At 44.9% G+C, this 144,179-nt stretch overlaps 3 protein-coding genes across 10 annotated transcripts in view; 2 read left to right on the top strand and 1 right to left on the bottom strand.

Annotated features, from left to right (window-relative positions):
* Window positions 1-12,509, top strand: part of ARV1 (ARV1 homolog, fatty acid homeostasis modulator) — a 19,176-nt gene extending 6,667 nt beyond the window's left edge. Inside the window, exons 2-5 of the mRNA XM_056853591.1 lie at window positions 6,743-6,862; window positions 9,318-9,471; window positions 10,082-10,306; window positions 12,391-12,509. Of these exons, the coding sequence (XP_056709569.1) occupies window positions 6,743-6,862; window positions 9,318-9,471; window positions 10,082-10,306; window positions 12,391-12,497 (606 nt within the window). The 3' untranslated portion in view covers window positions 12,498-12,509. The remainder of the gene's footprint in view (window positions 1-6,742; window positions 6,863-9,317; window positions 9,472-10,081; window positions 10,307-12,390) is intronic.
* A 17,626-nt stretch (window positions 12,510-30,135) lies between these two features.
* On the bottom strand, window positions 30,136-39,923 carry FAM89A (family with sequence similarity 89 member A). Its single transcript, XM_056853644.1, has 2 exons — window positions 39,672-39,923; window positions 30,136-30,318 (listed from the first exon to the last, which is right to left on the bottom strand). The coding sequence occupies exons 1-2, from the start codon at window positions 39,921-39,923 to the stop codon at window positions 30,160-30,162; spliced, it is 411 nt and encodes a 136-aa protein (XP_056709622.1). The 3' UTR covers window positions 30,136-30,159.
* Window positions 39,924-92,967: 53,044 nt separating this feature from the next.
* On the top strand, window positions 92,968-143,123 carry TRIM67 (tripartite motif containing 67). Of its 8 annotated transcripts, none has more exons than XM_056852771.1 (10): window positions 92,968-93,831; window positions 112,592-112,687; window positions 115,270-115,392; window positions 119,451-119,561; window positions 122,325-122,478; window positions 128,167-128,312; window positions 131,540-131,678; window positions 134,447-134,750; window positions 140,900-141,062; window positions 143,010-143,123. In XM_056852771.1, the coding sequence occupies exons 1-10, from the start codon at window positions 92,968-92,970 to the stop codon at window positions 143,073-143,075; spliced, it is 2,166 nt and encodes a 721-aa protein (XP_056708749.1). In that variant the 3' UTR covers window positions 143,076-143,123. The 8 variants fall into 8 exon arrangements, with proteins under 8 accessions (XP_056708749.1, XP_056708750.1, XP_056708747.1 ...); XM_056852772.1 differs by having other exon boundaries at window positions 128,155-128,312; window positions 134,447-134,696; XM_056852769.1 differs by having other exon boundaries at window positions 128,155-128,312.
* The last annotated feature ends 1,056 nt before the right edge of the window (window positions 143,124-144,179 follow it).

The following is a 144,179-nucleotide window of genomic DNA, read 5'->3' as shown; positions in this document are numbered from 1 at the left end:
GGTGCCTAAAGCTCTAGTGGCCCTCAACCTGTAAACTCTGTTGCAGACTTTAAAGGGAAGGGGGATTGAGCCCTTAAAAGGAATGCCCTGCGTCTTCTCGCACAGAGCTAATTTATTGGCAGGATATGAACTCTGCTGCAAACAGCTCAATTGTAGCCGCCACTCTTTTGCCGGGAACTTCAGCTCTCTCTAGTGGGAAACAAAAGGCAGGCAGGTGGCTGTGATTAGTGGGATAGGCAAAGGTGAGAGACATTTTCCCCAAGGGTGGGACAGAGAACCCTAGCCTCAGGAGGAAGCAACAGGTCTTTTCAGTCTTCAAGCCAACTTTCAGCATGATGCTAGAATCATTCAGAACACAAATGATAGCGTAGATTGGGGTCCCCAGCAGGGTGCCCTTGGGTACCATTGAACCTGCCAATACCTTTTCTGATGCCTGCCAAGTATTTTTAGAAAGTGGGTGGAGTCAGATGGGGCTTTGGTTCAGCAAGTCTTCTGACTGACCATTGGGCATCTGGCTGTGCAGATCTTTAATGATGTTGGTTTGGCAGCAGCTGCCACCACAGCACAAGGCTCTTTACTGTATGACTGAAGGTAAACTATGCACATTAAATAAAACATTTTAATTTAAAAAGCAACCTGTTAAACAGATCTGCCTGATACACTGAAGAGTTACTGTTAGAGCTATGCATAATCTAATTCCCTGATATTTCTGTCATTGGCTCTGCCTCTTGTGGCAGCCATTTTTGTGATTGGCTCTGGCTCCTCTGGCAGCCATGTTGTGGTTGTGCCCACCGCCCTGTGCCAGAATACCAAAGGCGCCCACAGGCTCAAAAAGGTTGAGGACCTCTGGTGCAGGTTGAGTGGCTTTACATTGAGGCTTTGTGCACTAACTGCGTGCACGGGATTATGATCTAGTCTTACTGAAGTTGGAGCTCCTGCTTCAAATCTATTTACTCCCACCCAAAGGACTCCATGCTTGAATTGAAAAGATAATAACTCTTGGTTATTTTTCTTCCTTTGCTGCCATTCGAGTTACATAGCAGACTAGTGATAGCAGTTAGCTTGCCTTACAGCATAAGTTTAAACAAAAGAGGCTGGAGTCCGCAAAAGCTCATATTGAAATACGTGCCTTTTAGGTGCCATAGGGTTCTTATTTTTGTTGACACAAACTTAACATGGCTATCCCACTGAAATCCATTAGTTTAGGCCCAGCTAAATGAAACGGTGGGCTTTTTATTACACAGAACAGACAATGAGCATAATGCTTGACTGAGCACAAGAAGGCAAATCTTTTGAGTAAGAATTCTCAAATTTTATACTTGCCTTCGCAAAACATTGTGTTTTCATTCAGTACAGGTATTAACTAGCTTTGTGCAACTAGGAATGGTCTCTGTATTTTTCCTGATTAGATTTCTCCCCAGTGAGGATGCAAAGTGGTTTACATCATTCTCTCCATTTTACCCCCACAACAACCCTGTGAAGTTGGTTAGGCTGAGAATTATTTGCCCCTCTCTTAAGCTTTCCCTACTCCCTCCCAGCAGCCTCTACTTAGGAAAACTGTGGCCCAGTTGTGCAGTGCCGGCCGCTGGGCTAGGCCCACTTGCATGCTAGGGAACCCTCAAGGGCTTGTGGGGTGGCACCTCGCTTCCCCCTGTATCCCCCTCCCTACACTATTTCCTCTTTCCCTCCTTCTGGCAACCCCCATATCCTCTCCAGCCCCAGTCACCAGATTTAAGTGTCCTCAGATTAGTATATAGATATAGTGTAATAGACTGGAAAATGGCCAGTAATTCATCTCAGAAAAGACTGAAGGGTTGTTAGTTGATAATATAGCCAACCAAGAAGTTAACTCACTTCAGCCACACTGTGAAGCCATAGTTTATTTTAACCATGGTTAGCTTGTGAAGCCAGGATTCAGTTCTCCCATGATCATTTTAATATTGGTTTGCCTTGGCCAAATCTAAGCTGTTACCGCACTAGTATTCCCAGCGATGTATTAAGAGTTTGAAAATGTTATAAAAAATACTGTTCGCACTTTGTTTGGCCCCTTTAGCTGTGAAGACGTCTTCCAACCATTTATAAGCCGTGGTATCCAAAAACCCTTTTAAAGCGATGTTTTTTACAACATTTTCAAACTCGCTGGGAATACAAAGTGCGGTAACCCCTCTAGTTTCACCTTCTTTTTTTCTTCTCTGCTGGTACTCCAGCCTGCAGTGAGGTGAGGACAGCACTAAGGATTAAGCCATGAAGTTGGTGTTCAGACATCACAGACGAACCAACTCAGTTTCAGATCCTGGTTTTACATATTCAGACTACCCATAGCTAGTGGAGTGGCCTGTGTTTGGCTAGTCATAGTAACCCACTAGCCATGTTTTTTGCATGATGTCTGAATTGAGCTATTAGTATATGGAATTGCTATTGGATCCATGTCTCCAGATGGATGTTCAAGTTTCATTTATAACATTAACCAACTTCATTTGGTTCACCAGCTGCATCCCTTCAAGTAAAAACTAGAGCTGGCTATAGTCGTTCATATTCTAGTCAAAACAAGCATATTACTGCAATATGCTCTTTGTTGGACTGCCTTGGAATTTGTGGACCAAGCATCTTTAAAACAGGAGAAAAATGATATTTTATGAATGATAATAAGCGGCTGTGATGGTTACTGGGGGAGGAAGATAGAAGCAGCTGCAGCGGGAAGGAATAAAACAAGTTTTAACTGCATGTCCTTTCTCTCCAATGACAAATTGTGCTTCAGCTGGAGTTTATTATCCACCATCCAGTAAAACTTCTTTTCCTATTATAAAAACTAAAATGGAGGTCATCTTTTACAGCCCTCACTGTATGTTGTCTCTCCTCTGGACAAAGACAGTTTCCTCAGCAAGACTGCCCTTGAACGCTGCAGCGAGGATATTACATGCATAAAAATGGTTGGCAATCTGCATACATTTTGTAGGGAACACAATTATGACTATTGATCTGGTGGCTCTGCTCCTTGATGCTGTGCCATTTTCTTTGTGAGGCTTGGGACTTATTTCTGGATCTGATCTGAACTCAGCAAATGAAATGTTTATGTAGCATCAAAAAACGGCCTTATTTCAGTTAACAGCCGCTGCAGTATAGTCACGGGTTTGAGTTTGGCCAACAATGCAGTTTGAGCAATAAACTCTGAGTGAGCACAGATGGCTTGAAATAACTAGATGAGTGTTTATTTGGGTATTATTTGGGGGGGGGATATTTTACTTCAGGTTTCTGAACAGTAATTCCCATCATTTTTGCAAACTTAAAAGAAGGAAAGGATTGCTGGATCAGACCAAGGTCTATCTAGTTCTCCAGCAATAGCCCTTGGTAGGTGGCTGTGGGAGGGTCATAATCAGGCACAATCATGACTGGTTGTTGCAAAGGACACCTGGAAACAGGACCAGAAAGCCACTAAAAATAACTAATCAAGAATCTGCAGTATGCCAGTTCCTAACAATTTCAAGATAATTGGTGAAATACACTTCAGAATATTCAAGTTGTTGAGCGCTCATCTATCTAATTATCTTGTAGTCATTTGAAATTTGTCCATTAAATATTTGCACTATTGATTACATATTTTGACTAGTTATTCCCAGTGAGCCACAAGCTCTCAAGCAGGCCACCCGTAGTTCTTCCATCCCTACCTTCTGCTAATCAGTGGTATGCTGCCTCTGAATGTAGCATTTCCATCTCTGTTATCGTGGTTAAGTCTGCTCTACTAGGTTGATACCTGCACACATAGTATATGAGGGACATATACTAACCAGTATTACAACTAGAACTAATCTGACTCATGCCTGGTTGGGTTTGAACTGTTTGTATATGTATTTATTTATTTCTGTAAATGTGTGCAGGATTAACATGGGTTTTAATTAACCACTGATGAAGGCCCAGTAGGCCGAAACGTGTTTGGTTGTGGTTACAGATGTCAACCTTAGGAAATGCCATTGTGCTATTTTAATGTTTTAAAAATATTTTTAACCTTTATATAGCGCTTCCAATAAATTATATTTACAGTATTTATATACAGATATATATATTTTCCTTTTACCCAACCTCGGGTACCCAGCTTCTGTTTTTAGGTTGGGTCTTATTCCCCTCTTTTTTCTTCCACTTTTGTTTTGTCTTCTCCACTAATGGGACTGACCCTGATTTAAAGACATCTGAGTTAGTGGTTGCATTGTGGTAATTTTGTAACTGATTTCCTGAAGGAAGACACTCGTTGTCCTGAGCCTCGTGGCAATGAACAGTAGTCCAGAAATTTTGGCTGGGTTTAATAAGCATGCGTTCTAGTGGCTTTCCGCTTTCTGGCCCCGGCCTGGTGGAAGTCTCTCTCTAATGAGACTAGAGCCCTGCAGGATTTGATGCAGTTCCACAGGGCCTACAAGACTGAGATGTTCTGCCAGGCCAATGGTTGAAGGCAGTGACAGTTTTTCCATCTTAGCTGGCCTCCCTTCCCTTCCACCTCTCCCCCTCTTCTTCCTTTTTCCTACCCTGCCGCCTTAGATACATTAGTCGTCGTCGTGCCTATTCCTAACCTGATCCCTTCCCTGTTCCTAACCTGATCCCTCCCCTTATTTCTACTCAACCGGCACGATTAAGGGCACCATTAGACTTGTTAAGATGCTGAAGAATTATAATTGAAATTGTACGTTTTAAAATTTTGTAATACGTTAGCCACTCCGAGCCTGGCATTGCTGGGGAGGGGTGGGATATAAATCAAATAAATAAGTAAATAAATAATTGTGATATAGAAACAACATAAGTCTTTTTACCTGTTGCCTGGCAAGGAGGAATTTTCAGGTGAGGTGAATACCTGAGGGAAATGGAAAAGTGTTTTAAAATTTCTACGGCTTTTGAAAACATTTCCCCAGGTAATCTTTGGAAATTTTGGAGAGTGTTGAATAAAGTTGCTATAAAATATTTTCTTTCTTGGAATGAGTGAAATACTTTAAAAGACAAGCTGTTTACTTACTCAGAATGTGTGGTATACAGATATTTCTGTTTTCAACGTGTACTTTTCCCCTCCATCTCCGATGGCCAAAAATAAGATACATGTCCTAAGGTAGTATAGGATGCAGCAGTTTGTACCTCTGTTGACGGGACAGAGTGTATTTCTAATGTTGTTTGTAAAAAAACTAACAACAAAGGCATTAATTTTCATAAATACGCAATTCTGTATGCTAACCAACATAAAAACTTTGCATTATAAGTTGTTACAAAAGTAAAATTAATTTGTGTGTGTGTGTCAAGTGCAGTCAAGTCGCTTCCAACTTATGGCAACCCTATGAATTAATGTCCTCCAAAAAGTCCTATCGTTAACAGCCTTGCTCAGGTCTTGCAAACGTCGATCCATCTCATGTTGGGTCTTCCTTTTTTCCTGCTGCCTTCAATTTTTCCTGACATTATTGTCTTTTCCAGTGACTCTTGTCTTGTCATAATGTGACCAACACACGATAGATACCCTCAGTTTAGTCATTTTAGCTTTTAGAGAGAATTCAGGCTTGATTTGATCTAGAATCCACTTATTTGTCCTTTGGGTAGTCTATGGTATGTGTAGTGTGTGTGTGTAAAGTGCCTTCAAGTCGCAGCGAACTTATGGCGACCCTTTTTTTGGGTTTTCATGGCAAGAGAGAAACAGAGGTGGTTTGCCAGTGCCTTCCTCTGCACAGCAACCCTGGTATTCCTTGGTGGTCTCCCATCCAAATACTAACCAGGGCTGACCCTGCTTAGCTTCTGAGATCTGACGAGATCAGGCTAGCCTGGGCCATCCAGGTCAGGGCGGTATTTCAGGGAGGTACTCACTTCCAAAACCACATTTCAAATGAATCAACTTTCTTCCTGTCAGTTTTCTTTATTGTCCAACTTTTGGTCAGTCTTTGTATTATAGTCCCTGTGCTATATCACACCTTGGTATTAGAGCAACACCATTTCTTCTGTGATTGTCATTCGCCATGTAAAAAAGTTGTACTTTTCTGACTAAAAATGTCCTGATCCAATGTAGGCCTTAAGAAATAAGTACGGCATATATTTCAGTTTTCCCCAGCATTTCCTTCCTTGCAATTTGTTTTCAATGGCGTCAAAATTCCCAGAAATTTCTCATCTCTCACTCATGTGCATTTCCAACTCATAAAACTGGTACTTCATTTCGCCACAAGAGCTGTGGCTGTTTTTAGAGAAGCACTCTATTTCTTTATTTGATGGGTGACTTTTTAAAAATGTGAGATTGAGTATTCTGGAAGTTTGCCTGCTGGTCACCAAAATTATATTTCTGCACAGTGTTAGCAGTCTGCCAACTGTTTATGAACGCTGGCAATCAGTTTGTTTTAAGAAATAAACCCGCTTGTCTATTTCATACATACGTTAAAATTAATTCTAAATGACTATTTTTGCGCATTGTATCAAAACAACTTCACTTGGCCAAAATATACAGCTTTGGTAAGAATATGAGGTCCTAGTACATTCCTTCAGAATCTGGCAGTTGGCAAATAGCTCTCTTTCTCTGCCTTGTGATGTATATGAATTTAATGCCTGAGTTTAATGCTGGATGAAACTTGAAACTGTTTCTCCTATTTGTCTTTGCTTTTGAGAAAATTTGAGATGAAAACCATTCCGGGAAGATAAAGCTCAGAATATTTTTTGTTACCCAACCTAGGGACTGCTGTGTGTGATTTACAAGAACCTTAATAAGCATTTTAACTTCTGCTTTTTTTATTTTCAGAAATCCTGCCAGAAACCAGTGGACAAATACATTGAATATGATCCTGTTATAATCTTAATTAATGCTATTTTATGCAAAGCACAGGCCTACAGGCATATTCTGTTCAATACAAAGATAAATGTAAGTTCCTTTTTTCTTACCTTAATTTATTATAAGATACGTAGATCTTATTACAAGTCAATGAAAGTAATAATGAAAATATTTAGTCTGTGACACATTGCCAGCAACCAATTCTTACCCCCACTTCCTTTCAGTGAGCTAGCGATACTGAGTTTCATTGGGCTCCTAAAAGTTGCTTCTTGTGTGTGGTGTTTTTGAGAATGGGACTCATGAAAGTCACTCTCGTGCCTACATAACAATAGTTGAGCTGACAGTCAGACGGCTTGTTAATGGAAGTAGTTCCATGGTTCGCATCTGTCTGGAAGCCAGTAGCATGAGTTACTCTTGCAGTGCATATTCAGAAATGTGGTGGTCACATGTGTGTGCGTAAGAGACCATTCCTTCTGTGAAAAAAACACAATGGCCATTTATTCAGGGTCAATTTTGATACTCGCGCACAGCTCTTTTTTTTAAACACGGCCTTTAAAATGCCTATTCATGGCCCCAACGCAAAAGGAGCAATTCTACCCCCACTCGCCTGCTCCTTCGTTCCCTCCATTAGCAACCACCGTTTGCATAGCTAACACATGGCTGTGATTTTGCATGCTTCCTTGAGGGGATTCTTCGAGGCGGGGGCGGAGCAAACACAAACGGTCGCGTTAAAGGTGCTCTTAAGAAATGCAAAGCAGGTATGCGCTGGCTTCGCAGTCACTTCCTGAACGACGGTTCACCGTGAAAAACAAAAAAAATATGCGGAGCACTTGAGCCTGGAACACGCTTCTAATTACCAAGCATAAATGGCCAATGAGAGGCTTGTACCTTCAGTTGTAGCCTCATTCCTTTCACATGTTGAAACCCAAACGTTGAAGCAGGGTTTTGTCATCTTCTACTTTCCCTACTGTTTTCTTAGTGCCAGGTTTTGTTTTTAGAAAAAGCCATGTTAGGGCCGTTGTGTTCGGCTTTGAGTGGGAGAAGAGCCCGTACATCCTAACAGTGGCTGAAGAGAAACACTTACAAAAATCCTTGATATCATCACAAATGTTAAAGGCTAGTGCCTACTATCCATGTACCAAGTTCAGTAGCAAGGAGAGTGTATAGAGAGGACGCTCCCTAGAATTGCCCCTAAATGTCTGTCAGAACATTTGAACCAGAGTACTTTCCAGAAAAAACAATAAAACTTCCCTCAGAAGCCAGGATTAAGCAGGCATAGGGGCACTTTGAAATTAATTAGGTATCTTGCGTGCAAATATGATCTGCCCTGAGCCATTGGGAAAGGGCAAAATAGAAATTGAGCTAAATGAATTAGGCTTTGCGTGTTCAGCTTGTTGCATTATTAACACTGTTGGCCCATTGTACTGCTAGTAAGATCTATTATAGGTTTGCCTTAATGTGTTCCCTTTTCCAAAGAGCTTTGCTGTTAGTGCTCTTCAGAGCTGAACTGCAAAAGGATAGCCACTTGAGAGTATACTCATAAAAAGGGCCATGGTAGCCTGGCCTCTCTTGTTGTTAATGATCTCCTTTATATAGTCTAAATTCTGTGTTGTGAGTATTTGTTCCTTGTGCCTCCTGCTGCTGCTTACCAGAGCAAAACTCCTGAACTGTTTTCAGGTAGATCTTTTATAACAGTCAATTCAATAAGGACCTAGCAGTTTGATGGGTGGTAGAGAATGCTTTGGGGGCCGGATCCCTTCCCCAACATCTGTACCTGCTCTGTGATCCTGCCATTTACTCCAGGCCATCTCAACTCTCACATCAGGTTCAGTAGTAGGTTCAGAAAAGGGAGGAACCAGTACAAACCAGTCGAGTCTACACGCAACTTGCTTCTCTCTCATTTCCCACATTTGTTATAGTCCGTGCCTAGGATTGGTGGGGAAGAAAGAGCAACTGTGAAAGGGTGCTCCCAAGACACGAGAGCCAGCGTGGTGTAGTGGTTAAGAGCGGTGGCTTGGAGTGGTGGACTCTGATCTAGAGAACCGGGTTAGTTTCTCCACTCCTACACATGAAGCCAGCTGAGTGACCTTGGGCTAGTCACAGCTCTCTCAGCCACACCTACCTCACAGAGTGTCTGTTGTGGGGAAGGGAAGGTGATAGTAAGTCGGTTTGATTCTTCCTTAAGTGGTAGAGAAAGTCGGCATATAAAAACCAACTCTTCTTCTTCTACTTCCCCTGCTGTTAGTGCCAGGTTTTGTACGCTCCAAGACCATTCTGGGGGAAGAGCTGAAAGGTTGGCCTGTGGATTTATGCCCAGGGTCACCTCCCCTTCTTTTCTGCTTCGGTCATTCCTCCTCTTCCCAACATGAGAAAAGTGCAAATCTGGCTTTAAAGGGGACATTTCACAGTTAGCCTTATAGAACCTAGCAAAACAGTGTTCTTTGCAATTGCAGGTGAGGGTGGTGAGGCTGAGGGCTGTGGAAGCCAAGAGGCTATTTTAATTGAAATGAACGCTTCTGACACTAACAGTTCTTTTATCCCCGAGATCCAAGGGAAGCTCTGCATATTTTGCCTGCTTTGTGACGCTTATCTCAGGTGGTTACAGCTGCAGGATTCAAGCCAAAGCCCTGACCCTGATGATTTAATTAGATATGCCAAAGAATGGGATTTTTATCGAATGTTTGGAATAGCATCCCTGGGTAAGACCAAAGGTTATTTGTCGTTGCTGCCAAATAGTCTTTTAAAAGCGTACTTTAATGCATTTTAGACCTGTCTGAAGTGCCTTTAAATCGCAAATGCAAAATGGATGTGTTGTAATGTTCGTTCACTATTTCTCTCTCAGCTTCCACTGAATTTGCTTGGTTATTGCGCTTTGTTTTAATCATAAACTGCTTTGAGCTGTGTTGCAAATATGGTGTATAAGTACAAGCCACAACCCTTTGTCAGTTGTTGCGCTTGAGGCTTTCGGGCGAGCACAGAAGGCTACTGTGGAGCAAAGGAGCCTGAAAAATCTTGGTGCCCCTGCAAAGGTCACTTTGCAGTTCTTTGAAGGAGATTAGAGGTATTATTGGTTGTGTCTTTGCATATATTTGGATGATCCTGCTAAAAACCTGTTGCCAACGGTTCAATACGCTTCAATACGGTTCAATCCCAAAAAGTGCATATTTCTAATCAAAACTACTTTGAAGGCATCTTGTGAATATACATAGTAAAATGTTGTACAAACTTCTTATTTAAAAAGCGATCTTTTAAGGAACACTTCAAAATCTCAGTTCTTAACATGGCTTTTTTCATCCCTCTTCCATTCAGAACAAACTGCCTTTTTGATTGGCATCTTCACCACTCTGTGGTTGGCAAGACCAACAGTCCTGAAAACCAAAGCAGATGTCTTCTTGCTCCTGAAAGCGCTGCTGCTGTCTAGTTACGGGAAACTTCTGCTGATTCCAGCTGTTATTTGGGAGCATGACTATACTCATTTGTGCCTCAAGCTCATTAAAGTATTTGTCTTGACATCAAATTCTCAGGCAATTAGAGGTATCTTTCTCGTTTTCTGCTACTATTATAATTGTGTTCTGAAATAGTCCAAGATCTGACACATTCTTTCAGTCCTAGCGTACAGCTAATCCAGGTTCATCCCCATGTTGACGTGTCGAGCATCAAGCTATAAAACTCCAGAGAAGCTAAATTTTATTCCCTGAGTCATAAACTCTAGTGGAAAGAGTCTGAAGTGTGTAACAGCTGACCTGAATTTGTACATTATGTTTTCAGCCAGAATTGATTTTTTAAAATATAATCTGGCATTATAAATGGGTGAACTTTAATCAGTAGGGGTACTGGGGTGGGTAGGTTATAAAATTTGTTACTGGTTTTGCCTGAGACATGTACATAATAGGTGGGTTTATTCACATGTATTACATTTGATACTTCTCTGAGCCACTCTTATGTGCCGTGGAATCTGTTTCTTCAGCCAATTGCCAATGGAATGTTAATAAATTCCAGATCTGTTCTTGGTGTTCTTTATTTACCAAGTCTTGAAGAAGTCCAAGTAAAATCACTTCTGGTTCAGGAAGGATTCTGTCCTATATGTAATTCTGAACTTGGCTTCCATGCAGAGTGATAGATGCAGAGTATGGGGCCAGGTACAGATATGAGTAGTTTTTCTGCAAATGGGGGGGGGGAGAATCCACCAGGTTTGCAGAAAAATTCACAATATGTCTTCAAATGTAAATTTAACTTGTATATAAAAACCAAGATCTCAGCTGCTGTTTCTGAAGCCAGGAGCGGCTGCCCACCTCTGCATCAGGCAGGCAGGCAGGGTAGGAGCTGCTGCACGAGCTGATGGGTGAGGGGAGTAGGAGGATTGCTGCCGCTGTCTCTCAATGCCCCCTCATCTGCCACCTGAGCAGACAGGCCACTGAGGAGGAATGGGAGCCGCTGCTGCCTCCCTCTCTGCCAAGGACAGTGCAGGAAGGTGAGGAAGAGGAGGCCGGGGGAGGAGGAGCAAGAGATGCTACCGCCCCCTGCTGCCACATGAGCTTTGGAGGGGGGAAGCAGGAGCTACTGCACTCTCTGCTGGCCAGATTGCCCAACAGCCCTGCAGTCTTTGCCTGGAAAAGAGCAGTGAGCTTGCTTCCCCCCCATGCCAGGTGCACTGGGATGGCATTCCTGGACTGGCACCTCCTCTACCTTGCAGGCCTTCCTTCAACTGCACCCAGCCAAAGGGACTTACTTTCCCTGTGTGCTCCTCCTATAAGTCTCTCCCCAAAGCTCTGGGTGGATGGGGCTGGCGGTGGAGAGGGGCACAGAGGGGCTCTGTGTTATCTCTTCTGCTGTTTAGTCTTCATGTGAAACATTTAAGAGATCATCCATCGTTTTGGAGTTGGGGATCATCAGCGTGCCAATGACACCAGGCTGTATATATCTTTATCTACGCCATCAGTGGTAACTGTCACTGTCCCAGATCAGTGCCTGGCAGCTGTGAACAAGCAGCTAAGAGTGGACCTATTGAGTATGAATCCTAACAAGACAGATATTAATACTGGTTAGTAAGTTTTTGAGACAAATGCATTGTCCTCAAGAGATGGGGTTCAGTTGACCTTATCTGAGTCAGTGACACATTTGTATTTGAACCTATGTTGGTGTTGGAGAAGCAGTTTGGCTCAACATCTGATTTTCCCCCCATCTCCATTTGGGCATCTAGGTTAAGAATAGGGTTTGATTTATGTTATCAATAACAAGTTATCCTTGATACTTTTTTCTTTTTTTCTTTTTTTTTCTTTTTTGAAGAAAGGAAGGTTAGAACTATCATGAACGATCAACATTTGAAACTCTAGTAAGAGTTTTTGATGTTACACGTTCCAAATTGTGTAGGGATCTGGCTTGGATCCACTGGAGCATTGGGAGCATTTTGTAATAAAGTGAGAGGGGGGAAGTGAGAAAGTAATGTTCCATGGGTAGAAATCCTTCCATCTGTGGGCATGTTCTGCTAGATCCAAGCCATTATTCATAGGTATTCAAGTATTAACTGGAAATAGGATTGTGTCCAAACTAATTCATTTCTACCCACTGTATCAAACCTTTTGGAATGCTGCCCATCCCATTTGTCTTTTCTTTTGCAGTTACCTTGAATACAAGTCGAAAGCTTTGTCTGATGGCCATTGTGAGTGGACTGATTCTGGAAAATGGTATCATCTATCTGTTCCAGAGAATAGGATGGAACGTTTGAGACAGTTGTCTGTCTTTTTGCTGAGGATGGATTTTTTTTGAAGATGTAAAAAAAGGAACACCTTGGGAGTTTGCCACAGTGTTATTGCCCCTTAGTTATAAATGCAGTGGTAATGAAACTCTTGAGTGTACCAGCCGTTCCAGGCTGAACTGATGGCAGGCTGAAACCAAGCCAAGAACTTCAGTTGTCATGCACTGATAGTTTACTTTATAGCATCCTTTGGTACTTTTGGTCACGCCAAAAAGATCTCTGACTGCTGTTACAGCTGGATTTATAAGTATCTAGGAGAGCAGTATTAAGGAAATGGACCTCATCATTTTCTGTTTGGGCACTTGAGAAAATAAAAAAACCTAGATGGGTTGTTTTCCTTGTGAGGAAAAAGGAATTTACTCGGAGAGAAGAAGAAACCATAAATACCTTGAGTTTATTAAATGAAGAGTGACAGATTGTTTTTTTTCTGCAGCAATTAAAAAAGCAATCCAAAGAGTGTGGTTCTAAGACACATTGTGGCAGCCAATTGCTTGGGAATAGGGTATGTGGGCTGCAGTTCTCCACACCACAACATTAAGCTTGCCTTAGAGGGGCATCGCTTCTGGCAGCTGTGCTATGGAAATCATTTTGTATTTGGGTGGTAAAAGCACTTTTGATGTTTACAGAAACTCCAAATAGTAAAGGGAGGGAAGAAGTTAAAAATCTCTAATTTTATAGTGGTTACAAAGTATTGCCTCTGATATCGAAGTAAAATTTAAAATTCTTTTCAGAATTCAAAATAGATTGTATTGCCTCGGTTAAGATGAGCTTGTATACCTTCACATGCAGTCTTTTGCTTGGTTTCTAACTTCTTCGTATGCCATCTAATCCTTAATGCAAAGTATCTTGTGAAAACAGCTGAAGAGTTTTATTCACTTAGTCCTGTGTCTATAGAACAAAGATTATTTGTAGAGCTTTAAATATTCAACAAACTGTAGTCTAAAACCAGCTGTTTTCTATTATTTCTGATTCTGTGTTAATTTAGGAATATAAGGGCCAAATATTAAAGAAATGCCACTACTTCTCGGTTCTGGGTGGAAGGGCATCTTGTCAGTCGCGGGTATTACTATCACGTGCCCAGGGAGGCAGGACTAAAAAAATTTCCCTTCAACTTACTGTCTCCCTGGGCGGGAAACCCAGTTTCCGTCCTGCCTTGTTAGGGTGGCAGCTTCATCTTAGAACTCCGACCTCGAGAGAAAAAATTTTTCCCTGTGTGTTACCGTCTGTGTTAATTTTGTTCCCCTGTCTGTTCGATTTTATCCTCCCTTGCTCCCGCCGGCCGTTTTTTCGGCCGCGAACGCTCCTCTCTCCTTTTCCCTCAAACCTCCGTCTTGCCTTCCCTCTCCGCCCCCACATCGCCCCACTGGGCAAGATGGTGGACGGCAGGAGAGATTTGGACTCGGACCTTCTGTCTGAGGAAGATCACGACACGGCCCTCGTTGCTTTGACAGGACGTCGTCGCAAAGAGCACAATAGCGGCCAGACCGGCGATTCCGCAACGCGCGGAGCCGTCCGCCTCAAAAAAGGCGCACTCTGAGGAGCCGCCTCAAAATGGCGCGAAGCAGGTGCCCGACGCGGTCCTGGCCTCGCGGAGCCCGCCTAAAGAGGGCACCTCAGCTTCATCCGAATTTCAACAGGGGGGTAATGTATTGCTTTCGGAGCCTGAGGCTCCAGTTACTAGGAGGGAAATGCTTAGTTTATTTAACGGGGTACTAGATAAACAAGCTCAAATGCTCAATGCCTTCAGGGAATCTTTTGCTCCCGTTACCCTCCCCCCTCCACACCAAGATAGTGATCCAAGTCACTCTCTTTCTAACCCCCCCTCCACAACAGGGGCAGGGGGAACATGATGCGCACAGAGGCCCACACTGGCGCACCAAAGCGGCATTGAAAGCCCAACCTTCCACCCAACCTCTCCAGGCTGTAGAAGAATTCTCATCAGTAGTCTCTGATACAGACAGCAGAGAAGAAGGAGAGTTTGACTCCGACGAGGACATCCCAGTCCTTCTGGAGGAACAACATCCTTGCCTATATTTAGCTGAGGATTTTCAAGGCCTGTTAAACAAGGCCCTGATAGCTCTGGACCTCAATGAGGACCCAGACCCAGTAACCGACCCCAAACCCAAGACCAGAAAGAAAGGGGCAAAGGAATTTTTTCCAAGCACCAAACCACGTATATGGGAAATTCCATTCCCAGAGTTCTTCGAGACCCAAGTTCAAACCAAACTAGACAAGCCTCTTGCTAATAGGCAGTTCCCTGCCAGCACAAAGAAGCTATATATCATGGTCCCACAGGCCATGTCTCTCTTCCAACTCCCCCTCATAGATGCTTCTGTTGCGGCTGTTCACTCCTCGGACCTACCTTCCGAGGATGGCATGGGGACAATCAGGGATCCATTAGACAGGAAGGCCGAAATCTTATCCAAAAAGGTTCATGAGGCTTCTACCTTGGCCATCCAAGCCTACGAAGCGATTTCAATCATGGCCAGAGCCTCCATAGTGTGGCTCAGGAAAAGCATTCAATTATATACAGGAGACAACCGCAAACTCTCAGAGGGGCTTAATAGACTCCTCAAGGCCTCTGCCTTTATGGCCGACGCCTCACTAGATGCCATGTCTTTTGCAGCCAGGGCAACCTTCTCCAACATTGCCATTAGAAGGGCACTCTGGATGCGCCCCTGGCAGAATGAAATCAAAAACAAGACCCTGACTATGTCCTACCCTTACACGGGGGGAAAGCTCTTTGGGGAAAAACTAGAGAAAATTCTAGTCGAGAACAAAGATAAAAAGAAGGTGCTCCCCAGATCTTACAAAAAGGAAGGAAGATCCTCGTCTTCCTTTCCCAATTTTAAATCCTCCCACACCCTCACGCCGTTTAGGCCGGATCACAGGAGAGGAGCCTGGAGTAACAACAACAGGGGCTCCTTTTGTAGAGGGAATAACAGATTTTTTTTTGCCCCCCAGGAGACCAACAGTTTGCAAGCAACAAAGGGGACAAGTTCTCCAAGACCCCAAAGCAGTGACGCCGGGGCTCCGGAGATAGGGGGCAGGCTCCTCCACTGCCACTCAGTGTGGGAAAAGTCATACACCGACGCCTGGGTGTCCCATGTCATACAATCAGGATATCTCATAGAATTCACCAGCATTCCCAGGGACAAATTCGTCAATTCCCCAAGATCATTACGATGGGGAAAACACCAGAGAACACTAGAGGCCATATCACACCTTCTCCAAATTCAAGCCGTAGAACCAGTCCCTCAACCAGAACAGGGCAGTGGGGTATATTCAATTTTCTTTACAGTCCCCAAGAAAAATGGGGACTGGAGGGCTATCTTAGATCTGAAACATCTGAACAGGAGAGTCCGATACAGGAAATTCCGTATGGAAACACTCCGCTCCATTCTAGAAGCCCTACAATTAGACCAAGTTCTAACTTCCCTAGACCTGAAGGAGGCCTACCTCCACGTCCCCATTCACCAATCGCACCAGCAGTTCATCAGGTTCTGCTACAACAAGACTATCAATTCAGGGCACTCCACTTTGGACTGGCCTCTGCTCCCCGTGTCTTCACCAAAATCTTGGTGACGCTGGTGGCACTGCTGCGTCAGGAGGGGATAACCATATTTCCTATCTGGACGACATACTGATATGCTCAAGATCCAGAGAGGAAGCATTAGTCCTCACCTCCAGGGTAATTCACATCCTCACCATTCACGGCTTTCTTGTGAACAGGGAAAAGAGCCACCTGATCCCCTCACAAAGACTAGAGCACCCAGGAGTGATTCTGGACACCCACAAGAACCTAGTGATTCTGCCCCAGGAAAAAATCACCAAAATTCAAGCCATGGTACATTCTACCATCAGCTCCAATCAGGGCAGAATCATGACATTAGCCAAATTACGAGGAAAAATGATAGCCTGTCTCAGTTCAGTACCATGGGCCAGACTACATTCGAGGCCACTTCAAAGGCTATTGCAACCATATCAGGACCTGATCACTCAGAGCAGGGACAAGACAATTCCTCTTCCTCTAATATTCCGTCGCTCCCTCCTCTGGTGGTGCAAGAACAGCAATCTCAACCAGGGGATGCACTTTGTAGTAGAAGACTAGGTGAAGGTATATACAGATGCCAGCCTAGAAGGGTGGGGAGCAACCTGTCAGAATCTCACAGCCCAGGGACTCTGGTCCATGCGGGAAAAGAGACTCCATATAAATCTGTTAGAGTTGAGGGCCATCAGACTAGCACTACAACACTTCAAGCACGTTCTCCAACACAAACACACCTTGGTCAGAACAGACAACATATCGGCCAAAGCCTACCTCAACAAGCAGGGGGGGGGGTCGAGGTCTTCCAGACTCCATCAGGAAGCGGAGGTCATTCTAATCTGGGCCGAATCAAACCTACTGTCTCTCTCCGCAGAGCACATCAGAGGGGTCCTCAACCTGCAAGCCGACTGGTTGAGTCGACAAGTTCTGGACGAGGGCGAAAGGTCCCTCAACAAGTCAGTCTTCAAACATCACAGAGAGGTTCGGCCAGCCCACGGTGGATCTCTTTGCTTCGGCAAAGACAACCACCTTCTACCCAGGTTCCTTACACGCTACTTCCATCCGGGGGCGGAGGACATGGACGCCCTCATGTCTCCCTGGCCGAAAGAGCTCCTGTTCGTGTTCCCTCCTATTCCCATCCTTCCAAGGGTGTTGCGGAAGATCAGGAAGGAGGAGGCAGATGTCATCCTCGTTGCTCCTCTATGGCCGAGGAGACCCTGGTTTCCCAGTCTACGGGAACTATCGGTTCAGACACCTTGGGAACTTCCACCAATTCCAGAATTGCTCCATCAGGGCCCCCTGTTTCACCCAGACCCTCAATGGCTGTGCTTAACCGCGTGGAAACTGAGAGGAGGTCCCTCCTAGAGGAGGGTTACACTACAGCTGTGGTAGACACCATGATAGAGGCCAGGAAGCCATCCATCAGAAGGATTTATAACACCTCATGGAGAGCCTTCGTGCTGTGGTGCAGACGTAAGAACATCGACCCTTTATCTCCAGGGTTGCCAATGGTCCTAGAGTTCCTTCACGAGGGTGTAGAACTTGGACTTAAAGCCTCAACCCTGTGTAGACAGATAGCAGCTTTGTTCACTGTGCTGGCCTCCACTGATGGCCTAGCTTTATCCAAACACCCACACATTATAACCTTCCTGAAAGGAGTGGTTCAAACCAAGCCGCCAGTAGTTCACCGTTTCCCTACTTCGCGACTCAATGTGGTCCTTACGGCCTTGACGCGTCCTCCGTTCGAACCAATTAGAAAGATTCCCTTAAGGATGCTGAGGATGAAGACCACCTTCCTCACGGCGGTAACCTCCGCCCGTCGAGTCAATGAGCTGAGGGCACTTTCCGCTAGGGAGGGTCTTTGTATCTTCCACAGAGACAAGGTGGTGCTTAGGCCGGATCCCACTTTCATTCCCAAAGTTAATTCCATTTTCCACCACTCTCAGGAAATCCACACCTTCCTTCTGTCCCAATCCCGTCCATCCCAAAGAAAGAGAGTGGCACAATTTGGATTTGAGAAGGTTGTTAAAAGTATACCTCCAACGCACTGCTTCTATCAGAAAATCAGACGCACTTTTCATTTCCTTGACCAATCCATCTAAGGGCAGGGGGAAAATGTCTAATTCCGCTATCAGTTCTTCAGTTAGACTTTGCATTACCGAGGCGTACAAGGCCAGCAACATATCCCCGCCTGCTGGCATCACTGCATACTCGGTGCGCAGCACAGTAACATCTGCGGCCTTTGATAGGCAAGCCTCACTGGACGAGATATGTAGGGCAGCCACGTGGTCCACGGCCTCTACATTGATCAAACATTATAAAATCGACTCCATGTCCTCTGCTGATGCAGCCTTTGGTAGAAGGGTTCTGCAACAGGTCTTGGATCATTCCTAATTCCCACCCAGTACTCCAGCTCTTGGATATCCCGCGATTGACAAGATGCCCTTCCACCCAGAACCGAGAACGGAGCCTTGTTTACTCACCGTGACAGCTCCTTCTGTTCTGGGTGGAAGGGCATCTTGCCCTCCCATTCAGATCCAAGACACGACCTATTCCAGGTGATAAGGTAATTAAAGGTCGGAATTTTCCAAAATACAGTTGCGACTTGGGGTGCTCCCTATGTCCGCCATCTCCTAGGGGTCTTATCCCTTGTTTTGCTCCAGTAACCAACATCAATTTGCAATGTGATCTCTAGTGTCTCTTCCTTTTCTGAATCCAGCTTGAACATCAGGCATTTCTCATTCCGTATATGGTAACATTCTTTGTGGTAAGATTTTTAGCATCACTTGTGTGAAAAATTAATGCAATGGTCTAATAGCTGCTGTAGTCTTTAGTGTCTCCTTTTTTGGGAATTGGAATGTAAATTGAGTGTTTCCAGTCATTGTTTCATTTCCCATATTTGTTGGCATATTCTTTTTTTTAAAAAAAAAAAGGTTTATTTTTTATAATTAAAGGGATACAAAAAGGAAAAAAGGGAAGGGTAAACCGTTTGGTATACAAAAACAATATGACAATTTCAGTTGAGAAATATACTTAGTCGAGTACAGTGACATATAACAAGCCTAAATACTGATCAAATGCGATATAGTATTTCTAAAAAAGTGATTATAAAAATATAAAAATCATTCAAACTATCTAACTGTTACACATTAGAAGTATAGCGTTTGAAAGCCCAGAAATTACTTAACAAATAGCTGGAGCATATTAAATAACACATTGCCTGTTACTCATTTTAGTACTATTCAATATATGTCATTCATTTGATTAACTAGAGGTCATATAAGTGTAAAATGATTCCCACTTTTCATCAAATTGTTCTGTAAGTTCATTATAATTAGGGTTCAGCATAAAAGTCATTTTGGCCATAGTGGCGTAGTCTAGCAATTTTTCTTTCCAATCTTCTATTTCAGGTATTTGCATTTGCTTCCAAGTTCTTGCCAGAACCGTTCTGGCTGCCGTTGTGGCATACTTAAAAACATCATGAAATCTCAAAGGCAAATTTGATGGGACCATACTAAGCAAATAGTATTTAGGGTCTAGTGTTATCTTCGTTTTTGTTACTGTCTGTAGTTCTTGATGGATCTTTTTCCAGAACATTTGTAATTTGGGACATGTCCACCAAACATGAAAGTAGGAACCATCCGTATCTTGACATTTCCAGCAAACACCTTTCTTTCCAGAGGAAGTCATCTGTGAAATCATGTTTGGAGTCAAGTACCATCTGTAGAGTGTTTTATACCAGTTTTCTTGCACTTCTTGGCACACGGTATATTTCAATTCGGAAGTATAGAGTTTTTCCCATGATTCCATGGTGATCATTTCACTGAAATTTTGCATCCACTTGATCATATTGGTCACTTGTTCTTCTTCTGTATCATATTTCAAGAGGAGTTTGTAAATTTTTCCTAATAAATGAGTATCATTCTTAGATATTGTCAATTCAAATTCTGTCAATTCTCGAAATGGTCGAGGGTAAAGACGATCTTTTTTGTAAATTGGACCTCAGTTGAAGGTAGGTCAGCCAGTTTAGCTTTTGAAATTTTTCTTGAAGTTTAATTAAACTTTTAATTTCTCCTGTAGGCTCTATCACATCGTTGTAAGTAAAGTGAACAACCGTTTTCAGTTTGACATTGTCATGATAAGCTTCAATTGGAGACATTATAGATGGTGGAGAGGGACTGATTCTTTTTTTATACTTTTTCCAAATTTTCAATATCGCCATCTTGGTATCACAATCTTCTAATACTTTATCCATTTGGATTGTAGTTGATGGGTCCCACAAAACTTTATGAAATCCTTGCCCAAAGTCCGCTTTACCCAATCTCAAACTATATTATCATGCTGCCTGTCTAACTTGGATTGCAGAATGGATAAAATATCCCAAAAATAGAAACGTCATTCTAGAACGAGCGGACTTTGGGCATATTCTTGTTAAGATTTTGATGGGCTCCGGTTCTGTGGTTTGGGGTAGCTTTGTTGATATTCCATCTACTCCTGGTAATTTGTTTCTCTGAATTGCTCTTACTGCAACTTTCCGCAACAGCTCCAGGTGCATTTTTCAGCTTCTGCTAATTTTCCAGTTGCACTCTCTGCTGGAAGAGCAGGACTTAGCAGTTACCATACATGCTTTAGTGAGCTTTTAGCTTAATAGAGCAATCAAGGCTACCCTTTGGCAGGGTTTGGAAACACCGTTTTTTGCACAACCTGATTTAGAGCACTAACATTTAAAATTACTGATTTGAACAAATCAGTTTTAATCAATATAAAAGCAAAAACATACTGTTTTCTGCAATACAGAATACATACTGTTTTCTAAAACACAGAATACAGGCTGTGGCGCAAGAGCTGCCTAGATTCCCCAAAGGGCTTGATTTACAACAGCTCACCAAATACTGTATCCAAAAAAAAAAAAAAAGCAACCCAACCTGAGTCCCTGCTTTTGAAATGCCCTTCAGTTTCAAAATATATTTTCCAATGGCATAAGAGAGGTTACTAAATAAAAGCAAGTTATTTATTGTTGCTATTTATATGCCATCCTTTTTCTCAGCCCATTCAGACTCTTGACTTTTACAGAAATAGATTCATAGTCCTTTTAGGTTTTAATGATGGTTTTCAGATGCTGAAAACCTCAGCCTCCTAGAATTGCAGTTTCCTGACACTTGCCCGCTCTTACTCTGCAGCCCCTAGTGTTCCGAAAAACCTCTTCCAAAACTCAGGAATCTCCAGACGAAGTGTTTAGCTACATGGAGTGGGTGGGAATCATTGTAAATTAGAGACGCTATCTCAGCACACAGTAAGGCACAACTGGATCTAAGCAATTTGGAAATAGGGCCATGTATTAAAATACAGTGACTAAAAGAGATGCTTTCTAAGAGCAGGGCTATATATATGGCTGTTGCCAGAAACCAGGAAAGAAGTTTACTCATTGCCGGCTAATAAGGGTGATGGGGAGGAGGATATTGTATCTCTTATAATATCAAACATGCATACATATTTTCATTTTATAGATGCCAGAAGACACTCAGCCATTGCACACCGGCTGATATAATCTCAGGTTAGAGACATAATTAAAACCAGAGATTCACTGATGCGGTTTAGTGGACAGCTTTTTGGCTTTGCAGGTCTGGGATCTTTTTTTTGGGGGGGGGGGTAAATGATGTATAGCTTTTCGTCATTAACTCTCAGCTTTATTTACTTGCTTAATTTATACCCTACTTTTTTTCTTCTGAATGGGGACCCAAAGCAGCTTACAACATTCCTCCATTTTATCCTCACAACAACCCTGTGACATAGGTTAGCTGAGAGTGTGTGGCTGGCCCAAAGTCACCCAGCAAGCTTCCATGGCAGAGTGGAGATTTGAAACTGGGCCTCCCAGATCCTAGTCTGGTACTGTAACGTGTACACCCACGCTGGCTCTCTAGTTTCCCGTCTGTATGATGGAAATAGTAACCGACACAATGCTGTAGATTGTAGATTGTGACTTGATTGTTTAAAGTGATAAAAGAGGAGGGCTGTCATATAGAGGAGGGCTCTACTTGAAGGGCTGTCATATAGAGGAGGGTGCCGAGTTGTTTTCTGTTGCTCAAAAAAGTCAGACCAGAACCAACGGGTTGAAATTTAAATAAAAAGAGTTTCTGTCTAGACATTTGGAAGAATTTTTTAACAGAACGGTTCCTCAGTGGAACAGGCTTCCTCAGGAGGTGGTAAGCTCTCCTTCCCTGGAGGTTTTTAAGAAGAGGTTAGATGGCCATCTGTCAGCAGTGCTGATTCTGTGACCTTAGGCAGATGATGAGAGGGAGGGCATCTTGGCCATCTTCTCACTAGGGGTGTGGAGGGTGGAGGTAGTTGTGAATTTCCTGCATTATGCAGGGGGTTGGACTTGATGGCCCTGGTGGTCCCTTCCAACTCTATGATTCTATGATTCTAGGAGTAAGCTACCAGAGGGCAGGAAAAGGGGGCTGCATATGATGCACAGGCCACACACTGTATATAGTGCTGCTTTAGTTTGACAATTTGGGTATACTTCCATGTAAAGCAGAGCAATCCTTGTACATCTTTTGGGACAGGTAGGAACAGCAGTTTGGATCCCATGATAAATCTCTGCCAGCAGCATAGGACTTCCTCTTTCCCCCCTTTCTTCTGCAGACCAGTCTAAGTGATTCAAAGGGCTTTCCTGCTGACACCGTCAAAAACAGTTAAAGAAATAGCTGGCACAATTCAGACAGGTTTTATTATTATGTGTGACAGAGCCTAGTGCTGAGAATCTGAGATGAAATCTTGAAATATAAGAACATAAGAAAGGCCATGCTGGATCAGACCCAAGCCCATCAAGTCCAGCAGTCTCTTCACACAGTGGCCAACCAGATGCCTCTAGGAAGTATCCTTTTTGACTAGTAGCCATGAGTACCCCTCTCCTCCATGAACATGTCCACTCCCCTCTTAAAGCCTTCCAAGTTGGCAGCCGACTCCACATCCAGGGGCAGGGAGTCCCACAATTTAACTATGCCTCATGTGAAGAAATACTTCCTTTTATCTGTTTTGAATCTCTCACCCTCCAGCTTCAGCAGATGACCCCATGATCTGGTATTGTGAGAGAGGGAGAAAAGCTTCTCCCTGTCCGTTCTCTCCATACCATGTATAATTTTATAGCCCTCTTTCTAAGCTAAACAGCCCTAAGCATTTTAACCGCTCCTCATAGGGCCGGTTGTTCTAGTCCCCTGACCATTTTGGTTGCTCCTTTCTGACCTCAAGCTCTGCAATATCCTTTTTTAGGTGTGTTGAGCAGAACTGTACACAGCATTCCAAGTGCGGCCTCACCATAGATTTATACAAGAGCACAAATGCGCCTGCCTAACCAGCTCCACAAAATGGTTTCTTTGACCCCCGAGGGACCAGACGTTTGGCTGACAGGATCACAGAAATATTAGTGAGGTGAAAAAATGGAAACGTGTACACGCGTACCAAAATAAAACCTTATAGGCTTAGAAAGCAGGCATTCTTGAGGCAGCGTGGTCATTTTAGCTGTAAACATTTGTCTTGGCTTCACGTAAAAGTAAGACCAAGATCTTGCTGTCAAACTTTTCACCTTCAAAATATGGATGCTCCTAGCTCTTCTGCAGAAGAGGCAGGTTTCTTGCTTGCTTGCTCAGTTTTGCATGCGGTCTTGCCATTAGGCTGAAGCAGGAGTAAGTGGAGCAAGCCTCGCGTACCCTTTGACTTTGCTGGGAGCCCTGTGAAAAATTTAAAAAGCACTTTGTCCGGGGGCCCTTCACAGGCATCTGGGCTTTGGCACTTGGCACCCATCAAAGCTCTTATTTATTTTTTTCCTACCCTGTTACTGGTCTAGAGCAATATTCTCGGGTGAGAAGGAAAGGCTCCCCAGTCTCTCACGAAGAACAAAACTGACACTGGATCGATACCCTTCACCCCCCAATATGTTGTCGATGATGCTGAATCTGAAAAGTTTCTTTCTTTTAAATGGAACACATCTTTATAATCCTGAAAGCGGTCTGTATTTGCTGACTACAATAACAGTTAAATAAGCAAATCCCACAAATTCTCTGTAGTCAGTTCAAAAGGAACTTAAGACTACTTGCCTTTTTAAATATTGACATAAGATATGTTGACATTTTTGGACAACAGAGGGAAATCCACAGCAGGAAGCCATTTCCTGTGCTTTCCCGATATCCTGCTGTCTTTGTGAATCTGCAAAGAATCCCAGATGGATGTGGAAACAGCCCAAACCAAGTTGAGCAAACTGAACTTTGTGTAGTTTCATAGCAATGTGTTCTCAGCAGCAGGATTAACATTTTACAGAGACGCTGGTAAGTCTTTGAAGGAGAGTAATGCTTTTTTACTTTCTTTGGAAAAGCATAAACCGCTGGCTAGTTCAAGCCTTTGTGAAGTAAATAAACAGAAAGCTTTAGTGCTAAAACATTCAGACTGTTTAAAAGAGACTACTGTGTATATATGTCCCTGTAGATTTGTTGAGCTACACATGTAAAGTTGGGTTGTACAGACGCCTGATCTCCCACTCCACTCTGGAAAGGGTGAAAATTAAAGCAATTAATTTTCTAGACACAGAAAGTGTATCTAGATTCCAAACAGGTCCTGGACTCCAGGCCCTGTCACACAACAATATAAGCACCAAGCTTCTTTCATTGCTGTGATTTTCATGGAAAAAAATGCGATCGCCCCCACTTTTATTATTTTGTAGAGCTATCACCAGGTGACACAGACTGGAAGTTTCTAAGTAATCTCAAATGGGACTGCAGAATGTCAGCTCTGCAAATCCAAGAAAAAATACAGGACTGGATAGACTTCCCGGACAGTCTTAAGTTGAAAGACCTCAATACCTACTAAATAACATTTATTAACGTGGAGGCAGTAGATGTTAGCCTACCATTCCAGCAGTCTACTTTGGAAGGATTTGTTCAGAAGGGCCGAGAATATTTCCTGTTATGATCAGGTCAAACTCATCAATGCTGTACTTGCAGACAGGGGGAGATTTATCCCCAGCTTGTGCTTCCCAGTCGCACAAATCTCAGTTCATTTGCTTGCATTTACTGTATTAGTTCATAAACTTGCTCCTTGACTCACACAGGACACTTATTGCAGAGTTTTATTTGCTCCTAGTAGCTGCTGTAGCATCATCTGGATTAACTATGTGGCTTGATACATGGGAAAACCTGATATAGTCTCAGCAGTAGGACTATATCTAAAAGGCTGAAAGGGGCCTAAATATTAAGTAGGAGGGAGATTTTTATAGGCGTCTTTGCTGTAGAAATATATTTGCTTTGTCAGATATATGCAGGCACATAAATAAAAACCAGAAATTAAAAAGACACTGCTTGTTTTTGTTTGTTTTTCTTAACATTCAAATAGCCCATCAGAGGAAACTAGGTTTATTGTTACATAAGATATTCTGCATAATGTAGCAGCATACATTTATAGACTTCTGTGTGGGAGGTAATTTATTTTCCTTTGTCTTCATAGAAAAGATGGGATCTGTTTGCATTGCTTTGGTCTTATATGTGGCCTTCGTGTGGCTCTTGCTATGAAAAAATGTTTATCAGTTTCAAAATATTGTCAGTACATAAGCCACAGCAGATCCAACTATTTAATCTTTGTCATCACAGCCCAAATGGGTTGGGGCCAAGGAACGAGAAGCAGAACTCTGTTTATGGAATGGATCTTTCGTGCCGCCGTCTCTTACGCAGCCACTGAAAAAACTTCTCTGGATAGTTAGGCACCCCTCAAGAACAGTGTGGGATCTATCACAAGGGGGCTTGCATTTGAATGATGGGCCCTTCCTACTTGCCCTAGAGCACATTTGGATCCAACCATATGCGTACTGCTCGCAAGAGCTCTGTACAAGAAATAGGGCTATTTCTTGTGTGGATTGTTTGCCAAATTTATGTTGAACATTACATAAATATTATGACCCAGCTAATCACTGTTGCCAAGAGATGGACTAGGACCTAGTCACTAGGTGGATCTCTGGTATGGTACAATAAGAGATGCTCACTAAGTCCAATGATTAAAATTCCTGTGTTCAAGTTAACAGCCTCTGACAGCACCACAGCTGACTTCAAGATTGGGGAGGGGCCGTGGCTCAGTGGTAGAGCATCTGCTTGGCATGCAGAAGGTCCCAGGTTCAATCCCCGGCATCTCCAGTTCAAGGGACTAGGCAAGCAGTTGATGCGAAAGACCTCTACCTGAGACCCTGGAGAGCCGCTGCTGCTCTGAGTAGTCAGTACTGACTTTGATGGACCAAAGGTCTGATTCAGTATAAGGCAGCTTCATATGTTCATGTGTCGTATTTGATGCCCTCAATTCATGAAGCAGAAGACAAGCTGCAAACTGTGCAATTACTTTTATTTGGAAAGAATGCTAGGGATGAGCTCATCTGTTAAAAGCTAGCAACACAGAGGACACTTGACAATTTGGGAGTTACTCAACCATGCCCTTAACAAGAATTACACAACTGAAGTTTCAGAGAAGGCCAGTTTTTTTTTTAAACCACAGTTTGGAACAGGCGATGTAGCAAGAGTTATAGTAACAGCTTGTTCTGTCACAAACGTTCGAGCCTTCAATTGCCCCCCTGCTAGAATGATTCTACCGCAGCTAAGGGAGCAGAGGTGGGCATGTTATACACCCCATTGTAAAGGTAACTCGCTAATGTTCTTAATGCAGCCACAAAATGTGCTGCAACCCTGCTCAGTACTGCCGTTCAGTCCAAAAGTTTCCATAACTGCACTGTAGCTCAGATTGCAACATAAACCCTCTGGACTCTAGAGACTATCTGGCCCTTTCTCCAAATAAATGGGGTGTGGAGAGAAAGACATAAGCCAAATACCGCAAGCTGCAACAGTCTTAAAAATCAGTACAAGCTTTTGTGGTCTAGTAGGCCCGGGAGAAAATACCATTTCTGAACATTTGTTATTTTGACCTACTAAAAATACTGATGCAATCAGCTAAAACAAGGCAGCTAAATCTAGAATTAATCTCTGAATTCTGCCCAAAGTTCAGCACGTGTCAGTGTGAACTTCGGAAAGTCTTTTATGTTTAACCCTTCAAACTTCCATTTCTCACACAGGTAGCTGCAATACAAGACTTTGTCTCATTCGCACATACACCCACCCCATGTTATTTCCTGAATACTGCTATATACAATGCCTCTAAAATTTAAAATCAGCAACTTTTGGACACAATTTGAGTTGCTTCCTAAAAACTTTCTACAATTACACTTCACCCTTGAAGGGAAATGCATATCTTGTGTACTCAGGTATGTATTTTCCCAATTAAAAAAAGAAAGAAAAATTAGCCCCAAGGCTCAACACACTGTATTCAACAGAATTGCTTTAACATAACAAGTGTGGACTAGAAATCAGATTGGCCAGGATACAAAGGATTGCCTGCAACAAGGCTTTGCGTCCCCACCCCATACACTCCCTTAAAAGCTGCTTGTGGAGTTCTATGGACCTCCATAATAGTACTCAATTGACCTGCCAGGGGCTGCGGCCAGGAAGGAAATAAGTGCCCTGCCCTGTGCAGAAGCACTTAAGAGTATAACCCAGTGCTTAATGCTGAAAGATACATTTAATCATTCATATGGTTTCAAATTCCTCTCTGGAATGCACAATCCCTGTGCTCCCGCTGTGACCACTTTGCTCACTTCAGCAGGGGCTTAGAACATAAGAAAAGCCATGCTGGACCAGACCAAGGCCCATCGAGTCCAGCAGTCTGTTCACGCAGTGGCATTATCTTGCCTGTGTTCCACAGCTGGTGCCGACCCGCAAATGGGCAAAATCAACAACTGCCCGTACATGTGCTTTCATTGCGGCTCCTGCCTTGTGGACTGGCCTGCCCGAGGAGGTCAAGAAAGCGCCCCGTCTCCTGGCCTTCCACAAAGTATGCAAAACTGAACTATTCAAGATGGCTTTTCTGCACAGGTAATAGGGTTACACTGTACAAAACAGTTTCACAAATGTTAACCGGATAAATGATTGGGACTTCTGGTCTATACTGCTATGTATAGCTTATTGTAAGTACACATGAAGCTGCCTTCTACTGAATCAGACCCTTGGTCCATCAAAGTCAGTATTGTCTACTCAGACCGGCAGCAGCTCTCCAGGGTCTCAGGTCATTCACATCACCTAATTGCCTAGTCCCTTGAACTGGAGATGCCGGGGATTGAACCTGGGACCTTCTGCATGCCAAGAAGAGGCTCTACCACTGGACCACAGCCCCTCTCCATGGCTCTCCAGGGTCTCAGGCAAAGGTCTTTCACATGGCCTCAACCCTTTAACTGAAGATGCCGGGGATTGAACCTGGGACCTTCTGCTTGCCAAGCCGATGCTCTACCACTGAGCCACAGCCCCTCCCCACTTAAATAGGATCCTATTATGTAATTTCTGTACCGCTTAATGCGTCATGTACTTGCGCTGTGCTTCAGTTCTTTCTGGTGGTTCTAGACTTCTAAAATCCTAATGCATTAGTTATTGAATGTCCCATTTTGTTGATTGTACTGACTTACTAGCTATAATCCACCTTGAGTCCCTGTGAGAAAGGGATGTAAATAAATAAATAAATGTAAATAAAGGCATGGTAGAAAGCATGGTAGAAATTTAATAAACTAATTAATGTAGTGGTTAAGAGTGGTGGTTTGGAATGGTGGACTCTGATCTGGAGAACCGGGCTTGATTCCCCACTCCTCCACATGAGTGGTGGAAGCTAATCTGGTGAACTGGATTTGTTTCCCCACTCCTGCACAGGAAGCCAGCTGGGCGACCTTGGGCTAGTCACACTCTCTCAGCCCCACCTACCTCACAGGGTGTCTGTTGTGGGGAGGGGAAGGGAAGGTGATTGTAAGCCGGTGTGATTCTTCCTTATGTGGTAGAGAAACTCTTCTTCTAATAAAATAATCCCATTATGTTTATATACGCTGGGAAGCCAGGGGCAATCTTACTACATCTATAAACAGAAACAAACCCACCACCTGTTACCACTCTGCACACAAGCTCCCAGCAGATTCATACAGACAAGAACCTTCTGTGCAGGAATTTGGTACAGTGAATTGGTATTTGTGCTTTCACTTGAATCTGCAAAGCAGTCAGTTACACCTGTGCTTTTAAAAAAATAATACATACACACACTGTAAGTTGACGTTAGAAAGTTTAATAAATTACTGGTCAAGCTTTTAATTCTTTCAGTTATGTTAGTATAAAAGCTATAATGTTATATAATATTCTACAAACTCTTTGTACAGGTTTGCAAGAAACAAATTCACAAGCTTACCTTCCAGGCAATTTAATGAATATAAAATATTGCTGTGGATATGGGTTTGTGTGGTATTTCCTCACATTTGCTACCCGTGTAGTTTGCATAATAAGTTAGCTCAATGATAACGTGTGTAAGCTTGTTAAGCCACACACCATGAGGCAGGCTTGTTACTGTATTAGAGTAAAAATATGCAAATTGTTAAAAACAAGCCCGATTATATTGGTTTAAATAGCTAACATATACCGACAGTAACAAATGGGAAAATGAACTGGATCACTAGAAGGAAAGGTTAAATTCACTAATACGTGTAAGCCCTAAGACAGAAGAGAAAGAAGGTAGGATAAAGCAGCTTTTACAAGATATGTGAGACACTGGTCCTTCTAATACTGTACTAGAGCTGGCTCCATAGTTCTGGATATTCAACGATCTTTTTTTTTTAAGCCAAGATTTCTGTTCACTATTACTACAAATGCACATTAACTACCATTTTACACGTCAGAACGCTGATTGCTTTCTTGCATAATCCAAAGTTTGCCAACATGTTCGAACTGAAAACACTCAGTGCATAAACTAGACCGACGTCAGACGCACTCGAAGACGCTTCAAAGCTTGTCGCATGTTGCTTTCCTAAAGTAGGATTAGCGCAGCGTGTAACCTGGGTTGGCAATATGCCAGAAATAAAACGGGTTGGCAGAGTATGTTTCCTCCAATATGAGGCAGGGACACACTTAAAGGTTCCAATAGACGCTGATGATTTCATGATGCCGAGCTCACTCCGCTCCTGGCAGTGGCGCAGTTTTCTTAGAAATATTCTTCCTCTTCATCAAAAAAACCATTTTCCAGAGCATACGCACAGTCTGCGCTTGATACGGCTTGGCAGGCACCTTTATACTCTTGAATCGATTCATAAAGGGAGTAGAGTTGACACAATAGCGACATATCTAGCTGCCGGAGACCAACCTTGGGGAAGAGAAACACAATATTAGCATCTGTGGCTTAATTTTACTGGGCAAAGGCTGGCCAACGCACATTTCTTTCTCCACACTGACTCAGCCCAAAAGAAGCACTGTTGTCCCGGGCAATTATGCAATACAGCAAGATTAATTAAATCACCTGGGAGATTCCACCCTACTGAACTAACAGGATGAAACAGCTGTGGGGAAAGCTACATGACGCGGGACGCAATGTGGCAAAGCATTCCTGATGCTGAAGTCATGGTACCATGCCCTCTTTAATAGCCCGGGATCCCTGTAGTCCCGGGCTGATACACTGTTTTTATTAAGGGCAAAAGAAAACAAAATCATGTGATCACTTTTATTGAGGCCAATCCAAATGACAGAAATGGAAAAACTGGAACTTGCTGGTCGACCTTGCTATGTCTCAGAATTAGGTTCACACTGATTTGCTTATTAAACAGAGAGCTGGGGGCAAGTTAAAGTGCTGCACGGTGGCACAGAGCTTCCCTCACTAGTGTTCCCTCTAAAGCTTTCCAGCCATTTTTCTCTTGGGTTACATATGAGTATGTCCCATGACTTCTAGCTTGTCCCTAAAGGAGAACACACTGGGCACTGCCTAAGCAAAGCAAATAGCTATCACAAACTCTGCTGTCCTATTTATACTCCACCTTTCCCCACAAGCATCCTTTCTGCTGTCCTATTTATACTCCACCTTTCCCCACAAGCATCTTTTCTGCTGTCCTATTTATACTCCACCTTTCCCCACAAGCATCCTAAGGGGAAATGTTCTGTGACATCAGAGCTTGCCTAGCTAAAGAGAGAAACATATTCTTTTTTTTAATTTTATTTTAATAAGGGGATACAGAAGAAAAAAGGGACGGAGGGAAAGGAGATCGTCCAATATAAAAAAACATTTTTCCAAATACATAAGTATATAAACTGAGTCGGATTTGAAGAATTATTTAACAAGCAAACATAACAGTCCAATATGTTTATGTTTAACTAAATACTTCTTAAGATATATATGTTGATCAGTTTATCATCCTATAGATATCAAATGATTAGCATTTCTTTAAAAAGCAATTCACCGTAAAAATCAACAAAATAAATCATTCTAACTAGACTTTATGTAAGTCACATATGTTTGTCTATATATTTTTGTGCTATAATAATCAATCTGTTGACATATAAGTATAGAATGGTTCCCATTTCTCACTGAACTGTTCTATGGTTTCATTATAGATAGCTAGAGAGAGAAACATATTCTTAAACTGCCCAGGAGTAACTGAAAACGTATTCGTAAACTGCCCAGAAGTAACAAAGGTATGACTTAGACTAATTACTTGCACTTGTTTCCCATGACACACAGGGTTGGCTCCTATACTTCTGTTGAGAAGGCAAGGTCATGGAAGTAACTTTTCAGCTTCTCCTTCCCCTTCCTATTCTCCCTGAAATACCACTACTGAGTATTGGGGCATGATTCAGAAAAGGGATTCCACGTGGCTCCCTGCCATGCAAGTTCTTTATATTATAGTTCCCCTTCCAAACCTCTTCCCCCCACCCCAGTAGTGGTCTTTCAAGGATGCAGGAGGCTGACTGGGGAAGGGATGACCAATGAAAACTATTTCCAGGAACTCACTCCATGCCATAACTGTAGAATCCAAAATATTGTTCCCAAGCAGCGGTGTTCCCTGGGAGGGAAAGCATGTACTTTATGTTGCTTGGGAAATGACATTAACGACAGGCAACTAAGTTATTCTGTCCTGCCACCATCATGTTCAAGACAGGCTTCACACAGCTTTTCCCAAGCGATCGATCGATAGATCGATCGATAGTTTATTTGCGGCCCTTGGCCAGGTAAAACAAGATACATGAACTAAAATGGTCTTACCGACAAAGGTTTAAGTCACTTAAAAAAATTAAAATAATAAAATACATAACATCCGAGTTACATCTGCCATTTGGACTAAGAGACTACTCTGTAGCAACAAATTTTCATTGCAGCCATACAAAAGTTTGCTACCTGAGAGGTGATTGAGGGATTATCTCCTTGTAGGAGATTTTCTAACTTTTCTCTTTCCCTGTCGGGTCCCATTCTCAGTATGAGGGTCTCAATAAACTTAGAACGGGGTATAGTGTAATAGTTACAGTTCAGGAGAACATGTTCAGTGGTTTCTAAATCCCCGGATTTGCAGGGGCATAGTCTCTCTGCCCTGGGTATCTTCTTGAATTTCCCAAGCCATAGTTTTGCAGTGCTTATCAAAGCAAGCATCTTAAAAAAAAAAAAACAGAAAGGGGGGGAGGAAGGAAGATAGGTCCCTTCTGTCAAATTTTGAATCCTTGTCTTCAGCATCTGAGCTTTGTCCAGCCTTGCAAAACTGACACATTACCAGATGCTAACTTCTTATATGCCCTTCCATGAGAAAATTCCAGCCAATGGGCAAAGTTAGCTTGCAAGTCTTGCCTTTAGTGCTAAATATACATAAGAGAAGGTAGGTAAAGGAACATTGCATCAGAGGTGAGAAACCGCTGCAGGTATTCGAAGGAGGTGGCAAGCTTGAGAAGCGAAACAAAAGAAGAGAAGGAGGGGAAGCAAGATGACAGTACAAGACGGCAAGACTGTACTATTCAATGACAACAATGCAACAAGTTGTGAGTGGCAACCCAATAAAAATGATCACTTTAGTACAATCATAGTGTTCAGCTGAGTTAAAGGTAAAGGTCCCCTGTGCAAGCACCGGGTCATTCTTGACCCATGGGGTGACGTCACATCCCGACGTTTACTAGGCAGACTTTGCTTATGGGGTGGTTTGCCAGTGCCTTCCCCAGTCATCTTCCCTTTACCCCCAGCAAGCTGGGTCCTCATTTTACCGACCTCGGAAGGATGGAAGGCTGAGTCAACCTTGAGCCGGCTACCTGAAACCAGCTTCTGTCGGGATCGAACTCAGGTCGTGAGCAGAGCTTGGACTGCAGTACTGTAGCTTACCACTCTGCGCCACGGGGATCATTCAGCTGAGTTAGTTTAAGCTAAATAACCAACTTTAATCCAAATTGTGTTCCTTCCATGTGGCGAAGCGAGAGAAACCAACCCAAAGAGAAGACATGGGTGATAAGCTGTGCAAAAAAGAGAACCAAGGGTGCAGACGGATAAACAGGGAACAGTTTTCAGACAGGAAGGTAGGAATCCCTAGCTGGGAGTGGGATGTTATGAGAAAGTCAGCTAAAGGTAATACACACCAACTGAAACCAAGTAATAGCGAAGTTAAGAGTGGGTAACAAGACATGGAGGGTTAAATTCAGGAATGAAAGCAGAATGGGAGAAGGAAAAGATACTCTACTTGTATTAAAGAAGTCGTCCATTGATTTCGTGCTTGTGGTGATTGAAGAAAATCCAGGAGAACAAAAAATGGAAGGCTTGACGTGCTTCCTAATGCATCTGGATTCGCTTGGTCTCAAGGGAAATGCTGCTATTGTCCAAATTTGGGGCAGAATTAGGATCCACGATGGCATTGGCCAACAGTACAGACTAGTAGAATTTGGGCTGCACTGTAGTTAATACAACTTTAGGATCGGAGACCACATTGGTGAGAGGGATGAGATCCTGGGTGTCAGTTCAAAAACCATGTATTATAAAGAGATACCAGGGAGCACCAGGATGATGTCATGAGACCAGGAGATCTGTCTGGATGCAGACTGTGGCAAGAGCAGTTGCGGCAGGTGTCCCTCAGACTTACTGACAGTGGGTTGATGGCCCTTTTCAGGCTTATTATGGATTTACCAAGGAAGTTTGTTTTGTGAGAGAGATTGAGAACTTTGGTTATTGTCCTGCAAACCTGAGTCATTACTCCTGGCCACAGGTGTGAGGAGCTTTCAGGGGGTGGGTCACACAAAAGATCCTTAATTAATGTTCCCCAGGAGAATTCAGGTAGTTAAGCAACTTCCTCTTCAAAGCACCTGGTGAAATTCATGCCTTAATCGAGATACACTGTCTTGGTATTAAAAACGGATGGATTCATCCACTACTCTGACTTCAGAAGGCTAGAAGATCTTGGGATGTAAAAAGACACAGGTCTCAGTTGGGGGGGAGTCTATGGGGTTCCTGTTTATACTGCATTAAGAAGGTGAATCCCTCCAGAAGCTGAACACTGCATTTCCACAATGCCATATTGAAACAAATTTGCCTAATAAATAACACTGAGTATTGTCGAAGGCTTTTCTGACTATATATTACTCTTCCTACACACTTGACACTGAGAGACACTGTCCTTCAGTGTTGCTACTCTGAAGATGCCTGCCACAGTTGCTGGCAAAACGTCAGGAAAGAAAATTCCAAGACCACGGTTACACAGCCCGGATAACCTACAAGAACCAACACTGAGTATGTTAAGTACCCTTTATTGCCAGCTCCCAGAATCTTCAACTGTTATTCTATTTGCTTCTCAAAAACATTCTACCAAAATTAATACTGAGTAAATACTAGAAGCGACATTTTAAGGCTGTTACCGCACTAGGTATTCCCAGCGATGTATTAAGAGTTTGAAACTGTTATAAAAAATACTGTTCGCACTTTGTTTGGCCCCTTTAGCTGTGAAGACGTCTTCCAACCATTTTTTATCCGTGGCATCCAAAAACCCTTTTAAAGCGATGTTTTTTATAACATTTCCAAACTCTTGATACATCGCTGGGAATACCTCGTGCGGTAACAGCCAAAGTCCTGAAAACATCTGGATGCTTTGAGGCCTGCGATAGTTTACTACACCTTTTGAAGAGTCTCTCCAGGACACACAAAGCAGGAGGACACACTCTGCAGCCATCTACAAACACTAACCATATGCTGCCCTACACCAGCATGGACACTGAATGGATTTGATTCCAATTGTGGATTTAATTAGGTGCAGAGAAACATCTTGTGTCAGAAAAGAGTCCGAAGATTCTTTAATATTACTTTTTCAAAAGACCATACCCCTGTTGGCAGCATCGTCCCACCAGATACTGGGAGGAGAAAATAGCTTTTAATCACATCTTGAAAGAGCCAGATTTAGCGTGTTCGCATGTTCACGGGCATGTTCATGAGCTCTGAGAAGCCAGTTCTAAGGCTGCGTATCACTCATTAGAACTTCCTCCAAAAGAATAAGGAGACAGCTAGCTCCAGAGTATTTAACTTGGGCGTGCCGGAATGGCATAAATCATTTGTGCCTTTAGAAATTTAGAATCAAAACAAAGAAGCATTATGTACCTATGCTCCGCAGAGAGCAAAAAAGCTAGATTACCTCTAAGCTTCCCCTTCCTTGTATTACTTCATAGCCCTTCACATTACTTTTAAAGAGGCTTTCATGGGATAATGAACCAAGAGTAAACAGAACATTGTTTATGCTGAAGGCCGTCCTTGATTTTTAAAGCTCATTTATCCCATTTTACATTTGTGGTACGCTCTATCAAATATTTGTCAGCATTTCCATTATTAACCCATCCTTTTTCTCTAGGAAAAAAAAATACATGTTCAGCCTTCAGCATCAAATGTACGACCAATGTCAATCTGTATCCCAAAACAATCCCGGGAGAAGAAAACCCCATCAAGTCAATTAACCCACAGCTAAAAGGAAGGGAGCCCTGACCTGGATGGCCCAGGCTAGCCTGATCTTGTCAGATCTCGGAAGCTAAGCAGGGTCAGCCCTGGTTAGTATTTGGATGGGCGACCACCAAGGAAGTCCAGGGTTGCTGTGCAGAGGAAGGCACTGGCAAACCACCTCTGTTAGTCTCTTGCCAGGAAAACCCCAAAAAGGGGTCGCCATAAGTCGACTGCGACTTGACGGCACTTTATACACACACAAAAGGAAGGGAAGTCAAAAGTGGGAAAGAAACAGCCCCACTATAGACAAGCGCCAGTTTCTGGAGCAGAATAGTAACTTTTATAACTACATGGTGAAGATAGATTTTTGGGCAATCTGCGGCTATCAACCCTTACTCCTAAAGAAAAATGAAAAATAGATTCCATCCAGAATAGCATTTCAAGAAGAACTAAGGCATCAAACCACATTCCCTTAGTTTGAAGAAAATAGCTTGAGAAAGTTATTTTTAAAAGAAAATAAAGAAGGACAAGAAAGAGTGAGGGAATTTAAGAATAGTAAAAAGTGCCTCTGGGACACATACTTCAGATCTTATCCATAGTCTTTAAAGTGTTTTCTGGCTTGCCTCGCTGCTTTCTTTGAATTACATGTTATCTTGATACCCCAGGAGAGACGGTTCAGTCGCAAACTCTGGCCAGGTCTCAGATAAAACAGCAGCACCTTGGGTTACTACAGGTCTACATCCAAAGAAAACTCACGTCAATCTGCACACCCAAGGAGCCGTGTGCCCCCTCAAACATCAATTTCCCTTGCCCCATGGGGACAGTCTTTGGAAAGTGAAAGACGTTTACGGACTGTTTGCGATATGCCCCTTGGGATCTGCTGTTCAAAGGGAAACAAAGGAATCACTGAGTATGTCCAAACCCTTGAGTATAACTAAAGGCCCCAGTGTATATTTCTGAGTAACCAAAATAGCTTCCTATTACCAAGTTCGCTCACTAAAGAACAGGAACCTTTGTTATATTGGGTAGTGATGATTATGAACTGGCATTTTCTTCTGAAAACTAATGTAATGTTCCTATTTGCACACAAATAGGCACACAAATAGGCACACAAATGACTGAAGAAGAGTTCTGGGTAATGTGAAAATTTGTCCCATCACTTACAATATTTTAATTGGTCCTAATAAAAATGATATCACTATTGTTTCCAGATTTTTTCCCCGTCTGCAATTTTTCTTGAGTTCTTAAAACACTGCTTCTGCAATCCCCAGAACAGCCCTAAAAGGCAGGCCAGTACAGTTATCCTCATAATGCAAACGTCAGCGTGAAGCCAGAGGGAATAACTGCAGCTCAATAGAGTTGCACAGACTTTTACGGCTCTCATCTCAGATCAATTTCTTTGGCTAGCCGTACTGGAGACACCGCATATTAACACCAACAACAGCACTGTTCTTGACGGTAAGGAGATGTGAGAAAAGGGATCACATTTTTCACCTTTCATTCTCTGGCCAAAGGTTCCCTCACCATTTCACACTGACACTAAGTCAGACAAAGCATCAAGACAACAGGGAATCTGTTCAGCATGCAGTCCCACAATAGATTCAAAGCTACACGGCCCCCTAGGGGCAGCTGCCATCTGTTAATTTAAAAAGTCGGGCTTGCTTTAAATGGTCAGCTTATTAAGAGATGCCAGGGCACATCTATCTGGAAATCAGAAACGGTGGTTTGAGCATCGCGCTCTAAAACGTCAGATCACAAATACTTCATTGTGATAATTAAGGACTATTTCACATAACAGTGTGTTTTTAAAGCAGACATCCAGGCAAAAGGTTTTATAGGCACACCTTAGAAAACCCGAGTGTGCGCACATAACAAAAAGACTTTTTGACCGTATACAACATACAGACCATCGCCACTGCTTGAAACAAAACGAGTGGCCACAAGATTGTGTCCAGTGGTTCCCAAACTTTTCGGGCCACCCCCCCCCCGCTTGGTTTCACAAACTCAACCCCAGCGCCCCCTACGCTATCCGACAACACAGTTGAAGGGGCCCACCTCTAACACCCCCCTGCTGCCCCCTTTCCTCTTAATGCCCCCCTAGGCAATCCCACCGCCCCCCCGGGGGTGGTACTGCCCACTTTGGGAACCACTGATTGTGTCGTTCCCACATCTTTGGCCTGGCCTCCCCAGAGTTTTCATACAGCACCACCCCTGTGGCTTATCCTCAGCCCCTAAAGATGAGCAGGTTTGTGACATCTCTTCCTTATGGATTATGAAGCTGCTGGTCCTGTTCTTTAAAAGACTGGCTTATACCGTTTAACAATTTCTGGCGGGGTTTTTTTTTTAAGACTGTGTATCATATGCTGTATTTTTACGCTTTTAAAGACTTGTTAAAACCCTCCCAGCGACACAACAGGAGAGAGAGGAGAGTTACAAATAAGAGTACTGGCACCAGCTGTCCTCTGAGTATGCACGCTGCGGCAAATGCATTTTTGCCATTATGTAGTGTGCAAAGAAGGGGGAGGACGAACTCTGCCCATGCTCAGAATTCTTGCCGGCTTTCCCCAAACCGAGCCCCGCCCTTGCAATCGGACCTTGGAACTAAGCCCAAAGGCCAGTCGAACTCTGCCCATGCTCAGAATTCTTGCTGGCTTGCCCCAAACTGAACCCCGCCCTTGCAATCGGACCTTGGAACTAAGCCCAAAGGCCAATCGAACTCTGCCCATGCTCAGAATTCTTGCCGGCTTCCCCCAAACCGAGCCCCGCCCTCGCAATCGGACCTTGGAACTAAACCCAAAGGCCAATCGAACTCTGCACATGCTCAGAATTCTTGCCGGCTTGCCCCAAACCGAGCCCCGCCCTTGAAATCGGACCTTGGAACTAAGCCCAAAGGCCAGTCGAACTCTGCCCATGCTCAGAATTCTTGCTGGCTTGCCCCAAACTGAACCTCGCCCTTGCAATCGGACCTTGGAACTAAGCCCAAAGGCCAATCGAACTCTGCCCATGCTCAGAATTCTTGCCGGCTTCCCCCAAACCGAGCCCCGCCCTCGCAATCGGACCTTGGAACTAAACCCAAAGGCCAATCGAACTCTGCCCATGCTCAGAATTCTTGCCGGCTTCCCCCAAACCGAGCCCCGCCCTCGCAATCGGACCTTGGAACTAAACCCAAAGGCCAATCGAACTCTGCCCATGCTCAGAATTCTTGCCGGCTTCCCCCAAACCGAGCCCCGCCCTCGCAATCGGACCTTGGAACTAAACCCAAAGGCCAATCGAACTCTGCCCATGCTCAGAATTCTTGCCGGCTTCCCCCAAACCGAGCCCCGCCCTCGCAATCGGACCTTGGAACTAAACCCAAAGGCCAATCGAACTCTGCCCATGCTCAGAATTCTTGCCGGCTTCCCCCAAACCGAGCCCCGCCCTCGCAATCGGACCTTGGAACTAAGCCCAAAGGCCAATCGAACTCTGCCCATGCTCAGAATTCTTGCTGGCTTGCCCCAAACTGAACCCCGCCCTTGCAATCAGACCTTGCAAATAAGCCCAAAGGCCAATCGAACTCTGCACATGCTCAGAATTCTTACTGGCTTGCCCCAAACCGAGCCCCGCCCTCGCAATCGGACCTTGGAACTAAACCCAAGCGCCAACAGACATCCCCCAAAGCCCTGAAAAGCCCCCATCCAGGGGGGCGAGGGGGGCTCGCTCCCCTCCGCCCCCCCCGGCCTAGGAACTCTGCGCGGAACCCCCAGAAGGGGGTCCCGGCGGCCGCCCCCCGCCCCCCCCCTACGGCTCACCATCTCTTTCCGGAGGAGGGCCAGAGCCGCGTCCAGGTTGGGGGGCTTGGGCGGCCGCGGGGACCCCCCGCGCCCGCCTCCGCCCCGGCTCAGCTCGTCCTGGATGCGGGACTTCTGCGCGTAGAGCCGCTCCAGGTCCCGCCAGCCGCCGCCGCCGCCGCCGGACGAGGAATGGAGCAGCCCGCTCAGGCTCTTGGGCAGCGGCGGCAGCCCCGACGCCCCGACGGCCCCCGACGGCCCCGGCCCGCTCATGCCCGGCAGCCGGGGAAGCGACAGGCGCCTCCGCTCCGGCTCTCGCTCGCCTGCCCTCCCGCCTCCGACCTAGGCGAAGGGAAGGGAAGGGAAGGGAAGGAGGAGCCAGAGAGGCGAGGCAAGGGAAAGGAAAAGGAAGGGGCGTTTGAAAAGATCAGATATTTTGAAACGACGGCCCCGCACAGTGCCGGATTTACCTTCCCCCCCCCTCCTTTTATCCCTTAGATCCATTGATTCTTCTTCTTTTTTTTTAATATTTTTTTATTGATTTTAAATCCATTGATTCTTGAGCAGCATCTGTCTCGTGTTGGAGGGATATAAGGACTGAAACGGACAATTCCCCAAAAATCCCAAGACCACGGTTACACAGCCCGGATAACCTACAAGAACCAATGACAATGTAGCCTTGGGGTCCCTATCGCTCGGTAAAAAAAGGCATTATGTCAGCCACAGAGGCATTGGATTAGTATGTTAAAAGGGGGGGATATAGTGCGATCGGAGTTCCTCGTAAAAGCGGCCTTCCACAAGGGCATGAGTCAATAGAGCCAGAAGAGCAAGGGCAGATCCGATCTGAGTATGGTATATTCAGAATTCTGCCTTGCATTACCATGGAAGGGTTAGCATTCAATCTAGCCAAGCAAAAAGCTCTACAGGGACGAGGAGTGCCGGATTTACGTATAAGCTCGACAAGCTATAGCTTAGGGGGGCCCCCTCTTGGGCCCCCCAAAAAAATTTAAAGGAAAAAAAAATGTGTTTGCATTATTAAGTTTGTTATGAATGAAAAATCATTTTAAGTTAGAGCTTCATAATTATTTCACTATTAATATACTTCTTTTTTTTAAAGAGCACTATTACCTCCATTGCTAATACATAATAAACTATCCTTTATATAATATATAGCGCCCAAGTCTCCACCACCCACTTCTTCTTAATTGTCTTTCAGTTCAACAATTACTTTGATAAAACGTATTTTGTTATGTGCAAATGGCTTTAGATACCTATTAGGTCCATAGTAGTCGAAAAGGGCAAGAGTCCAGTAGCACCTTAAAGACTAACAAAAATGTTTTCTGGTAGGGTATGAGCTTTCATGAGCCACAGCTCACTTCTTCAGGTATCTTCAGGTATCTGAAGAAGTGAGCTGTGGCTCCTGAAAGCTCATACCCTACCAGAAAATATTTTTGTTAGTCTTTAAGGTGCTACTGGACTCTTGCCCTTTTCTACTACTGCAGACAGACTAACACAGCTACCCACTGTGTATTAGGTCCATAAATCACCATACAGCATATATTCAACACAAAAAAACAGCGACAATTAGTTGTTGACAAAGGACGGCTGGACGTATAAAGGGCCCCATTACCTTCAATAGCTGAGGGCCTCATCAAACCTAAGTCTGACCCTGGCCCCGCACGCCTTTGAGTCACACAGGATGCTTCTAAACGCCTCCCCACTCCCCCACCCCAATAAATACTGGTGCTTATTTTAATGAAACCCGGGGTTTCCCTCCCATTCGAACTCCATTTACGCACAGGAGGTTTCCCGTGGATTTGCCGCTCTCTAGATGCACGTTTCCCCCATGTGAATTCTCAAAACTCTGCATGGGGGCTCATTGTTGAGTTTGGGGAATTTGGAAGGGGAAAGTGTGCCTCTAGAGAACGGCAAAGCCAAGGCAAAAAAAAAAAAACCCATGCGTAAACGGCCAAAGGGAATAAAGTAGATTTTGAAATGTGGTGTTGGAGGAGAGTGTTGCGGATACCCTGGACGGCCGGAAAAAAACAAATCAGTGGGTTCCAGATCAAATCAAGCCTGAACTGACCTTAGAAGCTAAAATGGCTAAACTGAGGCTGTCGTATTTTGGTCACCTTATGAGAAGACAAGAGTCACTGGAAAAGACAGTCATGTTAGGAAAAGTTGAGGGCAGCAGGAAAAGAGGAAGACCCAACAAGAGATGGATGGACTCCATAAAGGAAAACAAGGCCCACAATTTGCAAGATCTGAGCAAGGCTGTCAAAGATAGGACATTTTGGAGGACATTGATTCATAGGGTCGCCATGAGTCGGAAGCGGCTTGATGGCACTTAACACACACACAGAAGGGTGAACTGCCTTAACAAAACTAGGGGATGGTCATAAGAACATAAGAAAAGCCATGCTGGATCAGACCAAGGTCCATCAAGTCCAGCAGTTTGTTCACACAGTGGCCAACCAGGTGAACACATGAAGCTGCCTTATACTAAATCAGACCCTTGGTCCATCAAAATCAGTATTGTCTGCTCAGACAGGCAGTGACTCTCCAGGGTCTCAGGTAGAGGTCTTTCACATCCCCTACTTGCCCAGTCCCTTTAACTGGAGATGCCGGGGATTGAACCTTCTGTATGCCAAGCAGATGCTCTACCACTGAGCCACAGCCCCCGCAGCAGCATTTCCTGCCTGTGTTACACAGCACCTAATATAATAGGCATGCTCTTCTGATCCTGGAGAGAATAGGTATGCATCATGACTAGTATGCATTTTGACTAGTAGCCATGAATACCCCTCTCCTCCATGAACATGCCCACTCCCCTCTTAAAGCCTTCCAAGTTGGCAGCCATCGCCACATCCTGGGGCAGGGAGTTCCACAGTTTAACTATTGTCCCTATACTTTTCTTGGTAGAATCTGAATTGTACATAGTTACATTTCACCCTGTATTTCCTGCATTTCAGGGCTCCTTGACTCTGCTGTTTGTTTGTTTGTTTGTTTGTTTGTTACACCTCTTACATAAAATGTATGTGCAGTGAAGATCTCGTTGCATCTGAAGAAGTGGCCTCTACTCCATGAAAGCCTATACTGGAATAGAATCCGGTCAGTCTTTAAAATGTCACCCTTCATTAAAGGTAAAGGTCCCCTGTGCAAGCACCGGGTTATTCCTGACCCATGGGGTGACGTCACATCCCGACGTTTTCTAGGCAGACTTTGTTTTGCAGGGGTGGTTTGCCAGTGCCTTCCCCAGTCATTTTCCCTTTGCCCCCAGCAAGCTGGGTACTCATTTTACCAACCTCGAAAGGAATTAAAAGTAGAGCCTATGTCAGGAAAAAGGTGGCAGCTCTGCTGCTAAAGGTAAAGGTTCCCTGTGCGAGCACTGGGTCATTCCTGACCCATGGGGTGATGTCACATCCCGACATTTACTAGGCAGACTTGGTTTATGGGGTGGTTTGCCAGTGCCTTCCCCAGTCATCTTCCCTTTATCCCCAGCAAGCTGGGTACTCATTTTACCGACCTCGGAAGGATGGAAGGCTGCGTCAACCTTGAGCCAGCTACCTGAAACCGACTTTGGTCGGGATCGAACTGAGGTCGTGAGCAGAGCTTGGACTGCAGTACTGTAGCTTACCACTCTGCGCCACGGGGCACACTTCATTACCCAAGGAGGAAAAGATAGTTACTTTTATTCAGCTGTATAGCAGTAGATGTGAGGGGAAAGAGGAGGGGGCAACCTGAAGGGAACATGACAAATCCCAAGTGATCCTTGTGTAAGTTTTTGAGTCACTTTCAACTCTTCCGTTGCCAAAATGGAAAGATGCATCGTGTCCTTCAGTTAGGCCACTGGTTCCCAACCAGGGGTCCGTGGACACCCAGGGGTCCACAAGAACTAAATTAAGGTCCGCGAAACAAAGTTATAAACCCATAATAAATTAATATTTTCAATTAAAAGTTCTCTATTATAAAAATATATATTCAAATATTATTCTAGGTTTAATGTTTAACTAACAGTTATGATTAAAGTTTATTTTCAAATTCTCGGAATTTTTATTTTGAACCTTGGGGTCCCTGCACCGAACAAAAAAGTCCTAGTGGTCCCTGGTCAAAAAAAGGTTGGGAACCACTGAGTTAGGCGGACCTGAGGCATAGGGGGATGAGAGGAACCAAAAAAGAGAGTTGCGGCATTTCTGAAAGCTTTTTACAAGCCTAGACAGCTTTTTTCAGGCAAAAAGGAAAAAGTAGCTTCTGCAACTGAGCTATGGAGGGGCCAAGGCCCAGTGGCAAAGCATCTGTTTTGCCTGCAGAAGATCCCAGGTTGAGTCGCCAGTATCTCCAGGTCAAAGGATCAGGTGATGTAAAAAAATCTCTATTTGTTGAGACCCTGGAGAGCAGCTGCCAGTCAGAGTAGCGCGGTGTTGTTGTCAATTCTGACCACAGCTCTCCCGGGTCACAAGCAGAAGCCAGGACCAGCTGGGCTGACTTTGCAATGAAACTGTATATAGCAATTGCGTCAGACAGCAGGTTCTACCATTTTATTACCAGCCTGCATATCTACATATCACTGAAAGAAGTTGGCAGAATCTGGATGTTGCTTTGAACATTTCACTCAAAGTGCAAAAATGTGTACGTTTGGCACTCAGTGCTACTACTTGTGAATATAAAATTGCTTGCTGGAAGGATTCCCTCTTGCTCCCTACAGAAACCGCCACTGTAGCCGCTGTTCCAAAGACTATGAGGTCTGTCTTTGCTTCTCCCCTGGCTATACTCGGCTGTTTAAGTAAGCAGGGAGCCAGCATGGGCTGAACACCATTAGTACTTGGAGCAGGCACTGGCTCACTATCTGAGAGCCAAGTTAGATGTGTAAGAGAAAGGGATCATGTGTAAAGCAGTACATGGAGAAGGTCTACTTTTCAAAGAAAATACAGTGGGCAGATGAAGGGAGATAAAGCACGTCCACTCACCCCGTACACAAAGTCTGCCTAGTAAACGTCGAGATGTGACGTCACCCCATGGGTCAGGAATGACCCGGTGCTTGCCCAGGGGACCTTTACCTTTTTACTCACCCTGATTATTAGCTGCCTTTCTACTTTGCAGCATTCAAGGAGGTTTATATTATAAGTAAAATAACAATTATAATGCACATAAAAGATAACAGTTTAAAATCTCCATTAAGACTAGCGAAAAGGCCTTCAACAGTCAACAGAGGCCCACAGGAGATCCAGCTAACAAAAGTTAGCATATAATAACACTGATATTGGGATATTAGCCAGCGTTGGAGAATAGAATTTTGGGTTTCTTAAAAAGGATGCCCCATCGTTCATATACAGATTAAACAATAACGGAGCTAGCAGGCATCCTTGCAGAATGCCCTTCTGTAAAGGAAAAGAATCAGACAAGTGGCCATCCAAACCAGTGAACTCGAGCGGAAGGAGAATCATATAACCAATTAAGACTACTAAAAACCAAAACTAAATCAGTCAAATGCAGTCCTGGGTTTGATTCCCCATTCCTACACATGAGTGGCGGAGGCTAATCTGGTGAACTGGATTTCTTTCCCCATTCCTCCACATGAAGCTAGCTGGGTGGCCTTGGGCTAGTCACACTCTCTCAGCCCCACCTACCTCACAGGGTATCTGTTGTGGGGAGGGGAAGGTGACTGTAAGCTGGTTTGATTCTTCCTTAAATGGTAGAGAAAGTCAGCATATAAAAGCCAACTCTTCTTCTTCTAAAGAAAACTGTCTTCAGTTGCTTCAAAAATGAGGGGCCAGGTACAACTCCCTGGGGATGCTGCTCCATAATTGGGTTTTCCTTGCAATGCAACATTTCCCCTTAGCCCAACTCCAGTGCCCCCCACACAGTTCACACATGTGGATATGTGAATAAATAAATGTGGATCCCACACTATAATGTCTAATGTAGCTCACACTCTCTAATTTTCAAAGCAGATTGATAAAAACCATGAAAAGTGCATTTAACATCTCTTGCAATTGTGGCAAGCAAAATAGAAAGTGTGTTGTGTTTGTATGTTGCCGTTAAGTCACAACTGACTTATGGCAACCCATAGGGTTTTCAAGGCAAGAGACGTTCAGAGGCGGTTTGCCATTGCCTGACTCTATGCTAAAACAGCTGATATTCCCCTTAAAAGTGGAACTCTGCACCCCATGTCCAAAAGTCTATGTAAAGGATTGGGACAGACATTGGTATGGTGATTATGCACCCCGCTACCATTAAGATCTATTGCATTTAGGAATGTATAATTCTGTCACTTTGGTCTTTGTCTGATATAGTCTTTCTGATACAGCGGTGAAAGTATGCTAGTGGAAGCTGCTACGGAGTAATGGTAAGTAATCGGCCAAAGTGATATCTCCCCAGCTTCTGATTCAAACTTCCTGAGAGAGACAGTACCAGTAAGAAATTTAAATTACTTTCATCTCTGGTCCGGATACCCATAAAAATCGACACATGACCAAATCAAGACGTTCCAGTTACCAGAGAGACTGTTAGAATAAGGTGAAAATGGCTTCAGGGTTGCTGTTTTTAATTTGCTCATTGTGCAAAATAGGTATTTCAACCTTAAGTGGAAGACAATAGACTGTTTCATTCACAAAGTATGTGTTTTCCTCTGTTTTACAACAACACGTTTTGGATGAAGTCACTGAAAGACAGCTGTGGTTCAGTCACAGGAAGCAAAGGAAATGGACTTCAGTGACACATGTGGAACCTGGACGTCTTGTTGCAGGAAACAGATAAAAGCTCAGGAAGCTGTTGCCTGAGCTGAGGAACATGCGCACCCAGTGGCGTAAATTTTCAGAAATGGGCATTGAAATGCGTTGCAAAATGCGTTGCAAAAACAACAGAAGGACGTAATGTTCTTTGAAAGCTGAGAGACATTGGTATGACTAAGGAAAGGTGAAAATGTGAACAAAGTTATATCGAATATGTTTTGTTTATGGCTCTACAATAGTCTCACCCACCTACCAAGGACCATCTGGATGCGTGTCTCCTTCCCCTTTTCCAAGCACGAAAGGCACTTCCAAGGAAAAGACGTTCTGCAGCATCCAGCTGTACCACCAGTGATATCTGTATGTCACACGGGCACCATCAGCACAGAGAGCTGTTGGTGGGAACAGGCAGAGCATCCTGAGACGAGAGCCAGTAGGCTGAGTAAAATGGCCTTTCTCAGGAATTAGATTGTGGAGCAGCATTAAAGATGAGCCAGTGTGGTGTAGAAGTTAAGAGTGGTGGATCTAATCTGGTGGACTGGGTTTGATTCCCCACTGCTCCACATGAGCTGCGGTAGGGTTGCCAACTGCCAGGTAGTAGCAGGAGATCTCCTGCTAATTCAACTGATCTCCAGCCGATAGAGATCAGATTGCCTGGAGAAAAATGGCCGCTTTGGCAATTGAACTCTATGGCATTGAATCCCCTCCCTAAACCCCACCCTCCTCAGGCTCCGCCCCAAAAATCTCCCGCAGGTGGCGAAGAGGGACCTGGCAACCCTAAGCGGCGGGCTCTAATCTGGTGAACCAGGTTGGTTTTCTGACTTCTACACATGAAGCCTGCTGGGTGACCTTGGGCCAGTCACAGTTCTCTCAGAACTCTCTCAGCCCCACCTACCTCACAAGATGTCTGTAGTGGGGAGAGGAAGGCAAGGCAATTGTAAGCCAGTTTGAGTCTTCTTTAAAAGGTAGAGAAAATTGGGGTATAAAAACCAACTCTTCTTCTAAAGAGCAGCAAATGGCCAGTTTTGTGGTTTATTGTTACCTTTTTACTCCCGTGATGTCAATTCAATTTTTAGCCTCAAGAGCTCACCCACTCAAAGGTACTTTACCATCCTTAATTTCAGGAAGTTTGAGATGATGGGAGATTTGGACATTTTTGTTTAGTTCTTGTGCAGAGCTAAGGTAACCATGTTGTCCACCAGCAGTGTAATCCTAAACAGTTACACCCTTTTAAGCCCATTGACCAGTGGATTTAGAAGACTGTAATTCTTCTTAGAGGAAGGGAAGGCAGCATGGTATAGCCCAATCTCATCAGATCTCAGAAGCTAAGGAGGGTTGGGACTTGGATGGGAGACCACCAAGGAAGACTCTGTAGAGGAAGGCAACGGCAAACCACCTCTGCTTCTTACTTGCCTTGAAAGCCCCTTGCTGGGGTCGCCAAAAGTCAGTTGTGACTTGATGGCACTTACGTACGTAAATCTGCTTAGAACTGACTGATTTGCTATTCGTTCAGATGCAGCCTTTTCATCATAGTGCCCTGCAGTTTAAAAGCACACATTTTTACAATATGGGTAATGATGATATGAAATGTTTCAGTGGCCATTAACATTTTTAGTTCCCTACTTTCCCCGAGGCAATATTTTCTTATAAATCGAGAGAATACATTATGGCAATTATCCAAAAACAACAAAGGGTTTTTTTTTCTCCTTCCATTGGACTCGTGTGATTCGAACAAGTTAATGTTCGGAGGGGCTCGCCACCTTCCCTGGCAACGTCGAATTAGGTCAGCAGCTGCCAGAAGCAATAGTCATTTTTTGACAGATTTGGTGGAACTACTACATCAGAAACAGCTCCATCTAGCAGGAGAAAATGGGTTGCAGACAGAATGCGTTACTCTCCAGCATGACGTAGGTCAAGCCTGGCACGGTGCCTAGCTTGGCACAGATTCAAAGAGAGCTATTCAGATTGTGTGGCTCAGTTGTGAATCTGTGCACATCTGAAATGCAGTCTGGGCACACCAGCTAAGCAAACCTGAGTGCGTCGAGACTTCTAGATCAGACATGGCAATACGTGATCCCCTCTTTTCTGACCTGCGAGAATTTCCAGGGGCTGCATTGGCGGGGTTGCGTTCTTTTGGAAGAGAGCACTAGAGTTTTGTGACATTCTTGTAAAATCTGCTTGGTTTACAAAATGACAGGCAAAGAGGCAGAAGGGGCAGCAGATTCCGAGAGAAAGTGAGAGAGACAGTGCACACCAGGGTCCTTCAGCCAATTTCAGCTCTATCTCTGGCCCGATCTGGTGGCGGGCCGGTGGCGGGCCGGGGGGAGGAGCTGGCACTAGTCGGCTCCCTATCCCCTTTTGGCCACTTGCGCCGGCGGTCCGAACAGCGTTGCTGCTAAATAGCAGGCACAACCTCGCTGTTTTCAATGGGGCGAAAAGCCCCAGTTAAACAAAAATAAGCAGCGAAACAGATTTTTTTTCTTTTTTGTTTAACGGAGTCGGGGTAACGGCTTAGGAAGAGGCGCCACTGCGCCTCTTCCCCGCTGTCCCTGTACACCTCAGCTCAGGAATGGGCTGTTAGAGGACAGTCCTAATCAGGTCTACTCAGAAACCTGCTCAGGTCTATTCAATGAGACTAACTCCCAGGAAAGTGTTCTTGGGATTGCACTGTTAAAGTGGCTGAGCAGGAACAGGAAGCTCAACTATCCCATCTGAAACCACTTCTTTTAAGAAACGGTTAGCCAGCTGGTATAGGCTTATTTTTATGTATTCTATATATTTATATATTTTGTATATATTTGAATGCCCTCATTTTAGTATCTTTGTTTCAATATTAACCTAGATCCCTCCTTCCCTTACAAGTTTGTTTTCTTGTTTTATTATTAACTTCATTTATAGCCCCTGAGACCCAAGGCCGATTTCATGATGCAAAAAGCAGTTCAACCAGACCTCCAGTAAACACTGAAACTGGACTAGGATTAGAGAATTGGAAAACAGTGCAAACAAAAACCGCCTAAGACATGACATACCATAATGAAGAAAGGAGGGTGACAAAGGTAGGGGACACTGTGATCAAAAAGATAGGTGATGCAGACGATAAACATTACAAGCCTTCAAAATATTGCTTTCATGCACTGCAAAGGCATTCTGTGGTCTTTTAGAGTCAGATTGTCTCAGTTTATAATCTCAACCCAAAGTAAATACTGTGCATTAACAGGCTTCCTTCCTGTTTGAATGGAAGCCAGAGAAAGGCCTACCAAAGCCCAAGGTGCTTAGATGACAGATGTTTACCATTTTCTGTTCTTTTGTTCCTAATGCAGCCTAGTCAAGGGTCTGAGCTGGGAGGAAGGAAGTGGTCGCAACATCAGGCTTGCAACACCAGGTAAAAACAAAACACGAATTTTAACGCAAGGGCTTTTTAATGCTGACGTTGATCTGACATTTGTAATAAATTGTGGCTTTATGCTGTTTCAGTGATGTTCTGTTTAATGGCCTATTGTGCTATATTCATCCACTTCGTGGTTTTTTAAACCAGAAAAGCATCTAGAAGGGTTTTTTTTTTTTTTTAGATAAATCAATTCCTGACTCATACATAGCTCAAAAGACAAGGAGGGATACCTTTGCATAATAACTGTACTGAAAAGGATAGTGGTAGAATATTGAAACAAAGTAGGGTTGCCTGCTCCAGGCTGGGAAATCCCTGGAGATTTGGGGGTGGAGCCTAGGGATGGTCCTGGGAGGGGCCTCAGCTGGGTATAATACCATAGAGTCCACCCTCCCAGGCAATGATTTTCTTCAGGGGAACTGATTTTTTGCCATCTGGAGATCAATTGTAATTCTGGGAGAACTCTTGGCCCTACCTGGAGGTCAGCAAGCAACCCTGAACAAAATGTGAATACACTATTGGGAAGAAGGTGACCACCCTGTACCCAACCTTTGGCCACTGAACCTTCTTTCCAGTCCCTGAAAAGTAAAGAAAAAAACTTTCATTTCAAATTGCCTTGGGCTTATGTGCCCCTTCACTCAGAGGCGGATCTACTGTGAAGCTAATGAAGCTGAAGCTTCAGGGGCCCTCATCCCAGAGGGGCCCCCTGAAGCAACCTTTTTTAATGAGTGAATTTCTCAACAAAACCGATGGAGTTTTTTAGCGATAGACTCATAAGCCAACGGGTTGAAGTACTTACGGTAATACTGACTTTAGAATATGCTCTAATACCCATTTCATATGGCCCGAAAATGTCCCTGTAATTGGTCAAATTTCAAAATTGTCTTGGGGGCTTGCAGTGCTCGAACCCCCAGCTGTAAGGGCTCACTGAGCTCACCAGAATCTATTCGTAGCCTACATTTTGGCAGCTGGATCCTCGAATCCTTTGTTGGTGCATGGCTTAATAGTTCTATAGTTTTATTCCGTCACTGTATGGCCCATTTTCAAGGACTCCATCCCACCACTCTGTTCTCCATCATTTGGGTCTCAAGGTCCTCGCAAGGGCAGCAAGCCCCTTTGGACCTTGCTGGATGTTGCCCTGTTGTTGCTGGTTACGAAGGGGCCCCCATAACAGTTCAAGCTTCAGGGCCCCAAAAATGTAGGTCCGCCACTGCCTTCACTCAATCCTTGGGTGAAAACCAGCCATTTGCCTCTTCCAAAGGACAGCTGGAGAAGACATAGAGCAGGGGTGGGGAACCTTTTTCCTGCCAAGAGCCATTTGCACATTTATAACATCATTCGGGGGCCATACCAGGTGTAGATTTCCTGGTGGGGGGAGAGGCTAGGGTTGCCAGGTCTCCAGCCTCCACCTGGAGGTTGGCAACCCCAGGGGAGGCCACACAGAGAAGGCCTGCAGGGCACCCCCGTTCCCCCCCTCCCAGGCAGGAGGGCAGCCAGCAGTGGGCCCTAGCAAATGAGGCGCCAGGGGGGGCGCAGCCCGCAGTCGATCAGCAAGGGAGGAAGGAAAACAGAGAAAGAGGAAAAGGGAGGGAGAAAGAGAGAGAAAGGGAGAAAGAAATGGAGAGAGGGGGAGAAAGAAAGAAAGAAAGAAAAGGATGAAGGGAGACAAAGAGACAGAAAGATGGGAGAAAGAGAGGGAGATAAAGGAGAAAGAGTGACAGAAAAAGAGGAAGAAAAGAGAGAAAAGCCTCCCACACACACCCTGCGGCACACGGAGTCCGAGCGACTGGGCCCCAGTCTCCGTGCCCTCCCCCCCAGAGTCCATAAAAGGCCCCCCTGAAGCCCGATCGGGGAGGGCCGCCCTCTGCCCCACCTCCGTGGCAGGGCCAGAGCTCCCGGGGGCCACAAAAAATGTCCTCGGGGGCCGCATATGGCCCCCGGGCCTGAGGTTCCCCATCCCTGACATAGAGCATTGCTACAGTTCAGGGCTCCCTTTTCTAGTCATGCAACCACCGGCTTCTTTACTGTCAGCGCTACAGGAGCAGCCTCAGAGAATCTGATTACGGAAAGCAGATAAGCGAGGAGATAAGAGCCGCAGGGTTTAAAAAGGTATTTGTCTCATTATTCCAGTGACACTGAGCAGACCTTTCTCTTCAGGGAGGTCGGGTGGGGGGGGGGTCAGGCCTCTGGGGCAGCACAGAGGTTATCCGAGGTAAAAACTTAATCTCTAAATCTGCACATAAATTACATGCCAGAAATTAAATTCTACTGGACAAGGTAACTGTTGACCCATAAAGGAACGGCCGCATGACTGGGTGTCCCAAATACGTACAGGCTCTTATCCACAATCCAGTTACACAGGAGCCCTTGATTTTAGATGGTTTATTCTCAGGGGCTACTGATGGCTTGATCACTCGGAGCAGTGCAAACCATGATTTGCGCGGCTCCCACAGAAACAATACCATGTACACAGGAAGGCAGAGACAAGCAGTTCTGCCCTACTTACTGTTAAAGCACTGGGGTCCGATCCCGTCTAAGCCTCATTCATTGCAAGGGGTGATCGAGCAGCAGGTTGCTTAACCTCGGTCACTGAAATGAACAGGACTGAAAAGCGCTATGCTTTGATGGCATTTTTAGTTTTAAGGGGTTTGTTTGTAAACTGGGAGTGGTGACTTTCAAGACCCTTGGATCCCCCATCTCAGAAATAGGGTACATATTATGGATATTTAATGGGAAGGGAAATGCACACTGGACTGCTATTATGATCAATGTGATTTACTATCCTGTATGTAAAAGCACCATGAGTTGTGTGTGTGTGTGTGTGTGTGTGTGTGTGATCACATTGTGCCCTCATCTTCTGGAATAATCTACTAGGTTTTTAAAAGGCCCTTAGAATCCCCCCCCCAAATTAAACATACACTGTAAAAAAATGAAGATAATCAAAAGATGGGGAAAACAAAGGCAAAGAACAGTTTGGGGAGGGACCATGGCTCAGTGGTAGAGCATCTGCTTGGCATGCAGAAAGTCCCAGGTTCGATCCCTGGCATCTCCAGTTAAAGGGACTGGGCAAGTAGGTGATGAGAAAGACCTCTGCCTGAGACCCTGGAGAGCTGCTGCCAGTCTGCTGCCATACTGACTTTGATGGACCAAGGGTCTGTTTCAGTACAAGGCAGCTTCATGTGTTCATGTGTTCAGTGCTTTGAAAAGCCCATTAAATGTACTCTCAGCTCTTGATGCTGCTGTTGATACAGAGATTTCACCTATTTTCTAGGACTCCCAAATTATGCATTTAGAAATACAACCATTCTTTTCAAATACTGTTAGAGACTCGATACCTCAGCTTTCTCTCCTAACGATTTTATGAGTATAAATCTTGGTTCACTCAGGGTCAATTCCTTTTGTCAGTGCACAAACCCGGTGACTGGGCCATGTGTGCTTGGAAAGTTTCCAGCTTTGGAGTCACATCGCAGCTGCTGTTCATTTCCCTTCACAGCGGAAGCTAGTTAGAGCAGTTGTATTGACAGGCTTATTATATATCATCTTCTCAGTAGCTACATTGGTCCCATAGAAGAAGCAACACTAAACATGTGAAAGCTGCATGCACATAAAAATAAATATATACTAATGTTTACATACACACATTAGAATGTGAAGTACGTATGGACAGAATTGCCGAAACAATTTGGGTACAGGCACATTTGTACATGAATAATAGGTGCCTCAGGACAAAGACAAAGACTACCAGTGAACAAAGTGCTTTTTAAAGGGAATGGCAACTTTTCGCTTTGGAAATGGTACGGGCAAAAATCAAACAAAGCCCGAAATGCAGTTTCCCCTAAGGTATGCATCTCAACTTTAGATAATACTGTATTTGGTACAGTTAACATTTAGAACAATATTTTTTTCATGACTCATGAGATTGTATGTATGGGATGATGGATTGCCGTATCAGGAGGAAGGGCATGTTACAAGTTTTATAATAGGCCCGAAAAAGTAATGCTTGGGCCCTGCTGAGCTACTCAGACTCAGCTACTCAGACTCAGCCTCCTCTATACCTGAGGCTGTGAAAGAACTTTTCTCAGGGTGAAATGTCTGTGATTCACTTGATCCATGTTACGAGAGGGTTTTGGTGCTGTATGGTTTGTTTAATAGGGTTTTCTTATTGTAAGCTGCCTTGGATCCTGCTTTTTAGGAGAAAGGTGAGATAAAAATTTTAAAAGGGTGTGAAAATAGTAGTAAAAACCAAGTTTATCCCAGCAGAGTGATTTTGAAAGCCTTCCATCCTTCCTTGCTGGGGGTAAAGGGAAGATGACTGGGGAAGGCACTGGCAAACCACCCCGCAAACAAAGTCTGCCTAGAAAACGTTGGGATGTGACGTCGCCCCATGGGTCAGGAATGACCCAGTGCTTGCACAGGGGACCTTTACTTTTACTTTAAGTATGGGTAACATGAAGCACAATTGATATGTGCCTGATGTTCCACATATTTTTTTTGTCTTGTCTGAAACTGATCTTATGTTTCTGCCCTGTTGTTGCTCTTAGTGCGCAAAGGCCCTAGCAGCTGCAGCTGGAGTGTTGTGCACCTGTTTGTTTGGGGGGTTTGCCATCAAATTGGAGATAATTTATGGCAATCCCATAGGGCAGGGGTGTCAAACATATGGTCCACAGGCTGGATCTCGCCCCTTGAGAGCTCTTATCTGGTCTGTGAACCCGCCTAGGCAGCCACCCCCCCACCTCGATCTGGGCTGGCGAGGGATGGCCTGGCCTGGCCCGACCAAGTGATATTTATGTCATATCCAGCTCTCATAACAAATGAGTTCGACACCCCTGCCATAGGGTTTTCAAGTCAAGAGACATTCAGGGGTGGTTTGCCAATGCCTTTCTCTGCATAGCAACCGTAGACTTCCTTGATGGTCTTCCATCCAGGTATGAACCAGGGATGACCCTGCTTAGCTTCAAAGAGCGGACAAAATCAGGTTAGCCTGGGCTATCCAGGTCAGGCCAGTGCACCTGTGGGCGCTCCAAATGTACTGAAAGGCAAATTCTATTAGGTGTAATTTGCACAACTAGCTTGGATCTGCTTTGAATGATGGGGAAAGCATGCAGATGGTGGAAATGCTCACTTCGATGCACCTGTTGTGGGAGAGGGGACATGAATAAAACCATTTTAACATCTCTGGCCTCCCCTCAAACACAATGTCCTGTGCCTCTTTTGAAATGTCACCACCAAGTAAAATACTTCCCAGGTGTGCTAAGAGATCAGACGCCTGGCTGCTGTTTTGAAGGAAGGAAGGGAAAAACTGATGGCTTGGTACAGATTTAAGTCACCTTTCTAACAAGTATTCGAGGCAATTTACAGCGATACAGACTTTAATCCTTTTGTCTTTTCAACAAGCCATTGAGCTCCATCTACATGCCAATTACCGTAATGACCTCTTATGAGGCCCAGGAATAATATTATTCCACTTCATTATTTATTGGAGGAATAAGTGCAAAGCCCTTTTCACAATAAAGGTGTAATATTAATATTGTCATCAATAACAACCCACGGTGGTATTAATTTGACTGCATCTTTTAGCAAGCCTGAATGAAGCCCAGAGGTGGTTCTAGCATTACTGCTGGCAATCCTGTGTAGTCTGACGAAAAAAAGCTCTCTTTTGGGCAAAACACAAAAAAGGTTATACTTAAAACTGAGATGCTTTGTTGCTCACCAGCAGTGGTAACACCTTAGTCCAGCTGAACTGGTAAGAAGGAAAAGGAGAAAAGTAGGTTCATGAAGTAGGTTCAGTAAGTTCATGAAGGTCTTTATTCTCATCTCCTGTCCAGCCCCCCTGCCCCAACTCCATCAGCCAGATGCTCCAATGTGACATGGGGGAGGGGTACGGCTTGGGCCAGGAGGCCTCTGGCAGTCCTTTTCAGCTGGCCTGTATTTTTTCACATTGGTATACCTCCCCTTGCTTTCCCTTTCCAGGTTCACATAGGTGGCCACAGCAGAAGGGCCTAGCCAATTTCAGTTCCCTTGAGGCAGCTTCTCTCATCTCAATTTGCAATAGCGTTATGGACTGATTGCTTTAAACCAGGCCCCATGTGTTAAATCTCCCAGCAAGAATGCAGCATTTTTGAGCCCGTTCTCATTGATGTCGAAAACAATAAGTGGAAAAATAAATGATCCGGCAGAGGAAGAAGTGTTGAATGTTAATCTTACCCAGGAAACAATGTCGGGAGAGAAAAGTATTTGTGTTTTTTTGTAGTAATCTGGCAGCTGTGAAGCTCAGCTTTAATAAAGAGTCCAATTATTATTAAGAGGTTTTTTTTAGACATCCAACCCCTAATTCTTTATCTTGTTTAAAAGTCAAAACATACTGAGGATTAAATGTTGCATCACCATTAATTTTTTAAAAGCAGTTATCACATCCTTCGCAGCAATTATATCGCTGTGTGTATTCTTATTTGTAAAATTATGTTTAAACCCCCCCCCCACTATACACTATAAAAAGATACTATAAAAAAAATACAGGTTTGGATCCTTAAAAAAAAATTCTATTAAAGGTTAAGCTTTTCTCTGGCCCAAGAAGACTTCCGTGAATATAAGAAGCTCTTTGTACCGAGGGCAATTCTGCCATGTTGCAGAATAGAATCCTAGGATCCAACCTAGGAATAGAATCCTAGGATCTAACCTAGGAATAGATTCCTAGGATCCAGGCCCATGAATTCTGCATTGTGTTTGAGTCTCTTGTTGCCCAGCTTGGCCACAGTTCATTGGGTAACCTTGGGCCAGCCAATCTCTCTCAGCACAATTTATTGTAGTTAGCAAAGTTGATATAGGGCAAAATGTATTTATTTACTTTGTTTATAGCCACCTTTCTCACTACGTGCCCTGAACATTTTTGAAGAAGGATGGCATCAAAATATAACAAACAAAACTAACTACATATTGCACCTAAACCAAGTAGCAAGCCAATACAGGATCCACATGACTGCTTAAATTTATGCAGTTTCGGTTGAAGCCCACTGGAATTTTTGACCTTTTGGTCATCACGTCATATTACAAACTGCTTTCAAATTCCCTTTCAAATGCAGCTGGTTGGGGCAGCGCTCTTGTTTGAGGAAAATAGGTCTAAAAGATCCACTCAGGCTCATGTGTAACTGAACAGAACTCCAACTGCATAAATCCCTCTCCTAAATATTCCAAGTGAAGAAGAGAGGATGGTTCGAGTCACATGAACACATGAAGTTGTTTTAAACTGAGTGAGACCATTACAGTCTGTTCCTGAGCTGTCGGCGGCTGGGGATGGTGGGGAGGAGGCACCACTGTGGCGCCTCCTAAGCTGTTCCACGGCCGCTGAAAGCTCAAAAAAAAAAAAAGCCTGCAAAGGCTTTTTTCTTTTAAAATGGGGCTTTTTGCCCCATTCTTCTCCCCGCCAGCGTTCCTGGGGCAAAAGGGGACAGAAGGCTGCCTACAGGCAGCTCCGCCCCCAGAATGACCCGGGAGCATGACACGGGAACACCCCCGAATGCCGGCACGGGCCTTTACTCCAGTGGGATGCCAGCAGAAGGCCCTGCCGGCATCCTGGGTGGTGCTGCCACGGCAGCACCAGGAGACTGGCATCCACGCCTCCCCGCCGGCGTTGGGACCAGTTACGGCTGCATAAGTAGCCTGTACACAACCATACATATTAATGAGATGTGCTATAAGCATTTGTAAATGCAGGATCTTCAGTGTGCTCAAAACAGGGACTATGAAAAGAATTACACTCTACCAGGTAGTGCCTGATAAAGTGAAAAAAGGTGGATCCAAAGCATGCACTTGAGGTACGGTTACCAGTCCAGTGCTGGCAGCTGTTGGGAGCTCTAGGGGGCGGAGACATGCAAATAGGCATCCCGCCAATGCCACAACATTATTGTCTATGCAAACTTGGCAGTGACATCATTATGTTAGCATGACACTCTAGGATTCCCCTGAAACTGTGGTAAAACCATAAAGTTTCAGCGGAATCCTAGACTCACACTGGTGTAATGGTCTCTCTTATGAGTTCGTGTTGAAAGTGATGTTGCAGCATTAGCGTGGTACCTATTTCCCCCCCAAGGCTGACAGGCAGGAGGTCTCCCACTTGAGAGAGAGACCAGGCTTGCAGCCTGACTGATGACATGCAATATTACCAACGACTTGGAATTCCTTTCTGCTATAATATGTGCTAAGGGACCATCTTATCTGCAATTTCTCCCTGCCTGGGGCCAACCACATACCTGCAGAAAATTATCAGCACTCTCAAATCAAGCTGTAAACCTTTTCGCTCCTGCTGCCTGCTGGAGTGACTGAGGAATGTGCCCTGACAATTGATAATACAGAATCTGCTTTACTAACTGCCCATGCTCCATGACCTTTTGCTCTCTGAGAGACATTTCTCCAAACTCACTCTGTTTTTTGAACCAGGAAAATAAATGTTCCATTTGAAAATACTCCAAAATCTTAAGGCTGCGGTCTATCTCCCACTTACTCGGGAGTAAGTCCTATTGAAATAAATGGGACTCATTCCTGAGTTTAGGGTTGCCAGCTTCCAGGTAGGGCCTGGAGATCTCCTAGAATTACAACTAATCTCCAGCAATCACTTTCCCTGGAGAAAATGGATGCTCTGGAAGGGGCACTCTATGGTATTATACCCTGCTGAGGTCCCTCTCCCCTCAAACCCCACCCTTCCCAGGCTCCACTCCAAATCTCCAAGAATTTCCCAACCTGGAATTGGCAACCCTACCAGTGAGAAAACATAAAGAGGCAAGGGGGTTATTCCTTCCTCCCAGTGTCATTATCCCAACTTGAAATGGTCCCATGGAGCAGGTTTGTACCCCCTTAGGGAAAACATACAGGCAACTAGTTGCTCTAGTCTACAGGACTCTTTCAGATCAGGACAATGGCCATAAGGATCCTAGTTGCTTGCCAATGGCAGGCAGGCTCCTGCCCTGCTCTCCGTTGCCCAAGTTTGCTGCTTGCTCAATTGAGCAGCAGGAGAGAAAAATCAGGGCACACTGTGGATGCTGTGACATCACTTCCATGCATGGCCAGTCACCTGGAAGTAACATTAGAGAATCCACTGTATGGCCAGAATCCACTGCATGGCCAGTCACCTGGAAGTAACATTAGAGAATCCACTGTATGGCCAGAATCCACTGCATGGCCAGTCACCTGGAAGTAACATTAGAGAATCCACTGTAATTTTTGCCATTGAGATTGGGGGAAATCCTAGAGTGGCATGAGGCATCACGTGTCAATGACCCTCCCCTTCCCTAGGCTCTGCCTGCTAAAAGCTTCTGTGTTTGCAGTCTCTGACTCCATTACAGGATATAATGTTTTGTTCTTGTTATTTATAGTCCTCCAGAGCAAGGGTCAACATTTACCTATGTCATTTACCCGCACATACATACATTAGAATTCATATTTGAAGGATTTTGGGCAAATTTCTTACGCTCTTTAAGGAAATCACAGTTGAAATGAAATTTCAGCTCAACACTCCCCTCCTGTGGTGCCACTCCAAGTATTACGAAGAAGGCAGAAAGGAGCCTCTCCATTAGGGTTGTCAGGCACAGACTCCGTTGGCATGCGCCTGCGGGGACAGGGACATGGGAGGTGTCGTCAATGATGGCATGTCATCACTTCTGGGTCCCCAGAAGTGATGTCATGCTGTTAAACTGACGTTGGTTTTTTTTGTTTATTTTTCTCCCTCTCCCCGTAGCACGAGGCTTGGCAACCCTCCAGTCTCTGGTTCACCCCAAGACGCAGATTGCCTAAAGCTTGGTCTGTACATGCAGCAGAATGCAGCAGGAGAATGGGCCGTACTTCATCAGGCTGCAGATGTGGGGAGGGTACATTTTCAATTCTCCGTTCAAAAACTCCCTGCAAATAAAAAATTCTAGCCTAGTCGTTTGCATGCTATGCTGGTTCAGGAACTTAAATGCAATTCCTCTCTGGCAGTCCAGGGGGGAACAGGCCAGTCTACCATTCCAGCATTCTACCACCTCATGCCCACCTCATTCTGTGGCATTCATAGACAGAGACTGGGAAGCACTTGCCCAGCCCTGCCACAAATGCTGATATAATATGTCCCTGTGTTACTATTCTATTTATGGACCACTTTGACCCAGTTTCCATGATGGATGTTGACAAGTTCCTGGGATCTGTGAAGGCCACTACTTGTGCCCTGGATCCTTGCCCATCCTGGCTGCTAAGATCATGTAAAGATCACATCAACCAATCCTTAGTATCATTATAAACCAATCACTAACTTGAGCACCTTCCCTCGACCACTCAAAGAGGCAGTTATCTTCCGCTACTTTAAAAAAAATCCCTACAGAAAATTATGGTGTCAACTATTGCCCTGTCTGTAATCTGCTCTTCCTAGGCAAAGTGATTGAGAGAGCAGTAGCAGACCAGCTCCAGGTCTTTTTGGATAGCTCATCTGCTCTCTCTGTGTGTAAAGTGCATTCAAGTCGCAGCTGACTTATGGCAACCCCTTTTGGGGTTTTCATGGCAAGAGACTAACAGAGGTGGTTTGCCAGTGCCTTCCTCTGCACAACAACCCTGGTATTCCTTGGTGGTCTCCCATCCAAATACTAACCAGGGCTGACCCTGCTTAGCTTCTGAGATCTGACGAGATCAGGCTAGCCTGGGCCATCCAGGTCAGGGCCATCTGCTCTAGACCCTTTCATTATTGGGCCAGCATAGTGTGGTGGTGGTTTGGGGCGGTAGACTCTAATCTGGTGAATTGGGTTGGTTTCCCCACTCCTACACATGAAGCCAGCTGGATGGCCTTGGGCTAGTCACAGCTTTCTCAGAGCTCTCTCAGCCCCACCTACCTCACAGGGTGTCTGTTGTGGGAAGAGGAAGGGAAGGTGATTGTAAGAAGCTTTGATTCTTCCTTAAATGGTAGAGAAAGTCAGCATATAAAAGCCAACTCTTCTTTTTTCTGTCCAGTTTCAGACTGGGCTATGATACAGATGGCTCTGCTAGCAGTAGTTGATGACTTGCATCTAAATGTAGGCAAAGGTCAGGCCTCCTTGTTGTTCCTACTGATTTATCTACTGCCTTTGACACAGTGGACCATGCCATCTTGTTGAGGTGCCTGGAGGCAGAAGTAGCCATCAGGGGTTGTGCGTTGGACTGGTTCAAAGCACCAGTTCTCACAGATTGGACCCAAAGAATGGCGATTGGAAACCAGTTATCATCAGTATGGGATCTATCCTGTCGAGTCCCACAGGGCAAAATCCTATCCCCCATGCTCTTCAATCTTTATATAAAGCCCTTATATAAAGTTCACACAGTGGCCAACCAGGTGCCTCTAGGAAGCCCACAGACAAGACTGTGAACTGCTTCTATTTGGCATAGGGAGCTGTGGACCAACAGCATTCTGTTGTCTTGTGTACATGCAGTGATATCTGCAAGGGGACCTTCAGATGCAGAATTTTGACAGGAAGCTATCAGAACATTCCACTTTCCTTATGCAGGCTTTTTTTTTTTAATATAAAGTTAGCTGCCTCATTGCTAAATGCTTAAGTTTCCTGATCAAAGAAGGGAATTTCCCCCCTTTAGTTTGGAATGCCCTCCAATGCATACCATACAGCTATGCCAATGGCCATGGGCAATTACTCTGGAGAAACGGGCAATGGATGACTGCCAAGGGCTTCTGTGAATTCATCAGTGTGAAATGTTTGAGGAAGCTGGGGTGAAGGAGCAAGATAGAAGTGTGATCTATTTGGTACAATATAGGATTTGTACTTTGTTTTCAGGGGGGGGAATCCTACATGGGTTGAAAAAGCTGTATATTATCAATAAAAACTATAATCTCCCATGATTTGTGGCAACACTTCCAATGATCCAGAGGTAGCATTAAAAAGCAAGAAGAGTCTCTGTCTAGGAAGTTGCCGCAAAATCAGCACAAAGCCTTGTAGCACCTTTAAGACTAACACATTTACTGCGGCATCAGCTTTGTCTAAACAGCAGTGTATATCATCAGATGCATGAAGTGGACTGTGAAGATTGTGAATATTTACACATTGATTTCAATATATACATCCCAATTTATCTCCTAGACTCAAGAGCCAGCATGGTGTAGTGGTTAAGAGTGGCAGACTCTAATCTGGAGAACCGAATTTGATTCCCCGCTCCTCCACATGAGCAGGGGACTGTAATCTGGTGAACCGGGTTGGTTTCCCCACTCCTCCACATGAAGCCTGCTGGGTAACCTTGGGCTAGTCACTGTTCTCTCAAAACTCTCTCAGCTCCACCTACCTCACAAGGTGTCTGTTGTGGGGAGGGGAAGGCAAGGTGATTGTAAGCCACTTTGAGACTCTTTACAGCAGGGGAAAGCGGGATATAACAATCAATTCGTCTTCTAACAAAGCAACAGCAACTTGCATACACATAAAAACAATATAATATTTTATTTTTCATTTTTTATTTAAGAAGAAGAAGAAAAGTTGGAAGTTGGATTTTATATGATGGTTTTCTCTTAAACGAGAATCAATCCAGTCTATTTTTCATGTGATGAAATCTAGACATTTTGTTGAAATTTTAAAATTAAAACCTTAAAAAAAAATCTCCCCTCGTTGCCACATCTCTCTCTTTGAAACACATGGTGTAGTGGTTAAGAGTGGTGGTTTGGAGTGGTGGACTCTGATCTGGAGAACCGGGTTTGATTCCCCACTCCTCCACATGAGCGGCGGACCCAAATCTGGTGAACCGGGTTGGTTTCCCCACTCCTCCACATGAAGCCAGCTGGGTGACCTTGGGCTAGTCACAGCTCTCTCAGCCCCACCTACCCCACAGGGTGTCTGTTGTGGAGAGGGGAAGGGAAGGCGATTGTAAGCCGGTTTGAGTCTCCCTTAAGTGGAAGAGAAAGTCAGCATATAAAAACCAACTCTTCTTCTAATAAAATAATCCCATTGTGTTTATATATGCTGGGAAGCCAGGGGCAATCTTACTACATCTATAAACAGAAACAAACCCATCACCTGTTACCACTCTGTACACAAGCTCCCAGCAGATTCATACAGACAAGTGCCTTCTGTGCAGGAATTTGGTACAGTGAATTGGTCTTTGTGCTTTCACCTGAATCTGCAAAGCAGTCAGTTACTTCTGTGCTTTTTTAAAATAATACATACACTCGCTGTAAATTAATGTTAGAAAGTTTAATAAATTAGATAAAGTTGGTATATAAAAACAAACTCTTCTTCTTCCTCTTCTTCTTTCCAATAAAGCTGCTCTGGCTCTTTTAGTGCTAAATTCCCCAAGGAGTCACATGGAAATTATTGCACACAAACAAAAATGTTTTCCCTGTTCAGCTCTCTGCCATCTTCCAACCTCCACCTCGCCACCCATCCATCACATGCATACAGCTGTAATCTCCCGGCCCAATAAAATCAACACCGAGCACCCTTTTAGAAATCTATACGCCAGTGCGCGAGAGATTCCATTTTCTCCTTCCAAACAAGGCTTCGACACCCAAGATCAATTCCCCATCTCGAAATCAGTTCACAAAAACCAATTCCCATCTCCCGGATCAGTCAGTCCACCCACACTCCCTGTATCACACACACAAGAAAACGTTCTTCCTCCCTCCTATCACAGAGGAAAGACAGATTTCTGCTGCTGAAACAGGCACTGTTCTTTGTGACATCAAAACCGTTCAGGGCCTGGGAAGGCGGCTTTTTGCTAGGCTGGCCCCTGAAGGATTTCCTGGCTCTTGTTCCGCTGCTCCAAGATTCAACTGTGAAGAGGATTTATAGCTCAGCAGCAGAAGCCCATCTGCAGGCCTGAGAGGGCTTTCATTGTTTCTTTATTTACATGTGAGCCCCCCCCCAATCCACCGCCACCTTTATTAGTTTTCTGGGGTGGGGGGTGGGGAGAGAGTCCAGCTACAGATGGACAGTAAAAAGAACTGGCAAGCAGCTAGATACCCAGAACAGGGAGTAGCACTGAGAGCGGCAGCAGGAGAGAAGGAGAGGCAGCCCAAAGGGGCCGTTGTCCAAGGCAGGCAGCTGGTGGTTGGAAGCTGGAAGATCAGTGAGCGCAAATTTACGCCTACAAATGACGCTGACAAGCACCTATAGCATGCTGAGTGCTGTAGGATATGCTGAAGCCGTCCATGGGGGATGGGAGGGGTCCGAGCATCCACTTCACATGCTGAAGAAGAAGAAGAGTTGGTTTTAATACCTGGGAACCCTATGGGCTATCAATGGCTGCTAATTATGATGGATATCTACTCCCTCCAGTACCAGAGGTAGTATGCCTCTTACACGATAGTGGTCTATAAAATTATGCGTGGTTTGGAGAGAGTGGACAGGGAGAAGCTTTTCTCCCTCTCTCATAATACTAGAATACGGGGTCATCTGCTGAAACTGGAGGGCGAGAGATTCAAAATTGATAAAAGGAAGTATTTCTTTACACAACACATAGTTAAATTGTGGGGCTCCCTGCCCGAGGATGTGGTGATGGCTGCCAACTTGGAAGGCTTTAAGAGGGGAGTGGACATGTTCATGGAGGAAAGGGGTATTCATGGCTACTAGTTAAAATGGATGCTAGTCATGATGCATACCTATTATGTCCAGGATCAGAGGAGCATGCCTATTATATTAGGTGCTGTGGAACGCAGGCAGGATGCTGCTGCTGCAGTTGTCTTGTTTGGGGGCTTCCTAGAGGCACCTGGTTGGTCACTGTGTGAACAGACTGCTGGACTTGATGGGCCTTAATCTGATCCAGCAGGGCTTTTCTTATGTTCTTATGTTAACAGTTGCTGGGGTACACAGGCAGGATGGTGCTGCTGCAGTTGTCTTGTTTGTGGGCTTCCTAGAGGCAGCTGTTCAGCCACTGTGCGAACAAAAATGTTGGACTTGATGGGCCTCTGGTCTGACCCAGGATTGCTCTTCTTCTGTTCCTATGACCAAAGTGATTGGGTATGGTCATATGGGAGTAGGAGTCCTTAAGGTATGCTGTCCCAAAGCCATTTTAACACAAGCTGATACTTTGTCTTGACAGTGAGTGTAGATTAGTGCTAAAAGACTGAGCTGTGAACTAGGAACTCTGTTGGACAAATTAGGGATGACAATTCAGATATTAAAACAGAACAGCCATTTTTGTTAATGTCAGCAAAATTACATAGATCTTACCAATGAAAAAGACTGCAGTGATACATTCCACAGTGTTTTAAAACCAATCAAATTGCTAGTTCACTGGCTTGGGAAGAGCTTTGACTCTGTGTAATAGTAGATCCTGTTTGCTTGAGCTATTATGTTCCATGGGGCTGCTTGCTATGCACATATTCTCTTGTACTCTCTGGACCTCTCTCAGCATAGCATACATGCACATGCATATACATATGGACATACAATCCCAGGTGATCTAAGGGATGTAGAGACTAAGGCTGCAATCCTTCACATATTTATTTGGAAGTTTGGCTCACTGAACACCGTTAGATCTATTTCCAAGTAGACATAAATCAGATCCAGCTGAAAGTCACCTACGGGCCGTTTATGCTTGGTAATTAGCAGCACATTCCAGGCTGAAGTGCTCTGCATATTGTTTTGATTTCTTCAGGATGAACCATCATTCCAGACGTCACTGCAAAGCTGGCACATACCTGCTTCGCATTTCTGAAGAGCCCCTTTAACGTAACCTTTTGTATTTGCTCCGCCCCCGCATCAAAGCTTTCACTGAAGGAAGCATGCAGAATCCCAGTTTATCCATGCAAACGGCTATCGCTAATGGCTATGCAACTGAAGGAACGAAAGAGCAGGTGAGGGGGGTGGAATTTGTTTGACTTTCTCCTCTTGCATCGGGACCGTGAATAGTCATTTTAAAGGTCGGATTTAAAAAACCCAGCATTGAGCCAACAGCAGAATCGACCCTGCATAAATGGACAAGGTTTTATCATTCAAAACCATGGGTGCTTTCACACATGCTGAATAATGCACTTTCAATCCACTTTCAATGCACTTTAACCATCGTTTACAAGTAGATTTTGCCGTTTCACACAGCAAAATCCATCTGCAAAGTGCATTGAAAGTGGATTGAAAGTGCATTATTCGGCATATGTGAAAGTGCCCCATGTTTGAACAGTGCTGTGATGGGAACTCATCGTAGACTCCCATGCACCGGCAACGTGTTTCAATGAGTGGCTTTTCTAATGGCTTGCTGTATTTGGTACCCTCTGCAACTCCCAAGGAGTCTTTTTAATAGCAGTTTTTACTAGGGTTGCCAGGCCATGCCTGGCCATGCCTGGCAACCGGTGGGAGCTGGGGGGGATGGGGACATGGGGGGTGCATGGCATCTCATGTGCTGTGTGACATCACTTCTGGAAAAAACAGAAGTGATGGCGGCTAGCTGTAGGAATTGCCAGAAACTGTGATTTTTCTAGAAGTGGTCACGGCATGTGCGTCACCAACCGAGTTCTAGTTTTTTTTTTCTCCCGTTGCCATTCGAAGTAGCTGAAGCCAATGTGAATTACCAGTGGGGTTGCCAACTCTGCGTTGGGAAACTCCCAGAGATTTGGGGGTGGAGCCTGGGGAGGGTTGTGAGTTAAGCAGGCATGTAATGCTGTAGAGTCTACCCCCAAAGCTGCCATTTTCTCCTTGGAAACTGACCTGTGTAGCCTGGAGATCAGTTGTAATTCTGGGAGAACTCCAGGCCTCATCTGGAAGCCTGACAACCCTCGTTTTTACAGAGTGCATTATTTTAGTCAGGTTTGGCAGCTGCAAAATCTGCAGAGAAACATTTCAAACTTCACTATAGTCAAAAGGGCTTGGGACCATTGAAGCGCCAGTGTGCCTTTCTAGGGGGGAAATAGAGATACTTGTATTTTTCCTCCATGGACGAAACGGCAGTTTAAATTGTGGGTTCCCTTATCATCAGCTTACATTAACTCCACCAGTGTCTTTTTTCTTTTTCTCCTTCCGCTTTTAAAACAAATAGCAATGATGTGGATATGCATTCTTAAGTTTTCTTGTTTCTTGGACTCTGTGCCCTCATATGAACACACATGAAGCTGCCTTATACTGAATCAGACCTTTGTCCATCAAGGGCAGTATTGTCTACTCAGACTGGCAGTGGCTCAGGTAGAATTATTTTGCATAACTTAAGGCTTGGCACTTTTAATTGGAGATGCTGGGATTGAACCTGGGACGACCTGTATGCAGAGCGGAGGCTCTTCCACTAAGCCACAGCCTCTCCCTCTGGAGTCTTGCCAAGTCAGATAGCAGTTGCTGCACAGTGGCTTTGATATTGCTGCATTATTGTTGTAAAGTCAATCAAACTCATGCTCTCAGTTCTCTCAAAGAGTTACAAAGAACGGATGCCTTCACAAGAAGAAAACAAGCCATCTTTGTAAGGGTCCCGCCTCCCAATTTAGGCTGCCCAAGGATGTTAAAATATTCTCATGTACTGTTTAGTCAATGTCACATCAGAGGACCTTTCTCAGGAAGGCAAATAATTAATTTATTTCCACTTTGATCAAGGCTCTACTGTTTGCATCAGATGCTTTCCTGGGGTGCTTGTTCATTTTAATCTCCATCAACTGACTCTGGTGATCAAAGGAGTCCCCCCCCTTTTTTTTTGGTTGGCTCTTGATACAGGAAGTGTATTTCCTCTTCATTGAGGTGGTGATTTATCATTCCCTGAGCTCTGCTTAGAAATGTTCAAGTTAAAGCCGCTGTCCGATTGGGTTGCCCACTATGATGCTGAGACTTCACAGGACGAGTTGTGTACTAATTGGTAAAAAACAGGAAGGATTTTTTACTGGAAGCAAATTATTCCACAAGAGACATCTCCTCTCTTATTTCTCTACAGAAGCTGAAACAGCCATCAAAAAGTAATGAATGAGCCACTCTGCAGGAGCCAACAAAAGACCAAGAAGCACCAGGGTAGTGAAAGTAGTGGTTGTGGAATCTCTTGCCAAGTCCTTCCTGCTTGAATTTGTGGCAGAAGTAAGTTTAGGACACTGTTCCTATCTGTCATTCAAGAAGGTACATCTCACTCATCTCACTTTCTAATTCCAACAAAGTAGGACTTTCAGAGAGAGCTTTCATTTCAGTCTCTGGCTCTCTCCCCATCTATAGGATGATAGACATTACCACAATTTCCTCCCCCTTAGAGCCCCTAAGAGCCCCGTGGCGCAGAGTGGTAAGCTGCAGTACTGCAGTCCAAGCTCTGCTCACAACCTGAGTTTGATCCCAACGGAAGTTGGTTTCAGGTAGCCGGCTCAAGGTTGACGCAGCCTTCCATCCTTCCGAGGTCGGTAAAATGAGTACCCAGCTTGCTAGGGATAAAGGGAAGATGACTGGGGAAGGCACTGGCAAACCACCCCGTAAACCAAGTCTGCCTAGTAAAGGTCGGGATGTGACATCACCCCATGGGTCAGGGATGACCCGGTGCTCGCACAGGGAACCTTTACCTTTAGCAGCAGAGCTGCCACCTTTTTCCTGACATAGGCTCTACTTTTAATTTATTATTTCATTAAATTTATATCCCGCCCTCCCCAGCAAAGATCTCTGCATACTGGAAGAATGGGCATTAAAATGGCAAATGAGATTCAATGTGAGTAAGTGTAAAGTGGGACAAAAAATCCCAACTTCACATATACACTGATGGGATCTGTGCTGGCAGCGACAGACCAAGAAAGGGATCTTGGGGTGGTAGTGGATAGCTCAATGAAGATGTCAACCCAGTGTGCGGCTGCTGTAAAAAAGGCAAATTCCATGCTGGCCATAATTAGATGAGGAATAGAAAATAAAACTGCTGATATCATACTGCCCTTGTACAAATCTATGGTGAGACCACACTTGGAATACTGTGTACAGTTCTGGTCACCACACCTAAAAAAAAGATATTATGGAGCTTGAGAAGGTGCAGAAAAGAGCAACCAAAATGATTAGGGGACTAGAGCAACTGTCCTATGGGGAGCGGTTAGGATGCTTAGGGCTGTTTAGCTTGGAAAGAAGGCGGCTAAGGGGAGACATGATAGAGGTCTATAAAATTATGCATGGTTTGGAGAGAGTGGACAGGGAGATGTTTTTCTCTCTCTCCCATAATACTAGAACACGGGGTCATCTGCTAAAGCTGGAGGGTGAGAGATTCAAAACAGATAAAAGGAAGTATTTTTTCACACAACACATAGTTAAATTGTGGAACTCCCTGCCCCAGGATGTGGTGATGGCTGCCAGCTTGGAGGATTTTAAGAGGGGAGTGGACATATTCATGGAGGAGAGGTGTATTCATGGCTATTAGTTAGAATGGATACTAGTCATGCTGCATACCTGTTCTCTCTAGTATCAGAGGAGCATGCCTATAATTTTGGGTGCAGTGGAACACAGGCAGGATGGTGCTGCTGCAGTTGTCTTGTTTGTGGCTTCCTAGAGGCACCTGGTTGGCCACTGTGTGAACAGACTGCTGGACTTGATGGGCCTTGGTCTGATCCAGCAGGGCCTTTCTTATGTTCTTATGTTCTTGTGTTCAAAGCCAGGCTCAGCTGACTGACAAGCAGGAATGCACAAGGGGAACCTTTACCTAGCATTGCATCACCCTGACAAGAAAAGCTGTGCCTGTTGAACATATGCCTGTCATGCAATTGTTAAAGGAAGGAAAGGGAGCAGGCTCAAAAGGAAGAAAAAGAAGGTAGAAATTCCCTAGTTCCAGTATAGTGCCCAGAGTACTGAATATTTTACAGTGCAGTCTGAAGCCCATTGCTATCAATGGGCTTACAAGAGTGTAACTTTACTTACAATTGCATGAACACATGAACACATGAAGATGCCTTATACTGAATCAGACCCTTGGTCCATCAATGTCAGTATTGTCTACTCAGACCAGCAGCGGCTCTCCAGGGTCTCAGGCAGAAGCCTTTCACATCACCTTACCTTCCTGGTTCCTTGAATTGGAGATGCTGGGGATTGAACCTGTGACTTTCTGGATGCCAAGCAGATGCTCTGCCACTGAGCCACAGCGCCTCCCCATGGCTAGTTCCTTCACCGCTGTCACAGCATCTACCCACCAGGAAAGATGCACCTATTACATTTTTGCCTGTCACAAGTTGTTAAAGGGATAGAGAGTTGCCCACTGGAAAAGAGGCAACTCTAGATGCCACAGAAACAGCCTTCTGTTTCTGGGACATGTTGTTGTTATAATTTTCAAGACTATTCCACTCTTGATTATTATTAAGAAAAGGTAAAGGTCCCCTGTGCAAGCACCGGGTCATTCCTGACCCATGGGGTGATGTCACATCCCGACATTTATTAGGCAGACTTTTGTTTACGGGGTGGTTTGCCAGTGTCTTCCCCAGTCATCTTCCCTTTACTCCCAGCAAGCTGGGTACTCATTTTACCGACCTCGGGAGGATGGAAGGCTGAGTCAATCTTGAGCCGGCTACCTGAACCCAACTTCCGTCGGGATCGAACTCAGGTCGTGAGCAGAGCTTGAACTGCAGTACTGCAGCTTACCACTCTGTGCCACGGGGCTCCTTTGATTATCATACTTTGCTGCAAACAAATGTGATGGTTTAGCCTCTTGGTATTTCAGATAATTTATGATTCAGATAAGTCAAATGCGAATGTAAAAAATGTTCCCTAAAAATCCCCAGATCTTTCAACTTGGGATAGATCCAGAAATATCCCATGGTGCCCATGTTTATCTCAGAATAAGTGGTCTGTAGACTGTGGCTATTAGCATCTACTGTAAGGAAATTTCAAATGCTTTCAACGCTTAGAACCCAATCAGAATCAAGTTACATTAAGTTCAATGGGACTTACTCCCAAGTAAGTGTGCATAACATTCTGATTTTATGGTTGGATCCAGAATAACTGGCAGTTTCTACTGATTACCCTTCCCTTTCCTACTGCACACCCTCTCTTTGTGCTGTTCCCAGGGCATTTCCTTTTTTTTTGCCTTCAAATCACAGCTGACTCATGGCGACCTCATAGGGTTTTCAAGACAAGAGACGTTCGGAGGTGCTTTCCCATTGCCTTCCTCCACGACATGACCCTGGTATTCCTTGAAGGTCTTTCTCCAAACCAAAGAGGTTGAGCTGAAAAATGCTAAAATTACAAATATATAAATTTTAATAAGGTACACATTCAAGTTAAAAACATAGGCCTCTAGCATAGGCAAAACTTTCACATTCAATGTTTACAAACATGAATACCTGCTATGTACAATCTTATATTGACCAAAGTAGGATCCAAAAAAGAACCAGACGCGTTTCGGCCTAAGAAGGCCTTCCTCAGTGGTCAGTAATATAGTAATATAGGGGAGGCAGGAAACTTCCATCCCACAAATGAAAAATTGAGTTTGGATCCATCCCTTAGGTTCTGCGTTCTCCTATAGGGTAAGAAATCTTTTTTATGGTACTGAATGACCTGAGGATAATTTAATTTCTTGAGTGGTGGAGCTGAAGAGCAGCAGGAAGAACATTAAACTGCATTTTCCAAGCAAAAAAGAAAGATTTTGACAGGATTCAAAGGGACAAGATGTAGGGAAAGATGAAAGTGATGGCTGATGGGAAGGAAAATGAAGAGAAAATGAGCATTTGGCAGGCCACAAAGGTTAAGTTGGAGGAAGAAATTCTGAGAAGGAAGCAGAGAATCAACTGCCAATTAAATGATGGGGTCACTCTTCTCGCATAGGGTCAAAAAGGAGACATCTTAAAAAGTAAAGTGTATAAGTTACAATAAGAAAGAAATTTTACAATGAGAAAGAAATTTAAGAAGGCAACCATGTTAGGGCTACATCTGGAGAGGGGAAAGGAGCTGAACAGAATTATAGTGTAGACTTCTAAATGTATTATACCGGCAGAGAACAGAGACAAAGTATTATAGTCAGGAGTATAAACTAATCCTGTCCTCAGATTTTTTTAAAATGTAAATACATTGCAACATTTAAGTTATCATATACCATATTTCTGTTTGCAGGCTACTGTTTCCAAACATTTAATCTATTGCAGCTCTTGGAGAGGTAAAATGTAGGAGTGTTCGTTTTGGGTGGTCCGTTAAGTCTAATAGTTTTTACTAATGGGGCCTCTTTTGCAGGTGAATGCTACACTGTCATAGGGGGCGGAACTGACATCTGAGCAAGCACAAGATTTCAGCTATGGCCTACTCTTTCTTCATCATGTCCCCATATTCACCCAGTTCTGCTCATGTAAAAGTTAAAGCTTTGGTAGCTTCCCTGCAATGTTTTTTCTCTCTTACAGCCCATTCCTGAGGGGTGGGGAGGAGTTTGGCCAGCGCAGCAAGCCAAAAAAAGAATTAAAATGTATTTTTTGGGAAAAAAACCCATGGGACTCCCCATACAGTTCCACGGGGCTGTGCCATAGGGTTGCCAGGTCCCTCTTCGCCATCGGCAGGAGATTTTGGAGGTGGAGCCTGAGGAGGGTGGGGTTTGGGAGGGGAGGGACTTAAATGCCATAGAGTCCAATGGCCAAAGCGGCCATTTTCTCCTGGTGAACGGAGCATTGTTTACTCACCGTGAATGCTCCTTCTCTTCTGAGGCGAAGGCGTCTTGATTTGCGGGTTATTTCCTTCCATCATCCGGGTAGGCAGGACTAAGATCTCTTGACTTCCTGTCTTCCCTTGGCGGGAAATAGCCTGCAAAATCTCAGTTCAATCTTGCATAGCTACTAAATAACAGGAATGAAGCTCCTTCGAGGAACAACATGTATAACACATACATTGACAACCCCAACAACAATAAACCAGAATTAAGAAAAAACGGTCATTCAACTGTGAGTAACGAATTAACTGTGCCGGGTGGGCAAGACGCCTACACCTCAGAAGAGAAGGAGCATTCACGGTGAGTAAATAATACTCCGTTCTCCTACCGAGGCTCTGGCGTCTTGATTTGCGGGACCTCCAAGAGCTCCCAAATGGGTGGGAAGTGCACCCTATTCCACCACGTGCTGCAGAACTCTGTGACCGAAGGCCGTCTGAGCTGATGACCAGGTATTTACCCTGTAATGTTTGATAAAGGTAGATACTGATGCCCAGGTAGCGGCTCTGCAAATTTCCTCTACGGGCGCTTGATGATCAAACGCTGCTGAAGTGGCAGCGCTGCGCAAGGAGTGCGCTGTGATACCCTCTGGAACTGGCACTCCTGTGGTCTTACAGGCCTGAATAATGCAGAGTTTGAGGGAGCGGCTGATAGCTGCCGCCGACATCCTCATGCCCTTCCTGGGGTTGCTAATTCCTATGAATATGTAGTCTGTCTGACAAATGTCCGTCGTTCTATCTATAAATATACGTAGAGCCCTACGTACATCCAGGGTATGCCAAGCCCGTTCTTTGGGGTCTGAAGGCTGTGGACAGAAGGAGGGTAAGTTTATTTCTTGTGTCCTGTGAAAAGGAGAATTTACCTTTGGAGAGAAGGAAGGATCTGGGATCAGAACTACCCTGTCCTTATGGGATGTGCATAGGCCCTTGTGTATGGACAATGCCCTGATTTCCAATACCCGCTTAGCTGATGTTATCGAAACCAAAAATAGAAACTTCATCCGAAGGAATTTCATGTCTACTTTATGAAGTGGCTCGAATGGAGCCTTTGTGAGGGCGTTGAGCACCAAATTAAGGCTCCACGATGGAAATCTATGTGATACTGGTGGTTGTGTTTGATGAACACCCTTTAGAAAGGTGAGAATATGCTGATGTCTGGAAGTGGATACCCCATCCAACTCTGGAATAATGGTGGCCAGGGCTGCTATCTGCCTCCTCAAGGTGGAAGTGGAAAGCTTGAGCTTCAGACCCTCCTGCAAGAACTCAAGAATCTCCTGAGTACCTGGATAAAGGGGATCTACTTTCTTATGTTTGGCCCATCGGACAAAGGCTTTCCATGAGGTATTATATATGCGCCTAGTAGAGGGCCTGCTCGCCTCCAGAATGGTATCTACCACCTCTTTCGAATATCTTCTATCTAGTAGGGTTCCCCTCTTAATCGCCAGGCGGTCAAAGAGAACCACTGAGGATCTGCATGCACCAGCGGGCCCTGGCGCAAGGTCCCCCATTGAGTCGGGATTGGCCACGGATGCTGACACGACATTTGTCGAAGGGTGGCAAACCAGGGACGACGGGGCCAGAATGGAGCCACTAGGACAACTTCGGCTCGCTCCTTCCTGATCTTCCTCAAGACCTTGGGTAGAATGGGTAGGGTAGGGGAGGCGTAAAGCAGCCCTCGAGGCCAGGGACTCAGCAAGGCGTCTATGCCCTCCGCCGCTGGATGGTAATACCTGGAGAAAAACCTGTTTACCTTGCAGTTTTCTATGGTAGTGAACAAGTCTACTAAGGGCATCCCGAAGACGGTTGTAACCTGACAGAAGCCTTCCCCCCACAGGAATCTGATCGGCATCACTGGGGACTGGGCTTTGGAAACTTGTCTCCTTTCTCGGAGCGTGGTTGCTGTCCCTGAGGTCTTGAAAACTTCCCTTCCCTTCGAAAGAGCTGGGAAGAGTTCCATGAGCCCTTCTTGAAATCTGAACGGAATTTGTTTTGAGATCTAGATGCACGAAAGGACTGATAGGATGGCCCCCATGACTCCTTCTTAAACTGTTTTGGTAGCACATGCTTCTTATCTTTAGTTTCCACTAAGATCTTATCTAATTTGTCCCCAAACAGTTGGCCTTCCTGTATAGGATACGCCATCAAAGTAGTTTTAGCTTTGAAATCCGCGGGCCAAGCCCTAAGCCACAGGGCCCGGCGAACAGAAATCATGGAAGCCATGGAACGAGCCGTAAAAGACATAGTGTCTAGTGATGCATTGGCCATCATAGTTATTGCCGCCTGAACCCTCTCTAAACCTCCCACGATTCTGTGGTGTTCAGGGGGAACTAACTGAATAAGCTTCTTTACCCACAGAAAAGATGCCCTTGCAAATATTGAAATCATAGCGCTGGCCTAGATGGCCAGGGATCCACTTTCATGTGCTCTCCTGGTAAGGCTCTCAGCCTTCCTGTCCAACTGATCTCTGAGAGATCCCACCCCGTCCTCGGATACAAGACCTGGGGCTTGCAAATCCACCACAGGTGCATCCACTAGTGGGACCTTTAGAAGGTTCATTGCATGTGGGGCAAGTGTATATAACTTTTTGATAGAGGGGGGAGTCTGCCTATTTGAGGCTGGGCTGCTCCACTCCTCCTGCACGGCTCTAAGAAAAAACTCGGGGAAAGGAACCAAATTGTGATGTGCTGTCTTGCGAGGAAAACACTTAGCAACCCCCTGTTTTAAACTGGGCTTGGCAACCTCTGACTCAGCAGGGTCCTCATTAAGGTCCAGCGCCAAAATGGCCTTTCCTAAAAGAGATTGATAATCCTCTCCCTTAAAAAGCCTAATCTGAGGCTCTTCGCCAAGAACCCCCTCTTCTTCGGAATCGAATTCTCCCTCCTCTTTTTCCTCTTCGGAATCGAGGGAAGATGCTTGAGAGCTGGAGCCTGGGAAATTATGTTCCTGCTCCACATTGTGGGTTTCTGATGCCGCCTTAGTGGGCCATTGGGAACTGGTCGAAGGCCCCTCCTTATGGAGTGCATCGACCCCTCCCTGCGTAGATTGAGATCTACTAGAAGAAGAGGTGGGTGACTCACCCATACTCTGCCCAGCAAGGGATTGAGTTTGCATTTGGTGGGCATTAAAAGCTTGCCATTGCATCATCAGCCTCCTCTCTAGTAAGCATCCGCCTGCTAGCAGGAGGTGGAAAAGGACTCCCCATGGCTAGATTTACGGGCACAGCTTGGAATCCCGGCGCCAAAAAGGTGGGGGGAAATTGGGTGAGGGAAAAATGCTAAAATGGCCACCCGTCGGGAAAGAGGGGGGAAAAAACCCACCCGCTGCTGAGGTAAAATGGCCACCCGCAGAGGGAGGGATGTTACCCGCTCCCGATGGGACGGACGAACCAGCCGCCGCCGAGACCGCCTGGGAGTCAACGCTTTCTGCGATGTCCGGCGACTCCAAGAAGGTGGGGTTTCTTTTCCCGGCTCTCTGAGTTGTGGCTATTCTGTGGCCCCGTTTGCTCTTTTTAACCCCCTGAAGGGTCGGCGCGGCTTTCTTGACCGGTGCGGTCTTTCACACCTTTTTTCCCTTGGGATGTCTTCTGTGGCCTGAACGGAGCTTTGCTGCTCCTTACTTCCTAAAACACCGCAATTGCAGGCATTGGAAGCATTGGGCTCCTTTGCAACGGACTGCACCAAACCTACTTGGTAGTCACTGACCGAGAGGAGGTCGTCCTCCCTTTCGGTGACTGCGTCCGCCACTTTGATTCTCCGGAGGAAGGACTCCGTGGATCAAAAGCCCACACTAAACACCCATCACGCAGGAAAAAAACAGATAGGAGGGACAATACCAGACATAGGGTAACTCGAAGGCACAATAACACCCACAAAAGGAGCTGAATCACGATCGGTAAAGAAGAACTACTCCAAGTAAGCACAGAGCTGCGCTTATGACCTGCAAACCCTTCTGAGGCAGGACGGAACGGAGATTTTGCAGGCTATTTCCCACCAAGGGAAGACCGGAAGTCAAAAGATCTTAGTCCTGCCTACCCGGATGATGGGAGGAAATAACCCGCAAATCAAGATGCCGTTCTCAGTAGGAGAACTGCTCTCTATCAGCTGGAGATCAGTTGTAATAGCAGGAGATCTTCTGCTATTGCCTGGAGGTTGGCAACCCTACTGTGCCATGGTTTTGCAGGTGTATCTTGACGCCTGCAAAATGGCGCTTCTTCAGCCCAAAAGGTGTTAGGAACCCTTCCTAAAGGCAGCTCCGCCCCTGGGAACTCCCCCTGGATGCTGGTGTGGGGAGATACGCCAGAAAAACACCGCCGGCATACAAGGGGGCCGGCTTAAGCCACCCCTTGCCACGTCCATGCCAGTTTGCACAGCACAAGTGGCACGGATGCCAGCGTGGGGGTCACCTATGAGGCTCCGCCCTCCTTCAGGAATGGGTTGCCCATAGCATAACCTGTCAGGACTGTTTTGATAGTCTTTGCTGTCTCTGTGAAATGCAAGTTATTCTACTGAAATAAAAAAACAACACGATCCTCTCATAGAGCTGGAGAAGACTTCAGGATTAATCTAATCTCCCCTCTTGCACAGGCAGGATTTCCTAGATGTAAACCACACCTCTTCTCTCTTAGGAGACATTTCCCATTCAGTAAAATTATATATCTAGGGAGGTTTGAGGGATTTGTGGGCAGCTTGCCAGCCAACACAATTTTTGGTAGAATGATATCCGGTGGCAATTAAATCGCTTATCTGTTCCCCTCAGCAGATTTTTCATTCCCTCGTATCCCTGGCCAACATAAATATAAATAAAGGGAATGTTTTTAAAGGGGCCATATGCTCAGAGGAAGAATTCAAGATATCAGCAGAAGATATCAGCTGAGAAAGTCTGAATTTTAGGGAATATTTTAGTGTCAGGATCACAGGCCAAGAGTGGCAGATGGATGACTGGAGGCTGCAGGCAGGCCTTGCGGAGGAAAGGGTCTTCTTCTGCCACAGGGTGTTCAGAGTGAGGGAAGATCGATGCTCTTGGAGCTTTATATCACTCAGTTGCACCCAGTTGGCCATCTGGTGTCACCTGATTTCCCAGGCTGTGAAGATTGTGGGCTAACATATTTATGTCCCAGCTAGAATGCTTTGTAATTCCTCCCTCTTAGCAGTATCTTGGGCAGGGGTCCCCAACATGATGCCTGTGGATGCCATGGCAACCGCCAACACCTTTTCTGGTGCCGGCCAAGTGTTTTTAGGAAGTGGTCGGGGACAGGTAGGGCTTTTCTCCAGCAAAGATTCTGATTGGCTAGTGGAGATTTTATTGTCTGTACAGAGCCAGTGTGGTGTAGTGGTTAAGAGTGGTGGGCTCCTATCTGGAGAACCGGATTTGATACCCCACTCCTCCACATGAGCAGCGGACTCCAATCTGGTGAACCAGGTTGGTTTCCCCATTCTTACACATGAAGCCTGCTGGGTGACCTTGGGCTAGTCACAGTTCTCTCTGAACTCTCTCAGTCCCACCAGCTCACAAGGTGTTTGTTGTGGGGACAGGAAGGGAAGGTGATTGTAAGCCAGTTTGAGACTCCTTAAAGGTAGAGAAAATCTGGATATAAAAACCAACTCTCCTTCTCCTCCTAAATGTTGCTTTGGCTGCAGCTGCCATCACAGCACAGAGATCTGCACTGTATTACTGAAGTTAAGCTGGGCAAGCATTTTGTGGCTGGCTCCACCTAGGGTTGGCAACCTCCAGGTACCAGCTGAAGATCTCCTGCTATTACAACTTATCTCCAGCCGACAGAGATCAGTTCACCTGGAGAAAATGACCACTTTGCCAATTGGACTCTATGGCATCGAAGTCCTCCCCTCCCCAAACCCCGCCCTCCTCAGGCTCTGCCCCAAAAACCTCCCGCCGGTGGTGAAGAGGGACCTGGCAACCCTACTCCACCTCTTGCAGCAGCCATTCTGTAGCAGCCGTTTTGTTGCTGTGCCCACCATGCCATGTCAGAAATCCCAATGTGCCCACAGCTCAAGAAGGTTGGGGACCCCCGATCTTGGGGGAACAGAAATCAGAGGACCAGACTGAGCCTTGTCACACATGAGAGACAAAACAATGAAGTATTTTGAAAGTGGAGATTTCCTGACCACTTTATTTTGCTTGAGTAGTGGCCACAGTTTCTATCTCTTCTTATGAACAGAACTAGAGGGAAATATCTCAGGCCTCCTTTTTTGATCTATAGTGCTGACTGTGGTGGAAAGTGCTGACAAGTCGCTGCCAATTTATGGCAACCTCATAGGATTTTCAAGGCAAGAGACAAGCATAGGTGGTTTGTCATTGCTCTGTGTAGCAACCCTGGATTTCTTTGGTGGTCTTCTGTCCAAATACTAACCAGAGCCAACCCTTCTTATAGGGTAGCCGACCTCCAGGTAGCAGCTGGGGCTCTCCTCCTATTACAACTGATCTCCAGCTGATAGAGATCAGTTCCCCTGGAGAAAATGGCCACTTTGGCAATTGGTCTCTATGGCATCAAAGTCCCTCCCCTCCTCAAGCCCTGTCCTCCTCAGGCTCCGCCCCCAAAGCCTCCCACTGGTGGCGAAGAGGGACCTGGCAACCCTGCCTGCTTAGCTTCCAAGATATGATGAGATCAGGCTAGCCTGGACCATCCAGGTTAGGGCAGTTTTGACTATATATGACCGCATATGTCAGCTGGGGATGTTTTTCTTTGTTTAGATATTTATGTCGCACTTTCCTCCCCAATGGGAACCCAAAGCAAAGCTTTCAACGTCACTCTCTTCTCCTCCATTTTATCCTCACAACAACAACAATATAAGGTAGGTCAGGCTGAAAGAGAGTGCCTGGCCCAAGGTCACCCGGTGAGCTTCCATGGCTGAGTGGATAGTTGAGCTTGGATGTCCCAAATCTTAATGCTACTCTGTTTCCACTACACAGTTTATGTGCTGGAAATCAATTTGCTTGTTTTGTCCATTCTGTTTACACTCTTGTTCTTTCAGTATTGTATTGTTAAGGGTCTAAGGTTGTCAACCTCCAGGTGGTGACAGATCTCCCGCTATTACAACTGATCTCCAGCCAATAGAAATCAGTTCACTTGGAGAAAATGGCTGCTTTGGCAATTGGACTCTATGGCATTGAAGTCCCTCCCTTCCCCAAACCCCTCCCTCCTCATGCTCCACCCCAAAAACTTCCCGCCGGTGGCAAAGAGGGACCTGGCAACCCTATAAAGGTCCCAGATGTCTTTATGGATGTATAGCTTTTCTTGTGGGAACAATGCTTCATGGGATTTGTAGTCTTCAAGCTGCATTGACACTTCAGTATATTCATACACACATATTTGTGCTCTGTCATGGGATCTGGTGAGAGAATACAGGCATGGTTTGGCATGCTGTATCTCAAGAATGCTGATGGTTTGATATTAAAAATACCCAATTCTCCATGAAATTATGGCACTAATGAGGATTCCCTAGTTTAATATGAACATGCCGTTGAGCAGTCAAAAGCAGAGCCAATTTTGGATGTGCTGGAACTTCAATATTCAACCCAAAATCCATTTCTGCATGTTTAACCAATGCACCTGATGACAATAGGGTGACCAGATTATCTTTGAATGCAGAAATTGATTGAGACTTCTGGTCACAATGAAATAACAGAGAGGCTAATTCCTTAGTTCCCCTGTAACAACTAAATTTGAGTCAGCTGCATTCTTCACCCCACGCAAGGGTAGCAGATGTTATGGGAACTCTGTAAAAAAAGCAATGTAAGGAAGGTGTCCCTCTACCAAACACTCTGAACCCAAGGAAATATTAAATTACTAAAAAAAAATTTTTTTAAAGGAATTACTGCTGTTACATATTTATCAGGATGTGCCTCTCACTAATGCAAATGTATACAATCCCCAGCTGTGCACTTGTACAACTCTAATCAGTTCAGTGGAGCTTGTGAAAGGGAAATGCCAAGCATTCTTTGCTTTAAACTCCCCCCCCCCATAAACCCAAGACCCTTCAAGTGGCTGACAGTCAGTATTCCATACACTAAACAGCATTTCCTAATGGCAGGATGCTCCACTAATCATATACAATGTGCAAATTCATAGAAGAATCATAGAGTTGGAAGGGACCACCAGGGTCATCTAGTCCAACCCCCTGCACAATGCAGGAAACTCACAACTAGCTCCCCCCCACACACCCAGTGACCAGAAGATGGCCAAGATTCCCCCCCCTCCTATAAACTGCCCAAGTTCATCGAATCAGCATTGCTGGCAGATGGCCATCTAGCCTCTGCTTAAAAACCTCCAGGGAAGGAGAGCTTACCACCTCCCGAGGAAGCCGATTCCACTGAGGAACTGCTCTAACTGTTAGAAAATTCTTCCTAATGTCTAGATGGAAACTCTTCTGATTTAATTTTAACCCATTGGTTCTGGTCTGATCTTCTGGGGCAACAGAAAACAACTCAGCACCATCCTCTATATGACAGCCCTTCAAGTACTTGAACATGGTTATCATATCCCCTCTCAGTCTTCTCCTTTTCAGGCTAAACATACCCAGCTCCTTCAACCTTTCCTCATAGGATTTGGTCTCAAATTGCACTATTACACAAATTATGATTTCTTCAAAGGGGGAGCAAACTATACACATTCAACATACAATTGTTCTAGATCCTGAGGTCAAAACTAGCATTTTTCCAATTGCCAACATGGCTGCCTCCCCCTCCACCACCTTTTTCGGCAGACGCCTGCACTGCTGCTACATCTCTGGACACTTTGATGTGCACCAGACACCGCACATGTCATAGGCCCTGATGAGAATACAAAGCAAGGTTTGGCAATTACAGTCAGAGCAGCGCAGTAACACCACGCGTGTTGTGCAGGCCAGGCCCATTTATCAATTCACAATGAAAGGAAAGAAGAAAAACTGGTCAGCACCAAAAATTGCAAGGAAGGCAAAAAAAAAGAACGCTGGATGGGACTTTACTGAAAAAGTGCCTGACAAGTTTCAGCAAGGACAAGAGTTCCGTATATTCTTGTCCTTTACTTCAAGGACAAGAGTTCTATATGTTGACCTGTTAAAAAGCAGGGCTCTGCTTGAGGTTTGCCTCTTAGGGAATGCTTTTGCCCTTAGAAAAAAGCATTGTCTCAATGCATTGGACATTTTTTCATTACTCAGTGTAATAAATTCTCCATTCGTCACATATTCATATACTTACATATAAAATATTTCTAAGCTTACCTTTCTCCCAATATAGTTGGGACCCAAAATGGGCATATGTATGTATGTATGTATGTATGTATGTAAATAAAGCTCAAACTTCACAGTTTACCATGTGCATAGCCTTAAACCATTTCTCAGCCAGCCCTAACATTCTTCTGAATGACTCAACTTTCTAGAAAGAGAAGAAGAAGAGTTGGTTTTTATTTGCCAACTTTCTCTACCACTCAAGGAAGAATCAAACTGCTTACAATCACCTTCCCTTCCTCTCTCCACAACAGACACCTTGTGAGGTAGGTGGGGCTGAGGGAGCTCTAAGAGAACTGTGACTAGCCCAAGGTCACCCAGCTGGCTTCATGTGGAGGGGTGGGGAAATCAACCTGGTTCACCAGATTAGAGTCCGCCTCTCATGTGGAGGAGTGGGGGATCGAACCCGGTTCTTCAGATTAGAGTCCACCGCTCCAAACCACTGCTCTTAACCATTACGCCACGCTGGTGACAGCCTTCTTCACACCCTCTAGGAGGCTGTTCCAGAGAAAAGGGGCTACCCCTGAGAAAGCCCATGTCTGGCCAGCAAATGATCACACCCATGCAAGGGAGGGGACTGCAAGAAGGGAAGAATGGAGTTTCCACATGGGCACATGTAGGGGCACGTTTGAGAGTATTGTCTCTTTTCTGCCTCCTCTGTTGTTCAGTGTGACAGAGATCAGCCTGGCTTGCATAAGACAGAACAGCAAAGAGTTACTGAGACCAATCCATGGATGGAGACTCGATAGGGATGTCTTCACATAACGTTTTGAGGACCACCAAAGGGCCAAGCTAAGCCTGAAAAGTTTTTTTAAAAAAGAAAGAATGTTGTTAATGAGAGCAAAAAAAAATTAGATCTCTAGCAGCAGTCCTGACTCGATTATAATGTCACAGGGCTGAAGTATCCCATTACAGGAAATTATGACCAGGAAGAGCCACAACGCTCAGAATCCCAGAAATGGTCCAGAATTCAGGTCTCTGTTTCTCAGTCACTGGCCCTAGCTTCTAACTACTTGTGGGTGTGAGAAGCCATTATCACAAACAAGAACCATCTTTCTCCTCTTGTCCTTGCCTAATGTTTTCTCTGATGGACTGATGCAATAAGAAAGAGTAATCTTTGGTAATGGATCTATGCTAATGGCTTCACATTAATGACAACTGATCGTGCAAAAGGCCACTCGTCCATATTCTATTAACAGATTGTGTGAAGTACTCAACGACGGTGTTTTGCTCATCGTCTTCTCAAATGAACTTGCGCCATGCCGTCAAGAGGCCTGCGTAGAGTTTCGGATACGGTTCAAATTGCAGTAATGAAGAATTTACGTTTGCCATCCATTTTAGTATGGAAAGAAAAATCCAAACAGTAAACAAGATTTTCACAAATGTTGCCTCACAAAGCCTGGGATTGAAGGATGGCACGGAGGAGGAGGGAAACCTCAAAAATCATAGAAAGTTCAGCCAGCCCAGTAAAAAGCCCTGTCAAAGATGAGCAGAAATTGATCAGTTAAAAAAGGGATAGAGACAACAAAAGAGATTGCTGTGGGTAAGGATGAGCACAAAAAGAGATGCTAAAAGGCACAGAAAAGAGGTACAAGGAAACAACACAAAGACAGCTGAGTTTCTGAGGTCATTCTCTTGTGGCCTCATGAGTAAGAAACATTACACAGTGTATGCTTGATCTTTTGCTTCAGTGGCAGTTCTCTCTCTTCATTTCTTTCTTATTGTTCTTTCTCTAGCTTCCTTGTCTTGGGTGTGTGTGTGTGTGTATGTGTCAATGGTTTCATCTGGTGGCAGCAGTCTAAGAATAGAGAGGCACTGCGCAAGGCACAGAGGTTCAGGATCAAAGCCCTGGCTGCTAGAAGACAGGCAACCAGGCAAGATAGCAGATCAAAAACAGGAGACAGAGACATCCAGGTTATTGTAAGGAGAGTGATACCATCCCTTGCAGTTTGCACAGGGATGGTGACCCAAGAAGATGGCGAGGCTGGTTTTAAGTCTGGTAGGCAAACTGAGAGCTAGCATGGTGTAGTAGTTAAGGTGTCGGGCTAGGATCTGGGAAGCCCAGGTTTGAATCCCTACTCTGCCATGGAAACTCGCTGGGTGACCTCGGGCCCGTCACACACTTTCAGCCTCAACCCTGGCAAGTATTTGGATGGCTTACCTCCAAGGAATTCCAGGGTTGTGACATAGAGGCAGGCAATGGCAAACCAACTCTGAACGTCTCTTGCTTTGAAAACCCTACGGGGTCACCATAACTCAGTTGTGACTTGACGGCAACACACACACACAGGGAAATTATTATGTTGAAGGCAGCAGTCAGGAATTATGTGGAGGGGTTGGGTGAGAGACCACTAGTTGGGAGAAAGACGTTTGGCTACCCTGAACAACTTTTATGCCACATTGGGTTGTGTTCTGTGGTCTGTTTCCTCTGGCACAAGGGCACCCTCCTCCTCTGCCAGTGGAGGGAGGGTGTCAAATGTCCACTGATTCCCTCTCCCCCTGCACAGCCCCACATCATGCCCAGAATTGTTCACTGGGCCTCACTGAACCACGGCAGGGGAACATTTGGCGGGGGACTACAACAGGACACAGGAGGTAGAAAAGTTGAATCCCATGACTGCAGCGCCACTCACAGAACATAGGACTCAACTCACAGTCTCTAGAATGAATGAATTACCTAGATTCTAGAAAGATCTCCTAGAAACTTTTCAGCTTTTTCAAAGATGTTAGGCAGCAAGATGTGAGATTATAATGATTAGGGTTGTGAAGGTACTGAATATTCTCACCTTAAAATGTTGCTTTAACAAATATTAATTTCTCCTTTGCTCTCAAACATTGAGCTCTTTGGAGACTTGGATCCATCTCATTTGAGATCCAGCATGGGGTAATAGACAGAGTCAAACTGGAATCCGGGAGTTCTGCCTTTTAAATCTTTCCTCAGCCCTGAGTCTCTCGATTGCCCCTTAAGTAAAAGGTAGTTGACTGGGTGTGATTAATTAACTCAGCCGTTAATGAGAAATCAAAAAAATGGCCTTCCATTAATCTATGGGATGGACAAGTAGGAAGGAGTCTGGTATCTTTCACTGGCGACAGTTTCTTAAAGGACTTTAGCTTACGCAAGCCATCCATGAAGTGGGTCGCTAAAAGTGCAATCCCTAAACAGTTATACCTTTCCAAGACCACTGACTTCAGAAGACTTAGAAGGGTGTAACTCTGTTTAGGATTACACTCTTAGATTGACTGTTAAAATAATTTAGTTGCCAGAAGGTTACTTTGAAGTTCTTCAGTATTACAGGAATGGTATGAGAGCCACCTCTCTGGGGATTACAGGCGGTATTTTTTTTCAGGCAATCCATTTTCTGAGGCCATTCTTCCTCTTTGGCTTCATTAGCTTCTCTTCGGCCCTCTGGAGCTTTAAACGTGACGGCAGAATTGCAGTCCTTCCCCTCTGCATTTCAAACGGCGTGATAATTGTGCATCCATGCACCAAAAGGGGGGGGGATTCTGGTTCCACAGTTGGTCATGGCACTCCCGTCACTGACCCATTTTGCCAAGTGAGAATGCAGCTGAAAACAAAAAAGCCCTTGAGAGTGAAGCCAGCCAGTAATATATGCAAGGGAGTGAGTCATGCTATGTTGCTCCACCCCGCTGAAGCTTCGCTGTCATTCTGCCAAGGCCCTAAATGTATAGCACTGACCTTTAAAATCTCTAGAAAGAGCCTCCAATGAGAAACAGCAACATAAAATATAGGGAGGGGGGAATTGTGACAGCATGAGAGATTGGGTTTCTTCTAAATATATTTATTACGCTATATGTTCTGTTTCCAGGGTCATAAACTAGAAAAGCACTCTGAGAAAAGCCCAGATTGGCCACAGGATACAGGCAAAGTTTGGAAAGCTTAAATCAGTTTTCGGTTTCCTTGTTTGTAATTTTAATATAAAATCCACTTTTGCTGTAATGTAGGTTTGATCTGAAAATAACTCCCTTTTGATTTCTATCCCATGTTAACAACATTCACATATGTTACATCAATTGCCCCAGAGGGTAGGACCAGAACCAATGGGTTGAAATTAATCAAAAGAGTTTCCGCCTAGACATTAGGAAGAATTTTCTAACAGAGCGGTTCCTCAGTGGAACAGGCTTCCTCGGGAGGTGGTAAGCTCTCCTTCCCTGGAGGTTTTTAAGCAGAGGCTAGATGGCCATCTGTCAGCAATGCTGATTCTGTGACCTTAGGCAGATGATGAGAGGGAAGGCATTTTGGCCATCTTCTGGTCACTGGGTGTGTGTTGGGGGGGAGGTAGTTGTGAGTTTCCTGCATTGTGCAGGGGGCTGGACTAGATGACCCTGGTGGTCCCTTCCAACTCTATGATTCTATGAATTGTAAAAACACACAAAAATGTGAAGTTTCTCTTAACAAGAAGCAGGGAGTTTGAAGAATCCTGTTTTGTTGTATATACTATTTCCCCCTTTCTGTGGGGTGGAAAAATATCATTTGCATGCATCCATCCCTGTTGTGCAATTATGTCTACCTGTATACAAGAATATGCAAGAAAAATATTTGCCCCATCTGGCTATTGCCTGGGAGAAGACGAGCTTTTGCTGTATCCCCCCTGCCCCATCTGCAGCACAGCTTGTCTGTCTGCCAGTGTGTGCAAGCAAAATGTTTGCCCCTTTGTCTAAAGCAGTGGTTCCCAACCTTTTTTTGACCAGGGACCACTAGGACTTTTTTGTTCGGTGCAGGGACCCCAAGGTTCAAAATAAAAATTCCGAGAATTTGAAAATAAACTTTAATCATAACTGTTAGTTAAACATTAAACTTAGAATAATATTTGAATATGTTTTTTTATAATAGAAAACTTTTAATTGAAAAGATTAATTTATTATGGGTTTATAACTTTGTTTCGCGGACCTTAATTTAGTTCTCGCGGACCCCTGGGGGTCCACGGACCCCCGGTTGGGAACCAGTGGTCTAAAGGGAACAGCTTCAGAGGGCAGAACAGCAAGTAAACAGAAAAGTCTGCCCCTTTTATGAAGTCAAAGCATCCCCCTTTGAGGGATAGGCAAAGATCCTGCTATTTCTTATCAGTCCCCAGTCCCTTGTATGCCTATCTGGGGTGTGTGTGTGTGTGTGTGTAACCGATATTAGCCAATCAGGGCTGAGGAAGCCAGATGGGAGGGGGGAATGAGAAAGAAAAAGGTGTTATACTGTCAGCTCAGTTAGGGTTGGAGACTTCAGCAGGAGAGACTGAGAGGACCCTGTCACAGAGTCTGTTTTGACAGGGTTTGTGTTCCAAGAGGGGTAGGCGGATACTTTCTCAGAAGACCTTAGCAGAGTCTACCTTTTGTGAAAAGGTAGGCTAGAGCAGTGAACGCTTTAGGAAGAGACTATAGCTGTCTCTGGGTTCAATTTCTGAGTGAAACTGGCTAGTGATTTTTTATTTCTGGGAGGAGCTCACATTTACACTGTGAGAATCCTGAGGGTGAGAGAAAGCCAATGTTCACCTCAGCAATAAACCAAGGGTTGACAACTGAAATGTTATAACTTGACAAGCCCAGCAAAATCTGTGTATTACTTGTAAATAGTTTCCAACATATTTTCTGAACATCCTCATTTCCTCTATCCCTGGTACTGAATAAAAGTAGTTACACAACTGGCTCATTATGGTTATATAATCATAGAAACATAGAGTTGGAAGGGACCTCCAGGGTCATCTAGTCCAACCCCCTGCACAATGCAGGAAATTCACAACTACCTCCCCCCCACACCCCCAGTGACCCCTGCTATATATCCATCTTCTGGACATGGAGCAGGGGTCACTGGAGGTGTGGGGGGAAGGCAGTTGTGAATTTCCTGCATTGTGCAGGGGTTGGACTAGATGACCCTGGAGGTCCCTTCCAACTCTATGTTTCTATAATTCTATGATTATATGTAATCATAATGAGCCAGTTGTAAAACTAGTGTAATCCTAATGGCTCTATACTATAGTGACTCCACGCTTCCAGTTTAAGAAGAGTATTCAGGAAGGTGGAATCAATGCTGGATCAGAACCTCCTTCAGCTCAGGAAAGCTATTTAAATTTTGTAGAGCAGGGATTCCCAGCCTTTTTGGTATGGTGACCAACAAGTCCAAATTGACTTGGTAGGGTGACCCACTTAAAAAACACACACACACACACACACAAATCAATAAAACTGTAAAAGCCTGGAAATCACTTTCACAGGCTTCGTGTGACCCAATTCTGGGTTAGGCCCACAGGCTGGGAAACACTAATTTAGAACAGAGTTCTACAGATTCACTAAGCTGCAATTTCTGTAAAGATGAACAGAAATCAAGCACGAACTGGATCTCCTGCAGCTTCTATTCACTTACATGGGTTAAGTTAAACTAAGAGTGCTCAGTCAATTGTGTAGGCAGCTGCTGTCTGAATGTGCTTGTTAGAGTGCTATCTAAAAAATATTTCAGGGGAGCCAGCTCTGGCCATACAAGTACTCAGAATGAATTGTAAGACTTGGTTAGGATCCCAAGTGTTTGTTCTGCATATTCTTGGGGAGAGGGTTCAGATCTCTATTCAGACTGCACCGTACACCATGCAACAAGCTGCTTCTGAAACTCCGTAGAGCACAGTGATGCACATTTTTTTAAAAAAAATCTCAGCATATGTGCATAAATGCTTGCCTAGCATCACAAGATGCTTTGAATCTTAGATGATGGAGAATCCCCACCTCCTTTCCGTGCCATGCTGGTGGACCAGGAAGGTGAAGGAAAACCATGAGTTGAGAATGCCATGCTGCGTAGGAGTTACCACACCTCCAAAAGCACAGGAACATACATTCAGATTAACATGGGGAATTAGCTTGTGTGTTTGTGCAGGGCACAGAAAACCGGGGTGGTGGTGGTGGTGGTGGTGGATGAGGAGGAGGAGGAGGAGGAGGAGGAGAAGAAGTAGTAGTAGTAGTTGGTTTTTATTTGCCAACTTTATCTACCACCTAAGGAAGAATCAAACTGGCTTACAATCACCTTCCCTTCCCCTCCCCACAACAGACACCCTGTGAGGTAGATGGGGCTGAGAGAGCTCTAAGAGAGCTGTGACTAGCCCAAGGTCACCCAGCTGGCTTCACGTGGAGGAGTGGGAAAACCAACCCAATTCACCAGATTAGCATCCACCATTCATGTGGAGGAGTGGGGAATCAAACCTGGTTCTCCAGATTAGAGTCCACCGCTCCAAACCACCACTATTAACCACTACACCACCTAAAGAGGTGATTGTGAGCAGCAAGTCTTCAGTAGGAAAAGGATGACAGAGACCCTAATTTACAAGGAATATAGAGGTTATTGAGTGATTTGGTACAATAGTGTGTGTGTGTGTGGGGGGGGGGAACTTATCCTAAGCAAATACTAGTGGTACTAAACCAAAGCACAGATACAGTCCTTATCCCAATTAATATAGAAACAACAACAAAATATTCAGCAGAGCTACTCCCATTTACAACAGGAGTTACTCTTTGAGCTAAAGGTGTATGTGTGTGGAAAATGGGCAATAGTGGTTTGGAAAATAACTGTGGGGGGACAGATCAAGCGGGAGAGCAAAGATTACTTTCCTGTTGTGCAAAGATGTCAGATGGAAGGAGGGTCCCAGTGTGTGTTGGGAGTCTCTGTTGCAGCTCAGCTGGTATCCAGGATCAGACTGACTAAATAACACCAGGAAGGGTAACAGGAAGGAAAGTTTTTGGTTGAATTGTAATTCAGGATTACAAAACAGGAGATGGAGGTGTGTCATGTATTCAGTGGGAGCTTTGGGGACAATGGGAAGATTGGAACTGGACTGTCCCAGGAGACTTAATGTTGGAATTGTGTTAAAGGTCATTGATTTCATATCATGTAAAAGGCAATACAGGAAGAGGCATCTTTGTCTTCTCACTTGGTGTGGCTTAATTGCAGTCTTCCTGTTGGCACTCCCTGATTTCTCCCAAAAAACGTTTCCTTGAAAGCATTTGGTGCTGTCGTTGTCCCAAGATCCTCTGCTGTGTTCACCACTGCTGGGTTCTCTGCGAGACACAAAATATGGCAGTTGCCCCCCCCCCCATGTTCTGTGTGTGCCTCATGGGGCTTGCTCACAGTATTACACTGGCAGTACATCCATTCAGGCTGGGAGGGTGTGCAGATGAAAGGGGGGCTGGCAACATAGGTGCCTGCTGACTTCACTGCTGACTTCACTCCAAGGCTGAACGTCTCTATTTGGTTTTAAGGAGCTAATGCAAGCTGAAGCATTAGTGGCTAATACTTACCATTTTACAGACAGAGAGACTAGGGGCACTTTTACACATGCCGAATAATGCACTTTCAATGCACTTTGAAGCTGGATTTTACTGTGTGAAATGGCAAGATCTGCTTGCAAACAGTCATTAAAGTGCATTGAAAGTGCATTGAAAGTGCATTATTCGGCAGGTGTAAAAGTGCCCCTCCTATTCAGCTCTAGTCAGTGGGGTTTACTCCCAGGAAAGTGTTCTTAAGATTGAAATGCATGGGCTTAGACGGGAGTAACTCTCCTTAGGAACGCACTGTGAATTGATTGTAAACATGACAAAATGGCATATTAAGGTTTGGTCATAATTTCAATTCTTCACCTTCATAAGATCTATCAAGTTGTAGTGTGGTTGGCAGTATGTTAGGGGCAACACATTTTAGCAAGTTATCCACAAAAAAGTTGTACCCAGTGCCAACAGCTGCCCATTAGCCTGTTACTGGGCATTGTACATGTGCAGCATCCGCTTCCTGGCACATCACATAATTCCCAGCTGAAACTGCTAGGATTTTTACTTCCAGGATCTTCAGATGCACTGGTTAATTTAGTCACGGTTTGTTGTTAGTTGGCTGCTGGCTCTTATGATAAACCCAGAATGAAGTAAGATATATTGAGACTGTCGACAATGCCAAAGCATAAATATGAGCTGTCTCAATATTAACTATCTTGGGTTTTCTAAGACCAATTTAAAAAAACTCAAAAAACAAACACTTTAATACTAATTCTACAGTACCTGAAATATTATTTTTAAAACCTTACCATTTTAGAGAGTTACATGAACCCTCCCCAAAATCCCATAACATTCTGTTAGGTAACGCTATCTGTTTCATCTCAAGGAAAATGGGAACTGATTAATAATTACTGCCAATTTACTGCCTGACTAGTGCTGTTCTCAGTGCAAGCTGGACTCATGGAATCCGAGGTACTGCATTATTAATAACTAGTTACAAAGTGGCCATCGTTTTGAATTTTGAGAATATTCGAGATACCTCCCTATGTAGTTTAGAGTTTCACAGAACAGCCTTTGTATGTACCAAGTTTGCCGTTTTTATCACAAACGGACACAATTCTACCTGTTTATGGATACACCACTGCACGGCACAGTGCCTGAATGGCAAAATCACTGCAATCTGTACAAAGTCGTAAAATAGTGGCTCTTCATAATCTCTTTCCTAACCGTCCTCCCCCCACCCCAACCATTTTTAACATATGTAGAGCAAAGGGGGGAAAAAACAGATGGAGGTTTCCCCCTGGTAGTCGCTTTCTTGTAATGTTGGTTCTTTCCAACTTAGAAAACGCTCAGCTGTCAGCTATAATTTATTTTTTTAAGCAAATGTGGATTGGGTTGCTTGTGATGATGTGGTGCATAGACTATTGCCACTTCTTCCCACATCCTCCTTGCATACTGCATGAAAAACCACCATCCGGTCATGATTCAGCCTGTGTGCAGCCTATAATAACACCACCAATTCCCCCCCCCTCTTCTTCCAGATAACCGTGTCTGACATTTTGTGGTTTGAATTTGTCCTTTTGCTTCATAAGCCACGGGGAGACGAAAACATGTTTGGGGGTTTGGCCTCTCCTTTCAAGCGTCTTCCTTTCGAACAACCCCTTCTTCCCTCTGGGGTGTGGGGGGAAGAAAGCTATTCGAAATAAAGCAACCCCCAGCATGCCGAATCCTGCCTATAAATAATGGATTTTTAACATATGAAGACGTCTCCCTTTAAATGAAGCCCTTTCTCTCCGCTCAGTCACATAGCGAGCGAGCACCTATTTGCTGGGGGGAGAAGCTGCTCCCGCCCCCTTTCACGGTTGGCTTTCCTCCTCGCCCTCCTTTACTCTATGCAACGACCATCCGAGCAAGCGGGGCTACTACGCCGGCCGCCCCCCACCAAGGGCAAGGGAAATTCCTTCGCAATAAACAATAGCCGTCTTCCATCCCTCCGGCTGCGGCTGGGCAAGGTCAGTCCCGCTGCGGCAGCAGCCGCAGAGGCTGGGAAAGACACCCCCCCCCCGCCCTCCGGGGGGCTCCCCCCCCCGCCCCAGCCACGAGTGCGGAACCGGGGCAGCCGCACCGCCAGGAGAGCCGGCCGAGCCCAGCAGGGCTGGGGGGACCCGGGGCGCGGGGAGCTGTCCGCCTCCATGCCGGGGCTGAAGCGCGCCGGAGGAGCTGTCCGCGGTGCTGAAGCCGGGCCCCGCCGCCCAGCGAGGAGCGCATCTTCCCAGCCGCAGAGGCGTCCCCGCCGGAGGAGCTGTCCGCGGTGCTGAAGCCAGGCCCCGCCGCCCAGCTGGCTCCCAGCCGCAGAGGGTCCCCTCCGGAGGAGCTGTCCGCGGTGCTGAAGCCAGGCCCCGCCGCCCAGCTTGCTCCCAGCATCTACCCAGCCGCAGAGGGTCCCCTCCGGAGGAGCTGTCCGCGGTGCTGAAGCCAGACCCCGCAGCCCAGCTTGCTCCCAGCATCTACCCAGCCGCAGAGGCGTCCCCTCCGGAGGAGCTGTCCGCGGTGCTGAAGCCAGGCCCCGCCGCCCAGCTGGCTCCCAGCCGCAGAGGGTCCCCTCCGGAGGAGCTGTCCGCGGTGCTGAAGCCAGGCCCCGCCGCCCAGCTTGCTCCCAGCATCTACCCAGCCGCAGAGGGTCCCCTCCGGAGGAGCTGTCCGCGGTGCTGAAGCCAGACCCCGCAGCCCAGCTTGCTCCCAGCATCTACCCAGCCGCAGAGGCGTCCCCTCCGGAGGAGCTGTCCGCGGTGCTGAAGCCAGGCCCCGCCGCCCAGCTGGCTCCCAGCCGCAGAGGGTCCCCTCCGGAGGAGCTGTCCGCGGTGCTGAAGCCAGGCCCCGCCGCCCAGCTTGCTCCCAGCATCTACCCAGCCGCAGAGGGTCCCCTCCGGAGGAGCTGTCCGCGGTGCTGAAGCCAGACCCCGCCGCCCAGCTTGCTCCCAGCATCTACCCAGCCGCAGAGGGTCCCCTCCGGAGGAGCTGTCCGCGGTGCTGAAACCAGGCCCCGCAGCGGCTCGCGGCATCTTCCCAGCTGCAGAGGCGGCGGCGATGAAGGGGAAGGGCGCCGGCCCGGCCAGCCGCGAGTTCGGTTCCCCTCCGCCGCGTCGGGGGTGATCGGTCCCTCCCTCCCCCCTCCCTCCCCCCCCCCAGCCCTTCGGACGCACAAAGGCCATGGAAGAGGAGCTGAAATGCCCCGTGTGCGGCTCGCTGTTCCGGGAGCCCCTGATCCTGCCCTGCTCACACAACGTCTGCCTGCCCTGCGCCCGCACCATCGCCGTGCAGACGCCCGAGAGCGAGCAGCACCTGCTCCCCCCGCGGGCCCCGGGCCCCGGGGCGGCCCCCCTCGACTGCGACGGCGGGGCCGGCGGCGCGGGCGGCGGGGTCGCGGACCACGCCGACAAGCTGAGCCTGCACAGCGAGGCGGACAGCGGCTACGGCTCCTACACCCCCAGCCTTAAGTCCCCCAACGGCGTGCGCGTCCTGCCGCTGGCCCCGCCGCCCCCGGCCGCCCCCGCGGGGGCCCCCCGGGGCGGCGGCGCCAGCTCCTCGCTGACCTGCCCGCAGTGCCACCGCAGCGCCTCCCTGGACCCCCGCGGCCTGCGGGGCTTCCCGCGCAACCGGCTGCTGGAGGCCATCGTGCAGCGCTACCAGCAGGGCCGGGCCGCCGCCGCCGCCCCCCCGCCGCCGCCCGCCGCCCGCTGCCAGCTGTGCGACCGCAGCCCCCCCGAGGCGGCCGCCGTCCGCTGCGAGCAGTGCGAGGTCCTCTACTGCGCCGCCTGCCAGGTCAAGTGCCACCCCTCGCGGGGGCCCTTCGCCAAGCACCGCCTGGCGCCGCCCCCCGGCCCGCAGGGGGGCCCCGGGGGCAAGGGGCCGGGGCCCGCCCGCAAGCCCCCCACCTGCGCCGACCACGAGCTGGAGAACTACAGCATGTACTGTGCCACCTGCCGGAGCCCCGTCTGCTACCAGTGCCTGGAGGAGGGCAAGCACGCCAAGCACGAGGTGAAGCCCCTGGGGGCCATGTGGAAGCAGCACAAGGTAAGCCAGGTTTCTTGCGGGGGGGGGGCAGGGGGCTGATCTCGGACCCCAGCCTCCCCCCTGCTTCCCCCAACCAAAGCCTAAGGCAGTGGTTCTCTCTCAACCTTTTTTGTCCTATTCCCCCCTTTCACCATTGCTCAGAATATAATGCCCCCCCTTCCCGAGATGTGTGTGGCCATTTATTCATGGAAGGTTTTGCCTTGGATCTGCCACTCTCTAGATGCACATTTTCTCCATCTGAGTTCTCAAAACTCTGCAGGGGGGCTTATTGTTGGGTTTTGAGAATCTGGATGGGGGAAAGTGCATCTAAAGAGTGGCAAATCCAACGCCAAACCTTCCATGAATAAACGGCCTGTGTAAAGTGCCTTCAAGTCGCAGCCGACTTATGGCGACCCCTTTTTGGGGTTTTCATGGCAAGAGACGAACAGAGGAGGCTTGCCAGCGCCTTCCTCTGCACAGCCACCCTGGTATTCCTTGGTGGTCTCCCATCCAAATACTAACCAGGGCTGACCCTGCTTAGCTTCTGAGATCTGATGAGATGGCTAGCCTGGGCCATCCAGGTCAGGGCAAAAAAAAACCAACCACAGTTGTGGGGCAGTTGTGTATGTGTAAAGTGCCTTCAAGTCGCAGCCGACTTATGGCGACCCCCTTTTTGGGGTTTTCATGGCAAGAGACTAACAGAGGTGGTTTGCCAGCGCCTTCCTCTGCACAGCAACCCTGCTATTCCGTGGTGGTCTCCCATCCAAATACTAACCAGGGCTGACCCTGCTTCGGAGATCTGACGAGACCAGGCTAGCCTGGGCCATCCAGGTCAAGGCCTTCCCAAGATAGTCTAACTCAAAGAGAAACAAACTACAATTTTACAGATTGTACATCATCTACAGGACATCACATTTTGCTGAATAGTGGTCCCAATTCCCCCCAACCCTACCCCCCCCGGAATTCCCCCCTTGTTGAGAACCCATGGCCTAAGGAGTCTAACCCAATGGGTCTCTCCTGGTTCATTAAAATGACCTCTCCTGCGTTCTTTTTTTGCAATAATGAATGTGCTTGAGGGTTATAAGAACCAAGCATAAAATTAGGGAGGGGGACTTTCCTTCCCCCCATCTTTAGCAGCCCTTAATTTCAGCTTCTGAACACACATAGGTTGAACACCAGCCCTCAGCCCTGGAGAAGTCATTTTGAAAAATGCCTCTGAGCATGTGTAGAGTAAGCTTCCCCTCCCCCAAACATGGAGAACAGGGTCTCTGCAGCACAAGCTGTGGCCTTCCCATTAGAGTGACCCCTGCGCTTCTGATTTTAGAAATTTGCTGAAGTTTTTTGACCGCCCTGTATCTATGCTTAAAGTATGTCAGGGGGTTAACTAACCTCTATAAAGGGATCTTCGGTAGGTGTCCTGGAATCTTATCTAAGGTTCGGCCTCAGCTGCATTTCAAAGATGAATTAAATTGGCACGGTTCCTTGCAGTCTCTTTTCAGTGAGTGTCCTTGCCACAACCCCATTGCGTTCCTCATGTTAAAGATGCGGAACAAAGGTTAAGAGACACTGGCTTCCTCCAGGCCACCTCATTGAAAGACAGACACAATTATCTTCGACATGGCTGCCAGCCACCCAGGCCGTTGTCCCTAACCTGCTGTGAAGTTTGTCAAAGGTGTGTTTTTCTACCACTGGGAAACTTCTGTCAGCAGTGTTGTGGCTGCTTTGTGCCTTCTGAATCATGCAGAGAAACTATCCTGAATCAAGGAAGCTCCACCATGGGTGATATTGGTGATTTTTGGGGGTCTGAAGGTGAGGTTTGCTATCTAAAGCAATTGCAGCTTATTCAGATTGTTTGGTGCTATTTCAGCAGTTTTTCCAAACTGCATGTTGATTATTTCTTTCTCCAAACAATCCACTCAAAAATATGTGCTGACACATTAAGAACTTCTGGGTTCTAATTTCCTTCCATGTGACAAGTGAATAGTTCAATTGTTAAACTGTGGAACTCCCTGCCCCAGGATGTTGTGATGGCTGCCAACTTGGAAGGCTTTAAGAGGGGAGTGGACGGGTTCATGGAGGAGAGGGCCATCAATGGCTACTAGTAAAAATGGATACTAGTCATGATGCATACCTATTCTCTCCCAGGATCAGATGAGCAGGCCTATTATATTAGGTGCTTTGGAACACAGGCAGGACAATACTGCTGCAGTTGTCTTGTTTGAGGGCTTCCTAGAGGCACCTGGTTGGCCACTGTGTGAACAGACTGCTTGACTTGATGGGCCTTGGTCAGATTCAGCATGGCCTTTCTTATGTTCTTATGAAGAACCAAGAGGTCTTAGGTAGAAGGATAACAGGTGGTTTCTTATCTAAGGTCTTAAAGAATGGGGGTGGCTTGGGGGACAGTTATGCTTTGGGCCATTCACTGCATCCCCTTCTAATTCTTTAGCTTCTATTTGCTAGTCATCCCACAATTATTCACTCATCAAGGCTTTAGAAATTGAACAGAAGTTATTTTGATATCACATCACAGGTCATGGTTGATACTTACCTGATGGATGGAGTCATAGTATCATACTGGTATGGTCTTACTTTCAACAGATTGGTGTTTTCTTTATCATTACGTAGAAAGTGATGGTCTTTAAACTGATCTGAAAACCAATTAAGTCCATTCAAGTTCTTGCTGTGAAGCAAGGCCAACCAAATCTTTATTGATTATTCATATTACACTTTGATGAAGTACTTTCCATTGCTAAGTAATGTATGCCCAGGGATCTGGGGATGTATGGAATACTATTGCTTGTGCAGAATTTGAACAAAAATATGTTTCCAGCCCACGTAACTGCAATTAAGACCTCCTAAAAATGGGAATTAATTCAAACACTTAGAAAAGGCATGTGGTGCAGGTCTCAGGGGACTGCACCATTTTTAGACACTTGGAATTACCAGAGTGCATACATGTATGTGCTATAATCCACCTGTACTTGTGAAACAAGTGTGTCTGAGAAAAAGCTCCTAGCTTACTCTCCTCCTTCATGTGTAAATTTTTGGACAGGAATTTTTTTTACATGGCATGCATTCAGAAGCATATAATGCTGTGTGTATTCTGAGATGGTACAGTCCCTTCAGGATTGTCAGAGATATCATTTTAAATGTTAGAATCAACACCCTAACTCAATTTGGCAGTGGAGCAGGAGTATTCCAACTATGAGTGAGTATTCTTTGAGTTGTACTAAGAATACCACTTCTAGCAGTTTTACCGACCTCGGAAGGATGGAAGGCTGAGTCAACCTTGAGCCAGCTACCTGAAACCTACTTCTGTCGGGATCGAACTCAGGTTGTGAGCAGAGCTTTTGACTGCAGTACTGCAGCCTACCACTCTGTGCCACAGGGCTCTAAATACCATTCCATTATGCTTATTACTTATTTCCCTGCCCAGTTTGTATACTTTGTGTATCCTTCATCCCTTCCATTTTTCTTGGAGTACCGTACCTTTTTGATATTTGTCAAAGATAGGACATTTTGGAGGACTTTCATTCATAGGGTCGCCATGAGTCGGAAGCGACTTGACGGCACTTAACACACACACACACACACACACACACCCTTTTGATCTGCAGGGAAAAACTGAACAGGTTCATAGCTTGGAGTTGCTGCTGGACCCAGGTCTCCTGTGAGATAAACAGGTGGCAGTGATAGCCAAGTGCCATTCTCCAGCTTCAGCTGGTAAGCCAGCTGTGATCCTCCCTGGGCAGAAAAGATCTTTCTACTATAGTGTATGCCCTGGTGACCTCTAGATTAGATAACTGCAATGCACTCTACATGGGGCTGCCCTTGAAGACTGTCTGGAAGCTACAGTTGGTACAAAATGCTGTAGTCAGAATGTTGACTGGAGTGGGCCACAGAGACCATATCACTCCAGTCTTGTTTTGCCTATACTGGCCTCCAATTTGCTTCTGGGCTCAATTCAAGGTACTGGTATTGACTTTTAAAGGCCTATATGGCTTGGAACCAGCATACCCTAAGGACCGCCTTCTCCCCCTATGAGTGCCATCACCATCTGAAGCTAGATGGGTGGCAACCTGAGAAAGGACCTTCTTGGTCATGGTACCAAGACTTTGGAACTCCCTCCCTATGGAGATTTGTCTGTTTCCCTCTATCATTGTCTTCCACCAGCAGGTAAAAACTTTTTTTTGTTTTGTTTGTCATACTCCCAGTAATTGTTACAGAGCCTCTTCCCTGGTTTTGGTGTTGTGTATTTATGAGTTTATATGATTTGATTGAATTGTTTGTATGTGTGCTAAGTTCTGTCAAGTCGCTTCTGACTCATGGCGACCCTATGAATCAATGTCCTCCAAAATATCCTATCTTTGACAGCATTGCTCAGATCTTGCAAACTGAGGGCTGTGGCTTCCTTTTTTGAGTCAGTTCATTTCTTGTTGGGTCTTCCTCTTTTCCTGCTGCCCTCAACTTTTCCTAACATGACTGTCTTTTTCAGTGACTCTTGTCTTCTCATAATGTGACCAAAATACGATAGCCTCAGTTTAGTCACTTTAGCTTCTAGGGTCAGTTCAGGCTTGATTTGATCTAGAACCCACTGATTTGTTTTTTTTGGCAGTCCACAATATCCGTAACACTCTCCTCCAACACCACATTTCAAAGGAACCTACTTTCTTCCTATCATCTTTCTTCAATGTCCAATGTTTATATACACTTTATTTGAAATGATGTTTTAATGTCAAAATGTTTTAACGTTTTGATATTCGGCTCCTTGGGGACCCTATTTGGGTGCAAAAGCTGCATAAAGATGTTTTAAATAAATAAAAACAAAATTTTCCAGTTTCAACAGATCCCCCAATCCCGCCTCCAAAGTATTGTCTTGACCAAACTGGTCAACTATTGCATGTATGCACATGTTCAGCTTTATTCCTTTCAGAAGATGCAGCTTTGTGTTGACAATTAAAAAAAAATGCTTTAGTCTTGCCAATGCCAAGTCATTCTGGGTCTGTTCAGTCCCCAGAGGGGAGAACCCTGTGTATGCCAACCTGAGCACACTGAAAGGAGGAGAAAATATAATAACAACACAAGCATCCTTGACTGTGCACAGCTCTCCTCTCCATCTCTATAATATCCTTAATTGTGAGTCCCTTTGAAATAGAGCTCGCTCCGGGGAATGTCCTCAAGAAGCAAACATTCAAATAAATAAATTGGTTTTAACATGTCAGTACCAGTGTCAGTTAAGGTATTGGTAGGATCTGCTTTGAGATGAAAGGAGAGGCCGTGGCTCAGTGGCAGAGTATCTGTTTGGCATGCAAAAGGTTCCAGGTTGAATCCCCAGCACCTCCAGTTAAAGGGACTAGGCAAGTAGGATATGTGAAAGGCCTCTACCTTGAGACCCTGGAGAGCCGCTGCCAGTATGAATAGACAATACTGACTTCAATGGACCAAGGGTCTGATTCAGTATAAGGCAGCTTCATGTGAATTTGGGGCAGTTGATGCAATGGCAGGATGTTGAAAAGAAGTGTAGTAAAGCTTTGAGCTGGAAATATCCTGGTTCTTCACAACTCACTTGCGTCATGACTCTAAGCGAGTCACCATCTCTCGGTCTCAGCCCCTTGATCTGCAATGTGGGAGGATAATGCTAACTTACCTTACAAGGATGATGCCCAGATTGCGGGGGCACTTTCTGAGAAGGGTTTCGAATACTCGAAAGTACTCTGTAAATGCTGAGTGTTGTTGCTATAGAATGTGGGAGAGCTCAGTTCATAACCTGTTTCTTCTTTGCACCTTGAGTGCTTGGAGTTTGCAGACAACCCCTTAAGTCTCACTCACCTACACCATTTTTTTTACTGTAAAAGGATGTTATGATGACAAATGAGATTAGGATTGCAAGGTTATGTGCACGGCAAAGAATAACAAAATAAATGCTGCATACATTATTAGAATCCAGTAGTCTGTTAATCAAACGGGGGTAAATTGGATTTGGAAGGTGCCCCCAACCATTTAAATTGCAATTTGAACAATGGTTGATCGTTTTTTTTAAAAAAACTTTGATAAAGCGCTTTGCTTATTGAGACACTATTTCAAATCAAGTGTCCAATTTAATCATAACACAGGCATAAGAATGTATCCTGCGTTTTCATTTCCTTTTGTTTCTGGGAGCATATGTAGCTTCCCCTAATGCAGTTTCATCCTCATGTCGTAAATACCGGAGAGAAAAATAAACACACAATTAACTAATTTTGGGTGATAATAGTGATTATCTGGTGCTTCTCTAAGTGTTAATTATCCTTGTACAATGTCTTTGGCAGGGTATAAATATGACATCACTGAGCCAGTGTCCCCACTGCCTCTTCGCTTTCAAATAAATTGCATGCTGAAGTCACATATTTGAACTGGCCCAGCAAGTTTTTTGCATACTGCAATTTATGGCCTCCTGAGCCCCATAACAACAGCTAAACCATAAATTCAAGTGTCATGCTCTGAATCGGGCTGCACATTTCATCAGGTTTTATGTTTTTCTGTGTAGATATCGCTGTGGTGGGGTGGGGGAGGAAAACACTCACCCGTCATGCGCAAATGCTAGTCACAACTATTTTGCAAATGGGTTTCTCCTCCTTCCCATATGTCCAGGAAGCTAGACTTTTTTTGTCATGCCTAAATCATCTTTGGAATATATTACAAGCCATGTCATAAACAGATATAATGGGATGATTCTAAATGGTTTAGCTATGTGGATTTAAACAGGAAGGGTGATCCAAATGATCAGTGAACATTTTTTGACTATTTCAATTTATGGATTTATAAATTGGTAGGGGATATTATTTAGGGAATTATCCCCTAACAAACAAAATGTATGTTTGTTAGGGGATAATTTCCTTCGTCAGCTTGTCCACTACAATCTGGATTATGTAGACAACACAGTTAGAATATTTACATATAGAGGATCTGGAGCAGGGATGCCTGAGTAGATTAGATAAACCTAGAGATAACCTCGTGGTCTTTCAAGTAATCCCCTAGATCATGATAAAAAGAACAGAGGAAAAAGTCCAAAGTTTCTTTGGCATTTTGGAAGACAATCACAATAGATTCTATAGATATATCAAAGAAACATCAGGATCAAAATTGGATCAAATTCACAGAGATCAAATTGGAACCAAGAACAAAGTTGAGTTCCAGTTCAGTTGAATTACAGTTCAGTACTGGAAGAGAGGGGAGAAACTAGGTATATTGGGAGCCAGGACATCATGCCTGAATAGGGTTGCTGACCTCCAGGTGGTGACTGGAGATCTCCCACTATTACAAATAATCTCCAGGTGACAGAGATCTCCCCTGGAGAAAATGTCCACTCTGGCAATTGGACTCTATGGCATTGAAGTCCCACCCCTCTCCAAACCCTGCCCTCCTCAGGCTCCACCTCAAAAATCTCCAGGTATTTCCCAACCCAGAGCTGGCAACCCTATGTCTGAAGGTGGTTTCTTTTGGGTTTGAGATCCAAAAATCCCCTGACACGAATGTGGCAAAAGTCCACCTTGAGGACCAAACAAATGGAAGATACCAGAATGTTAGCAGATGGGGACCAGGCTTCTGGGGGGGGAAAGTGGTTTTTGAAAGTCAAAGTACAGACTTTTTTTTTAATGAGGAAATGCAAAAAAGTGTGCAGCATTAAAAAGAAGCAGTGTTGAGAACCATCTGGTGTTACTTCCCTTTCATTCCCCCCCTGTTTCTTTTCCTTCTTTCCCTTCTTCTCAGCTGACTTTCTGTTTTGTTGTGAGTATAGAGGTATGAATGAGTAGTACACAAAGGCTCACAACAAGATCTTAAATCTTTAACAGAAAGGGACTTTCATGGAAGATTGGAGTTGTAAGGACAATGGTGCAGGTAAGGGGAGATGGAAGATGAAGAATTTAAAGGGGATTAATAATGCAGAGGATAAACTATTTCGAACAACTGTTTATCTACTCTCGTGTTCATATTAAAATTGTTAAAACAAGACTTGTACCAGATGAGACAAAGAGAGTCTCATGGATGGAGCTCCAAAGCATTTCCCCCCTTTTTAATACCAACTGTAGGACCCCAGCTCAGAATGGGACAGTGGCACCGGGGGAAGAGTGGTTTGGAGGCTTCTCCCCAATGCCATTCCCCAACCTGGAATGGCCCCAAAGAGCTGCTGTTTCCTCTGTTGGGTCTTGTATCAACACTTGTATGTTTACCAAAATGGGACAAATAGAAGGTGTGCTATTTGTGTGGGAGGATGCTTAAACCTCCCCCCCCCAAAAAATAGGACCTGATCCAGATTAGGGCTCCACGTGGTGGTTATTTAAAGGGAAAAAACAGTTCTTTTGAGTTCCATACACAGAACTCCCAGAATCACACTGTTTTGGTCCTGAGTTCCTAAAAACTCTGGGTTTCCATAAAGGCTTATCAGGGTTTTTCAACAAGGAGATGACAGATATGTTGCTAGAAAGGCAGCTTGTCTACCATGCCCAGTGCTCTCTTGCAATTTCCAGCCATAAAGGAGAGTTGGGTGTATTCTAAGTTGCACTCTCAGTTCCCTTGGCAAACAAGTAGGCCTGCTGGTCTTGCCCTACAACCCAGCGCAAACTCAAACATGTATCCTGAGGATCTTCCATAGCAAGGTGGGATTCTACTGGTTGGCCTGCATACTCCTTCGTCAGTGCACAAATAGATGTGGAAATGTTCTCTGAGGATAGGGAATTCAGAAACTACAATACTAGGTCCCTGCCGTTACCATCTCAGTCTTAAATTTATTTCCCTGAAAGGATGGCTCCATATGTGCCACCCAGCCACTACATTTCATAGAATCATAGAGTTGGAAGGGACCACCAGGGTCATCCAGTCCATCCCCTGCACAATGCAGGAAATTCCAAACTACCTCCCCACCCCCACCCACCCCAGTGACCCATACTTCATGCCCAGAAGATGGCTAAGGTGCCCTCCCTCTCATGATCTGCCTAGGGTCTTTCCCAGAAACATTCTGATATGGAAATTGTTAGTAGGTATCCATGTGGTTACAGCCAGCAATTTAGGCAATCATAATATTTATTTTTTCCTAGCCATTGCAATGACAGGAATAACTTCAGATGGTATCCACAATTGACATCACAGTTCAGTTCCCGCTGACATTTCTTCATGCTGTCCTGTGTCGAGTGATGGTCTGTCATGTGGCAACAGGGACATGAATCCCAGCTGAAGCATGGAAACGGGTCAAAGTGGACGTCAAAGCCGAGTGATAAAATTGCCACGTACTAAAACAGTGCTGTGATACCTTGTTTTCCTTTCAAGGAGGAAGTAGTAGATGTGTTTTCTCCCCACTTTTTAAACTATTGCATTTTAAAAACCAAACAACATTTGTAATTTAAATCACAACTTGGACGACCCCACTGTCAAAAAAGTCAAATGAAGGGCTCCTCTTGCCAACAGTCTCTTCTCCATATCCTCCCCCTAAGTCTTTAAAGAACTTCCCCATGGGACTTGGCACAGCTGCTTTGCCCTTGTAGAAGCCCAGTTGAAATGGACATTGTGCATGGGCAAAGTCCCTTGGGTGGAGGAGGCTTTGGCCTCAGCAGCATCCAACTGAAATCAAACCTTACTCATGGTGATGCAAAACAGGGTCAATGGAGAAAAGAAAAACCACATTGCCAGCTATTGACAGTTTATCTTATAGTAATATCAGGTAACATCGAAACTTGCATAACTTCTGTGCTGTGTGTTAAGTGCCTTCAAGTCGCTTCCGACTCATGGCGACCCTATGAATCAGTGTCCTCCAAAATGTCCTATTTTTGACAGCCTTGCTCAGGTCTTGCAAATTGAGGGCTGTGGCTTCTTTTATTGAGTCAGTCCATCTCTTGTTGGGTCTTCCTCTTTTCCTGCTGCCCTCAACTTTTCCTAGAATGACTGTCTTTTCTAGTGTCTCTTGTCTTCTCATAATGTGACTAAAATATGATAGCCTCAGTTTAGTCATTTTAGCTTCTAGGGACAACTTCTGTGTTACAGCAATACATTAGATCTCTGGGGAAAAAACTGCCATGTTATCAGGATGAAAGATCAAAAACCTGATAATGGATCCAGCATGTGTGTTAAGTGCCATCAAGTTGATTCCGATTCAGGGTGACCCTATGAATCAATGTCTCTAAAATGTGCTATCATTAACAGCCTTGTTCAGGTCTTGCAAACTGAGGGCTGTGGCTTCCTTTACAGAGGCAATCCATCTCATGTTGGGTCTTCTTTTCCTGCTGCCTTCAACTTTTCCTAGCGTTATTGTCTTTTCCAGTGAGTCTTGACTTCTCATAATGTGGGAGCCAGTGTAGCAGAGTAGTAAAGAGACTGATACCTGTCTTGAATCTCACTTCTGCCACGAACTCACTAGTTGGCACTAGGCTCTCTTTCAACCTACCAGCCCCTGTGTGTGATGTGGGCTAATAATAGTCAGGGGCAGATTGGACATTATGGCCACCAGGACTTCTCCTGATGGGCCAATAGCCTCCCCTCCCCCCGGTCTGGGCCAGGCCAGTCCATTGGAAGAAGGGCTGTGGCTGGCCCAGCTGAGCCCCATGTAGCCTGGGGGAGGGGGTACCCAGCCTGGAGCTGGGTGTAGGATAGGGTTGCCAGGTCCCCCTTCGCCACTGGCGGGAGGTTTTTGAGGTGGAGTCTGAGGAGGGTGGGGTTTGGGGAGGGGAGGGATTTCAATGCCATAGAGTCCAATCACCTAAGTAACCGTTTTCTCCAGTTGAACTGATCTCTATCTGCTGGAGATCAGTTGTAATAGCAGGAGATCTCTAGCCAGTACCTGGAGGTTAGGAAAAATAGCACCAGAGACCAAGCGTACGAAAGTAGCAAAATTCTTATTGGTGCTTAAAACATGTACAACAATCACGCAGAACAGTGATTTTCCATAAAGTGTTGGCTTTGGGATTCATGTACCAGCAATTGGACTTTTTGAAGAAACCTTTAGAAATATATATCTAGAAGACCTTGTCTCTGTACCTTGTTGCATCGACTGTACACTCATTCAGTTGTGTATATATTGTATATATTTCCACCTTCTGTCTTCTTGTATTCCACTCTTCTGTGTGATTGTTGTACATGTTTTAAGCACCAATAAGAATTTTGCTACTTTCGTATGCTTGGTCTCCGGTGCTGTTTTTCCTAACCAATTGGTATTAGCATGGAGGTGCCCCATTGTTCTGTAGTACCTGGAGGTTGGCAACCCTAGTGTAGGAAGAGGTGCTTGGCATGTGAAAAGAGGCGCCCAGCTGGCTGAGCAGGCAGGCAGCCTTGCCCTCCCTCCTTTTCTAGGGCTATTTTCCCATAAAAATCTGCTGCTAGTCATACTGACCTACTTTTTAAGGTTGTTGAAAGGATTATTGACATTTTGTATGGGAGGCGATTTGAATGTTTGAAATTGCTGTACAAACACTGATTGCAGCAGTAGTAATAATTTGGTCAGGGGCTCAGTGAGGGCAACAGGTCAGGCAGAGAGGGGTGGTAGAAAGTGCCGCCAAGATGGCGACCCCATGAGGTTTTCAAGGCAGCAGATGAATAGAGGTGGTTTGCCATTGCCTGCTTCTGTGCAGCCGCCCTGGATTTCCTTTGTAGTCTCTCATCCAAGTACTAACCAAGGGCGACCCTGCATAGCTTCTGAGATCTGATGAGATCGGGCCAGCCTGGGCCAGCCAGGGCAGGTCAGAGAGGCACCTATTTATTTTATTTATTTACAACAGTTATATCACGCCATTCTGCCCAAACAGGGCCACCAACGCAACTAGCAATTAAAACACAATAATAAAAATACAACATAAAACCAATCAAAAACACTTAATATACACTTAATATACAAAAAAATCATATTTATCATAACCAATTAAAACAGAGCAAACATACAGAGGGCAGCAAATTAAAACACAGGACAAGAAGGAAGGATTGTTGAGGAACACCAGACTAAACAAGAACGTATTTACCTACTGGCAGAAGGCAGTTATAGATGGGGACATCCCCTGGAGAAAGAGTTCCATAGTTTTGGGGTCACAACTGAGAAGGCCCCTCTCTCTGGTTGTCACCCATCTAATATCAGAAAGCAGGAGCACCTAAAGCAGAACGATGACGGTCAGGCAGATTTGTATGAGAGTAGGCTGTCCTTCAGGTATGCTGGACCCTATCTGTAAAGAGCTTTAAAGGTCAACAACAGCACCTTGAATGGGGCCTGGAAACAAATCTGGAGTCTGTGTAGATGGACACTATCCTGATATACCCCCAAAGGACACTAAGATCATCTGATGAGAATCTGCTGATGGTTCCTGGCCCTAAGAGTGTGCGGCTGTCCTCAACCAGATCCAGGGCTTTTTCGGCCCTGGCTCCAGCCTGATGGAATGCTCTGCCATGTAACATCAGGGCCCTGCGGGACGTCAAAGAGTTCTGCAGGGCCTGTAAGACAGAGCTTTTCCACCAGGCCTACAACTGAGGACAGCCGCAGATACCATCGTTACTGGCCTCCCCCCCTTCCAACATGAGCAGAGGGAGTGCTCTCAGTATGGTGACCACAGTTTAGTAATTTGCACGCCATCTTAGTTATGGGGTCTGCAATGGGGTTTGAGGATTTTATTGCTGTTTTATTTTTATTTTTTGGATCGTATGTTATGTTTGCTGGGGAGAGTGGAATACAAATTTGAAAAATAAATAAATAAATGAGAATGGAGTGTCATTAGGGTTGCCAACCTCCAGATTGGCTGGAGATCTCCTGCTATCACAGCTGATCTCCAGCCGATAGAGATCAGTTCACCTGGAGAAAATGGCCGCTTTGGCCATTGGACTCTATGGCACTCTATGGCACTCTATGGTGGCGAAGAGGGACCTGGCAACCCTAAGTGTCATGGTCCCTATGGCCCACTCCAGGCAACATCCCGGCTGCAGCATTCTGTACCAACTGAAATTTCCAAACATTTCTCAAGGAGAGTCTCACACTGAACACAATGCAGTCATCTAATCCAGATTTCTAGGGGATGCATCACAGTACGTGTACTTAGACATCTTACCTAACACAGAGTAGAGTAGAGGAGGAGGAGAAAAATCAGAGATACATGACTGTATGCTCCCCCCCACAGCTGTTTCAGCACTTGAAGAATGGGGAGCGGGGACAAGAGCCCTTGTGGCATTTTAAAACGACACATTTAAAAATGACAGCAGTGTCTAGTTTGGCCCATAGACATTAAAAAAGTGGTGAGAAAACACACAGCAGAACTTTCACAGAAGGCATTCCTGTCATCTCCTTCATAGTTCATTGTGGGGAAGCACTCACGAGTAAACAGGAAGGAGGAATTTGAATCCCACCAAGGTTGTAGGCAGTGATGGTACTATGCAGCAGCTGGCCTCCCTTGTTGGACTCCTGTTGGACCTTCCATCTTTACTCCCCGTTATTCCATTGGTCTCCTTTAGTTGTCTGTCACCAGCGCCACAACATATTGGGTTTTTATAAAAGGTAAAGGTAGTCCCCCTGTGCAAGCACCGGGTCATTCCTGACCCATGGGGTGACGTCACATCCCGATGTTTACTTGGCAGACAATGTGTACGGGGTGGTTTGACATTGCCTTCCCCAGTCATCTATACTTTACCCCCAGCAAGCTGAGTACTCGTTTTACCGACCTCGGAAGGATGGAAGGCTGAGTCGACCTTGAGCCGGCTACCTGAAACAGATTTCTTTCGGGATCGAACTCAGGTCAGGGTTTTTGACTCCTGCTGAAAACACAAATATGTGGGGTGGAATTAGATATGGGTGCCACCTTCTTAGTTTCAGTTAGGTTTATAGGATGTTTAACATGTATTAACAATGCATTTTGTATATTTGGACTCAATTTTATCTTATATTTGTATTGTAGATTGTTGGAAGCTGCCCTGAGCCTGTCTTAGGCCAGGAAAGGGTGGGATAGAAATCAAATCAAATCAAATAAATATGCATTATGCATTATGCATTCAATAAACAACAGAGGATGGCCATATAGAGAAAATGACAGGGAAAATATAGAATTTGTTTATGTAAACTCCTGCCAGTTATCATCCCCCAGACCCATCCAAGGGTCCAAAACCCACAAATCATTATAAAATTGCCATTATCCGTGTTTACTTAGCTGCTGGAATCTATATTCTAATAGCGAAGTCCGCCTAATGAGGATACTTAAATCTGGTGACTGGAACTGTGAATGGGCAAGACATATCTTTCTACAAACCTGAAAATGTCCCTAGGTTAGCAGAATACTATGAAATCTTTTTTTAAAAAATTGATAAAATGTAGCTTTAAGCAAATGTAACTTTAAGTAACGGATTCCCTCAGTGGCTGTTGCTAGGCAATTACAGTATTTTAGGCTGGGTTCCTGTGCATAAAAAGGCAGGGGGAGAGGGCAGGTTCCCTTTCTGGCTATTTTTGGCCTTTGAGGGAGGACTCATTGAGCTAGGCCTGACTAGGGTTGCTCCAGGTTGGGAAATTCCTGGAGATTTTGTGGTGGAATCTGAGGAGGGTAGGGTTGCCAACCTCGAAGTACTAGCTGGAGATCTCCCGCTATTACAAAAGATCTCCAGCCGATAAAGATCAGTTCACCTGGAGAAAATGGCCACTTTGGCAATTGGACTCTATGGCATTGAAGTCCCTCCCCTCCCCAGCCCCCGCCCTCCTCAGGCACCACTCCAAAAACCTCCCGCCAGTGGCGAAGAGGGATCTGGCAATCCTAATGAAATACCTTTGAATCAGGCTCTGGTGAATGGCAGAGTCATTTACACACTGAAAACGGAGCACTCTGGCAGGAAGGAAATTCCACATTCATATATAAGCAAGCAGACAGTTTGGAACTAGAAAAAAGGAGGTTTTAGAGCCTCTAAAAATAAGCTAGGACCAGCCTTTAAAATACAAAAACAATACCCACAAGCAACACCTATATGTCCTGTTGAGAGCCTAGCCTTAGAGGTATCTGAGCAGCCTCATGGAAACTGTGCTTATCTACCAGGACTTGATTGCACAAGGCATGATCTTATGGAGGGACTGCATGGGGGTGGCCGATGAGAGGAAGGGGTCAGCTGGCATGGGTAAACCATGGTGCTTGGGATCTTAGTCTCACAGCCCATTCCTGAGGTTGGGAGTCAAATGGGCTTAGGAGGTGATGTGACCCCGACGTCGGCATCTGTGCCACTTGCACCATGCAAACTGGCACAGACGCCTGCATAGGGGCACTTACGCCAGCCCCCTGGATCGTGGTGACAACGTGGCCCACAGATGTCGGCTAGGGTTGCCAGGTCCCTCTTCCCCACCGGTGGGAGATTTTTGGGGTGGAGCCTGAGGAGGGCGGGGTTTGGGGAGGGGAGGGTCTTCAATGCCATAGAGTTCAATTGCCAAAGCGGCCATTTTTCTCCAGGTGATCTCATCTCTATTGGCTGGAGATCAGTTGACTTAGCAGGAGATTCCTGCTACTACCTGGCAGTTGGCAACCCTAACGCCGGCACAGCCTCCCGCTGGTGACCTGGCTGGCGCAAGTCTCCACACTGGCGTCCCAGGGTATAGAGCAGCCGGTAGGCAGCTTCCTAACCTGTTTCAGCCCGGGATCACCCCTTAAGCAACGGCGTTGCCACTCCACCTTTTTGTTGGCACTGCATCGCTGTTTGCTATGGGGCTTTCCCCCCCTTTTCCTAATTTTTTTAAAGCCCCTCCCCCCCCCGCAGCAGATGCAAAACCTCTTTGGAGGCACTGCAGTGTCGCCACGGCCACGCCGTCCCCGGCTGCTGCATCTTTGAGGAATGGGCTGTTAGAAAGCAGGCTTGAGTTAAACCTGCAGCCTGCTCCCATTTCCAGTAGCCTGAGAACTGTTTCTACAACATTCAGATCAGATGAGGAAATCAATATTAATGTCTTGCTGCCATTGCAAACAGAATAAACAATGAACTATTCTCGGAGCGTTAGAATTAATGCTGATTCTGTAGAATCAATGAAAAATCTCCCTTTACATACTATGCTATTGACGGATCCAGAAAAATCTTAGCAGAATAGCCCCAGTCGTGGATTATTACTTGCTTCATAAAATCGAATTAGCAAAGTAAATGTTTAGCTTCAAAGAAAACCTTCACAGTATTGCAAAAGAACTTGCTGGATGCAGATTATGTTTGTGATGCTTTACAAGGGTGCAGCTTTAAATGTTTTCTTGTAGTTTAAGTGTTTTCTTTTATTATGCATGTCCGTCTTGACATTATGCGTGTCCGTCAAGATGGCAGGCTGCATCTTTAAAGGGGGGAGAGATCTGGGGTTTGCTAGATTATTTTTGGTTTCAACTGAAAATGTTTTTAAGAATTATTGTAGGCCACCTTGAATCATGAGGCAAGGCGGCATATAAATGTTTTAATTAATAAACAAATATGATTCATACAGACATATCTAACAGTACACCGCATCTGCAGAGTTGTAGAAAAATAAGGTATCAAAAGGCACCCGTGGAAATGTCAACAGAAAGTCAGGGTACAGAGCAGCTGACCTAGTTACTAAGCATTGGGAGAAGAGTAGGGTTGCCAGGCCCCTCTTTGTCACCAATGGGAGGTTTTGGGGGCAGAGCCTGAGGGTGGGGTTTGGGGAGGGGAGGGACTTCAATGCCATAGAGTCCAGTTGCCAAAGCGGCCATTTTCTCCAGGCGAACTGTTGTCTATCGGCTGGAGATCAATTGTAATAGCAGGAGATCTCCAGCTATTCCTGGAGGCTGGCAGCCCTAGAGGAGAGTCTGAGGGAAGCCATTGGTGGCCCAAGCTCCTGCCAAACTGAGCATCCCATTTGGAGTGGTGTGAAGGCGTCTTGGCATCTGCTTCCACCAAGACTAATGGTTGATGGCATCATCCACTGATGTCCATTAATCTGATATCTGTACCCTTTCCTTTCAGTTTGATAGATTACTTATTCCATCATTTGTTGTGAGGTGGGAAATATAGCGGTTATAAATATTTCAGCTACACTGGTGGTGGTGGTGAAGATTAGTTGATCAGCTAGTTATCGGCCTGCCCAAGATCTGAACTTGACTATTACTGGGCTCTTTAGAGATGGTGTACATTATCACATGCAGGGCTGCTGATCTATCAGCCTAAGAGAGCCTCTTCTTGGTTGGTGCCCCCAGGTTGTGGAGCTCCTGCCTGTTGCAAGCATGGCTAAACCAATCTCTGTTGGCCGTCTGTCATAATTCTATTGGGTGCCTTTTCAGAAAGGCCTTTGAGATTAACCAAATGCCCTGAGATCTTTTATAGGTTTTATAGGTTGAGAGCCAGCATGGCGTAGTGGTTAAGAGCAGTGGTTTGGAGCAGTGGACTCTGATCTGGAGAACCGGGTTTGATTCCCCGCTCTTACACATGAGTGGTGGAGGCTAATCTGGTGAACTGGATTTGTTTCCCCACTCCTATACATGAAGCCAGCTGGGTGACCTTGGGCTAGTCACACTCTCTCAACCCCATTTACCTCACAGGGTGTCTGTTGTGGGGAAGGGAAAGGAAGGTGATTGTAACCTGGTTTGATTCTTCCTGAAGTGGTAGAGAAAGTAGGCATATAAAAACCAACTCTTCTGCTTCTTCTTCTGTCTTGTTTCTATGTCCAATTTTCATCGATGTTCTTACTTAGCTTGATTAGTTAATGCATTTTAAAGACAGCTTTGATTTTTTTAACCCATGTTTTATTTTGAACTGCCTTGATTACTTGTGAGTTAGTAAGGCAGAGTCTAAGTTTCTGAAGTACACAAAAATAAATAGATTAATTGATTAAAATGTATTGATTGGTTAAAAAGGTCCTCTCAGTTACTAGAGCTGTGGAATATTATTTGTTTGTTTTTAGTCTTATATCCCGCCCTTCTCCCAGCCGAAGTCAGGCTCAGGGCGGCTTACAAAGGTAAAACAGTATAAAAAACATAGCAAAGCACAGAAAATTACCACAATTAAAACCAAACAATTGCTGTTAATCATTTTTAATGCACGTTCTTCTGGACCCCATGGGTGGCATCGGCCTCCCGTGGGAACTAATGCATCTTTTGCAATTGCCCCAACTGCTGTGACAGACATGTGCCTCATTTAAAAACAAACAATGTCTTTCTTCAGAACTATTTTATTCATAATCTTATACTTGTTCTACGATGTCTTTCTATGAGTGCCAGCCCCGGTTGCAAGTGCCACCTTTGTGCATGAAACCAACTGTTTAAAGTATCACTTGGATACCAGATGGGCAAGTGCGGCCGTAATGTTATCACTGAATAAATCATCCTATTTTATTTGACAGTCTGCACACCATAAGCTGATTACTACACAAAAACTCCAGCTTCTAGGGCCAAAGGAAATGTTACACACAAATGCATATACGTAACTGTAGACTCATTTAATCAGAAAAGCTGCTTTGGGACAGGATGATTCTGAACACAGAATCAGCGTGGCGGCGGGGGGGGGGCAATCTTAACTCTCTTCTCACCTCCCCTTTCCCCACTACCTATTTCCCAACTGGGCAGCTTTTCCCCTGAGGGGTTTCAAATGCTTACTGCATCTCCTTCCTATCTGTTTCTCCCTTCTTTGTCGCTCTCTTCTGATATGGAAAAGGGCCATCTCTTCAAGATGGAAAAGGGCCATCGCATAGAATGTGTGGCTTGGTCTTAAGTCTTTCAATGGAAATTTGAGTTTTAGCAAAAATTACTTGTGCATGTTAGAGTGCCTGGGACTGAAATTCATGGTAAGAAATAAGTATTATCTGTTTTATACTCACTATATTTGTTTCTTACAGGCACAACTGTCTCAGGCTTTAAATGGCATTTCAGATAAAGCAAAGGAAGCAAAAGAGTTTCTTGTTCAGCTGAAAAACATTTTGCAGCAAATACAGGTAATAATCATAACATAATTCCAACTGTTTTGGAATTCAGTGATTATGGATATAATTGAACACAATGACCAAATTTGAACTGATAGATAAAACATTTTCTGTAGTTTTCTGTTTGACTGTTAATGTGATTATCATAAAAAAAAAGTTGGAAGTCATAATCCTGCACACTAGCTAATTTTGGGACCCTCTGTAGCCTACTTGTTTTGTTATATAGGAATAAAGAGCTCAGCATTTTGGAAATGCAAACTTCTCTAACTAGGGTTGCCAACCTCCAGATGGTGGCTTCATGTGTAGGAGTGGGGAAACAAATCCAGTTCACCAGGTTAGCCTCCACCGCTCATGTGGAGGAGTAGGGAATCGAACCCAGTCTCCAGATCAGACTCCACTGCCCCAAACCACAGCTCTTAACCACTACACTACGCTGGCTCTCACTTTTTTGGCATTAGATGATAATGGATTCATATAAACCTATTTCTGTGTCTAAGCAAAAATATATTACCTATCCAGACAATACAGAAAATCTTGGACATTGAGCTTCTATTCCTGAACTGTCCAGAGATCTGTGGATGACTTATAACCACACTGGCTGTGCAGTCTTAATTAGAGTTATATCCTTCTAAACTCACTGATTTCAATTGACTTATAAGGGTGTAACTCTCCTTAGGACCACACTGTGGTACTCTGGGTGTCGTATAGCCGTCTTATCCATCAATTTATATCTGCCTGTTTTATTCTTATCAAAATATACACGGGCTTGTATGCATCAAAGCCTAAACTTTTGATTTCATACTCAGCATACCAAAGCCCAGGGGACTATCATTCAGTCTTGTTTCCTCCTGAAGTCCTTGGGCTTTCAATCTATGGCAAAGGAAGCTTACTGATTAATTTGGCCCCAGGCGTAAGCATTGACTGTGCTTAATGTTAATGAATTTATCTGAATATTGATAGGGAAGTGTATATTTTGCCCTACTGAAAACGTTTTAAAGAAAAATAGAAGACCTATGACTCAGAATGGACCAAGAATGTCTGGGTAAATGGGTATCAGGACTATGATTGACTCATCAACACTTTTTCTAGGAACCGCTGTAATAACCTTGAGCGCGGCATCTCATGGGACGCTCTAGCACATTCCTCCTAAAACTCTATGGAATCCATAGAGTTTGGGGGGAAGAGTGCTAAAGCATCCCCATTGCAATGCTGGTGCTTCCAGGGTAAACCCGGAAGTGCCATCATTGCATTGTGTGCTCACAACGCATGCGGATCTCTACCCCCTGCAGCTGGCCTGCTTCCACCCGCTGGCCAGCTGAGGGGCGGCAGGCAGCCCGGTTAATTGGCGGGCAATTGCCTGCCATAACCAGGCATATGGTAAGTCTACCCCTTACCCACCTTTTTTCTAAGCTAAACAGCCCCAAGCATTTTAACCGCTCCTCATAGGGCAGCTGCTCTAGCCCCCTGATAATTTTGGTTGCTCTTTTCTGCTCCTCTTCACTTGTCCTTGGCTGCACATCAAAACTATACCAGGAGACGCTGCTGATCAAGGCCATTTTCCTGCTCTAGTCAGCACGAATGTTCAGGTATTAACCAGTATCACCAAGAGAGCTGTCTTCCCAGGCACTTGGGTTGGACAGCCTGATTGGGTACCTCTTCCTATCATAAGATACCTCAGTGTGCTTGCCAATCTAATTCACACAATAATGCGCCTACACTAAACCTGCCTCCTTAGTTAGGGCCTTCCCATATTTTTAAAAACAGATTGGATTCAGACTGCTCCTTTGCAATCCTATGCATGGTTACCTAGAAATCAATCCCTTTGACTTATTTTCTGGCTGTCAGTTGTAAGTACAAATTCAGTGGGTTATGTGAAAGCAAACTGAGAGGACATTGTGTCTAATCCACATTTGGAATTCTGAGCCAGTATGGTAGACGCAGCAACAAAATGGCGGCCGCAGGAGATGGAGCCAGCCGCAAAATGATTGCCACAGCTTAACTTTAGTAATAGTGTAGATCCTTGTGCTGTGGTGGCAGCTGCTGCCAAAACAACATTTTAAAAAAATCTACCCAGCCAATGAAATTTCCAGTAGCCAAGCAGAAGCCTAGCTGAGCAAAAGCCCTACCTAGCCCCACCTACTTCCTAAAAACACTTGGTGGACACCAGAAAAGGTGTCAGCATGGCACCCATGGGCACCACATTGGGGATCCATGCACTAGAAAATCTCCTGTGGAAGCCATATAGAAAGGATGGGAGTTGTGCATTACACAGTTGTGTGTTTACATAGCTATCATGATCTAACAGAAATTCCTGTCGGGTGGTGCTCAGTATTTCAAAATAAATGTTTCCAGACTGTGGAGAATGAAATATACAATATTTTTTTTACAGTATGTCAATCTTTTGACAAAATTATCTTGCCAGCATCCCTGTAGATACTCCACAACAAGCAGTCACTGCTGCAATTTGTAAAGAATCACAAGGTCAGGCAAATGCTTCAGAAAATCATATCTTTTGAAAACAAAACGTTGGCAGTGCCTTCAGTAAGCCAGTCCATTCTACCGCAGAAGTGAATGTGGCTTTTTGTGTCTTCCAGGAAAATGGCTTGGACTACGAAGCTTGTCTGGTTGCTCAGTGCGATGCTTTGGTTGATGCTTTAACTCGCCAGAAGGCAAAACTGCTCACAAAAGTTACTAAAGAGCGTGAGCACAAATTAAAGGTGAGTGGGGAGGGGGGAACCACATTCAGCATCTATCAACATGTAGACACTCTTGGGATACCAGCACTGTTACGTCCGCGTGGGGGAACACACGAGGTCAGAGACGGAGTTCCAACAGCAACCGCTTTTTTGTGCGAGTAAGAGTAGAACTAACTACAGTGACCGGACCCCTGCTTATATGCCCGCTTGGCCGCCTGCAGCCACTCCCCACAACTGTGATTGGGGGGGGGAAACCCCAGTAGCCAGTGGGAACATACAGTTCAGGAGCCTTGGGAAACTCCAAGCTCCACAGGGTGCTTGTTTTCCCCTGATACAATTACAAGGAACTTCATTCCCTTGATTCAGTTACACATACAGACATGCATACGTAACAAGCACTATCCCAGATCCTGTTTAGCTGAAGGCAGAACTATGTTACCTAAACAAAGGCTGTTACTGCACCAGCAACTTACAGCATATTATCATCGTGTTCGGTCTGTGAGTTTTGGATGCACCGTGCCTATTTCGCCAGTGTATTGATAGCTCCCAAAATGTTTTATTTTTAGTTGGCACCTCCCAAGTTAGTGCAAAAAGTTTAGGGGAGGAGCGCGGGGGAGCGCTGCATCATGTATACGTTGTGGATTCTCCCCCGCCTCCCTTTCCCTTTTTTTTGTTTTTACACGTGTGCACTAGCGTTGGTGCGAAAGAACGCTGTGGTTTCCTGGTTCCTCAGCTAGTTTTGTGGGTTGCTTGCATTTGTACGCCATTTTAAGAATCAAATCATTTGCCCGGCATAGAGAAAGACCCTAACCACAGTGTCCATGCAGGCACATTTCTTTGCCCCTACACACACAAACAATCACAGAGCTGTTCTAATCCCAGTGCTAATCAAAGAACTGCCGCCCTCTTGGTGGTTAGTCACACGCTCCATCGTTCATTTGCTGGTAAAAACGCAATAAATTTTAAAAACAGATAGCGGAAGGAACGGGAGGGAGATGGGAATCCTGGATGTGTGACGGCATGCTGTGGGAGCACAGAACGCTGACCTAGTTATCGCTGCAGAGAAATGCCCTAAAAGGCAAAGAGCCATCGGTGCTGTCCTGCGAGGCAGCATTGTGCACAGAATCCATGGCAGCCGCTGGCTCGCAGAAGGGGATGCAGCGCTCATGCTGCCAATTAAAAGGGCCCTGAAGCCTCCTCCAACTGCTCTCTCTCTCTCTCGCTGCCCCCCTCTCCCCCTGCCGCTTTCTTTCCAGTTGACACCAGTGGGGAACTCCCTTTCCCCTGCCACCCCCCAAGACCCATGAACAAGTAAAAAAAAATGTACTTCAAGGAAATAAGATATCAGGAAAACGTTTAATCAGGACCCCGCACAAATCAAAAGGGTTAGTCCAACGCTCCAACGTTCCTTTGGTAGGCCAAATGCAGTTAAGAAAAAGAATTTAAGGCAAAGAAAATGATGGGTGGATGGGGAGGGGAGGGGGAAGGTGGAATGGGAGGAGAAAGGTTTTGCAGTGGGTGTTGCCAACAGAGGGGCGGAGAAATGAACAGCGTCTCCAACTTGTCCGCACCCCTCGGATTGTTGTCTTTGAAACAGGGTAAGGAAATACATCGTCATATAAGCGTTTGTTGAAAGCACGGACGTTTAACACTTTGAAATCATTTCCAAGACCAAACGAAAGGTTTTTGGTGTGAACACACAAAGACAAGACATTTCATTAAATGTTGAAAGTAGTTAGTGCGGAAATGACCTCTAAACAACTGTTGTCAATCCTGTGTTTTCTGAAGTAACACAAATGCAGGGAGTACTGTTTGTTCCCAGTGAGTCGAGGATAGGAAGAACGATGGGAGCGGCTGATCCCACAACAGCCAGAGCGGAACTGTTATTTATAGAAATAAATTTCTGCAGCTGTAACACTGGCCTGGAGTCTAGGGTTGCCAGGTCCTTCTTCGCCACCGGCAGGAGGTTTTTTGGTTGGAGCCTGAGGAGGGCAGGATTTGGGGAGGGGAGGGACTCAGTGCCACAGAGTCCAATTGCCAAAGCAGCCATTTTCTCCAGGTGAGCTGATTTCTATTGGCTGGAGATCAGTTGTACTAGCAGGAGATCTTCAGCTAGTATCTGGAAGTAGGCAACCCTAGTATAAGTAGTTGTACAGAAGTGATGCTTCCATATCTGTTGCAGGGAAATAAAACACCTCATTGAAAATAACTGGCTAAATCCAGCCATCTTCATTGCATGACTAATTACACTTTGTTTGCAAAAGGGCTTTCACTGTGAGCAAGTGGAGATTCAAAGTGCACCCCATCTGCAGGGCTGGCTTCCAAGGAAGAAATCTTCCTTTGAAAGATCCAGCATCAGTAAGGGACCTGCCTCTTTCCCCATTCAGAGCTCACAACTGTTTCACTCCTAAATTCCTTTCTTCCCAAATCTTTTCTGATCTCTTAAACAACAGAGGGTACATTATGTGTGGGCTTGGTACACCATTCAAACATCCATGAACTCTGGCTAGCAGTTTCCTTGTCTTACTGGGTGTTGACAGCAACAATGCTAATCTATCTTGTCAGCATGGAAAACCTCTAAGAATAGGGGTAAGGTGTGCTGATTTTGTTTAACATGTCAATACTGAGGAAATCTCCCTGGTTCAGCTCACTCTGCTACAAAAGATGTGGGAACCAGGGCATCAACTTGGAAGCAAGAGGAGATTCCAGAAGTTGGAAAGTGGCAAGATAAAATGGCAGCAGACGCAGTGATGGCAAAACTATCTAATTTGGTGAAAGGAAGATCAATGGAAGAGTTTCAGAAGAATTGGGCATCCTATTTTGATTATATAAAATTTAAACCATAACTAAGTAAAGTGGGGTTGTGGTACATTGAAGTTTATCTGGGAAAAAATAATGGGGGGAAATAATGATAACAACAGGAGTAGCAATATTAGATTATAGATTTAAAGGATATATGATATAGTTTTTAAGGAAAGGTACATAGAGAGTATTAGCTGATTGAAGATTAAGTGAATAGGTAAGAACAATCAATACTTTTGGCATAGTTCAAGATTAAGCAGTGTATTGTTAGATAGTTGAAAAGCCATTGTTTTTCTCCATTACCCTTTTTTTAAAAAACCATTATTACTATTTTTGTAACCTGTAACGATAAATTTAAAAGGATGCCCCTGGAAGGTGGATTATACTGTATGTATGGGAATCACTGAGTTTGTTATGTGTGGTTTTGTTTTTGAAATTTTAATAAAAATTATATTTAAAAAAAGATGTGGGAACCAGGATGAATGTAACTAGGCAGCAGAGCTCTTTTTTAACCCTCCCCCCATACCAAACACAAAGTTTGAAGGATAATTTTTTAAGCCTAAGAATTCCCTTGCTGGGCCAAAGAAAAGATCTATCTAGTCCAGGCCCCTGTCTCCATCTGTGACCAGTGAGATGCCCCTTGAAACTTACAAGCAGGGCATAATGGAGATAGCCATTCCCTATTGTTTGATGGTAATCAGAGGTGTTTTGAACAAGGAAGCTTAATTTTTTTATCTTTTAAAAACGTTTACATTGCTTGAATAAGTTGTCTTATACCTGTGCATGAAATTATTCAACACCATTGGAATTATGTCCAAGTTTGTATAATTAACTAATGCTGGTTAATGAAAATACAATGCTTAATTTTTATTTGAAACTTTTCATTTGTGCTGTACTAGCATTAATTCTTCATAGCTATCCTGATTATACAGTGAAATGTAGTTACTTTCATTAAAGGCTTGAAACTCAGTGCCCGTGAAGTCAACAAATTCAACATCCATTAGGTTCTAAATTACTCGGCCGTGAACAGAAACAGTTTCTGACCGTTTAATCCCCTTTGCAAATTGAGGTTTGCCATTTATGTCATCTTGCCAAACTAATTATCAGCCTTTACAATCCAGAGCAAATAAATGGAGCTAATGCTGATGGGCTAGTGCACGTATGACCACTAGAGCAAATACATCTTCTCCTTTCTGGCTACTGCTTCTGATATAACACATTTAATGCAACAACAGCTGCAAGAATAGCCCACCATTAACTGAGCTTTTTCTCTGCAGGTTGTATGGGACCAGATAAATCACTGTACTCTGAAACTGCGCCAGTCTACAGGGCTTATGGAATATTGTCTTGAAGTCATCAAAGAAAATGACCCTTCTGGGTTCCTACAGGTACTTTGGCTTCTGGTTTTGTGGTAGATGAGTCACATTTTACAATGGACTGATACTTTGTTGAAGTGGTACATTTGCTCACTTCATTCCAAAGCCCCACATGCCTTCTGATGCATTCTCAGATGTTGTGCATTCCCTATAGCATCCATTTCAATCGAGGAAGCTAGAGATAGGTGGACATCCTCCTCCTCCACTAAATCTGATTGGTTAATTTATGTTGGGTTAATTATGTATGCTGGACATTTGAGATTGATCTGTTCTGAAGACCAATCAATTACAAATCTACGCTCCTCCCTTCATGCCCTCAGTGCTATAAGGAATACAACAGGTTCGAGGGGGCTTTTGTGCTCGATTTCAGAGTCTGAAGCTTTCACATGGACTTCAGAATGAGGCCAACACTAATGGTCCTCTTCAAAATTTGTACTTGGGACTGGCAATTTATGGAACTAGAGGAAATTTATCTATGAACAAAAAGGAAAACACAGGCAAATATACTGCCCCTCTTGAAATGAATGGGGAACCCACTGGTAAGAAGTTCCTGGGCATAGAACAGATTGCCAGATGGAGGCATATGTCTTGCTGGGTTTTTACTGACACACAAGGCTTTTATTACTATTTCTGTGGCACTTCTCGCATCTGTCTCATCTATCCATAAAATTCTACAAGGAGTAGAATATTCTCATTTGAAAGATGGCAGAACTGAGACTTTCAGATAGGGACTTGGCCAAAGCTGTTCACTGAATTTGTGGCTGACTAGCGGTTGTACCTAGAGTACCTCTGCACAAAAAACTTCTAGCACTGTGACATAAATTAATAGAGCTGGACAGGATCACATATAATCTGTTTCATTGCAATCACTTGCCCACAGATGGGACCATCCATTCACCAAAACCTTCACAAATTAACTGATGTAGTCCAGACAAAAATGTAACACAAACTGAGTTCATGCATGAATAAAAATTCCCACAAAGCAAACAGGACCAGAAGTATCTTAGTACTAAAGTGTATCTTAGTACTAAAACAAAAGTGTAGGATTGGTTCTTGTAGGTTATCCGGGCTGTGTAACCGTGGTCTTGGAATTTTCTTTCCTGACGTTTCGCCAGCAACTGTGGCAGGAAAGAAAATTCCAAGACCACGGTTACACAGCCCGGATAACCTACAAGAACCAATGAACTCTGACCGTGAAAGCCTTCGACAATAAAAGTGTAGGAGTCAGCCACTCTACACAAAGAGGGATGCATGATCTAGGAAAACCACACACTGGTGTTTACCCAGTAGGCATGCAAAACCGCACTCACTGATAGGGTTGCCAGGTCCCTCTTCACCACCAGCGGGAGGTTTTTGGTGAGGAGCATGGGGAGGGTGGGGTTTGGGTAGGGGAGGGACTTCAATGCCATAGAGTCCGATTGCCAAAGTGGCCATTTTTTCCAGGCAAACTGATCTCTATCGGCTCGAGATCAGTTGTAATAGCAGGAGATCTCCAGCTAGTACCTGGAGGTTGGCAACCCTACTCACTGAGCTGGGTCAACTGTTGGTTCTCACTTGATCAGGGTCACTTCTGACTTAAAAGTCACGTGGAGGGGAATTAAAATGGCCTGGCCCATGCACATTTGCTATAGAGAATTGTGAGCGGGGGCAGAGTTAAGCACACACACCCCTCTGCTGATTATTTCCCAAAGGGGGCCCTGCTACTACACATGCTTCAGTAAAGTTTTCTTTGTACAGTTCCACCTAGATAGAAAGGAATTCCCAGTGTGTGGGAGAGTCCTGGGATCCCGTCGCCACAAAAATTATTATGGGCACACTGGTTTGGCACAGGGTATCTGGACCCCTTGAGTGCCTGTAACTTTAACCCCTTACGGTCAAAGTACATATGGTGCTGGAGTCCAGTGACAAGAACTCCAGAAGTATAATCTGTCCCTTAAAAGCAGCCTTGGGGAAGGGCTGCTCTGGACTGGGGTTGCAGTGCTGGAGAAGGAGGGGTTGAAACTCTTCCCTGCTGCGTTATTTCTCTGATCAAAACTGTCCCTTCCAGACCCCTGACTGCTTTAAGGCCCAGTAGGAAAAAGGACAGGTTACCACATTATGCCTGTCTTTTTTCCTACTGAGTCTTAAGGCCACCCAAAGAGGGGATCTATTTCTGATAAGGGAAATAGTGCACCGGGGAACCCCTTAACTAGAGTTATAGCCACAGCCAGATCAAGAGTTTTGGCTTCTTAGGCAAATTATTACCTTGGTGGGGGGCCCTCCTCACATTCAGTATCAGAGGAGGGTGCCTATTATTTTGAGTGCGGTGGAACACAGGCAGGACGGTGCTGCTGCAGTCGTCTTGCTTGTGGGCTTCGTAGAGACACCTGGTTGGCCACTGTGTGAACAGACTGCTGGACGTGATGGGCCTTGGTCTGATCCAGCATGGCTTTTCTAATGTTCTTATGAGAAAAATGAGAAGTCCAATATATGATATTTTTAATGTAAGATATAACATATTCATATTTTTAACAGAGAAACAGAATTGACTTCCATCTAATTTGGCACCATTTAAAGGTGACTGCCTGGTTTGCCTACATGGTTTGCTGGCCTCAGCGACGGTTCTGATCCAGATCATACTCCCCGTCCCATCCCTTGCAGCGGCTTTTCTAGAGCCAAGTTACATTTCTGGAGTTCCATTCACAAAATGTCATCTGGCCCTTCGTCGATAAGATTTAAATTGACTGTTTTGCGGCTTTGTCTTGTACATTCGGGGCTTATATGTTTCCCTTTCAGATTTCAGATGCTTTAATCAAACGCGTTCAAGTTTCTCAGGAGCAGTGGGTGAAAGGTGCTCTGGAACCAAAAGTATCTGCTGAATTTGATCTGACTTTGGACAGCGAACCTTTGTTGCAGTCCATTCACCAGCTGGACTTCATTCAGATGAAATGTAGGGGTGAGCTTTTGTAGATTGCTTTTCTTTTCTCCCCCACCCCCCTTTTCTTTTGCACCAGGACTTCAAGTGACAGTGAAGCAGAGATGGGGAAGGGTGTGTGTGTGCGTGTGTGTGTCTTATCCAGATGTGAGCTACCAGTTCTCCTCCCATGACCCCAACAAGCTCAGACAGTAGCATTAAATAATGGTAAACATCTGAGAAGATAAAATGCTGCTGACTGGGACCATCTGTTCCATTCTGAAGTAGAGAGGTTTGGTAATATGGCTGTTGCATTAAAACAGCTTTGCTCTGTGTTGGAGCACAACAGATCAACAGTATCAGTAATTAAAATCAATTACAGACTTCCATAGTTAACACAAGTTCTCCTGAGGGGAGAGAGGGCCGGCACCTGACAGAGTGCCAAGTATAAACTCTGGAGTAACATGGGCTAGATCCTTAGCAGGGAGGGTAGTTTTGGGGAGGGGCTGTGGCTCAGTGTTAGAGCCTCTGCTTGGCATGCAGAAGGTCCCAGGTTCAATCCCCGGCATACTAAGGCTTTTTCTCAATGAGGTGGTAGCAAAATATTGTCGAAGGCTTTCACAGTCAGAGTTCATTGGTTCTTGTAGGTTATCCGGGCGGTGTAACCATGGTCTTGGTATTTTCTTTCCTGACATTTCGCCAGCAGCTGTGGCAGGCATCTTCAGAAAAGAAGAGAGTTTAAGAATGAATAAGGCTTGGCTTCCTGTCCTGAAAACCTCCAGACTAACAAAGCCTACAGTCAACAATAGCCATGCAGATTAGCTCTGGATTTCACACATTAACAGATCACTTCAGGATACAATGGTTCCATATTAACATACCACACCCTCATTAGCACATTATCTTGATACTTACAGGACAATGATTAGCACATTACCTTTGATACTTTTTGCAGGACAATGATTCAGCTCAAACCCAACCCCTTTCTGACTATATATTACTCTTCCTACACACTTGACACTGAGAGACACTGTCCTTCAGTGTTACTGCTCTGAAGATGCCTGCCACAGCTGCTGGTGAAACGTCAGGAAAGAAAATACCAAGACCACGGTTACACAGTCCAGATAACCTACAAGAACCAAAGGTGGTAGCAAGTTCAGCTAGAACTCTTGTCTCTGACATAGTTTTCTACATGGAGGATTTTTTTTTTGTTCAACCATGTTCAGCTGCAATCTATAATGATACAGCCCAGACCCAGGCTTACTCTGAGAAATAGGCCTTAGTATGGCATTCTGTAACATAAAATGTACCCTCTGTAATAAGACTTGGAAAAGCCAAGCACTATTACTCTATAAATGCAGGATAACAAAAGGTTAGTGGCCTGATAACCCAGACTGCACACAATTATTATTATTAGCAAAAGGTAGGGGGATTTATATATAGGGTTGCCAGGTCTCTCTTCATCACCGGTGGGATATTTTTTGGGTGGAGCCTGAGGAGGGCGGGGTTTGGAGAGGGGAGGGATTTCAATGCCATAGAGTCCAATTGCCAAAGCGGCCATTTTTCTCCAGGCGATCTAATCTCTATCAGCTGGAGATCAGTTGAATTAGCAGGAGATCTCCTGCTACTACCTGGCAGTTGGCAACCCTATTTATATAACAGGGTGTTTAAAACGATGATAGGCATATCATAGCTATATATACCTTGTGTACCCATCTCTATTGCAGAACTAATTGCAGCTTTGAAGAAACGGTTCCAGTTGTCTATTGTTTATTTATTTAAAACATTTTTATTTAAAACATTCATTTAAAACATTTATTAGCCTTCTCTCTACCTGATGGAACTTAAGGCAGCTTACACTGTAAACAGAACATAAAACATAAAGATACGGTATATCAAACATGTAAAAGGTCATGAATTACAATCACAATTGAAAACTACTATTAGGTAGGGGTGGGAAACGAATCGCCATCCTGATTAAAACTTTCTGCAGCAGTCTACTAAAATTGAGAGTGAGGGGGCCAGGCGTACCTCCCTGGGGAGATGGTTGAAGTGGTATGGGAGGAAAGAGTTAAACAAACCTTTCCCCACTGACCATTATCTTGTCTTCAAAGAAGCCACTGGGAGTTTTTAACAAATTTTCTCATGGATCTTGCATGGCGTGTCTAGTTTGAACCTTATTACCTAGCTAAAGAGATACCTGCTTCTCTTCAATAGTTCTTTGCAATTCTGAACAGACATTGTAAGAAACGGTGTCTGTAAAAGCTGACTGATTGGGAAAGCAGGGAGCAGATCTGTTCCTGGATGGAGAGCCCAGCTTTCCTTGTGTCCCTTTGCACTTCCCGTCCCTCAGCCATTCTACGAACGCTTTATGAAAATGTGTATTCCAAGAGCTCTAAGATAACATAAAATGAACAAAAGTAAAAATGAAATGGAAGGCAATGAGGAGTCAATAGTGTGACCATTCTGTTCTATTGTTTTATCCCACCCTCTCTCCAAGGAGTTCAGGGAAGTGTTGAATGGCTGTCCCGGTATTTTGCCCTTACAGCATCCCTCTGGGGTAAATTGGCTGAGAAGGACTGGAAGAGTGGAGACTTGAACCATGTCTCCCAAGTCCTACTCTAACACTCTTATAACTATACTACACTGTTGAAATCGATTGTACAGCTTATAAATAGCTGCCTTGTGCTATTCATCTCCACAAGAATATTTCATAAACCATGATGGATTCCTATTCAGCCAGAGTTCATTTGATTTCAGTAGACTTAATTCTGAACTCAGAAAGCTCCATCTGAAGCAATTAGGCCAGCTAATTTGACAGCTAAATCCTTGGAGGAACAACTGAAAATGCCTGAATTTAAATTACTAGTTAAAGGCAAAAAATCTGCTCCCCAAAAGGGTATTATATCTTGAGCTAAATGGGCTATATTAATGAAGCTACTGCAAGCATACTGGTAAAATGCAACGTCAAAAATCTAAGCAAGTAGAAAAAAGAGAGGCAAATGAAAGATTTAAAATGCAACTGATGAAACCTCTCAAAGTATATATTTGTACAAGAATCTGTTCTCGGTTTGGAGACATTTTAATCATGTTTGTTGGTCTCCATCATGAATAGTGAATAATAAATGTAACCAAAGCTGTGAGAGTTTCTCTACTCCTGCAGTGAGACACCATCCTAAGGAAAGTCCCACTTTGGATAAAGTTGACCATATTGTTATAATTTTGTTATACAAACTAGGACCACTGCCTGTGGCTTAGCGGGAGTGTACTTGTTTCATGTGCAGGAGGGCTGTGGAGGTTCAGTCTCCAGCATTTTCTGCAGAAAGGATCTCAGGTAGAAGGAAGGACCTTGGAGAGCTGGTGCTGCAGTACAGTTAGACAGTAAACAGTACTTGTTTGGGCAGTCGGATGGTCTGATTCAGTATAAGGTAGATTTATTTCCTGCTCAAGTGGGAGGGAAAGAGACAGTGAAGGCAGGGAAGGAACTCTCTAATCCTGAATGGAACAGAGGAGGTTAAAAACCTCTCTAGAAATCCATAATCACTCATTTAATTCTTTGTCTAACTGGAAAATAACAGCATGTACAATCTCGCTCCAGGAGAGCGTTTGACTTGATTTCAAGTAAAGCAAAGGGTTAAAATGAGTGCTCGTGGATTCCCAGACAGGCTTTTAGCTGAGATTTCAAGCACTGTGCTGGCTGTTCCCTTGTTCTTGCAGGACCCAGAGCAAACCAACCAGGGAAATCTTGTACCTCTTACCCTATCTAGTCACTATCTAAACCACGGAAATCTTGTACCTCTTACCCTATCTCACTATCTCAACCAGGAAAATCTTGTACCACTTACCCTATCTCACTTTATAATAAAAGGCTGCAGCTGTTGAACCAGCCAAAGCTGGTTAAAAGTACTTGATGTCCCAGATGATGCTTGAATTTATCAGCAGACATAGATGTAATAGCTGTCCCAGGCTATAATTCTCTCCCTCCAGGAGAAATGACTCCTCACTTCCTGATTAGTTACATTATCAACCAATGCTACTCATTCTAATCTGGATTGAGCTTCAGTATATTGGCTCTCATTCAACTAATTACTATCTCCAAACACCTGTTCAGGATATCGCCTTCATCACCTGTCCTGTTGAAACGAATTAGCACTGTGTGTCACAGGCATATTGATGAATCATTGCTCAAAAGCTCTGGATGACTTCTCCCGGTGATGGTATGTAGAAATGGATGTTGCACAACATTAAGAGACAAGATGAAATTCTGCTGGACATTCTGCCTCACTCTATGTGGGATTACCTGTCCATATCTCACTTCTAGTCCTACTGGACACCATGGGATGGGGCTAAAAAAAAAGTATAGGTATGCAAAGTGCACCATCAGCAGAGACTGACCATGGGATCAACCCATAAACTATAAGGCAAATTATATTTCAGTATTTTTTTCAGCTTTCTGTGGTTTGGGCTGCGAATTGGCCCTTAGCATTTCAGTTCAATCCACAATCCCATACACTGCTGTCCTTCCCATCTGCTGTACCTGTTTATTCTCAGACATCTTCCTACCCACCTGCTTCCTCAGGTACAGCACAGTCTTGGCTCTGGTTCTAAACTTCAGTTAGTCCTCAGACAGGTTTGGCCCATAGAATTACTGCAGGAAAAGTCCAAAAGAGAAAACTGTAGTATCTGTGCATGGCAGCAACAATTTGAGATTCACTTTTTCACATTAAATGCCAACACTTCTGCCAGCGTGGTTAAGAGCGGCGGAGTCTAATCTGGTGAACCGGGTTGGTTTCCCCACTCCTACACATGAAGCCAGCTGGGTGACCTTGGGCTAGTCACAAGTCTTTTCGAGCTCTCTCAGCCCCACCGACCTCACAAGGTATCTGTTGTGGGGAGAGGAATTGAAGGTGATTGTAAACCAGTTTGATTCTCCTTAAAAGATAGCGAAAGTCAACATATAAATCCAACTCTTCTTCTTCTACTTTTCATGAAGTAAACATTTCACTCAGAAATGAAATGTAACCGGATGCTCCACTACACTTATTTAGTTCATTGAAATGCCAGCTGGCTCAACATCAAGGTGACACTTTCTCCATAGCCAACAAGTAAAAGCTCTGCTTTCACAGAAAAAAGCGCTGCTCCAGATATTCGCTAAATGGGAGAAACCAGACTTTCTGTGCATTGGAGAATACATCATTCAGTAAAGGCTATAAGCTGCTTAATGTGTTGAAACCCATGACTGTTTTGCAAACTGAGGCTGCTTCTTGGGAGCAAGCCCTGGGGAATAAAATGGGAGTCGACCGGTTTAGGATGGCGCCTTAAAATATGGATTGAGATGTGAACAGTGACTGCTGAATGCACACCAAAGCTGTTGCCAGATTGCATTATCATGTCCAGATTGTGTCCAAGAGACGGCATCATGAACAAACTGCTGATGTTCTCCAGTGGCAGCTCTAATGCCAATTTATTGTTCATGCCTTATTAGGAACATCTCACCATGCTAAAAAAAGGAGAACCAAATGGGAAAAAAGGGAACCAACCAGGAGACAATGGTCCCAGGCATCTGCTTCAAAAGTTCCGTGGAGAGTTGAGTGGAAAGGGGAATCCAGTTTGAGTGATTTTTGGTTACTTCAGAGTTGCCGCGTCTGAATACCGTACTGTTTGTCACCCAGCTGGATCAAAAAGGGCAGAGTTTCACTAATCTGTGCTTAGTTCCTGTTTCAGTACCGCCGGTCCCACTTCTGCAGCTGGAGAAGTGCTGTACCCGAAACAACAGTGTGACGCTAGCCTGGAGGATGCCCCCTTTTAGTCACAACCCAGTGGAAGGCTACATCTTGGAACTTGACGATGGAGATGGTGGCCAGTTCCGAGTGAGACCCGTGTTCCTTGTTCATTTATTTTTGACATTTGTAAGCAAATGGCTAAGTACCCTGGGCCTGCTAAGAGTATGTTCTTACTGAATGGGAAAGAGATTGAACTCAACCTTGAACCAGCTCTGCAAAAGACTGCCCCTTTACAAGAGAATATGTAGAAGAGGGCCAGAAGGGCCACTTAGTAGAAATTGGTGCAAAAGGACAAGGAGAGATTGCAGAATTAAGCACAGGATCTCTGTTTCCTTTGAGAAGTCTCATAACTAGTATTTTTAGGGTACGACTGAGGAGAGTTTGGGGCTGTGGCTCAGTGGTAGAGCATCTGCTTGGCATGCAGAAGGTCCCAGGTTCAATCCCCAGCATCTCCAGTTAAAGGGACTAGGCAAGTAGGTGATGTGAAAGACCTCTGCCTGAGACCCTGGAGAGCCGCTGCCGGTCTGAGTAGACAATACTGACTTTGATGGACCAAGGGTCTGATTCAGGATAAGGCAGCTTCATGTGTAAAGTTCTGTTTGTGAGAGCATCTCAACACACTTATTTGTGTGCTTTAGGGTTGCCAGGTCCCCCCTGGCCACCTGTGGTGGATGAAGACTTAGGGTTGCCAGATCCAGGTTGGGAAACCCCTAGAGATTTGGGAATGGAACCTGGGGAGGACAGGAACCTTAATGGGGTACCATGCCACACTGTCTACCCTCCAAAGCAGCCATTTTCTCCAGGGGAACTGATCTCTGTAGTATGGAGATGAGTTGTAATTCTGGGGGATCCTCAGGTTCCATCTGGTGGCTGGCATGCCTAGTGTGTTTTCAGTAAAATATGGTAAAGAGATATAAGAAGAAATGAATAAAGGGAGAAAAACCAATTTGAATAAAGCATATTGATGGTTGCCCCATGGGTTGCCTACTGCAGGTTGGAAAGTTCCTGGAGATCTGGGAGTGGAGCCTGGGGAAGGGAGGGACCTCAGTGAGGTATAATGCCATAGAATTCATCCTCCAAAGCAGCCATTTTCTTCAGGAAAACCAATCTCATTGTAATTACAGGAGATCTTGGTCTTTTATGCATGGGTTGTTCCCGTCATGGTCACCCCCCTACTACTTTGGGGCTTCATTTTAATTACGCGTGTATTTTCCAATCTTTAGAAGTCACCTCATTCTCTCCTCGCATTCCCCCCCCCTTTTCAGGATGCTGTTTAGCCCCGTTTGAAGTCTGCCTCGATCCCAAATTGAATGCTGGTCCTGTGCACACTCATCACTTCGGGTTTTTCTTCCCATGCTGATTCTCACTTCTCCCTCCCACATGTCTGTCCCCCTCATCCAACCTGTCCCCCTCATCCAACTCATCCAACCCGTTCTTCCCATGCTGATTCTCACTTCTCCCTCCCACATGTCTGTCCCCCTCATCCAACCCCCTCATCCAAAGCCATTTGCGAGTGCACTAGTGAGAGAATAATGCTGGAATACCATGAGGCTGCTTATGTGGTCAATTTCACAGCAAGTGTGGTCAGTTTCAGACCTCAGCCTGATCAAGCAGGTTTTTTGGTTTGTGACTGGTGAAAATGCTGATTTGTGACTGGCAAGAACGCTGAAACAAACGAACTATGCAGCTGCTTATTTGGTCAGTTTCACAGCGAGTGTAGTCAGTTTCAGTTCTTGGCAGGATGGAACAGAGCTGGGCTGATTTGCTGCCGCCCCCCTTTGAAAGTTTGGTGGTTTTTTGGGTGAGTGCAAGACTACCAATTGAGACAGCCAGAAACAAATTGGTTGGGTGGGGGTGTTTGTCCGGACCCTTCTCTGCTTTGGCTGTAAAATGGCCATTCGGTTCAGATCAAATGAAAGAATCCTCTTGTGGGGCTGGCGAGGGCTGGTGACATCTTAAAAAAAAACCAAAACAGTCCACTGCCAATTACAAAGCAGCATTTTCTGGGGGCAGGGACTCACACAGGGTTCAGAAGCTCCACATTTTCACTGGGGATGCATAACTGATCACAAAGTATTCCTGGAATTTCTTCAGGGGGAAAAGCTCCTGTGCATAATGTTTTGAGAATTTGACTGCAAATACCGTGCGGTTAGAGAGCAGCAGATCCAGTGGGAAAAGACCATGCATAAAAGGCCCTTCACCTGGAGGCTGGCAACCTTAGCTGCCCTGAAAGTAATACAGGCCTTTTCAAACAGTTAAAGCATGCAGGTGGCACAGGAAGAGGGGGAAGAGCAGGAATTTTCAGAGCTCTTGATCACACAGATAGAACCTATGAACAGTTTATGCATGTGTCGGTTCCATTTGCAAAAGGTACCAGGCAGGGTACAGGTCCTGCCGCCACAGCCCTGCTCCCCACTCCTACCCGTTGCTTCTATGTATGTTAATTGTTTGAAAAGGGCTTAAGTCAATAGATCGGTTAAAACATGAGTTGGACATATGCTACTCCTTCATCCAGTTGGGAGTTCTTTACTCTTTCCAATTCAGTCCTTTCATAATATACTTAGGTTTCCAAGTAAAGATGTTGGCTGGAAACATAAGGTTTCCAAGTAAAGATGTTAGCCCTTGGCTGGAAATCCCTGGGAGCATTGGGGGGAGGAGACTTCTCAGAAGTCACTTCCTGCCTCAGAAGTCACGTCCTGTCTCAGGAAGTGACATCATAATGTCTAGGCATTTCAAAAATCTCTATGGTTTTACCATAGATATTTTAAATTTTTTAGAGTACCCTGACATTACTTGGTGTTTGGGAAGTGATACGTGGCAGCCCTGCTTATCAGATAGATAACACAGAAATGGTTCTTTTGGGGGAAGAAGTGGAATTATGGGCTGTTACCGCACTTGTATTCCCAGAGATGTATTAAGATTTTGAAAATGTTATAAAAAATACTGTTCGCACTTTCTATGTATTCCCACCGATGTATTAACAGTTTGAAAATGTTATAAAAAATACTGTTCGCACTTTGTTTGGCCCTTTTAGCTGTGAAGACGTCTTCCAACCATTTATAAGCCGTGGTATCCAAAAACCCTTTTAAAGCAATGTTTTTTACGACATATTCAAACTCTTAATACATCTCTGGGAATACAAAGTGCGGTAACCCCCATGGTTTTTCTTCTAATCACATTTGTAATATAACTTTCACTTAGATTTGCTGAGAGTAAAAACTGCCCTGTAATAGGAAATAACTTGCAGTTCACACTTAAAGCTCATAGGTTAAAATGGATTCAGTGAACTCTGTTCTTGCCTTTTTGTTATTTAGGAAGTGTATGTTGGTAAGGAGACCCTGTGCACTATTGATGGCCTTCATTTCAACAGTACCTACAATGCAAGAGTCAAAGCCTTTAATTCATCAGGAGTGGGCCCATACAGCAAGACTGTTGTTTTACAGACTTCTGATGGTGAGCAACTTTAAGAATATGAAAAGTTCCTTCTGCAGAGTTCACTTTAATGTTGTGCTGCTGGACTCTTATCTAGCTGTTGTACGGCAGACGAACATAGCTACCCTGTGCAACTACTTTAATATTATCAGTTAATGTTTCCAGGCCATTTAGCAACCCTTCAAAGAAAACAGGAAAAATCCCAGATCCTAGAAAAATTATGATTATACTGAAAATCAATGTGCAGCCTCCTTTAGAATTGGTTCCTACAAAACTGGGGTAGGTCCCAAAAGACTGAATCTGGGGAAAGACTGATAGTGATGTGGTGGAAGAGCATGCAGAAGGTCCCAGGCGCAATCCATGGCATCTGGATCAGGTGGAAGATGATGTGACAGTAGGGTTGTCAGGTACCTCTTTGCTATCGGCGGGAGATTTTGGGGGTGGAGCCTGAGGAGGGCAGGGTTTGGGGAGGGACTTCAATGCCATAGGGTCCAAAGGCCAAAGCTGCCATTTTCTCCTGGTGAACTGCTCTCTGTCGCCTGGAGATCAGTTGTAAAACCAGATCTCCAGCTAGTACTTGAGGGTTTGCAACTCTATGTGACAGACCTCCACCTGAGACCCCAGAGAGCTGCTACCACTCCCAGTGAACAAGACTGATCTTGATAGACCAATGGCCATAGTCAACAAGAGGCAGCTTCATAAGTTCAAATGCTTAGTAAGATCTCGCACTGAGATTCTTATGCTTTCTGCAGCAGGGCTAAGGGTTGAATTCCAAGGAATTTCTCCCTTGGACCAATTGCATGTGCTTTTGGAGAAGATGTGAAATCAATAACATGAAGTAGGCCCTGAGGGGGCAGGTCATTACATTTGAAGTTGCCCATTCTATAATCAGTGATAAATTCCAGGACTTAATTACATTTTTCCTCTGTGGAAATAATTTCCAAGAAATGTCTTATAAAATATGGATGGTAATTCGTACCTCACTTCCATGTAGTTACACTTGGTACCTATATGGGCAACCCACAAAATTAATCTTGATTATTGATACTTTGCTGTCATGAATCATGAAGCAGATATAGTAATCACATTCTCTCTTCAAATTAATGTTGCCAAACTGTATCAAGAAAAATCATTTGTTCCTAGGGATCCTTAACTGAAAGGCTTATGGGGGATAGTATTCATTTGTAATAAACCTGGTAGTTAGTGGAGTAAAATATCCAGTTTAGGTTAGATTTATATCCCCAGTGTGCATGACCTTTAACAAACATCTGCCTCTAAACACAAATCAATTTTGTAATTTGTATAGCACAACATGGATTTTGAATCAGAATCATACTACAAATCTAGTGGCTGCAGCCAGAACTAGGTATCACTGCAGACTTGTGGCTCTGCTGAAAAACAGCAGCGCCACATCTCGTTCCTGATAAGCTAATAAGACAAAAGATGTAAAAATATTATGGTACAGAATTCTTTGCCCCCACAAAGTGCAGCCAATTAAGTGGCCTCATAATCCAAGGCACTTTATCACTAGATGTTATGGGGAAGAGTAGAGAAGTAGAAGAAGAAGGGTTGGTTTTTTATATGGCGACTTTCTCTACCTCTTAAGGGAGACTCGAACCGGCTTACAATCACCTTCCTTTCCCCTCCCCACAACAGACACCCTGTGAGGTGGGTGAGGCTGAGAGAGCTTGACTTGCCCAAGGTCACCCAGCTGGCTTCGTGTGTAGGAGTCAGGAAACGAATCCAGTGGGGAAACAAAACCAGATTAGCCTCTGCCGCTCATGTGTAGGAGCAGGGAATCAAACCCGGTTCTCCAGATCAGACTCCACTGCTCCAAACCACCACTCTTAACCACTACACCATGCTGGCTCTCCAGCCATATGCAGAGCTCCAATTTTCAGTGAAGCCATATGGAGACTTAACATCTAATCCTAGCCTGGGAGTAGCATTCATGCTGCCTATCATTATGGTCCAACTACTGAATATATACAGATAATAATTTTACTATATGTTATACTGCACATTTTACAAGACATTGTGTTAGATCCAGCAGTTCTTTTCCAATGAGGTATATCCAATGACGCCCTTATGCTATGTCTTCCTCTGATGGGGAAAGTCTCCTGCAGAAAAAAAAAGACAACAGAAGGGAGTCGCTCAATCCAACAGTGGATGGGAGTTACTGGATCCAACCCAATCCAAGCATTTGTGGTAAAAAAAAAAATCCTTAACACTTGGGAGGGTGATCAGATGATCAAATTATGCAGTGATGAAAGAGCTTCATCTGGAGTAATTTGGTTGCCAGTACGGACTCCTAAATTCCTTAGAACTTTGATTGCATGTTGCAGCTGTTCAGATCGGTGGTATTTAAATGTGTTTACAGAGTGGTAAGCTGCATACTGCAGTCAAAGCTCTGCTCACGACCTGAGTTCAATCCCGACGGAAGTCGGTTTCAGGTAGCCGGTTCAAGGTTGACTCAGCCTTCCATCCTTCTGAGGTCGGTAAAATGAGTACCCAGCTTGCGGGGAGGGGGTGGGGAAGGGAAGATGACTGGGGAAGGCACTGGCAAACCACCCTGCAAACAAAGCCTGCCTAGGAAACGTCAAGATGTGACGTCACCCCATGGGTCAGGAATGACCCTGTGCTTGCACAGGGGACCTTTACCTTTACCTTTTTACATTTGGTTGGATCACACTCCCTGTTCTTCATTTGATAGTATGATGCTACTTCAGAACAAACCAAATCTCTTTGGTTGCACCTTTCTAACTTCTTAACTCTTTCCTTCTCTCCAGTGGCCTGGTTTACATTTGACCCATCTTCAGCCCATAGAGACATAGTCCTGTCAAATGAGAACCAGACTGCTACCTGCAGCAGCTATGATGACCGTGTTGTTCTGGGCACAGCAGCTTTCTCCAAGGGGGTCCACTATTGGGAGCTGCACGTCGACCGTTACGATAACCATCCAGACCCAGCCTTCGGGATTGCTAGAATTAACGTGGTCAAGGACATGATGCTAGGAAAGGATGACAAGGCATGGGCCATGTATGTTGACAACAATCGCAGCTGGTTCATGCACTGCAATTCTCACACCAATAGGTAAGCCTTCAAGACACTAGTCTACTTAAGTAAGAATATTTTTCCTTCTTGAGGCTAGCACGTTTGAGAAAACCTCCATTCCCTTTCATCACCACAAGATCTCACAAATTCTGGTTTCTATTGACTTCCACCATAAGCTGTTTGTGCTATATAGTCCTATTGAGATTTGTTGACATGATGTCTTCCTTTTGATATCATCTAAGGCCCAAATTGACATGTTAGTGGCAGACCATTTTGGATAAATACTGGACTGTCCCAATCAGAAGAAGAAGAGTTGGTTCTTATATGCTGACTTTCTCTACCACTTAAGGCAGAATCAAACCGGCTTACAATCACCTTCCCTTCCCCACAACAGACACCCTGTGAGGTAGGTGGGGCTGAGAGAATTTGACTAGCCCAAGGTCACCCAGCTGGCTTCACGTGGAGGAGTGGGGAATCAAACCTGGTTCTCCTGATCAGAGTCCATCGCTCCAAACCACTGCTCTTTACCACTATACCACGCTGGATCACATATAAAGTAGGGGATACCGGTCTGATTTTTACAGAAAGCACATATGAGTGTGGGTTGCTAAACTCTCCCCAACTCACTGTTTGCAGTCACAGGGGCAAGAGAGGCAGTGATGGCGAGGAGGGAACATACTGAATCCATACCAGATTTGGAGAAAAATTGGCTGCAGCTTTTATTGAATGCAGCCAAAGGAGCCACGGCGCAGCATGGGAGCGGATCCAGCATCAAGTGACCTGCCTGCTGCCTGATAATCCCATCCCCCCCCAGCCTGTCTGCCACTGAATGGCCCCAACCCCAAGGCCTCTTAAGGGAGTCCCCAAAAATGGGGGAGGAAGGCGCACAGGCAACACCTCCCCCCAAATGGATTTGCCCCGATGACCAAACTGCCAACCAAAGCTGTGACAGATGCAGATAAAACGAAAACTGAGACCCGAACGCAACTGAAATGCGAAGAAGGGTGGGTGGGAGAGATCGTGGCAACAGAGGGCAAGTGGCAGGAGCAGCCTGCCCAAATAGATAAAGGGGAGTGGGTCAGATCCATGCCGTGAGTTCTGGGGTCACCCGGGACTCCGCCCCCTTTTTCCTTTGGCCAGTGGAAAGCAGCGTGGCTGGCTGGGCTGGTGAGCTTGGTGCCAACGGGGAGGGGGGGAAGCTGTCTTGTCCTCGCTCCCCTCCCCAGGTGAGTCAGGGACCATGATGTTGAATGCTGGTGCAGCACCACTGCACCTCCCAGCCCCCCTCCATTTCCTGCCTGCTGGCCTTGGAAGTGCCAGTGGGGAACAGCGGGGAACAGCAGCAAGAGGTCTCCCACTACTCTCTGTTGGCCTGTGTAATTTGGAACAACTTCGGCACATGAGGCCTTAGCACATAGGCTCTATACTCTTGGAAAACCCATACCCCCGATATTATGGGTGTGAATTGTATGTTTGAAGTCTATGAACAATAGCACTTACTTATGAAATCCCTCTATGTAGATGGGACCTCCATAGAAATTGGACACGGTAAGGAGATAGGGGTAGTGAGCATGATATAAACCCCACCTCTTGCCTACAGCTGTATGTGGCATGACTGTTTGCACATGATTCACGCTTTTTGATTGTGTGTCTTCAGCTATAAAGGGGGAACACCAGGACAGGAATCACTTATAGTTGCCTACTTGCTGTAATGCTGGTTCCTCCTCTCTTTGGCCATTTATGCTTGGTTATTAGCCGCATGATCCCAGCAGAACTGCCTTGTGGCTTTTTTTTTTTTTTTAGTTGTTCATGCATTTTGCCTCCTTCAGAGGTCACTCCATGGCCATGCCACACTTGCCCCGTGGCTTCAGAAACCTCTTTTATCACAAATTTAAATTTTGCCTCGAACCTGTTACAGGTAGGGTTGCCAACTCCTGGTTGGAAAATTCCTGGAGATTTGGGGGTGGAGCCTGGGGTGGTTGGGCATTTGGGGAATGGAGGGACCTCTACAGGGTCCACCCTCCAAAGAAGCCACTGTCTTTTGAAGATTAGTTGTAATTCCAGGAGAGCTCCATGCCCTACCTGGAGGTTGGCAACCCTAATTACAGGGTAGGAAAATGGCTTTGTGTGTATGTAAAATGCCATCTAGTTGCAGCCAACTTATGGCTACCCCAGCAAGGGACTTTCAAGGCAAGAGATTAAACAGGTTGTTTGCCGTTGCCTTCCTCTGCAGAGTTGTCCTTGGTGGTCTCCCTTCCAAGTACTGACCCTGCTTAGCTTCAAAGATCTGACAAGATCGGGCTATACCATGCTGCCTCCTCGCCCAGAAAAAGGGCTTTTGGCCTGCTTAAAGGGCTAAATGTCAGTGAGAGTATTTCCTTATCCAACTGTCTGATTGCAATAATTTTTTGAAACCGTTGGAGAGTGATATTGTACTAAAAAATCATCAAAAGCACACCTCTCTTCACTTTTTAAAATCTGATTTCATTTAGAGCTGAAATAATGTTGAGCTGTAATGAAGTTAGAACTCAGTGAAATAACTGTGCTTTCAACCCCCTCTTTTCTGACAGAATGCTACTCAGTGCCCCAGAAATCTATTTTTATGGATATGTTCTCAGGCATGTCATTTTTTAGCTGTGTCCTGTTTCGGGAACTAGCACAAGAGTTTAAGAAAAGCTATGCTGTGGAGAACATACCAGAAAATGCTCCTAGTTTTTTTATCTCAGCAAAAATTGAGGTGGAGGGGTCAAACAAATATAAAAAATATAGTACATAAAGCGGCTGGGAGACCTTACCGGAGCCCCTCACATTTGCCTTTCTGGATTTTATTTTTGCTATGTAGTCTAGTGATCCAATTTGCCAAAATAATTGTGTTTCTTCATCTCAGTGAAATTCTTTGTAATCCCGCCTGGTTTTGTGCAATATACAGTTTCTTTATTCTACTGTGTGAGCCAGGAATAAAAAATGTTGAGCAATGTCAGACATAAAACCCACCCTGCAGGATCTTGGTCCCAAATAACAATGGTTCGTGGTAAACTGATCTATGTGTATTTATTCTGTGTTGTTTCAACCTCCTGTGTCCTCACTGTATGCTATTTCCTGCCCATGACTATCTGTTCTTTTTAGAAAAATGTCATACAGAACTCTGTCAACAGCCATAGCTAGAAAAGGCAATGTTAATATGATTCACTACCCTTAGTCACTAAATACATTAGCCTGCTAAAGGAAGTAGTTAATATAGCTTCTATTTCCTCATCTGTATCCCTTTGTCCTTCATGACTATAACCACTATGTCAATCCTTCCTTTAAGTATCTTGCATGTTTATTGCTGGGGCAACTAGCAGTGGGGTGGTGGAGAGGACTGTGATAATACAGACAGAGAAAATAGCGCAAGGGATGGGGGTCAAAGGCCTCCTCTCCCAGCACAACTTCCCCAACCCAATTCGCTCTCTTTTCCCCTCATCTCAGCTGCTTTGAACTAAAATAACACTTCAGAAGATGGCAATCCTGGGTCTCCCGTGTGATTGGAAATCTGGCTCTTCATTCACATTTTCGTAACTGAGAGTGTTTTGTTTTGCCTTTTTGCTGTGGACGAACTTAAAACTGATGCAAAAATTATGCCTTGCATGACAGGTTGTAATTCCGCTGCAAAGCTCTGGTGACATTAACAAAGTGTAAGCGCCTGTGGTCAATGCACATATTCAATGGCTTTCTGGCTCAGTGATTTTATATACCATACTATTGGGCTAGCCTAACTCCCCTGAGGAAAAGCGCATTAATGTCAAATTAGTCTTGCACATAGCCGTCCACTGAATCCATAATCATAGTTAGAGCCTGTCATTTAAACAGCTGTTCCTGTCACCTTAACCTATGAAAGACTATTAATAAGAAACATTGATAACATCATAAGCCATTTGCATACCTTCCGAGTTTCCATTTCATAGAAATGTCCATTTTGCACACACCTTGTCCTGGGTTTGCCTTAAACCAAATAAAATATTGTCAACCCCCAAATAAATCACAGTATTTTTCTATACCATTCAGTTAGAACTACCATATTTTATAAGAGGGCCAAGGGCTTCTTGGGAGGAGAGGCAGCATGGTATAGCCCGATCTCGTCAGATCTCAGAAGCTAAGCAGGATCAGCCCTGGTTTGTATTTGGATGGGAGACCACCAAGGAAGTCCAGGGTTGCTATGCAGAGGAAGGCACAGGCAAACCAACCAACTCTGTTAGTCTCTTGCCTTGAAAACCTCCATCGGGTCGCTGTAAGTTGGCTGCGACTTGATGGCACTTTACACACACACACACAGGCTGCTTCCATTGGTGTTGCAGAAATAGGGAGAAGAGCAGCTTGACGCCTCTTAAAGAAATAGGTGTGTCATGTCTTGAAATTTGGTTACCCTACAGTTCACTCCTCCCCACACACATGCACACCATTTCCCTGAATGAATTTCCCACAGTGCCTCAGCCCCAAACCATACTCTTATCACAACAGTTGCTTTTATATCTTTTAAAAACTCTGGAAGAATTGACCAGGAATCTCCCACCATATCTAGTAGTTTTGTCCTGAGTTACTGGACAAAACTGGGACAGCTGAACCAGTGCTCTGAGTGAACCTCTATTCAAATATCATAAAGAAGCCACAAATTGTTTGCTAGGTGAATGAGCCTTAAATCCTCAGGCTCACATGCTCCCTCCCTCCTCTGCTTTTCTCCTCCTCTCACCTGTGGAGCCACAATTTAAGAATTCCTCTTTTAAGACGTTTTTGATCTAACTCTATTTTGATGGCTGGATTTGTTGCCATAACAAATGGAGGTTGTGTCCTTCCCAGGAATAAGCCTTGGTGTAGAGTCCAACTTGGTGTTCCAAGAAACTCTTGAATTTGGTAAGGCACTCAGATTTGGATTTATTTATTTATTACATTTGTATCTCGCCTTTCCTCTTGGTTCAAGGCAGCTTGTAAAAGCCAACTGCAGTTACGGTGGAGAATTTCTCCACTGAGAGCAAGTGGTCTAGAAAGGCAGCATAGAAGTCTCTAATAAATAGAGAGCCAGCGTGGTGTAGTGGTTAAGAGCAGTGGACTCTAATCTGGAGAACTGGGTTTGTTTCCCCACTCCTACACATGAAGCCAGCTGGGTGACCTTGGGCTCGTCACACTCTCTCAGCCCCACTACCTCACAGGGTGCCTGTTGTGGGGAAGGGAAGGTGATTGTAAGCCAGTTTGATTCTGCCTTAAGTGGTAGAGAAAGTCGACATATAAAAACCAACTTCTTCTTCTTAACAAACAAACAAACAAACAAACAAACAAACAAATAAAGTGTAGACGACCGGAGACCCATTCAGATCATGAACAAAAGTTTGCTTTTCGGTGATGCTGAACAAAGCTTCAAAGTTCATATCATGTTAAGTATTAATTTGCCACATTCTTTACTGGATATTGAAAATTATTCAGGTGAAGTAATGGAATTTGCTGCAACCCCCCCCCCCAACATTGATTTCAGTCTGTAGTAGCCTTTTTACACTTTCTGGAGTAGAGTTGCCAACCTCCAGGTACTAGCTGGAGATCTCCTGCTATTATAACTGATCTCCAGCCAACAGAGATCAGTTCACCTGGAGAAAATGGCAGCTTTAGCAATTGGACTCTATGGCCTTGAAGTCCCTCCCCTCCCCAAACCCCGCCTTCCTCAGTCTCTGCCCCAAAAACTTCCCGCTGATGGTGAAGAGGGACCTGGCAACCCTATTCTGGAGAGAACGTCATACAAGTGAACTAGGCAGAATAAAATACTGAACAAAGTACAAGAGACAGTTCTCTCAGGTCTGAATCACATCGTACTGAGGGATCACTTGCTTAACAACATTCCTAACATCAAAATTTGGTTGCAACGGCAAAGCTAGCACTCCAAACCTTCAAAAACCACAAGCCATAATGTTTCATGGGACTTGATATTCAACAATCACTTTCAAGATTATTGAAAGCTGAGCATTTGAATGCCATAATTTCTGATTTAGAAAATTTGCTAAATGGCTGGTGTGCACAAATATTTCTTCCATCTCTGCCAAGTAATGTTTATGGTAACTTTGCAGTATATTTCTTCTTGCACTTTCGTACAGGACTCCTGAATGGAAAGGTACCATATAGCGGCTTCAGGTAACTCACTTCGGTGTTATTGTCTCTTTCATTCTTAGGACAGAAGGGGGTGTTTCGAAAGGGTCAACTGTAGGTGTTCTTCTGGACCTTAACAAACACACCCTGACCTTTTACATAAACGGGCAGCAGCAGGGGCCTCCAGCATTTGAAAACGTGGAGGGCGTCTTCATGCCTGCGTTAAGCCTCAACCGCAATGTTCAGGTAAAATTGTTTTCCGACAGATCTGCTCGTAGAAAGCGAGTTACAATCTCGAGAACAGCAGACAATGCATTCCAAGTTTCTTTCTGTAGTCAAAGGAAATGCTTCTTCACACAATGCATGATTAACTTATAGCTGAATTGGCTTTAAAGGGGGAATTAGACAATGTAACGGCACATATATTTATCAACAGTTATTAGTCAGTCACAATGGCCCTTGGACAATTAGTTCAATGGCTTCCATGTGCAGAGGCAGTGCGCCAACGATTACTAGTTACCGGGCGCAAATAATGAGGGTGTGCTCTTGATTTTGTGTCAGGCTTGTGGGCTACCTGGACTGGCTGCTGTAGGGGCTATCAGCAGATTATTCCCAACTTAAAGATTGGGTCTACAAATTTCGATGCCCTGATGGACAGAAAACAGATTCTGAAATCAGGAACTGCTCCTTGGTTTAAACTTTTCAAAACTGACCATCTTAGCGCTTCTTATTTAGCCAATATACCAAATCCAAAGCTTAGAGCAGCCTTTACGACCCTATAGTTTCAAACCATGCCAACGGCTGTATTGACTGGGTGTTATTGCTGAATTCCAAAAGATCAACGTTTTTGCATCTGTGGAACATCTGCTCTAGAGGAATTATACCACTACTTATTTGAATGCCCTCTATATGTGGAACCCAGGGCTAAATTTCTTGCCGGGTTGGTTTCTGGCCTTAACACTTGTCCTAGTGCTGAGAATCTAGTATTTTTGTTAAAAGACACTGATGGGTTTGTTTCTTATAGGACTTCCCTGTATGCTCTGGCAGCAAAGAAAATAAGGTCCATTATGGTTGCTACCAGAGCTGATCCTTCAAGTTGATTTTAATGGTTGCTAGGTCCCATTGACTGATTGGGACACCACTGCAACTTTTAGTTATTATTTCTCTGTATGCATCAATTTAGCATAGTTTTATTATGTATATCTATTAATCCAGCATTTTATTAACTTCATATTTCCTTTTATTACATATCTGTGGTATCCTGGACATGTTTGTAATGGCCTATGGCTAAATGCAGATAAAGCTGTTACTTACTTACTTACTTACTTACTTACAAATATAGTCAGTTTCTGCCGTTCACTGTGGCTGCTATAGGAAGCAGGACGCTGGGCTAGATGGCCCTTTGGCCTGGTCAAGAATGAGTCTTCTTATATTCTGATGGCTTGCATAGGGGGAGAGGACACGCTCCATGGCAGAACACCTGCTTTGCATGCAGCAGTTCCTAGGTTCAATCCCTGGAATCTCTAGCTAAAAGGACCGGGTAGTAGGTATTATGGAAGACTTCCACCTGAGATCTGGGAGAGATGCTGTCAGTCAAGAATACACAGCACCGGCTTTGATAGTTCAATGGCCTGATTCAGTATAAGATCGCTTCGTGTGTTCGTAACTGTGAGGATGGTCTCCCCCGCCCCATCAATACCTTTTCTTGTGATGAGTAATAAGACTGTACAGTTCCTTTTCGGAGATTGGCCACTTCCTTCTGGAGTTTCCTTTATGGGAACAGAACAGTCCTCCTAGATAAGGCTGTGGAGCTTTTCCTTTTATGGGTTACGTGGAGGATTGCACAGCTCTTTCATTTATGTCTGTAAAGCTCTCCGGGCATCTCCTTTTAGGATTCCCCTGGAAACGTCATACTTTCAAGTCTGGGAAACTGCCTAGAAAATGTCAGTTTTCCACCTGTTCTATGGACAAAGGGTAACAAAATATTTTAAAACTAAAACGGGTAGCTGTTCGGTTTAGCATTGCTCCAGATTAACAGATCTCAGGTGTACTTGGAAGGCAACAACAACAAGACCCCAAACAAACTGAAAAATCCTTCCCCTTTAACAAGTGCCTAGTGCTATAAAACCTATGGGGTGGCTGCGGATTCCCTGTTTCGATTCTACATCCTTGTTCCTTTTTCTCCCCTTGCAGGTGACTCTCCACACAGGACTTGAGATCCCCCAGACTGTAAGGCCTCCAAAGCTGCCAAGCAATTGAGCTCCTGCTACCTAGATCTGAGCTGGATTTTATAATATTTCTAAATAGATTTTGGGCATACGTTGGTTTTTAAAAGCATCTTTAGTTTAGGTCAAAATCAAAATTGGTTGTTAGATTTAGGTTACTTGTTGATATTTTTCCCTACATGCCTTTAAATTTTTTTACATGGTTTCAAGAGTGCTTACATCACTGAACTTCCTGTGCATTTCGGCTGTCAGTGCGCAAAAATCTGGTTAGACTGTAAAAGTCTTTTTCTTAAAAAACAACAACACCCTAATCCTTTTTTAAACAGTTCATTTTTGCTATGTGGCACAAACCAGAGAAAGTTAGCAGTACTTAAGATCTATTGACTACAGTTTAACCTTCTCTGGATTAAGCCAATTGTGGTTACACTTTGCTCCAATGTGGTCTTTGACTGTGATGCACTACTGTGGAGGATTACATCCCACATAGTTTATGGGCTGATGAAACAGTGTATAGAGGATTCTGCCCCAAAGAGGGCTCTTAGGCTGGAGAACTGGCTCCATCCTAAGGTAGGATACATGCCATTTGGATGGGCACCCCAATCCTAATGGGGGGTGGTTAAGGGGCGCCCGGGGACAGGGCAGCTGTGCCACCTCCAGAGCAGCTTGCTGCCCAGCGAAGCAAGCTGAAAAAGCAATTTTGAGGAAAGCTTCATAGAACTTTCCATAGAGTTCCACGGGGCTACGCCTTCCTTTTGGCAGGCGTAACTTGGCGCCTGCAAAAAGGGGCATTCCCGGGCCAAAGGGGCTCGGTGCCTGGGAACACCCTCTTTGATGCCGGCGCAGACCTCTGCACTGTAAAAACGCCGGTGGTGAGGTTGCGCCAGCACTGAAACATGGCACTGCCGTGCGACTCCCCAGAGCCGGCATGAGTGCCGTGTGCCAGTGTTCATGCCACTTTAGCTGGCGCAGAGGTCATACCAGCTCCTATCCCGTTCCCCCCATTAGGATTGGGCTGTTCGTGACCTGTAGGTCCCTTCCATTCTCCACGATAGAACAAAAATTTGAGAAGAGCATGACCCTGTCGAGGACAGTCAGTAGCATAACTCTCACTGATTCCACTGTGAAAAGCTATAATTTT

This window comes from Euleptes europaea, chromosome 7 (assembly GCF_029931775.1).
Source record: "Euleptes europaea isolate rEulEur1 chromosome 7, rEulEur1.hap1, whole genome shotgun sequence".
In the NCBI taxonomy this organism is placed as follows: domain Eukaryota; kingdom Metazoa; phylum Chordata; class Lepidosauria; order Squamata; family Sphaerodactylidae; genus Euleptes; species Euleptes europaea.
Note: the sequence above shows the minus strand (reverse complement) of the source record. Positions and strands in the feature narration are given on the sequence as shown.

Bases quoted from the DNA above. Each gene is read 5' to 3' on its own strand.
- FAM89A (XM_056853644.1), bottom strand. From the start codon at position 39,923: ATGAGCGGGCCGGGGCCGTCGGGGGCCGTCGGGGCGTCGGGGCTGCCG. The intron at 30,319-39,671 runs GTGAGCCGTAGG...CTCTTCCCCAAG, and splicing joins CCCTCCTCCGGAAAGAGATG to GTTGGTCTCCGGCAGCTAGA.
- TRIM67 (XM_056852768.1), top strand. From the start codon at position 92,968: ATGGAAGAGGAGCTGAAATGCCCCGTGTGCGGCTCGCTGTTCCGGGAG. The intron at 112,688-115,269 runs GTAATAATCATA...TGTGTCTTCCAG, and splicing joins ACATTTTGCAGCAAATACAG to GAAAATGGCTTGGACTACGA. The intron at 128,313-131,539 runs GTGAGACCCGTG...TTTGTTATTTAG, and splicing joins GAGATGGTGGCCAGTTCCGA to GAAGTGTATGTTGGTAAGGA.